Source organism: Podarcis raffonei, chromosome 6, assembly GCF_027172205.1.
Source record: "Podarcis raffonei isolate rPodRaf1 chromosome 6, rPodRaf1.pri, whole genome shotgun sequence".
Taxonomy (NCBI): domain Eukaryota; kingdom Metazoa; phylum Chordata; class Lepidosauria; order Squamata; family Lacertidae; genus Podarcis; species Podarcis raffonei.
In genome coordinates, this window is record NC_070607.1 from 93,886,806 (window position 1) to 94,024,841 (window position 138,036).

General features: G+C 46.8%; 1 protein-coding gene and 1 long non-coding RNA gene across 4 annotated transcripts; one reads left to right on the forward strand and one right to left on the reverse strand.

Moving 5' to 3' along the window:
* The first annotated feature begins 29,641 nt into the window (after positions 1 to 29,641).
* UCKL1 (uridine-cytidine kinase 1 like 1) lies at positions 29,642 to 100,508 on the forward strand. 3 transcript variants are annotated; one of them, XM_053394542.1, is made up of 15 exons: positions 29,642 to 29,757; positions 58,998 to 59,191; positions 61,622 to 61,728; positions 67,782 to 67,952; positions 71,928 to 71,999; positions 75,134 to 75,323; positions 76,650 to 76,711; positions 85,899 to 85,918; positions 90,781 to 90,879; positions 91,293 to 91,386; positions 92,567 to 92,629; positions 96,044 to 96,166; positions 97,318 to 97,425; positions 98,838 to 98,994; positions 100,128 to 100,508. In XM_053394542.1, exons 1-15 carry the CDS (start codon positions 29,678 to 29,680, stop codon positions 100,202 to 100,204), a joined length of 1,617 nt encoding a protein of 538 aa, XP_053250517.1. In that variant the 5' UTR covers positions 29,642 to 29,677; the 3' UTR covers positions 100,205 to 100,508. The 3 variants fall into 3 exon arrangements, with proteins under 3 accessions (XP_053250517.1, XP_053250516.1, XP_053250518.1); XM_053394541.1 differs by lacking the exons at positions 29,642 to 29,757; positions 85,899 to 85,918 and adding exons at positions 48,274 to 48,406; positions 80,861 to 80,877; XM_053394543.1 differs by lacking the exon at positions 29,642 to 29,757 and adding an exon at positions 48,445 to 48,879.
* Positions 38,256 to 50,501, reverse strand: LOC128416608 (uncharacterized). The gene is made up of 2 exons (XR_008331255.1): positions 50,400 to 50,501; positions 38,256 to 38,773 (listed from the first exon to the last, which is right to left on the reverse strand). It is a non-coding gene; the product is annotated as an uncharacterized LOC128416608 (long non-coding RNA).
* Positions 100,509 to 138,036: the final 37,528 nt, after the last annotated feature.

Here is a 138,036-nt window from a genome sequence, read left to right on the forward strand (position 1 = left end):
GTTTCGTTAAGTTCTGTTCACGTTTTAAACGTTGCCCTGATTTGGGACCTGGTTCCCCGTTTTCAGTTTTGGGAGCTATATCCTTCAGTTGTCAAGGTTTGGGGAGGAGGGCGGGGAAGGGGGAAGGTTTTGGCAATGAGACGCTTTTGGAAGCAGACCGGTTGGGAGTTTTGAAAATGGCCGTTCTCTCGCTGCGTCAATTCTTGCCTGGGAGCCCCTGCAGGGGAAAATCACAAACATTTTTTTGTAAGGCATACTTCTTTGAGGGGAAGCTTTGAACGGAAACTGCTTATTGCGGTGCGAAATAAATTTCGAGAACGTTTATTCTGCCTGGAGGAAATATCAAACCATAAAGGAGCCACAGAGCCGCGAATATCTTCTGGGCCTCAGCTCCATCCTGCTGTTCCCTTTTTGAGCACAGAAGGTCTGAAATGGGATGTCGAGTTACGTTTGCTGGAATCTTCCATGTGGTCGGAAATGCTCCTGTGGTGTAGCGCTCAGAGCATTGGATTGGGACCCGAGAAACCAAGGTTCAGATCCTTCACTTGGCTGTGAAGCTTGCCGGGTGACTTTGGCCCAGTCATGGCCCCTCAGCCTAACCTACCTCACAGGGTTGTTGTGAGAATAAAATGGGGAGAGGGAGAGAGCACGCTGTCCTGAACTCTTTAGAGCAGCGTTTCTCAACCTGTGGGTCCCCAGGTGTGGTTGGACTACAACTCCCATCATTCCTAGCCAGCATGACCAGTGGTCAGGGATGATGGGAGTTGTAGTCCAACAACATCTGGGGACCCACAGGTTGAGAACCGCTGCTTTAGAGGGAAGGTGGGATCTGAATGTAATAATAAGGAAGTAAATCAAGACAAAAGCAGAGTTCCCAGTCGCCAGGAGGCTTAACCTCACATTCAGGAAAACACGGGTAGAAGTCATCCTTCCCTCCTCTGTAGGGGAAAGTTGGGGGCAGAGATGGGGTTCGATATTTCCTGCTCATGCAGAATGCCTGAACTTGGCTCGTTAAAACAAAAATACCGGGAAGGTCCCACAAACTATAATTAAATCACTGGTTGACTTCTGCAGCGCAGAGGGATGCCAACCGTATTGGGCCAGCGGGCGCATTTGGGATTTTGAGAAAATGCCGTGGGCGCCGGTCACAAAATGGCCGCCATGGGGCTGTGGCGTCATCCAAGATGGCTGCCGCGAGAGTGCGGCATGATGCAAAAACAGCTGCTAGGGAAGGGGGAGCCAGCAGGATCTGAGCAGAAAGATTGAACAGGGTCTCTCGTGCGTTGTGGATTTTTGAGGGGAATTTTGCGGGGACCTTTTTTGCAGGCGCCATTGGAGGTATGGAGACCTTGGTGACTCCTGCTATAGAGGGTGGGAAGTGTACTTGAATAGGATTGGGTGTGTCCTGGCGTGTTATATTATGTTAATTCAACATAACGAACACCTCAGCATTTACCTCAGCTGGTGGGGCTTTGAGTTGAAACCAGTCTCTCCTCCATCACATGGTGAATGGAACCAGTATGTGCTGCCTGATATCAGGAATCCCCAGAAGTGCTTTTTGGCTATATCCTAAAGCGCCAGATTTAGGCCACAGGGAAAATTGTCTAGGTTCTCAGTAAGGTTATAAACGCTCTTTCCGCCATCTCTGAATTTTCAAAGGATAGACACCTCTGGCCTAAGGGACCGCTTCTGGGATCAAGGCTGGCTACTGTTTCTGCCTAGAGGGGGGTTATTTTTAAGGCCCAGGTAGCTTTGTTGAACTACAACTCTCATCAGCCAAAGCATTGAGAATGGTCAGGCCTGCTGGGAGTTGTAGTCCAGTGATGGAATAATGGAAAAATCAATCCCATTTAACTTCAATGAAGGTGTAGCTCTAACAGTCTTCCCCAAACCTCACACCCTCCAGATGTTTGGAGTACAGCTGTTATGGCTGATGGGAGTTGTCGTCCAGAACATCTGGCGGCCACCAGGTTGGGAGAAACTGAGTTGTACCAACCCTGCGGTATTTGGCAGAAGAAGCCAACTGGAAGTCTTTGAAGCCTAGAAGACACTTTGGGCCTGTCTGCTATCGATGCGGTTGGCAAGTCTTGGGGTTTGAATTGACAATTTTACGCTTCAGGGTTCCTAGGAGAAGGAATGGGATGATCAAATGAGGAGCCATAATGTAGGATGGCAGTGTTCTCATTGAGAGCTTTCGGCATTCACACACACATTCATAGAATCAGAGTTGGAAAGGGTGTGTGGATCATCTAGTCCAACCCCTTGCAATGCAGGAATCTCAACTAAAGCATCCATGATAGATGAACATCCAACATCTGCTCAAAAACCTCCAAGGAAGGAGAGCCCACCATCTCCCGAGGGGGTCCGTTCCACTGTCAAACAGCTCTTGCCATCAGAAAGTCAGAATCTCCTTTCTTGTCACTTGAAGCTGCTGGTTCGAGTCCTACCCTCGGGAGCAAGAGAAAGCAAGCTTGTTCCATCTTCCATGTGACAATATTTGAAAATGGCTATCCAGTCTCCTCTCAGTCTCCTCTTTTCCAGGCTAAACATGCCCAACTCCTTTAGATGTTCCTCATCTTGAGCTCCTAGTTTCTTTCCCTTAACCAGCCAAAATGCCATCCTTCTGAATTAAATGTGCAACGCACTTGACCTCTGTAGCTGCAACAATCCAACAAGGCAGAAGTGCTTATGGAGGAGAACTGGGCATCAGTTTGCTTGTTTGTTAGCCTTGTTTGCTTTTTGAAGTTTGCACTGCTGAAGACACAAGCTGCTCTGCCCCCGGTTTCAGTTCCACAGTTTGTACTGAAAATCGGGAAACGCCAAAGGGGCTATCGGCACCTGTCCTGCCCCATTATTTTCCAAATGGTCCTGGGGTTCATGTGAAAGTGCGCTAGAGATCTGTAGTGGTCCCTTCAAGCTGGCCAGGGCTGATGGGCACCAGGTTGGCGAAGCTGGCTTTAGAGTGATGTGTAGACAAGGCCAATAGCAGCATGACAGAAATGCTTTTCCTGCACCGGGGTAAGAGAAAGTCACAGTATCTCCAGAACACCTTCCATGCCTTCTGCTCTTTTGAACAATTTCTTGTCTCTGGCCTTTGACGCTATCCTCAAAGTAGTATCTAATTTAATGGTTTTAGCACAGGGAAAACTTGGGGTGGAAGCTACCCCCTAATGAATAATAAGGCCGAATGATCTCTCCCATCCCCTCTCACATTGAATTTCAGAAGGTAAACCTTTTTGTTAATTAAGCTCCTGCCATTATTTCTCTCTCTCTCCCTCTCTCTCCACCAGTTCATAGTCCTTTCTTCACGCTAGAAAGACCTCATTCAGTAATTTCGGAGGGGCGGGGAAATCATTAACGGCATGCCTAGAAGTGTCAACTTAACTCTTTGTCAGGCTGGCTCTCTGGGGAAATCTTGGCAGCTGAATTAAAACTTCCGCATTTTGCCCAGTCAGAAGGACTTGCACTTATTTAATCAAACCCCTCAAAGTCTTGGGTCTGTTGGAACCAAGATGCTGGTGACTTTTTTGTGCACAGAGAAGCTTTTCCTTGGCCGGTTCAGTTCAGAGAAGCCACAGGTGCAAGACCTACCAACTGCGTCACCTTTAACAAGATAGCTGCCTCTTTTTGCAAAAGTTGCGCAGTCTTTGAAAAGCAGGAAGGAGGAGGAAGGGAGCAGAGTTCAGCGGTAGAACACCAGATCTACATAACAGGGTCACCCGCTTCAATCCCTGGAGCCTGCAATTAAGCGAGGAACATCTAGCTTGCTTATGCTTCTCCCGAGGACTGCTCCACACCAGATTCAGCCGCAACCCAGTGTTCTTCCCAAGCAGCCAGGATTGGCACAGTTTTGCCAGCCCAGGGTGGCAGGCAGGTGCACCTGCACCAAGCAGCTGTTTGGCCACATTCAAACACTACGTTTTCATGAGTACGCTTAAATCATCTTAAGGTCCACACTTTTAAAAATTGTACAGTTCAAAATGGCCCTACAGTGGTACCTCTGGTTGCGAACGGGATCCGTTCCAGAGGCTCGTCCGCAACATGAAAAGAGCGCAACCCACTGCGGCGCATCTGCACACGCGCGGGTTGTGATTCGCCGCTTCTGCACATGCACATGATGTCATTTTGCGCTTCTGCGTATGCGCAAGTGGCGAAACCTGGAAGTAACCCTTCTGGGTCGCCGCGGGACATAACCTGAAAGAACGTAACCTGAAGCAAACATAACATGAAGTACATGGCTTTCCACAGCTTTCTCAAATACCATACTGTACCTTCTGGGGGAATAAGGGTTGCTGTTTCTCTATATCTGTATTCATATACCCGTGTTGGGACCCTAGGAAGTGGGACATGGTGGATGAGAGAGTATGGGTTACGCCAGCCCTGCAGAGTAGCGCACTGCAGTTATGCCTATGGGTGGGTGGTTGGGGGTGAGCGAAGTGTATGAGAATCCTGCAGGGTAGTCTATAGAGTTGTGGCACCATATTTTGAGCACTTTCGTTTTAGGGAAATGCAGTGGGGATGATGGGAGGGCTCTCAAGCTCTCGGTAGGAGCAACACAGGGTGGGGAAAGGGACGATTAATTGCTATGCCACCGATATGATGGGGGGGAGGGATCTTGTGGGTAGGTTGCTGCTGCTTGCAAACAAATAAATTGATATATTCGTTTCAAAAGGCTTTTGCACAAAAAAAGGAAAGAGAAGAGAAGAGGCAGTGGAGGCTGTTTCAAAATATCAGATGAGGTAGTGACCTTTGGTCAGGACCAGCCCTACCATTAGGTAGGTGGGGAAAGCAGTGTTTTTGTGGGTGCCACATAGCCTGGGTGTTCTAAGCTAACCTGCTGCCCTCAGTTATAGAAAAGGATACTGCCCCATCACCAGTGTTGGTGTTCAGCCCGTCCAGTCGCCTTCCATACATGGAATTGGGAAGAGACCGCCATCTTGTCCTTTGCCTCAGGCGGCATAATAATAATAATAATAATAATAATAATAATAATAATAATAATGAATTTTTATTTATACCCCACCCTTCCCGGTTCAGGAAACTGGGCTCAGGGCAGCTAACAACAAATTTAAAACACTTAATTGATGCTACAAAAAAAAAAACCAGCATAAAATATGGTATAAAGCATAAATAACAATAAAATCAAGAATCAAAAATCAATCTAGGGGGGAAATGTCTTAGTTTTGCCACCACTGGAGAAACCACTGTAAAGGTGGATCCGCGATCCCTCCTTAAAGCACTTAAACCCTTTGCTTCCCCTCCCCAGATTGATTATTTACCACGTGGAAACGGGTTTAGCAGCGGGTTTAGCAGCGGTGGGGAAAGGGGAAAGCACAGAACTACAAAGATGTGCTCAGATGCAAATGCTGCAGATATAATTAGCTCTCGCTTTGCAAGCCAAAGCCGTCCTCTGTGCTCCACAGCCTCACTTTATAGATTTGCTACCTGTGGTTTTAGCACACGGTTGGTAAAGAACAAAGCGGATGGAGGGGGATAGGTTGTTTTCGTTTGTTGAGCGCCTTAAGTGGGTAGGCCAAAGGCAGCCAGAGATAAATAGCAGCTGATAATATCTTGCCTTTTAACCCTGGAAACCTGGCAGCTGGGTAAGCCATCCTACCTGACCTAATAGAACTGGCTCACCTGGCAGGGCAGCACTGGTCCACAGCAATAGCCTCCTGGCAGCAGCGCCACTGTTGCTTACTGGTTGGCTGGCCGTGATGGTGAGGTTTACGCTGTGCAGTTGCCCCAATGAGAGCACCAGATTGCCTCTTCTGTGCTTGGGCAACCTAGCTGCCTTGCCCCTCCTGGTAAATGGCAGCAATTCCTGTGCCAGGAGGCTGTTGCTGTGGTTGTGCCACTCTGGGAGAACCATTCCTTGACTTTAGTGCGGACTGTCTGAATGAATAGTTCGGTGGTATAGCATCATCTGTGCATTCAGGAAGTCGCAAGTTCGCTCTGCTGCATCCTTCCTTATCCATGGTCCGCCCAGGCCGCCTCGCTTTTCCATCCCACCAGAGTCCCTTCCTTCCTTCCTGCTTGTTTCCTTCGTCTCTTTTCCTGACTTTAAAAAGTCTCCTTCCTCCCCTTTGCTGTGTAGTTCCAGAATAATTGGAAGGACAAGCCGAGAACAAGCCAACGTGTGTGTGGGTGCTGTACCCTGATGTCAGGTGATTCCCAGTCCCAAATATAACCCCCTACTCTGTCTACCCCTAGTTCTAGCATCCATGATTACCCCATTCACCTATGGCGAGCAACAGTCGGGCTGCAGGCGACTAGGCAAGGATCCTTCCGTAGAATGGGAGAGAGCTGGTTCATTCACATTGTGTCCTGCTGATGATAAAGTCAGGTCTGGGCAAGGCAGCGAATGGAAATGGTTTTGTATGCTTCCAACGACGTGTTTGCAAAGGTTACGCTTTCTCAAGTAATCCAAATAACAAGTCACCAATGTTATTATCTCCTTATTGCAGAGGGAGGTTAAGACGAAGAAGCTAGTCTAATAAGCCAAGCCATTGAGTTCATAGCTGTGCTGAGATTTGAGCGGGGGACTCGTAGCTTATTTGCTTAATGCAAGATCCCTTCCATTTACGGCTTTGGGACGGAAATGTAGCCTCCCTAGAGTACATCTCGTCTACTGATGCATGGAGATATCATGGCAACAGCTTGTCTCCAGAGGCATGAGTGACATATTTCTGGTGTCCTCCAGAGGCTGGCTGCAAAATAGACTTTGCCGGTTGGGTCGGACTGCACGTTTTCTCGCTGGTTGTGTGCGATAGGCATTCGCGTCACAGGCATTCATTTCCTGGGGATTCAGGGAAAAAATAATGCAGAATCGCCTAGGCAAAATCAGGCCTTTGCTCTTGTGCATTTCTGCTTATAGACTGGTGCAAACAGATTGTTAGTGAGAACAGCCGAAATGTCTCAAGGTGAAAAGGAAGTGAGAGTGAACTGCAGCCATAAGCAGAGTTTCGATTTCATGAGTACTTCGGATGAATAGGGTTGTAACCTGGAGGGGAGCGCCCAGGGTTGCAAGCGGCAAATTCTGAAACGTGGGAGCTCTTTGTGACAACCCCCAGAGCCCTGCCCCTCCTAAGAATATACCGCAGTAATGACTTTTTGCCTACTGCAGACATTAGGGCTTCAGTACTTCAATTTGTTTCTTACCCCCAACTCCCGCCTTGCTTAACATGCAGGCTGGCGAAGAGTTCTGTTGAACTCAAAAGCTTACTGTCATGTGACATTTTGATAGATGGAATACTGTAATAAAAGGAACGTTGCGGTTTTTTGGAATAAAAGTTAACAGTTCAGCCCTTTAGCCATTCACGCTAATGTAATGTACCTCTTCTTCTGCTTAGCTTATTTCAGGTGTGGGGAGCCTGGCACCCTCCCAGGGGCTGTTGCATTGTGGTGCCCATCACCTTTGACCTTTGGCCATGCTGGCTGGGGTTGGTGGGAGCTGGGGTGCAAATGCTCCCTGTCCCTGGCTTATTTGGTGGGTTGTTTTTCCCTCTTTTATTTGGCATGCCAAGGAATGGCAAGAAACAGCCCAGGAGACGATGCCCTCACCGCTGCTGCGAAATGCATGCTGGTGCTTCATTCATGCCCTGGGAGTATCCCTCCCAATTTTGGCTCCCAAGAACCACCTCCAAGCCACTCCTGCTACCTCAGTTTTCTTAATGAAAAGCTATTCACCTCAACCTGTTGTTGATTTCGAGTGGTGTACGGAGAATGAACCAGTTCAGGACCCCGTGAGTCACCCAGTCCAACATCTGATGTTTGTTTATCCGACTTGCATGTTTGATTGGGGGGTGATGAGCGAGCTTGAGATAAGTCGAGAAGGGCCCTCAACACTAGCTCACGTGTGATCCAAAGGAATGATCTGGGCCGTGCTCCCCAAACCTGGTGCCTTCCAGATGTTGCTGGACTACAACTCCTATCATCCCTGACCATGTTGTCGGCAGATGATGGGAGCCGGAGTCCAACAATCTCTGAAGAGCACCCGGTTGGGGAAGTGAGCCTGGATCATGGAATTCTGTTTCTTCGGCTTCTGAAACCTCCTCTTCCCAGTCCCAACACCACTCCCTGGGCTCTGATCCGCCTTCTTCCCTGTAGCGTGGTGTAGTGGTTAAGAGTGGTGGGCTTGTAATCTGGTGAACCAGGTTCGCTTCCCCGCTCCTCCACCTGCAGCTGCTGGGTGACCTTGGGCTAGTCACACTTCTCTGAAGTCTCTCAGCCCCACTCACCTCACAGAGTGTTTGTTGTGGGGGAGAAAGGGAAAGGAGATTGTTAGCCGCTTTGAGACTCCTTAAGGCAGTGGTTCTCAACCTGTAGGTCCCCAGATGTTGTTGGACTACAACTCCCATCATCCCTGAGCTCTGGCCTTGCTAGCTAGGGATGATGGGAGTTGTAGTCCAACAACATCTGGGGACCCACAGGTTGAGAACCGCTGCCTTAAGGGGAGTGAAAAGCGGGATATCAAGTCCAAACACCTCCTCCTCCTCTTCTCCTTTTTCTTCTTCTTCTTCCTCTTCTTCTTCCCTTGAGGGTTCCCTAGCTGGTTCCTCCTGCCACTCCTCTGTGCCCAACCAGTCCCTGACACGGTGCTTCAATCTTCCAACACTTTTCTTTCTTGGGGGTCTCCTGCTAGGCCAAGGGTGGGGAGCCTCGGGTCCAGGGGCCCAGTGTCCAGGCCTCTCCATCTGGTCCTCGGGAACTCTTGCCAGGCCACGCCCCTCTCGACAGGCCACACCTCTTGGCCCCCGCTTTGCACCTGCCTCAGGCGTGTTTGCATCTTGGGTGGAGGACAAAGGGTGTGTGTGTGTGTAGGAACTGGCCTACTTTTGCTTCTGGCCCCATCTACCCCTGGGATGTTGCCCCCAGAAGAGGAAATGGCCCTCAGGATGGCCTAGACTGTGCAATAACTCTCTTTGGGGGGGGGGGGAATCTAAAGCCATAGAGTGTCATCCTCCTGGGGAAAGCCATCAGCATCTTGGGACTCTTGTCCTGAAGAAACTAGATGTATTACAGCCTTCCCCCAGCTGGTTGGAGCAGATGGGATTTGGAGTCCAAGCATCTGGAGGGCACCAGAATGGGGGAGGCTGCCTTCTGTGGTGTAGTGGTTAAGAGTGGTAGACTCGAAATCTGGTGAACCGGGTTCACGTCTCCTCTCCTCCACCTGCAGCTGCTGGGTGACCCTGGGCTAGTCGCACTTCTTTGAAGTCTCTCAGCCCCACTCACCTCACAGAGTGTTTGTTGTGGGGGAGGAAGGGAAAGGAGAATGTTAGCCGCTTTGAGACTCCTTCGGGTAGTGATAAAGGGGGATATCAAATCCAAACTCTTCTTCTTCTTAAACAGATACAGCTCTGAAGTTTGAGTGGCGTGTTTCTTGGGGCTAAAGGGGCCAGTTCACAAGACGTTTTGTTCCTGAACCGTGTGGCTCTTGTGCTGTTAACCCCCTTCTAAGCAAAGGACATAGAAGCTTGCACTTAGATTTAGAAAAAAAACCACGAAAATCCCAAATAACAGGAAGAGAAAATATATCTTCAATAACTGAAATAATAAAGTGTGGAGACTTTACACATTTACGCATGCTTTCCTGTGCACAGATTTTTTGCCCCAGTCTGAACATTTGTGGATTTTTATGTATTTTTTTAAAATTAGATTTAAGAAGGGTTGGGAACAATAAATCACTGGGAAGGGGCTAATGGGGGTGGGTGGGTGGGTGCAAAATATGACGGGCTGTTTTGGGGCAGGGGAGGGAACTGGAAGAAGAACTCCTACCTCATTTTCCAGCCAGTGCAACCCAAACTTCCTCTGGCTCATAAGCCTCTAAATGACTTCAGGGTTTTGTTTCATTTTCCTGCCTCGATGAGGGCCAGGAGCTTATTTTTTACGCAATGAAAACCAACGTTGCTCAGGGTTCACCGTGAGCAGCAACCTCTCGTCCTATTTGATCCTGTTCTCATGTTTGACCTCAGAAAAGTTCCGCCGGAGCTTTTCTCCCTGCGACTGCTGCACTCACAACACGACTGAATTGTATGTGTGGTGGGTTGTTCCATCCAAACGGGCCATTCATACTGGGTTGCCGTCATTTCTCCGCAAATTGTGTTGCATCCACTGCCATAAATAATTTCTAGATCAGCTAGCAAGAGAGGCGTTAAAATTTCAGTTTCAGGGAATATAAGGTAAAGGTAAAGGGACCCCTGACCATTAGGTCCAGTTGTGGCGCTCATCTCGCTTTACTGGCCGAGGGAACCGGCGTACAGCTTCCGGGTCATGTGGCCAGCATGAGTAAGCCGCTTCTGGCGAACCAGAGCAGCGCACGGAAACGCCGTTTACCTTCCCGCCGGAGTGGTACCTATTTATCTACTTGCACTTTGACGTGCTTTCGAACTGCTAGGTTGGCAGGAGCTGGGACCGAGCAACGGGAGCTCACCCCGTCACGGGGATTCGAACCGCCGACCTTCTGATCGGCAAGTCCTATAGGGTCAGGCAATAAGCATCCTATATGTATTTTAAGCCCTCTGCCCCTGAGTTTCTAGAAGCAACCCACCCTTTCCCACTGCTCCCCAAGACTTGGGCAGATTCAGATGTTGCTGCTGAGAGGGAGGTTGGAGGAGCTCAAATATACATGTGCAGTCACCTGTGTGCACCCAGAGATGCTCCTTGCAGCATCAGCTGATCTTGGCAGAAATGCTTGCAACTTCTTTTTTGAGATGGTCATTCATTGTGCATGCCCACACCTGCGTTCTTAGGATTATTGAGGGCATCAGGTGGAAATCGCCAGCTTTTGGCCTTCCTTCCCCCATGAAAGGCGTCCTGTACTGTTCTCGGCCCATTTTGCATACACAGCTAGAGGAGGAAGAGAATGAATGGGTTGCAGCCTTCCAGAAGGTCGTCCCAGGTTTGGCCTCTGGCGTCTCAAGTTAATAGGCCATTGGTAGCAAGTCACGGGGGAGCCTTTGCCCGCAGAACCTGGGTGAACTGTTGGCAGTCAAAAATAGGCAGACCTGGAGCGAGGATGACCTCAGGCAGATTTCTGCCTCCAGAGGGGCCAGTTATGAATCCTCTTCTCCGCCAAAGCAAAGAAATCAAAACCTCCTTGCAGGCAAAGAAGCAGCACTTCACAGCTCATTTATTTGTTATTTATTTAGAAAGATTATTACGCTTTTCCTTTCAAAATAAATACAGCGGATGCTCGAGTTGCAAACGTGATCCGTGCGGGATGCACGTTCGCAACCCGCGTCTGCGCACGCGCGTGTTGCCATTCGGCACTTCTGCACATGCGCAAAGTGCAATCTAGCACTTCTGCACATGCGTGGCCGCCGAAACCTGGAAGTAACCTGTTCCGGCACTTCTGGGTTTTGGCGGTCCCCAGCCTGAAAAAACGCAACCTGAAGTGTCTGTAACCTGAAATATGACTGTACATGCAGCCAGAGTGGTCTTGTGGTGTACAACTTCATATAAAAACACATGGAGCTTGGGGTTCTAGCTTAGCTTCCCCTCCCTGCTCTGCTCCTTTTTTAGGGCGTGGCTTCGTCATTTCAAAAGCTCAGGGGAGCGTTCAAAAGTTGGTTCCTGCACCTGCAGCCTGAAGTGGTATAGTCATTCCCCTCATGTCAGGACTCTCCCACTTCATACCACTGGCTGCTCTCAGGCCTCGGATGTCATAAGATGCGTTTTTGTGTCTTAGCTGTGGCTGTACTTGAGCACTTTTGAGCACTGGTTATGTGCTGGAGCTGTTGAGGGGTTGCAGTACCCCTTGTGAAGTGTGGTTGGCTTTGAACGTCAGCTGTTGACACTGAAAGCTCAGTTCGTTGCCGCCAGGAGCTGAAGCTAGCATTTCTGGAGAAACCTGTGTGCAAGGGGACCATAGCAGATGAGTCTCGCGTGGCTGGGACCTCACACCTGCCCTGTGCCCTTGGGGAAGGTTAGACGTATCTCCTTTGCATGCAGAAGGTCCCAGGGTGAAACCCAGGATCGGGAGAGGCTTCTGCCTAAAACCTTGCAGACATTGTAGACAGTACTGAGATACATGGACTAATTGATTCATAGAATCATAGAATTGCAGTATCCTGTACGCTCAGTCATTAAAAAAGAAATAAATTAAGGGAGGACAGGGGAAGGCAATCTACAGCGCTGTCACTCCCAAACAACACCCCTGGACCATGTGAAAGGTTTCGAGAGTGAGCTTGCAAGTACAACTTCAGTCTTCCTAAGTTAGTAAGACTTGGACGGTCAATTGAAATCCTTTTCAAGTTCCGTAGGGTGGCCTGGACTCCCAGTTTCCCAGCAACCTTAGTTGCAAACCTGAGCTGCAAAGCAGAAAGTTTGTGACAGAGAAGTTCCCAGTTAGGAGAGTTGCTAGTGCAACTCCAGCAACTATATTAACTTTATATGAGATGACGTTTTCTCAGCATGAAATACTTGCATGGAGGCAAGCCAGGGAGAGGCCGGAAGGATTTCAGATCTTAGCAGCGTTGCTTGTGTGGATGCTTTGGGCTCACAATTCCACGCAGCCATGACCATCTTAGACCCGGGATTGTCACGCTCAACCTAACCTACCTCGCAGGCTTGTTGTGACGATGTACTGGCGAGGGAAGAACCTTTAAGCTCCTCAAAGGACAGGTTGGATATCGTAATGAAGGTTTATTATCAGCTCTGCATAAGAGTGTTTTCCCAGGTTGATGCTGTCTCATGTGGCACAGCTGGAGATAATCTTAACTTCTATAGGATTCTCACTGGACCAGCAGTGGTTTGTGTTAACTTAGTGGTGGTTTTGTTGCCACTACCGCAATAAACGACTTCAGCGATAGTTTACTAGTATTTCCCCTGGGGAGGGGGCTTGTAAAAGACAGCCCAGTCAGTTCTGCCCTGCACCATCCACCTGTCTTCCTGGGCATAAAATGTTTGGTACAGTTTCCATTAGAAAATGCACCATTTCCCCATGATCTTTCATTCAGTGCACAGGAATATGGGTTAGTTAGCTGCAAAATTTATTAACATGGGGGCAAAGCAAGAACTGCAACTGTTGTTTGAACCCAACAGAAAAACCGAATCGTCAAAAGTTCAGAAGTTGTTTATTGCAGGAGTTGCAAAGGGGAGGGGTAAACCCTAATTTATTCCTTGGTGGCTTGCTAAAGTGAGTCCATTCACACCATTGCTTTCTCACCAAGTGGTCAAGTTTCTCAGTCGCTTTGGGATGGTGGTTTGCTTCACTGGTCATTTGGCCAAGGTGAAGTCTTCAAAAAGTGAACTGTTATATTTCTACCGAACTTTTCAAATGACCCCATTTCGTACAGAGCTCTCAAAGCGCCATCTGAAAACCATGGGGTCAGGGAGGAGGGATCAATTGAGTTGACAGCTTCCCACAGCTTAAGTTGCATTTAGCTCCGCCACATAAAGTAATCTCAAAAAAATTGCTTTTGTAAAATGAAGTGGTTGCACTGAATTTCTCCCTATGGCACTTGGATGTCCACTTCTGCTGAAGAAACATCTTGCAGGTGAGAAAACAGCTATTTGAAGCCACACCGAAGCTTTTCAGCTATCTTGACAATCAGGTCCTCCGCGTTAATGGGGTAGGTGGCAAAAGCACCCAAAGGATCTTTGCACTCCACTGAAATTCAACACGCTTAATGGGGCACCCTGGCCTATGCAGAGTTAGACTGGGCCTAAGCCCAGTGAAATCAAGGAGCGCTGAAGCTTCTAATTCTGCCTTAGACTGGACTGTTAGTCGCATTAAAATCGGACGGCACAATGTGCTTTTGTGCTCGATGCCACAAAAAGGGCTACAGGTGGAGAAACAGTCCTATGCATCCATCAGAATGTGCTTGGGTCCTGTTCTTGCCATGCGCTCTTGGAGAGACCAGCCCAGGAAGGAAAAACCCAAGGGCTTTTCCTCCTTCTCAGGAGTTGAGGACAAGACTGCCACATACAAAGCTAGCATACCAGTATAATTCAGCAGAGCGGGGTGGGGGGGGGTGTGGAGGAATTTATCATCTTGCTACTGTAGTTCTCCAACCCTAGGGAGATCAAACGATGCATTCGGAATTAAAGACAATCACCCTGAACATGGTGCCCATCACTGGGATGTGGGCACACACATCTGCCACCCCCCATCAAAGTGGACCAGGGGCCAGTTCTGTGAGAGAGATGGCGGGAGGAGAAGGGAGGCAATGGAAGCTGTGTTTTGGTGCGACTCTCATGTGCTTCCATGTGTCTAAGGAGGCCTGCCCCTGCGATACATTCTCGCCCGTATATCCGAAACCACCTTTCCTTTTCCCCTCCCACTGCATCCCTTTCTTCGTGGTACCCATTCCTGGGCATCTCCAAATGTTGTTTTGAATTGTTTCTTTTTTCCTTTTTTTGTCTTTTTATTTCTTCCTTCTGATGCCAGGCATTAATGCATAAGTGTATTTTGAAAAGTTAAAATGGGGAGGGGAAAAAAAAAAGATTTTCAGTCTATCACTTGTAACCATATATAAATAAATATATATAAATATATATTAAAAAGTGTTTATTTGCAAAAAAAGAAAAAGGAGAAAAAATCCAACACAAAAAAATTAAAAAATGTTTTAACTGTAAACTCTCTTATAGACTTCTGATTTGTGACGACCTGTCCTTTTGGTAATCATTGACAAAATAATTCCTCAGCTTGAGTACTGTAATAAAATAAATATTAATATCGGCGCCACTGAAAACCCTTGAAGGGAGAAATCTATGTACTGTATGTATTTAAAAAACAACAACAACCCACAGCTGTATGAAATAAATGTTTATTGCCTTTTTTCATACTTGGCGTGAGTTTCCTTGCTGGTGAAAAGAAAGCGTGGCAGAGCTTGACCCAAAGAGCCTTATGCACAATTAATGTATTGTGCTCTGATTCACAACTTTCAGGAAGTTTTTTAAGGTGGCATCTGCTAATGCATTCCCCTCACATACAACTACCAGTTACAGGGCTGATTCACACATAATACTAAGCGATTCTTCTCCAACCTTGTGCCCTTGCGTTGTGTAGGACTGCAAATCCCACCAATCATGGCCGATGGTCAGAGATGATGGGAGTTGTAGTCCAAAATCTCTTGAGGGACCTAGGTTGGGGACGCCTGCACTGAACAACGGAGGAGCCTTCAAAGGTCATCACATCCATGTTCTTTCTGTTCCCCATTTGATGGACACCTGTCATTCATGGACTGGAGCCAACCATCGTTTGCTGGATTTTCTGAACTGCTGGGGGTCTGCTTGTTTCCAAAGGATTGGGAATGTGCCTGCTTTTTTCAAGCTGATTAATATGAAATTGCAAACCATGGTTTGCCTTAAAAGGAGGAGGGACGAATTTGCCACACGTCAGAAAGGAATGGATCTCTGGCTTGCTGTTTCTCTGTGCAAATCCGAGTGTTTCACCACATGCCATTCAAAGTTACACGCGTCTTGCCATTTAAATTAGGTGCATTTTGTATCTTGAGTTGAGCTGGTAAAGTGAACAGGTTTCTTGCTGCTAGAGAGAGCGGAAATCCCGCGGAAATCCTTGCAACATTATGGTCTGGATCACAAATAATGCTAAGGCATGGCATGTTTAATAAATCACAGATTAACCACAAACAGACAAAAAGTTTGCTTTATTTTCCATCTGCTCCTGCCTTTTGTTTAATGTAGTTTGGTGAGCTTCCAGGGTGAGGTGATCAAACAAGCCATAGTTAATGAAGAGTGCTAGGTTCACCAAACCATAGTTAAAGGCTTGTAAGCCAACAACCAACCATGGTGGCTTGTTGGCTGTAAACAAACTGGGCAGGGTTCACACATAACGTTAAGACAGGGTTCAATAAACTATTGTTTAATAAGCCATGGTTTATTGATTTCTGCAAACCAGACCTATTTCCACCGAAAGATTTTTTTTTATTAAAAAAAGGTGCAAAATGCAGGCAAAGCTGCTGGTACAGTTTTCTAGCGGCAAATTCCATGTGTAAGTCGTCTTTTACATTTTTTATAACCCCTCTGTGTTTACGCTGTTGGTTGAAGAACGAGAAGCACTTGAGAGACAAAATTGGCGCGGCTTTTCCATCTGCTTCCTGCAGCCGAAGCCTGACAGCTGTCCTGAAAGCTTGTCGTAAAAACCAAAGCTGTTTTTGTGGAATAAACATGGCGCACCAGGGAATGGGTGGCTGGAGCCAAACAGCGGCGCCTGATGTGTTGGCGTTGAGGCGGCAGCATCAGGTGGAAGCTGACTGGAGCTCGCAGCTCTCCTGGGGATGAACTGGGAACACGAGAGGGGTCTCTCGGGAGATGTTGTTCCTGTCGTTTGCAACAAGGGGGCATGGATGGGAGAGCACAGAAATGTTTCTTCCTAACGCCAAGCACTTGTTTGTTTGCTGTGCCGCTGGGAAGCTTGCCAATCTGGCAGAGACTGTCGATTCTTTCCGGCGCTGACCATGGCACCGCAAAAATTAAATATACCACCGTGGGGTTTTCAGGGGAGGGGACAGGAATTATTGCAGAGAGCACTGAAAAGAAAATTGGAATCTATTCTATTGCCGCTGTCAGCTTTTACACAAGGCCTTTCCATTCACACCAGGCTTCTTGCATAGCTCGGTTGGTTAGAGTGTGATGCTGGTAATAGCAAGGTCGCAGGTTTGATCCCCGTATGGGGCATGTTCCTGAATGGTAGGGGGTTGGACTAGAATCGGGCCAGCAAACTTTTTCAGCAGGGGGCTGGTCCACTGTCCCTCAGACCTTGGGGGCTGGACTATTTTGGGGGGGAGGGGGGATGAACGAATTCCTATGCCCCACAAATAACCCAGAGATGCATTTAAAATAAAAACACGCATTCTACTCATGTAAAAACACCAGGCAGGCCCCACAAATAACCCAGAGATACATTTTAAATAAAAGGACACATTCTACTCATGTCAAAACATGCTGATTCCTGGATCGTCTGTGGGCTGGATTTAGAAGGCGATTGGGCCAGATCTGGCTCCCGGGCCTTAGTTTGCCTATGCATGGACTAGATCAGGCATCCCCAACCTTCGGCCCTGCACATGTTTTGGACTACAATTCTCATCATCCCTGACCACTGGTCCTGTTAGCTAGGGATCATGGGAGTTGTAGGCCAAAACATCTGAAGGGCCGCAGGTTGGGGGTGCCTGGACTAGATGATCGTCGGTGTCCCTTCCGCCTCTTCAGTTCTATGATCTCCTACGTGAAAGAATATAGAAGACGTGACATACCAAAAGGAAAGAAAAAACAAACTGCAGGTACCACCTTAGATTACACTCTTAATGGGCCGCAAGTTCTCATTTTTTACTTTGCAGTGTTTTCCATGGAGAGATTGAACCTTACCTTGTAATACTGGTTTAAATAAAGAGAGTTGCATTTATTTGGCTTGCTTGCCATTTGTGTGCCGATCAGAAGGTCGGAGGTTCGAATCCCCGCGACGGGGTGAGCTCCCGTTGCTCGGTCCCTGCTCCTGCCAACCTAGCAGTTCGAAAGCACGTCAAAGTGCAAGTAGATAAATAGGTACCGCTCTGGCAGGAAGGTGAACGGCGTTTCCGTGCGCTGCTCTGGTTCGCCAGAAGCGGCTTAGTCATGCTGGCCACATGACCCAGAAGCTGTATGCCAGCTCCCATGGCCAATAAAGCGAGATGAGCGCCGCAACCCCAGAGTCGGCCACGACTGGACCCAACGGTCATGGTTCCCTTTACCTTTTACACATAGAAGGCACCTAAGTTGAGACGCTGCTACACAGAGCAGGCAGGTTAGAATTTCTCCTCATGCTGAGGGCATTCCTCCAAGGTGAGGGATCGTGGCAATCAGTGATTCGATCAATAGGCACAAAGTTGGCTGGGTGTGTAATGGATATGCAAAATAAAGAGGGGATTGATCTCCAGGGTCCCTTCGAACTGTACAATTCTTTGATTCTATGAAGTACCATCAGCCAATCATGGGGTTACAATAGACCATTCTACATAGTAATTACAACCCACTCCATTAAATCTAAGCCAGTCAGATGTTCAGATTTTACACAAAGATTTCAAACTACGTGTGTGCCAAGAACCTTTCAACTCCTCAATATAGTGCTCTTATTCATTAACTTGCGATGGCACATTGTGGTTATCCATCACTGATTCCCGCATTATTCTGTCAAGTCCATGTGCTGGCCATAGCGGCGGCAGTGTTCTTTTTTAATCTATAAACTTCAACATCCTTTCCCAATACCTTTTGATTCATTATCTTATTCATTAGCTGGATTCCATTCTTATCCAAGAACAAACGATTAAGTGAAATCGTTCTGCATAGAGGATTCCCTGCATTCCTTTGCCGGAGATGTCTGTGCTTTTGTGCCAAGCTAAAAACTACCACGAAAATGGGCGTCTTTAAGAAAATGCAGTTTTAAGGAAACAAGAGTTTTCTCCTCTGTATGTTCTCACCTTTGTGCTCTAAGTGCGGCACGAGCTTTCATGGAAAACGGCCTGTTTCATGAGAGGCATTTGTCGGCACATTCAAGACCTCTCTCTCACAATTCCCATCAGGCCACTGGGTGGCGGTCTTGACACAGCTTCTAAGGCATTGCACAAAGGCTACAGTGACTGGTCACAAGAAATCTCAATTCTCCGCTTCTTCAAAGCTAGCTCTAGCTGTGTGGTCTTTTCGGGCCGAAAAGGCTAGCTTTGCACCTGGGATAGCTCACTTAGTAGAGGGTCGTGGGTTTGAGTCCCACCTTCAGCAAAAGATTACTGCTTGGCCAGGGGTTGGGCTAGATGATCATCGTGGTCTCTTCCAACTCTACAATTCTTGAATAGCATTGGCCTTTATCTAGTCCAGGAATGGTAATGCTTCACAGAAGCAGAGATGCACCTAGGGGTCCTTTGCGCCCTTAGAGGAGGAATGACCGGCTGGGAGCAGCACAGAAAGAAGAAACATCATGGTGTTTCTGCAGCAACACAACCAGATGCCTTCATCTGCCTCGGCTGCAACAAAACATGTCTCTCCCTTATCTGTCTCTACAGCCACAGCAGGCGCTGTGACTCTCAGACAGTTTGACTTCACTCCCAAAGGCGCCCTCTTCCATTGTCTCCCAAGACAGATGGGTGCATATATATATATATCGTATTTTTTGCACCATAACACTCACTTTTTTCCTCCTAGAAAGTAAGGGGAAATGTCTGTGCGTGTTATGGAGTGAATGCCTATGGATGGCAGGGGGATCTGCTGCAGTCGTGAGCAGAGGATCCATGGTTCCCCTTCCTTCCCTCCTCCATGGCTCGCTTTGAAACAGCAAAGCAGGAGAAGAGCCGCTGAGTGGGGAGGAGAGAGGGACAGAGAGCCTGCTTGCTTTAAAGGAGCAAAGCGGGAGAGGAGAGGACCCGCTTACACGAGTGTAAGCAAGCAGGCTCTGTGTCCCTCTCTCCTCCCCACTCAGCTCGCTTTTTCAGCGAACCGGGAGGAGGGAGGGAGGAGGGAGAGAACAGCTCGCTAAATAGCAGCAAAGTTTTTCGCAAGCAGGCTCTCTGTCCCTCTCTCCTCCCCACTCCTCTTATAAGAGCCTTCTCCTCTTATACCCCTCTTCTGCATTATTAACAGCATCCTTCTCCACCCACCCCACACGTGCTCCTTGTCCCTTGAGTGCTTTTCCTTCCCTCCCCACTTAAAACATGGTTACAAAGCATGGATCCACATGGATCCTCAGGATTTTTGCATTGGGCTACCCCAACTCACCGTCAGATCACATGTCTGTGGCCACAGCATGAACCACAAAAATCATACATCCACTGTTTCGTTTAGAATATTTTTTTTCTTGTTTTCCTCCTCTAAAAACTATGTGCGTGTATATATATATATAAAATAATACAGTGGTACCTCTGGTTGCGAACGGGATCCATTCCAGAGGCCCATTTGCAACCTGAAAAGAACGCACCCCGCGTCTGCGCATGTACGCGGGTCGTGATTCACCACTTCTGCGCATGCGCGTGACATCATTTTGCTCGTCTGCGCATGTGCGAGCAGTGAAACCCGGAAGTAACCCTTTCCGGTACTTCCGGGTCGCCGCAGGACACAACCTGAAAACACTCAACTTGAAGCAAATGTAACATGAGGTATGACTTTAATCATAATTTATTATTTATACCCCTCCCTTGTTTGGCGGCTTCCAACAAGAGATTAAAAATACATTAAAACATCATTCATTAAACATTTCCCTAGCTGCCCTGGACACAGAATTGACCTGCGCCTCCATGGACAGCTGTGAGTCCAAAATGACTCCCAGGCTGCGCACCTGGTCCTTCAGGGGCCATTCAGGACCAGGGAGTCCTCCACACCCGCCTGCCTCCTGTCCCCCCAAAACAGTACTTCTGTCTTGTCAGAATTCAACCTCAATCCGTTAGCCACCATCCATCCTCCAACTGCCTCCAGGCACTCACAGAGAATATAATATATATATTATTGTGGGAAGGGGGATATTGATTTGTTCTTGTTTTGTTCTTTGTTACGTATTTCATGTTCTTATTTTGCAGTTTCCTGCTGTGAACCGTCCTGTGATCTTTGGATGAAGGGCACTATACAAATTTAATGAGTAAATAAGTATTCATTTGGTTACCCGGAAGCGAAGCCATGCTGGGCTTCAAAAACAAGAACATGCACTTTGGATTATATTCCCCACCCTATTTTTTATTATTATTATAATTGCAAATATAGCAAAGGAAGAACAATCCAACTTCGGGTTGGGCTTGGAAGCAGACCAGTCACTGTTGGCGTTCTTTCAACTCAGGCGAGATATGTTCCCTCCTAGTACTTCATAACAGCTGCATTTTATACAAGCTGCATTTTATACGTCTTCCAGCCCTGTGTGCATTGCATTGCGGTAGTCCAGCTGTACATTTGAGGGAACCCTTGCCTTGCCCTTTTGCTGTGCTCCCCTCCAAAATATCAGAGAAATTCTGAGACCCGGATGACTGGTGGAGATGGCCTGAGTTTAAAAAAGGATGTCTTGCGTTGCCAAAGTGAAATTTCCATTATTCAAATCCTTGTGCCTCCTTAATTTGCATGCTGGTCTTCCTGTGCCTTCACGAGAGGCTATTAATGGCTCCCCAGGACAGCTGCGCTGACAGTCAGATAGATACCAGAGAGCAGGCTGTGTTGCCTTATGCTTTCTTGACTTCAGCTGGCAGCATGTGTCTTTCCTGCAACAGCAGATAATATTCTATCAGCAGGGAGGGCGTGTATGTAAAAACAGAGGAGTCTCTTGTTCCCGAATCAAGCAGAGAGCACCCTTCCTTTTGCAGGAACGCCTCTTGTGCTGGACAAATGTCTGGCGTGTGTGTAATAAGAGTCCCTTTGGGAGAGATTGAACCCTTTCGGCTCCAGAAACCCGAGTGGCTGGTTAGACTCCTCAACCCCATTCACAACTTGGCGGAATAATTTACGGAACGCTCCAAGCCGCAGAGATCAGGAGCTCCACATTGGTGCTCCCCCTTCGAGGCCTCACCCCACTGCTAGCCCCCTATGTGGGGACACAGCTGTGCTATATAAATATCTTCAGCAGATTTGGGGGGGGTTGAGGGCAGGGGGGACAAAGTTTCCATACTCTGCATTTTGTGGGTCGTTGGTCAGCCAGGGAGACAAGAATAACAATGCAGCCCAGCGCTCCTGTTTCCTCCCCCCCCCTTTTTATTAACACATAAAGCACATACATAGGGATGCGGGTGGTGTTGTGGTCTAAACCACAGAGCCTAGGGCTTGCCGATCAGAAGGTCGGCGGTTCGAATCCCTGTGACGGGATGAGCTCCCGTTGCTCGGTCCCTGCTCCTGCCAACTTAGCAGTTCGAAAGCACGTCAAAGTGCAAGTAGATAAATAGGTACCGCTTTGGCGGGAAGGTAAACGGCGTTTCCGTGTGCTGCTCTGGTTTGCCAGAAGCGGCTTAGTCATGCTGGCCACATGACCCGGAAACTGTACGCCGGCTCCCTTGACCAGTAAAGCGAGATGAGCGCCGCAACCCCAGAGTCAGCCACGACTGGACCTAATGGTCAGGGGTCCCCTTTACCTTTTTAAAACACATACATATACATTTACACAATACACGTACACAACACGTGTAGTTCTCATAACATAAAACATACCTACATTACTCTATATAATACTATACATATCAAAATACCTACACACCTACCCCATACGGACACCCACCAAGTGACTTGACTTCCAGCCATTCCTGTTACGCTCCTTTTTTTCCAACTAGCTTAAATGCATTTCATTTAACCTCTTCTTTTATTTTAACTTTACTCTCATTTCACTCTAATCATTTTCTGGATTCACTCAGTATCTGTCAGATATTCTACTTTTTCCACAGAAATTTTGATGTATTCCTTAAAGATAGCCCACTCCTTATTCACTTTTTGTACCACATCTCCTCTTATCCTCCCTGTTAGTTCGGCAATACGGAAGTATTCCGTCATTTTAGATAACCAGTAGTTGGGACGCTGCAGCTTTTCCAATTTTTGGCAATCAATAACCTTGCCGCTGTAGCTGCATACATAAATATGGTCTGACCGTTCTTTTTATTTCCTCTGACATGATACCTAGGAGAAAGGATTCCGTTGTTTTTTTCAGTTCATTATAGATATTTTCCCAGAATCCCACTATCTCTTTGCACTCCCACCACATATATGGAAAGGTTCCTGCGCTCCCGTTTCCTAAAGGGGTGGGGTAAACTCTGTTTCCATCCGAGGGCCAGATTCTCTTCTGGGCAACTTTCCAGGGGCCACATGGCAGAGGCGGGCAGGGCCAGCAGCAGATATAAATGTCCCCTTTGTACAGTAGGATACTTTCTGCACTCGCCTCCTTATCTTCCACCCACCAAGCAAAAGGCATTATCAGAATTCAAGGACGTGTTTCGGCCAAGCAAAGGCACCCAAGGAAGATGTGAAGCAGGGCTGGTGGTTATGGCCATGGGAGACAGCACCAAGGGCCAGGTGAAAAGGCTTAAGGGGCCACATTGGGCACCCAGGCCAGAAATTTTCCCCACCTCTAAAGGGATTTGGCGGAGACCTCTGGCTGTGATTGGCTAAGCTGCTGTGAGATCACAGAGAGGGCAGGCACTGCACTCTTGCAACTGTGGCGATAGTGGTGAGCAAGCTTATCGTTCAGAAAAGCTCTGCTGTGAAGGAGAAATTTGTGATATACGGCATGTTACTGAGGAAAGCCATTAAGATTTCTCAGAATAGTGGGCTAGATAACTGGGCTAGATAACATCGCAGGGATTCCTTTGAAGAAAGAACAGTTACATAATAGATGCACATTTAACTATCACTTAAAACTTACAAGAGAGCCATTGTGTGGTCGTGGTTTGAATGCAGGATCAGGACCTGGGAGACCAGGGCACAAATCCATGATGTTCACAGAGTGTCCTTAGGCTAGCCACAGTTTCTCAGCTTAGCCTACCTCACCAGGTTTTTTTGAAGATAAAATAGAGAAGGGAAGAACCATGAAGCTCCTTGGATAAAAGACACAATATAAATATAACAACAAATAAACATGTATTACGCACCCGGTTAGGTTGTCTCTAACATATGTATCTACTAGCATATATAAAAAACTGACAAAATATGTATTTTCTGTATATATATATATATATATTAATTAACACAGCTTGAGAGGGAAAAATATATGACATATCAATTTTACAAATCCATCAAGCTATTATTCAAATCACCTCAATCTACTCTAAATAGGTTGTACCAACCTCATGGGAACCCCATAAACCATGGGAGAAGTCTTTGTGCTCAAGCCCCATTGGAATGAATGGAGCTGCCTTATAATGAATGGACTGGTGGCAAGCTGTGCTTGGGCAATGGTTTAACCATTCAGACAAAATAGTTTCCCTCTAAACATTGGGGTTGGACTAGATGACCCTTGGGTCCCTTCCAATGCTATGATTTGGTCATGTTTACTTCCCCATAATAAACACACTGAAGGTCTCAGGTGGAAAGTTTTACGGAATTAAGTTCCACGACAAACTAGCCTGTGATGGTGACTTAGCTTGAATCATCCAGAATGGAAAGAAGTTCATTGCGCAAGCACTTTTTCCATGGTCCAACAAGCTGTTGAGGCTTAGAGCAGCCAGCCCTCCAAAGACCACAATTCTTTTCCTCCCCCCCCCCCCAGCCCAAGAAGATCTCAGCAATTTTGGTGGCAATGGAAAAGATGGAGCAACAGCAGATACAGCCCTTGTTTGCTTCTTTCCCCCCATTGCAACCCAAATTGGCAAAATCTTGGTCAAATTGGTCAGAAAAAAATAACTGTGGGACCAGATGACGCCCCCGAACTGGGAGCTAACCACCCCGCCCCACCCCAGCTTCCAGAGTGGGTGGCTTGGTGCACGGTTCATACGGCCTCGGTCCAGTATACCTGAAGGAGTGTCTCCACCTCCATCGTTCTGCCCGGACACTGAGGTCCAGCGCCAAGGGCCTTCTGGCTGTTCTCTCCCTGCGAGAAGCCAAGTTACAGGGAACCAGGCAGAGGGCCTTCTTGGTAGTGGCACCTGCCCTGTGGAACGCCCTCCCATCAGATGTCAAAGAGAAAAGCAACTACCAGACCTTTAGAAGACATCTGAAGGCGGCCCTGTTTAGGGAAGCTTTTAATGTTTAATAGGTTATTGTATTTTAGTGTTTTGTTGGAAGCCGCCCAGAGTGGCTGGGGAAACCCAGCCAGATGGGTGGGGTATAAATACTATATTATTATTATTATTGTTGTTGTTGTTGTTGTTGTTGTTGTTGTTGTTGTTATTAATAGAATCCTAGAACTGGCACCTGGAGGTTCATGTAATCCATGGGTAGGCAAACTAAGGCCCAGGGGCCGGATTCGGCCCAATCGCCTTTTAAATCCAGCCCACGGACAGTCCGGAAATCAGCGTGTTTTGACATTAGTAGAATGTGTCCTTTAAAATGCATCTCTGGGTTATTTGTGGGGCATAGGAATTCGTTCTTTCCCCCCCTTCAAAATATAGTCCGGCCGCCCCCGCATGGTCTGAGGGACAGTGGGCCGGCCGCCTGCTGAAAAGGTTTGCTGACCCCTGATGTAATCCAATCCCTGCAATGCAGGAATATGCAGCTGTCCCATACAGGGAATCGAACCTGCAACCATGGTATTATCAGCATCATGCTCTAACCATCTGAGCTATCTGGTCTCAGGCATTATATGAACCTGGTTTTTGACAGCTTTCATACATAATTTCCAGTTGACAAGGTTGGATAGATCCATAGACTTTTTTTTAAAAAAATAAATTTTATTAGATGTTACAAAAAAAGAAAAGGAAAAAAAAGAAATAGAAACAATACATAACCATATATAAAAACATTTATCTACACAATTTTCCAGAATGTAGACTAGAAAAGAAGAAAGACGAAAGAAAAAAGAAAAAGAATGAAGAGAAAAAATACTTTTCATAATCAATAATTCCAAATTCATACTTCAAACATTACAATATATAAATCCTAGTTAAAATCTGTTTTTGGTTTTGGTGGCTCTCCTCCTTAGGAACATCCTCGCTGGGATTTAGCGGCCTAGGAAAATAAGAAGCTGCCTTATGGTTGAACCTGAGACCTTCTGCCTGCAAAGCAGCTGTTCTGCCACTGTACTAGCCTAGTTGATATTCCTGCAGTGCAGGGGGGTTGGACTAGATGACCCCTGGAGTGCCCTCCAACTACAGTTCTGTGATTCAAAGCAAGTTGGTGCTGCAGGTGGGAATTGAATACACTGGCGCAGGGGACCTAACAGTACTCCACCAAAGCCAGCACGCTCAGATTCAGCGGGGGCAGGGGGCGGAGAGGGGCTCTGCCATCTCCCTGCTGATAAGAAATCTACTCATCTTCTTGACCCAGGTTTGAGAAGAACCCAGGTTCTTGACCCAAGCAAAGCATAAACCATTCCTAAGGACGAAAGAGTCTTGCAGGGCCAGGGCCTTTTCAGTGATGGCTCCGACCTGGTGGAATACTCTGTCCCTTCAGGATTTAACCTTCTTCCTGTAAGACAGAGCTATTCTGCCTGGCCTTTCATTTGAATTCAGCCTGATCTTTTATTTCCCTTCTCTTCCCTCCCCCTCCCCTTTTATGAAGATCACCCGCTCTGAGACCCCACAGCTAATTCTCCCTGGCCTCCTCGCTGGCCCAATTAGGACCAATTCAGCCAGCTAGCCCTGGGGATTATCTAATTGATTTTTGATTTTTGAATTTTATTGTTATTCATGTTTTTATACTGTATTTTATGCTGCTTTTATAATTAAGTGTTTTAAATTTGTTGTTAACCGCCCTGAGCCCAGTTTTTGAACCGGGAAGGGCGGGGTATAAATAAATAATAATAATAATAATAATAATAATAATTATTATTATTATTATTATTATTATTATTAAAGATTCACAGATTTGTTATACGGCCCAAGGCTCCTTGCAATAAGTAACCTGGCTACCTTTTGTTTTGTTTTGTTTTTCAAGCTTTTATTTATACTTTTCAAGTTTATACATTTCGTTAGTTTTACAATCAATCTAACATTTCAAAGTCTGACCTCCTTTCCCCTCCTTCTGCGGTTCCTTAAAATTTATTTTTAAATATCTCCTGCATATCCAAATTCATTTAATTTACTCATTTAATCATCTACCTTAAATATATACTCTTATGAAACTGCAGGTTATTACAATAATCCCGCCAATGTTTTTATCTGTTGGCAATTTATCTGCAAATATTCAATCAACCATTTCCATTCCTTTATTAAAAAGTTTGTTTTCTTGTTTTCTTATTCTTCCGGTAAGTTTTGCCATTTCTGCATATTACATATGTTTTTGTATCCATTCTTCTTTTGCTGGGACTTCTGCTTCTTTTCCGTTTTTGGGCAAGTAGCAGGTAGTTCTGTCCCTATAATTCCCAAAAGAAAAGCTTCTGGTTTGGTTTGGTTTTTACAAAAGTTATTTTGAACATCCTTTTCCATTCATTGTACGTACATCATTGATAACCTGGCTACCTTTTGGGAATCTATGGAGATTTTCAGATCCAGGTAAGCAGGTATTTCAATAGGAAACAGGGGGTCATCCTCTGCTGGCCTTGGGAATGTTTGCGCCTGGATGAGAAAGGCAAACAATGGAAGGCAATTTCAAGGAATGCCAGAAAGAGAGGTGGAAGCTGGAAGCTGGACAAAGGCTAATCAAACTACCGTATTTTTCGCTCTATAACACGCACCCGACCATAACACGCACATAGTTTTTAGAGGAGGAAAACAAGAAAAAAATATATTCTAAACAAACCAATGGATGTATGATTTTTGTGGTTCATGCTGTGGCCACAGACATGTGATCTGACGGTGAATTTGGGGTGACCCAGTGCAAGAATCCTGAGGATCCATGTGGATCCGTGCTTTGTAACCACGTTTTAAGTGGGGAGGGAAGGAAAAGCACCCAAGGGACAAGGAGCACACATGTGGTGTGTGGAGAAGGATGCTGTTAATAATGCAGAAGAGGGTTATAAGAGGAGAAGGCTCCTCTCCTCTCCCGCTTTGCTCCTTTAAAGAAGCAGGCTCTCTGTCCCTCTCTCCTCCCCACTCAGCGGCTCTTCTCCCGCTTTGCTGTTTCAAAGCAAGCCACGGAGGAGGGAAGGAAGGGGAACCATGGATCCTCTGCTCACGACTGCAGCAGATCCCCCCGCCATCCGTAGGCATTCGCTCCATAACACGCACAGACATTTCCCCTTACTTTCTAGGAGTAAAAAAGTGAGTGTTATGGAGCAAAAAATACGGTAATAGTTTCAGTTTGCTGCGCGATAAGGACTGCTCCAAGGCTGCATCGGTGGTGAAAAATTTAAGGTGGCAGGGAGAAAGAAAACACCTTGTTCTCATATAAAAAGCACATTATTTAAAGTCAGGGGTGAGGAACAGTTTTCCGTCTGAAATTGGGTAACTTTTGTGGAGGCAGCCGGGGGCCATGATGGGTAAGGCCCTGGGCACAGCCAGGCTTTTTGTTAGGGGGCTGGGCTTTTGTTAGGAGTAGAACCATGGGCGTAGCTAGTATTGCGGGGGGGGGGGAGCTTTTTTTGTTTTTTTAGGAAATCAAAGCTGTTGAGCTTTTTGGGGAAATCACAGGTAAAATTACCCCGTAAATAGGACGTTGAGGGGGGCAGGCTTCTGCTGGAGGGGCAGAACATCAGATAATGGAGCACTTTCTATGCTTTTCAATAGTATTTGTGGATCTAAGGGGGGGGGACCTGCCCCCCGCCCCCCTTTGCTATGCCCATGGGTAGAGCCTCAGATCTGTATTGATTTGTCTTTATTTTTTTGTGATGGGGGGCATACTCCCCCCCTGCCATGGGCATAGCCAGGATTTGGGGGGGGGGTGCAGAATCGACATGATTGGTCAGTTAGTTAAGTATTTCTATTCTTTTCCTTGATCTGGGGGGAGGCAGCTATGCCCATACCCTCTGCCCCCCCCTGATTATGCCCATGGGTGAGGTCACGCTTTCCTAGGAGTAAGCCCCACTGAATGAAGTGGATCTTATTTCAGAAGGACAGAACGTTTTTTATGTATGCCACAACAGCAGCAAGAATACTCATCGCAAAGTATTGGAAGACGCAAGATTTACCCACTCTGGAAGAATGGCAGATGAAGCTGATTGACTGTATGGGATTGGCAGAAATGACTGGCAGAATCCGTGACCAGGGAGAAGAGTCGGCAGAAGAAGATTGGAAAAAATTTAAGGACTACTTACAGAAATATTGTAAAATTAAGGAATGTTGAATGATGCTGGATTGAAATTGAGTGGTTTCTAGCTGTAATGATATAAAGGAATAGGAAAAAAAGGATTGGATAGAAAATAAGGTGTTATTATAAGCTGTAATGCTTTAAGTTAAGGATTTGCTGAACAAATAATTTGAAATGGAATACAAGAAGGGGAGGTATGAGGAGGTCAGAGAAATATGTTATTGAAAAGTATGTATTATGAACTATATGTCTTTTTTAATTTTTTGTTTGTTTTTTGTTTGCATAAAAAATTGAAAACTTTAATAAACATCTTTTAAAAAATAAAAAAAAAGAAGTGGATCTTATTTCTGAGAACATGTACATAGGTGGCTAAAGCTCTAAATATCTTTTTAAGCTCAGCCCTTTCTTAAAATACAGAACGATAAACTGCTTGGCACTGGCATTTATTTAAGCAGAAGTAATGTCAGGCGATGATGGGCCGATCTGCCTTTTGCAACCAAGAAGCACCAAAGTAGCTCAGTCGGCAGAGCAGGAGACGCTTCGTCTTAGGGTCGCGGGTTCGAATCCAGCGTTGGGCAAAAAAAGGGCGCTTGGACTAGCGATGACCCTGGTGCTGCCTTCCAAATTTGGCTTCTATTATTCTCTTCTGCCCAACTAATTCCTCTGCAGAGGCCGAACTCTTTCAGTTTCTATTCTCTCCCTTTGCGTAAAGCTCTGCTTTGGAGACCCTCCCAAGGCGCACAAAACTACAGTTCCCGTCGTGCACCGGACAGCAAAGCTTCCGGGTGCTTGTAGTCCTCTTGCCTCCCTCTTGCCATCGTATCGGGGGAGCCGGGCCCGCCTGGAGAACTACAACTCCCATGGTGCCGCGCGGCGCGCCTCCTCTTCGCCCCCCCTCTCGGTCTCCCTCTGCCTCTCCCCGCTTCGCGCTCCGAACAGCTGATCGCGAGGCGCAATGGCTGCAGCAACCGCCGCGGATGCGGGGCGCGGGACGGCGGAGAGCGAAGCGGGAGGCAGGGATCTCGGGGGCGACAGGTAAGAGGAGAGACCCCCCCTTGGCAGACGCGCATCTTTGGGTGGGGGGGAAGGGAGGGAGGGAGCCCAGGCGGCTCTTCCCGCACGGGGGTTCCCCGGGGAGAGGCGCGCTCCGTTGCGCCTGGTTGCGAAGGGCGCCCGGGGAGGCTGGATGCGCGGAAAACGGAGCCCCGGCCGGGCTGAGCTCGCTGGCAGGGCGCCCGCCTTCTGCGCGGATGGTCCCGGGTTCAATCCCCGGCATCTCCCGGGATTTGCGGGGAGCGGATCCCACCAGGAGAGCGGTTTCCCGTTGGCGCAGAAAATGCCGAATTAGAGGGACGCCCTGGCAAGGGTGCCCACTTGAATAAAACATCGGGGGCGGGGGAGGTAAGCCCTGTCCAATATAATCGTGGAGCAGGTACACCATTTGAATGGCCTTTCCTATCAACTTGGGCGGGGGGGAGTGGGGCTCAAATATTTCCTTTGCCCCCTGGCACCTTCCGTTGCGCACCTGAGCACTGCCTCTCTTTGGGTTTCAGTACTTGGCATGTGGAAGGGCTCAGTGGTCATGGAGTTGGAAGGTACCAAGAGGGTCATATTGTCCAACCCCCCCAGCCAGGAATCATTTGGGCCAACCTGGGGCTCGAACCCACAACCTTGAGGTTTAGAGTTTCATGATCTAGTGACTGAACTATGTGGGAAGACTAGGAGCCCATTGGGGGCATACAATGGAGTTGGCGAGTTTGGTCTCTTACCAGGCACCCCCAAACTCAGCCCTCCAGCTGTTTTGGGACTACAACTCCCATCATCCCTAGCTAACATGGCCAGTGGTCAGGGATGATGGGAATTGTAGTCCCAAAACAGCTGGAGGGCTGAGTTTGGGGATGCCTGGTCTCTAACATAGGAACCAACTCCTAGGGGCCAAGGTCCCTTTGGCCCCCCCAAAAAATAAAATGCCCCCCAAGTTGATGGGCATTGCCGTTCAAATGATGTGCATGCGCTGCGTCATGTGATTGATTACATGGGGTGGGGTTTACCCGCCCCCCTCAATCTTTTATTCAAGTTGGCCCCACCTTGTGCGTGCCAAGGATGGAGGCCCAGAGGGGCACCAAAAATGCATCTCTCACCTCTGGCTCACACTCCCTGGACCGTCCTTTGGGTGCCTTGGCAGAGAAGTACAAGCTGGGGGCAGCAGTCAGGATGACAACTTGGATAAAATATTTGCAGGGGAGGGGGGAGGCGTGTAAGCCCTGCCCCATATAATGGATCACAAGCCACATAGACAATTTGAATGGCAATGCCCATCAACTTTCTTGGGGGGCCGGCCCCCTGAAATACTTTATGGAGGGGGTGTGCAGGGAGCTTCTTGAAGGGCCTAGGAAGAAGAGGAATTTAGGCAGGAATTTAGAAGGAAAGATTTAGACAAGCTAGAGGACCTGAATTTCACACAACATGTCAAAAACAACCAGGCACTTTTGTGTCTAAAAATACCAGTAACTTTTGACACCTTAAAGACTAGTCAGTTTTATTAAGGATTAAACTTTCTGCAGACCGGGGCCCAATTCATCAGATGTAGCACACTTATTCCATATTAAAATCTGTTCGTCTTTACGGTGCCCCAAGATTGTTTTCGCTACGGCAGACTTAACACCCTTGGAATTGTGTTTGCAAGTTTTGAGTGGTTGTGTATATCATTGTCCTCATCCGGTGATGACCTTTGGGATAGGCGTTTAAACAAGCAAATAACACTGACCACCAATGAGGTCAAACATTACTTTTTCTGTTGCCACAAACTCTCTTCACACCAGAGCCGTAGCTGGGTGATCTTGCGCCCCTGGCAGAACTGTCCAGATTGCGCACCTAGGTAAAGGGGCCCCTGACCATTAGGTCCAGTCGTGGCCGACTCTGAGGTTGCGGCGCTCATCTCGCTTTATTGGCCGAGGGAGCCAGCATACAGCTTCCGGGTCATGTGGCCAGCATGACTAAGCCGCTTCTGGCGAACCAGAGCAGCGCACGGAAACGCCGTTTATCTTCCCATCGGAGTGGTACCTATTTATCTACTTGCACTTTGACGTGCTTTCAAATTGCTAGACTGGCAGGAGCAGGGACCGAGCAACGGGAGCTCACCCCATCGCAGGGATTCGAACCGCCGACCTTCTGATCAGCAAGCCCTAGGCTCTGTGGTTTATTAGCTTTTCTTTCCGCCTCTCCTCTAACCCCACCCGCCATTCAATTCACCCTCTGTTTAAAACCATTTCTTATGAGGCAATAAACAATACTTATATTTATGGACATATTTTTAGCCGATTTTGCGCCCTCTCCAATCACCTGCGCCCCTGGCGGGGGCCCACCTTCCCACCCCCTAGCTATGACCCTGCTTCACACCGAAAAGCTCACTTGGAGCCTTCTGGCAGTTCCCTCGCTACGAGAAGCCAAGTTACAGGGAACCAGGCAGAGGGCCTTCTCGGTAGTGGCACCTGCCCTGTGGAACGCCCTCCCACCAGATGTCAAAGAGAAAAATAACTACCAAACTTTTAGAAGACATCTGAAGGCAGCCCTGTTTAGGGAAGCTTTTAATGTTTGATGCATTACTGTATTTTAGTATTTTGTTGGAAGCCGTCCAGAGTGGCTGGAGAAACCCAGCCAGATGGGCAGGGTATAAATAATAAATTATTATTATTATTATTATTATTATTATTATTATTATTATTATTATTATTATTATTTGCTGAGGTCACGAGCCACTTCCCAATCTGCAAAGAGTAATTCCAAATGGCTATGGGTGTTGTTCGTTTGGAGGAAGGTCTAGCGAATGCAGTGCTCAACTAGCAGTGTTAGAAATTCGCCAGGTGCATTTTGCGATTGGCACGGGTCTGATTGCAACCACATGGAGATCTCTGGGTGCCAGGCTTGTGATGGACATCTGCATCTGGCTAGCCCCTCCAGCTTTCTCAAGCAGGTCAGCAGAAGAGCTTATTTGTTGCATTCATATCTCAGCGTAAAACATGGTTCGCCTCCCATCCTCAGTTAATCCACACAACGACCCTGTGAGGTAGGTTAAGAGGTTGTGACCGACTCCGAGGTCACCCAGTGAAACTTCATGGCTGAGTGGGGATTTGAACCCTGATCTCCCAGGCCCTAGTCTGACACTCTAACCTCTACACCACACTGCCTTCCTAGAATTATTCTGCTATGGGCCAGCTCTATAAATCAAGCAAGTGAATCAATATGGGGGAAAGCCAAATGTCACGTAGAGAAGGATCTGAAATGCCGTATGTTTCGGTCTATAAGAGGCACCCATGTATAAGATGCCTCCTATTTTGGGGGACTCAGATTTAAGAATATGGGGGGAGATGTATCTGTGTATAAGACACCCCCTAATTTTTGACATTATTTTTTAGAGGGGAAACCTAATCTTATACATGGAAAAATACAGTATTTTCCTTGAAGCTTGAATTTGTTTTCTTCTGGATCGTTTCATTTGATGTTTTCATGCATTGTAAACTGCTTTGAGATTTTTTCCCTTTAAAATATAAAGTGGTATAAAAATGAAATTATTATTAATAATAAAAAATAATAATGGTAAATTTCACCACGAAAAGCTGCCTAGACATTCCTTTTTTGTGTCTGTAACCTAGGTTTAAGGTGCCATTTGGCGATTAGCTTATATATCTGAATTCCTAACACTGTCAGCTGGGCTGGGCTTTTTCTTTGTTTTGCCGCTGTAGGTCTGGAATTTAATCCACTGTGGGGATTAGCCTTCTGAGAAGCATGGGCAGTTTTAACCTGTTGCTGACTTGCACGCCTGGCTGTTTTCGAAAACACCTGTGATGTTGTCCTGAATATCACGCACAGGGCTCTGGAGTTGCACATTTTGGCCAACAAGCCCAAAGGCGAGTGTGTGTCCTGCCCCCACCATACCCAAAGTTTAAAAAGAGGAAGCCTCCAGCACGATGTCAGTGCTCTGGGAGTTTGTCCGTCTCTGTATACGTACAAAGAATATATCTGAATGACAAAAAACAGACAACACACACAAAGAGAAAGGCAAAACAACTAAGTTCAACGAGAGGAGCTTTAGATCATGAAGTCAAAAGAAAAAGTAATATCAAGAGTGAATGAAAATGATGCAGTTATGAATCTACAACCGGGGAATAAAATACAGCTTGCATGGTGCAATGAAAGAGATAGGCAATTCCCTCCCGCCCCTTTTTTTTGTATTTACAGATGCCACCAAATAAAATCATATTTCTAAGGGATTTGTCACGCATGTGACAGTGCTGTGCTATATTTAATAAATAACCCCACAAACAGAGGTGAAATGAGAAGGCTCAACATCTCCCCTAGTCGCAGAAAAATAACATGCCATTTTTTTCTGAAATAGCAATGAACATAACTGTTTTTAGAATATATATATATATATATAATTACAGTCATTCCTCATGTTGCATCCGCTTCAGGTTGCGTTTTTTCGGGTTGCAGACTGCCAAAATCTGAACGTACAGGAACGGGTTACTTCCGGGTTTTGGCAGCCGTACATGAGCTGAAGCGCTAAATTGCGCTTTGTGCATGCACAGAAGCGCTGAATCCACTGTGTATAACACATAACTTTCTTGCACAGCTTAGGGGCCGCCACAGAGAAGGCCCTCTCCCAAGCCGCCACACCCCCCCAGGCTCTGAGGGCAGAGGAACTAGTAAGATGGCCCCCTCTGCCAATCGTAGCACCCCAGAGGGACTGTAGGGAGGAAGACTCCCTTTCAGATATTTGTTTGAGAAAACAGCCTCAGGCCCCCAGGATCTCGATGGAGGCACTCCCAGCCTCCATATCTGGGTTTGTGCAATATTTTGAAGAGCTGCACAGGTGCGTGGAGGGCAGGGGAAGAGCAGCAACTGGCTAAAATGTCAGTGCTTTCCAGAAACTAATGCTAAACCATTGACCAACTTCCTGCTGAGTTACAATATGGACCTATTATTCCTCCAGCCCTTCCTCTTAGCCTGTCTTAGCCGGACAACAAGCCTGCGAGGTAGGCAAGGTATATGCTGCACTGCTGCAGAAGAAGAGAAGGATGTGTTGTACAGGAAAGGAATCCAGTTTCTCGAGAACCTTTGGTTTTTAAAAGGGAAAAGAACCGAAAGTTTATCTCCGATGGTTTTTGTGTAAATACATTTTCAAGGCGTCGCTCCAAATCCTGGCAGGTCCGCTATCTGGGGAGAAAAAACACATTTTTCTAAGCAACAATAGCTTGAATTTGGGGGGCGGGGGCAACATCCTTGAAAACAGAAGCATTTCCTTGAGGGGTAATTTCTGAATTCCACGCAGTTCAGTTAAAAATAGCCTGTTGATAGATTGAGTGGAGCTCCACTTAGCCTCCAAGTTCCCAGTCCATATGGAACATCTCTCTGAAGGAAGCCATGCTGGAACAAACAGGGGGTCTGCTGGAGCCCAGCCGCCCATGAATGCCCTCTGGTTTAGCAGGCGTTGTGCAGGAGATCTTCCTCCCGGTGGATCGCCCTGAAAAGTTCCTTTAAGATGTTTCAGTTCTTGCAGTTCTGCTCCAAGGAAAGCTTCCTTGCCTCTCCCCTCTTCCATTCACTGTTGAAATTCAGATTGTTGGCACTTGGGACTAGGAGGGCTGTGTTTTGGTCTTATTGACAAGAGTGTGACATATGCACTGATGGTTCTATGCACTGAATGGCCATGCTGCCTAGTCTAAAGGCAGTGAAGGCCTGTGTCCAATGCTTGCCCTACTCAAGGTAGGCCCATTGTAGGCAATGACTGGGAGCGACCATTGAGACCACATAACACCGGTCTTGAAAGACCTACACTGGCTCCCAGTACGTTTCCGAGCACAATTCAAAGTGTTGGTGCTGACCTTTAAAGCCCTAAACGGCCTCAGCCCTGTATACCTGAAGGAGCGTCTCCACCCCCATCGTTCTGCCCGGACATTGAGGTCCAGCTCCGAGGGCCTTCTGGCTGTTCCCTTGCTGCAAGAATCCAAGTTACAGGGAACCAGGCAGAGGGCCTTCTTGGTAGTGGCACCCGCCCTGTGGAACGCCCTCCCACCAGATGTCAAAGAGAACAACAACTACCAGACTTTTTGAAGACATCTGAAGGCAGCCCTGTTTAGGGAAGCTTTTAATGTTTAATAGGTTATTGTATTTTAGCGTTTTGTTGGAAGCCGCCCAGAGTGGCTGGGGAAACCCAGGCAGATGGGCGGGGTATAAATAATAAATTGTTGTTGTTGTTGTTGTTGTTGTTGTTGTTGTTGTTGTTGTTGTTGTTGTTATTACTGGCATAGTTACCTTACTGCAATCTTAGGCTTCGATTCAGCCATGTACCCTTCCCTGGAAGTAAGACCTATTGCATGCTATGGGTCTTCTGAGAAAGCATGCCGAGTCTCTGTGATTGCGAGAACGACTTTGGAAACAAGTGTTCCTGGATATTGTTTCTCTTACCAAAGCATGCAATCGCATTTCCCTGCTGCTGGCTTATTTTTAATACTTGCTTTTTGGCAACGAGAGCAGAGACGCTGGCAGGCCTCTGGACAGATCCTGTAAACAGATCAGTTTTGTTTGGCCCTTTGCAATTTTTCAACTGTGTTTGCTCGGAAAGGGGGAGGGATATTTCCAAGTCGTAAACGAGAGGCAGACGCCATGCAGTATTGTACTCTCCGTGTTTGAATGTGAAGGCCCATCTATAGCTACATGCATGGGGATCTCGCATGTAAAGCTACCACTGGATGGCACCATCTTCATATGGATTGCAGAACCTGTGAAGTGGTCAGTTTGTGGGGTGAAACGGCTTTCTCCCGGCCTCCAGGGCACTGTCTGGAGAAGGCAGTGATGCCCAAGAAAATATAAGTTGATCCCTGAAACAGAGACCTAGTTCTCACTGAAATAGTAAACCAGTATCCTGACAGTACCACTTCATATTGCCAGTAGGGTTTGCATTACTGGCCATACACCATTTCCCCACCTCATAGAAAGCTAGCATCTCAGCCCTTCTCCTGGACATGCTAAGTTTCTTTTTGCAGGGAATTGTATTCTATTTTAATTTTTTTCTAGCAAGGAGAATTTAATCATGCGAGCCTCTACGTGCATTCTGAGGTGGGATGCAGCCCAGATAGCTCAGTCTAAAAGACCGAAATTCTCTTAACCTCAGGGGCACGGGTTCAAGATGGGTGAAAGATTCCTGCATTGCCTGGGCCAGAGGGTTGGGCTAGATGACCCTCGCAGACCCTTTGTGACTCAAGCTTCAAGCCACAGCTTGACCAGAGCATTCGCTGAGATTAATGTGCCGTTCAACAAGACAGCGTCCTTTCCGCCCACTCTTATTTGGACGGCGCTGCTTTCAATACAAACCATTAGCCTAGGCAAACACTCCTTGCTTATCTTTTGCGGTTGGTGCCAAGCTGCCGTGAGTCTGCATTTTTGCGTGTGGCAAGTGAGGATCCCAGTTGCTTCACCATGTGTTTACTGGAGACAGGGCGGCTCGCGTCCCTTGTTTCATTTCTTTGAAGAAGGTGGCTGGTTGCTCTTGTGTCACTAGGGGGAGATGTAAACCCTGCAGCTCGACTGGAGAGAGGGCCACGATTAATCAACTCTCACTGGGGGAAATGTACAGTGGTACCAGGGCCGTCTTAAGCATATGTGGTGCCGGGGTGCAAAGATCCGCCTGGTACCGCCCTCCCAAGTTCCCCAGAGTTAGCAACCTTTTTTTAGGGGACTAACACCACGCTTATCTCTGCTCAGGAAAAGAAAACAGGAAACAGGTGCCTGGGGCTGCAAATATGAAGGAAACGGACTATGTGGGGAGCAGGATTTAAATCCACACTCACACGCTTTTAAAAAAAGAAATCCCCCGTAAACGCTGCTAATAGAATCCAGCCAGATGGGCAGGGTATAAATATATTATTATTATTATTATTATTCGTTTAGTCGTGTCCGCCTCTTCGTGACGCCATGGACCAGAGCACGCCAGGCACTCCTGTCTTTCACTGCCTCCCGCAGTTTGATCAAACTCATGCTGGTAGCTTTGAGAACACTATCCAACCATCTCGTCCTCTGTCATCCCCTTCTCCTTGTGCCCTCCATCTTTCCCAACATCAGGGTCTTTTCCAGGGAATCTTCTCTTCTCATGAGGTGGCCAAAGTCTTGGAGCCTCAGCTTCAGGATCTGTCCTTCCAGTGAGCAGTCAGGGCTGATTTCCTTCAGAATGGAGAGGTTGGTCACGAAGAGTCGGACACGACTAAACGACTAAACAACGTTGTTGTTGTTATTATTATTATTATTATTATTATTATTATTATTATTATTAATTCCATTTATATACCACCTTTTCCTCCAAGGTGCTCAAGGTGGGGTTATGTGGTTCTCCCTCCCATTTTATCCTCAGAACAACAACCCTGTCAGGTAGGCCAGGCTGACACAATGGTGGAGGGGGGATTGGAACCCTGGTCCCAGCCCGACACTAACCATTACACCACAGAGGCTCTCTGTTTCAGCGTCACACATCTTAAATCTTTAATCTTATGGTGAACATTGTCATTATTTTTTAAAATCATTTTTATTGGTTTCCCCAATACAAAGTTGTAAACAAAGAATAAAAAAGTATATTTATATAAAGAGATTCCTCCAAATCTCCGGACTCTTCCCCGCCCCATCCCCCCAGGGTGTCCCATTTTGAACATTTATTACTGCATATTCTTTCATACTCCAATTTTTATATCAAACCACTTTGTCCATGGTAATTGCTAAACTACAAGTGAAATCAAAATCCTGCTAATGTTTCCATCTGCTTACAGTGGTCTCCTAAGTAACATAAATTTTTCCCATTCTTTTATAAAGTTTTTGTCCTCTTGGTTCCGAGGTTTTCCAGTCAGTTTTGCCATCTCGGCATAGTCCATCAGCTTAGTTTGCCTCTCCTCTCTGCTAGGGACTTTGTCTTCTTTCCATCTCTGGGCTAGTAACGTCCGGGCAGCTGTTGTTCCACAAATAAAAAGTCTCTTCTGTTCCTTTGAGATATCAGTACCTATAATTCCTAACAGAAAAGGAATTAACAAAAGTTATTTTTAGTTAATTTGGGTTCTTAACAAAGAAATTTGGTTTCTTAACAAAAGTTATTTTAAACATTTTCTTTCTTTCATTATATATCATCTCCCAGAAAGCTTTTATTACCTTACAAGTCCACCACATATGATAAAAGGTACCTTCTTTTTCTTTACATTTCAAACAAGTATTTGTAGTTGTCCTATACATTATGGTGAACGTCATTTGACTCACCTGTCAAGCTGCCCCACGCAGGTACTTTCCACATGCTTTGTGCAATTTCGAATCAGTGTTCCCATTTTTTAGATATGGAAAACTGAGGCCAAGATGTTACACTCATTCGTTGCATCTGTAGGTCACACCCAAGCACACCTCTGTTCTTCTGCATAAACTAGAACGCGTTGTGCCTCTTGGATAAAGGGCAGGTCAGCCAACATAAGCTTTGTGGAAACATCTGAACAAAATGGGGCAAGCTCAAAGTTAGGCTTATTTGGGACAGTAGCATTGCCACCCACAGAATTTTTTACTGGGGAGGGGGAAAAGGGGGAGAGCGGGCTAGTTTTCTCACCCGACCCCAACATAAGGAGCATTTGCTCTCGTATCTCAGGTTCTACAAATGCTAAAAACTTTGGCAAAGTCTCTTGTTCAATGAAATCTTGCCCCCCACCGCATGCCCCAATCAGCTCTCGGGATGCCCACTGATACTCAAGCAGATTTGAGGAAGGCGGAAGGGGGCCAGTTCTGTGGACCGTAAGTGTTTCAACGCTTTAAAGATGCTCTCAAGGCAGAACTTTTTAAAAAATGCAGTACAATCACAGATAACTGGGAAACACTGGCCTGCGAGCGCTCCAATTGGAGAACAGAGCTATTGCACAACCAACCTTACTGTATGCTTGTGAAACATGGACCACTTATAAACGCCATCTCCAACTCCTCAAAAGATTCCATCAATGGTGTCTCCGAAAATTTTTACATGTCACTTGGGAAGGCAGGAGAACTAATGCCAGTGTACTGGAAGAAGCAAAGATCCCCAGTGTTGAAGCAATGATTCTTCAACATCAACTTCGTTGGACTGGTCATGTTGTGTGAATGCCTGATGATCGTCTTCCAAAGCAACTACTCTGTTCCGAACTTAAAAATGGAAAGCGTAATGCTGGTGGTCAGCGAAAGAAGTTTAAAGACTTTCTCAAGGCAAATCTTTTAAAAATGCAGTATAAACACCGACAATTGGGAAACGCTGACCTGCGAGCGCTCCAATTGGAGAACAGCCTCTACCAAAGGTGTTGTGGGTTTTGAAGACACTCGAACTCGGGACGAAAGGGAGAAACGTGCTAAGAGGAAGGCACGCTTGGCAAATCCACACCGGGATCAACTCCCTCTTGGAAACCTAGGTCCTCACCATGGAAGAACATGTGGATCTAGAGTTGGCCTCCACAGTCACTTATGGACTCAAGGTTAAAACCATGTTTATGGAAGACAATCTTACTCGGCTACGAGGAATCGCCAAAGAAGAAGATATGTTTTAACAGAAGAAGAGCACTAGACGCTACCATTAAGGGGGTGGGCGTTCAAATGAAGGTTGGGATTTCCCCCCTTTTCTCTCTTCCCACCATGGGCACCCCGTTGAGGGCAAGCAAATTTCTGCCCTTCATAGGCAAGGGTTTCACAAGGCAGAGAGGCCTTCTCTGATTTTGGCGATATGGTGGAATCTTCCAACTCATCCTTTGGTTTTGTTCACTGGGAAAGAAGGAACTGAGTGATTAGTCTTGGTATCTATTTGATTTTTATTTAGCAAGATTTATATATCACTTTGTCAAAATAATATCATTCCCTCAACGGTTCACGTAAAAGATGTAAGATAGTCACAAGCAAATACTGCTGAGATCAAAACACGTTTTGAAAACACCTGGCCGTAATAAAATGTATCACAGTATAGGGGAAAATCCTATATTTTTAAAGACAAATGTGCACCATAAAAAATGCACAAGTCTCAGTAGGCTCAAAAAGCACTTTTTAGCTGGCGCAGAAAACAGTACAAAGGAGGTCAATATTAATAGGCTGGGAGTTCCAGAAAACAGGGGATGCCAATATTGATTTCTTGCAAGTGCGTTACAAACAAAGTGGTTGAGTATTGAGTGCTTTTCAAATGGATCTGGAGGCAGAGGAATTGAGTGTGGGTTTGGTTGTTGTTGTTTTGTATCTTGTTGTTTGGCAAAAACTTTCAAGGCCACTAAAAGTCACAGTCCAAGGATGTGAACATTAAACTCTCAACTCACAAAACGACAGCAGTGATTTCATGGAATGCTCTTTGTGAGATGGCTCTGTTTGCCGGCTGAAAACATTCCCTCTCTGCGCAGGCTTTTGGGGGAATTAATAATAATAATAATAATAATAATAATAATAATAATAATAAAAAATTTGTACCCTGCCCATCTGGCTGGGCTTCCCCAGCCACTCTGGGAAGCTTCCAACAAAGGTTAAAAATACATTAAAATGTCACACAATAAAAACTTCCCTGAACAGGGCTGCCTTCAAGTGTCTTCTAAATGTCAGGTAGTTGTTTATCTCTTTGACATCTGATGGGAGGGCGTTCCACAGGGCGGCTGCCACTACCGAGAAGGCCCTCTGCCTGGTTCCCTGTAACCTCGCTTCTTGCAGTGAGGGAACTGCCAGAAGGCCCTCGGAGCTGGACTTCAGTGTCCGGGCAGAACGATGGAGATGGAGACGCTCCTTCAGGTGTACTGGGCCGAGGCCGTTTAGGACTTTAACGGTCAACACCTGTATTATTAGAAAGGCAGTTCTGAATATCAGAAGAGCCATCCTGCTAGATCCAGCCAGTGGTCCATATTGTCCACTGTTCTTACAGTGACCAACCAGCTGCCTCTAAAAAGCCTGCAAGAAGGACCTGAGAAAAACAAGAGCATTCTCTCCTCTTGCAATCCCCATCATCTTGAATTCAGAGTGGCATCTTTGGCTCAGCGTTTCATCTGCTCCTCTTGTTTCATTAATTGGATGGCAGTCACCTTTTATGTTTTGAGGATTTGGCGTGCAACCTCTCCCTGCAAAATACTGATGCAATCAACGGCACTTCTTGGCGGAGTAAACCTCACCTGGGAATTTTGACTGTGCTGTTTCAGGTAAATGTCTCGTGTTGAGGAGGAGCGATTGCCTCTGGCTTTAAAAGAGGCTGTTGCGTGACTGTTCCTAAAGAACACAACTTTGGATGAAACTGGGGCGAATGTTTATTGCCCAGTTGCCAACATTCCTTTTGAGTACAAGGCGATCAAGAAAGTAGTCGCAGCACAATGATAGAGACAGGCTTGGAAGATACAGGTTATCTTGACCCATTTCGGTCTGGTTTCAGGGTGGAACTGGCCTTGCCGTCCCTGACAGAGAACCTTTATCAGCAAAGGGATGTCGAGAGTGTGACCTTGCATTTAGCACAGCCGCACCAGAAAGTTGCAACACTGCTCCTAAGGAAGTCTGCCAGACTCCCACAGCCCTGATATTTCATTTTCAGCTGAAAATGTACCTTATTTCTTTTGCCAAGTGTTTGATACGATTCAGCTCAGTTGGCAGAGCACGAGGCGATTCAGCTCAGGGCTGTGAGTCTGAGCCCCGTGTTGGATTCTGTGACTCTATGTAGTGTTGGTTGCTTGTTCTGTGTTTTAATAGTTTTATGGTGTTTGAGCGATTTCATTGTACATAGACTTAATATTTTTATGAGCTGCCTGTTTATAAATATTAATAATGGTAGCAATCAAAATTAGCAGCGTAGGAGAATAACATTGTCTTCACCAGGCAGAGGACCTTCTCGGTAGTGGCGCCCGCCCTGTGGAACGCCCTCCCATCAGATGCCAATAAAATAAACAACTATCTGACTTTTAGAAGAAATCTGAAGGCAGCCCTGTTTAGGGAAGTTTTTAATGTTTGATGTTTTGTCATGTTTTTAATATTCTGTTGGGAGCGTCCCAGAGTGGCTGGGGAGGCCTGGCCAGATGGGCGGGGTATAAGTAATAAATCATCATCATCATCATCATCATCATCATCATCACCATCATTACACTTAAGAGGTAGCATAGTAAGTGTCTCTCGTGAGTGTATCGTACACAGTCCAGGTGCCACCAGTGAAAAGGCCCTGTCTCCTCACATCCTATAAAGGCCTGTGGAATGGAAGGTGAGATTTAATTCTGATCTCATCTTTGCGTGATGGATCTCAGCAGAAGTCACTGTGGCCACCTTGCCTTGTCATTCAGATTGCAATCCTCCTGAGGCAGGGACCTTCTTAGCTCACGCCACCCAGTTAAGTTAGTGGTATATGCTACAGTACTAATAATGTTTAAGAACAATAGATGATATGCCTTGTGGGACACCTTTGGGCGAAGAAAGGGCTAAGGAGTAAGCCCTACACAAAGATAGTTGGATGGCATCTTGAATACCTCCTTGTGGCAGCTCCTGCAGCCAAGCTGGTGCCAAACATATTGCTTTCCTTTCTTTGGGACCACATCAGCAAGGCTGAGAGGAGGGGTCTTGTTGTCTGGACAGACCTCCAGACACACTGCCCAGGCTTGCACCCTAGGGGAGTCACTTCGGTGCTACAAAGACAGCAGGAAAAAAATCTGAATTACATTAAATAACATAGTCACTTTATAGCCACAGACGCAGGTCGCGCTGTGGGTTAAACCACAGAGCCTAGGACTTGCTGATCAGAAGGTTGGCGGCTCGAATCCCCGCGACAGGGTGAGCTCCCGTTGCTCAGTCCCTGCTCCTGCCAACCTAGCAGTTCAAAAGCACGTCAAAGTGCAAGTAGATAAATAGGTACTGATCCGGCGGGAAGGTAAACGGCGTTTTCGTGCTCTGCTCTGGTTCGCCAGAAGCGGCTTATTCATGCTGGCCACATGACCCGGAAGCTGCACGCCGGCTCCCTCGGCCAATAAAGCGAGATGAGCGCCGCAACCCCAGAGTTGGTCACGACTGGACCTAATGGTCAGGGGTCCCTTTACCTTTACCTTTACTTTACAGCTCTTCCCTAGAGTTCTGGGTTGATTTAGCAAAAGATGTGTTAATATGTGTTAATATCCCTCCCCCCATAGATGGTGTTTCTTGCATAGCTCATCATCTTTGTAGCTCATCACGGGTGTGAATTGCACAATTGTGTACTTCTCCACTTTAGCTGGCCTGGTCATGTGAGGTTGGTCAATCAGTAGACGGACCAGACGACTTCATGTATTTGAGCAACTGAATTTCCAAACTTTTTAAGGCACTGTTGCCTTGGTTCCATAAAATCACCCCAAGGGCCCCCTGCCCTGCCCTGCCGATCAAAGGTGTTATTCAGAATAGCAGTTTTCATGAGCCACCAGGGAACATGACGCAGTAAAGTTCAAAACAGTTGCACGTTTGTTCAAAAATCCAAAAACTGGGTTTCAAAGTAGGCTGTCTCCAGTTCCAGGCCATGGATGGACGAAACCAGGAAAGGAGATTGACAGCTGTCCCAAAAGGGAACGCTGCTTCAGCACTGGTAATTACAGGCCGCTTAGTTCAGGTCTCGCCAACCAGATGTTTGGACTACAACTCCCATCATCCCCAGCCAGCGCAGCTGATGGGAGTTGTCCTCCAAAATGTCTGGAGGTCACCAGGTTAGCAAAGTCTGATGTTGTTGATGTATTGCTTAGGAAGAGGAAGAGTACAGGAAAGGATGAGACAATAGTGTGAGACATCACTGCTAGCACACTTGCTGCTGCTTCCTGGCATGTGACCTTGGGGGGGGGACCGCAAGGGCCCACAAAATATGCTTTGTATGAGAAACCAATAAAAAGCCCCAACTGAATGAGACATTGGCGTTCTGTTAAAATCCGTGGTTCATAATAGTTTCCTTTTGTTCATAAAAGACACGTAGCCTAGTTGCTGTTTGGTTGCTGGAAATACCAAAGATAAGGCAATTGGGGAGGGAACTTCTGAAGAGTAAAATTATGGGAGTCTGGCTGTGCCAGCTTACCAAGTACGACTCCCCTTATGTAGGCTTGTTATCTAGGTGAACATAAATCTCGGACTACAATTCTCCTTTCTTTAGTATGTAGGCTTGTATCTATGTAGGCTTCAAAAGTTTAGAAGTGAGGCGCCCTAGAGGGGCTGGACACACGTCAAGTTGCAGGCTGGACATCCAGAAAGTTGTACCTAATGTGTTTTTGCCAACTACCATCTGCTAATGTTTGCAGCATTTTGATTGGATCTTATGTGAATTCTTTGTCACCGGTGTTGAAGCAATGATTCTTCAACATCAACTTCATTGGACTGGTCATGTTGTGCGGATGCCTGATTATCGTCTTCCAAATCAGCTACTCTATTCCGAACTTAAAAATGGAAAGTGTAATGCTGGTGGTCCACAAAAAAGGTTTAAAGACTCTCTCAAGGCACATCTTTTAAAAATGTAGTATAAACACTGACAATTGGGAAACACTGGCCTGCGAGTGCTCCAGTTGGAGAGCAGCCTTTACCAAAGGTGTCCTGGGCTTTGAAGACACTCAAACTCAGGACGCAAGGGAGAAATGTGCTAAGAGGAAGGCACAATTGGCAAATCCACACCGTGATCAACTCCCACCTGGAAACCAATGTCCCCACTGTGGAAGGACGTGTGGATCCAGAATTGGCCTCCACAGTCGCTTACGGACTCATTGTTAAAACTGTGTTTATGGAAGACAATCTTACTTGGCTACGAGGGATTGCCAAAGAAGAAACTCTATAAAAGGTCCGGGGTGTGTGTGTGTAACACATGCCCATTCAGCCTTTGTGGAAGTGACTGCGCTGAACCTATTTACTGCAGTAAATAAATTTTGAACTCTTTCTTCAACCCAACTCATAAGTAGTTAATGGTACTAGTGAGACAAGCAGACCTGGTCAGCTTTTCCTTAGTCCCCGTTTTCGGCAGCTCGGTTTGCTTGGACAGCCAGGGCTCTGACAGGCATCCTGAAAGGGGCCTTCTCCATCTCAGCACCCAATTGGCACCAGGGAGAAGTCTACTGATATAATAGGTGAAGCATGGCTTCAGTTTTCCCAACAACTAGCTTTTTAAGCTGCACAACAGGTTATCAACAATATCAGACCATGACTCCATGGTGGAGATAGTTACAACTTTCTTTTTATTTTGTAGATGGCAGGAAATATTTATTGACTTCTGAGGGATGAAAATAAGCCAACATTAAAAATGCAGCATTTTTTGTTAAAAATGGAACAGGATCACCACTTTGCTGCTTGTTGCTGTTCTTTAGTCGTTTAGTCGTGTCCGACTCTTTGTGACCCCCTGGACCAGAGCATGCCAGGCACTCCTGTCTTCCACTGCCTCCCGCACTTTGGTCAAACTCATGCTGGTAGCTTCGAGAACACTATCCAACCATCTTGTCCTCTGTCGTCCCCTTCTCCTTGTGCCCTCCATCTTTCCCAGCATCAGGGTCTTTTCCAGGGAGTCTTCTCTTCTCATGAGGTGGCCAAATATTGGAGTCTCAGCTTCAGGATCTGTCCTTCCAGTAAGCACTCAGGGCTGATTTCCTTAAGAATGGATCGGTTTGATCTTCTTGCAGTCCATGGGACTCTCAAGAGTCTCCTCCAGCACCATAATTCAAAAGCATCGATTCTTCGGCGATCAGCCTTCTTTATGGTCCAGCTCTCACTTCCATACATCACTACTGGGAAAACCATAGCTTTAGCTATACGGACCTTTTTTGGCAAGGTGATGTCTCTGCTTTTTAATATGCTATCTAGGGTTTGTTGCTAATCTGCATTTATTTATTTGGAACAGAATCTGTGGGCATATCCACTCTGTGTGCAAAAGACTTTCTGTACAACTGAAACCCCGATTTGTCAGGGCTCTCAAAATGTATCTCCAGCTGAATGTGCCAATGGTGGGGTGGTACTCAATGTTGCCCACTGAGCGTTCCATGTTTGCAGTACTTCTCTTTGCAATAACAGTTTCATTAGGGGAAGCTTGTGGGAATCCCCTTTTGCCTTTCTATCTCTTTACCGCAATGCATTCCCATCCTCTCAGGCAGATCCACCCTTTGTATCTGATGAGTTTCGTTTCCCACAACAGACCTCGGAGCATGTGATGGCTGTAACTTATCTGAGAGGGCAAGCGGCCAGCCAGTTTGCTGAGAGAGCAGAGTGAAGAAGCCGTACCGGGTGGCGATGAGGGGAGTTTATTCTTAGACGTCTTGCTGTCCCAGATGGACAGCCTACGTTGGGGCTTATGCAACCACTTCAAGGAGGAACATCCAAGGCTGGGGTAGCTTAACCTGAGGCTAAGCATGGAGGAGAAATTCGACTCAAGGCACATTTGAAGGTGGACTTATCAGCTTTGCACTCTCCAAAACAGTTATCCTTCCAGCTTTGAAATTACCTGAATTTTGCAATGCAAAATTCCAACCAAGCAATGTTTGCAAAAGCACATCTGTTAGGAGGAAGTGTGTGTGAGAGAGAGACAATATCACAGAAAATAACATATTGCAGTGCGTTGTAGAAGGAAAATTTGCTTCTGAAAATGTGCATGATAAACTGCATTTACAGTCATACCTTGGATCTCAAACAACTTGCAAGATGAAGGTTTTGGGTCCCGAATGCCGCAAACACGAAAGTGATTGTTCCGGTTTGCGAACATTCTTTGGAACCTGAATGTCCGACGGGGCTTCTGCAGCTTCTGATTGGCTGCAGGAGCTTCCTGCAGCCAATCGGAAGCCACACCTTGGTTTCCGAATGTTTTGGAAGTCGAACAAACTTCCATTTGACTTCCATTCCATTCGACTTCCATTCAACTTCCAAGGTACCACTGTAAAAGCATGCTTGTTAGGAGAAATTCACACTAAAATGCAGACTAATTTTCATGAGGGTTTTATAATTATTATTGCATGGAGAGCTTCACCAGCCCAGCCAGCCAATGTTCATGGATGATGGGAGTTGTAGTCCTGCAAAATCTGAAGGAGGGCAGATTAGCTGCCCCTGCACTAAGGATTTGCTTTGCAGCAAGATAATTACAAGCTGAGATTAGCGCCTGGGATCTGGGAGTGTAGGACTAAGGTGGCTTTCCCAGACCTGGCGCCTTCCAGGTGCCTTGGACTACAACTCCCATCCGCCCTGGCCAGCTTGGCCCATCTAGTCCAGCATGATGTTCTCACAGTGACCCAACCAGATGCCTGTGGGAAACCCACAATCAGGATTCGAACCCAAGAGCGTTCTCCCCTCCAGTGGCTTCCAGCAGCTGGTACTCATAAGCATTGCTGCCTAATCCTATTTTAAAGCAATCCGATTTGTTGACCACCCCTGCGTCCTGTGGCAGTGAGTTCCACAGTTCATGCTCTTTCTTTTATACGTCCCGGATCTTCCAATATTCAGCTCCACCAGCGTTCTCATGCCAAGGAGGGAAGAAAAGCCTTCCTCTGCCCCCTCTTCCCTTGCCAGGCGTCTGCCCACCTCTCTTGTGCATTGCCCTTCTCTGCCAGGCCCCGGACACGCTCCAAATGTCAGGAGCTGCTGCCTGTGGCCTTCCGCCAGCCATGTTTTGGTGCCTCCGGAGCAGAGGGGCTGCTTGGGAGGCTGTGCCGTGCGACTCTCTTTACAAAGTCAGTGCTATTAATATCAGGTAATGAACATAATCTCTAGGTTAAGCTATCCTCTTATGCGTGTTGGCTACTCTCTCGTTCCCCGGGCAGGGCTCCCTTTTCCCTCCTTCTCTCGCTGTTGACACCACACTGGACTTTTTCGGGTCTCCTTGAACACTACCAGTTTGTAGGTTCTCCTAAGCCCCCGGGTGGTGTTTTCCACCCCTTTCCTCCCCTTGTGATCGGAGTGGCGAGACCCACGTTTCGTTTCACTGTAAAGGCCAGAATGCATGTAGTCAACTTCCTAGGGACTCTGAATTCTTTGAGGCTGCGATGAGACACACACACACACACACTCCACACGCCAGCTCTCCCAGAGTCAAAAACACCTGAAGCCTTTCTGCCACTTCCACAGTCACCCCAGACCCTTCTCTGGCTAGGGGGAGATGAACAGATCCCCTGTATATTCGGGGGTGAGGATTTCTGGCTGCTGGGCCCTCGGACCTGAAGGCAGGTGAGTGCTTTTGTCCCATCACCCCCTTTCCGGATGTAAATTAACTCTCGGATGCAGGATGGACGAGTATTTAGAAGGCTTAGAAAACAGAGGAGGGGGTGGTGAAGAGAGGAGAGGGGAGATCCGCTTTCTGGATTGCAAAACAAAACACTTGTTTTGGGAAATTTCAGGAGCAGCGCAATAGAGAACTGGCTGTTTCAGAAGGGTGCAATGCGGGGTGTGTGAAACTGGGCTTTGGGGGGGGGGGTTCCTGCCTTGCATTCACCTGAGCTGGTTCTTTCTTTTGTGAACTGATTCACTGCCCCACCCCCTTAATGGTAACTAGGGAGCAAACCTGTTTCCGCGTGAGAATGTGCTCTTAATAAAACATGCATCCTTGGGTCAATCGGAAGCAGGTGGAAAGGTTCTTAACTTGCCCCTTACTGGACCTATGAGCTATCTGCGGAGATGAAAGGTGGGTTTTGATGCATCATTTGAGCCGAAAGACTATTCTGCGCTGTAGTGAAGATAACAGGTGCATGGTAAAGGGGTTTGGATGTAATTCCGCATTAAATCTCAGAGGGTGGGGAGAATGATTGTTCCCTCTAATTCTGATGTTCAAGCTGTGAGTGCCATTGCCTGTGTAGTCAGAATAGCCCCACACACACGTAAGAGAGAGGTATCTGCAAACTTGGGGAATCCCAAAGTTTGCAATAGAAAGAAAGGAGTTGGTGGGGGAAGGGCAATACAACCAAATGAGGAACTGGGCATGCTTACTTATTGCAGAATGCTGACAGATTGTGGTTGAGACGGAACGCAAAACTGAGTAGGAGGGGGAATGGAATGGAGTATCCTGGAGGAACAGAAACACTCCATACTGCAACATTTTGTTGCAGATCCTACTTGTCTATGGATTTGTGTGTGTGTGTGTGTGTGTGTGTGTGCTTGTGTTTCTGTTGTTTCTTCCCATCCCTGTTTTCAAGATGGAAAAATAACAGTATTTTTAAAGATATCACTTTACTTCGCCCTAGTGAACGCCATACCTTCCAACTCTCTGATGAATAGCTATTTTTTTCACTGCGTATTTGGCTTGCGGGTGTGCACTGAGCTTGTATCTGATACAAGAGTTCATCCCCTTGCTTTCTCCTTTGACAGTGGAGACAATAATTTTCGGCAACCTTGCTGGTGTCTCCTGAATTTTGACCAAATTTCCCTGTTAATTTGGAGAACAGGTCGTTCAGCATATTCTCGGTTCTGATGTATATTTTGCTGTAGGAGGCTTAGTCTGCACAGAATCGAATATACCCTTTCAGAGTTAATGCCAAATACATTACTTCTGATAAATGAGCCACCATGGTTGCCAGAGGGCATGAAAATTTGTGTCCTGGGCTTTTTAGACTTGTCTGCCCGTGTACTATCTGAAACCAAGGGGGCGTATTGCTTGTCAGGTGTGAATTCCCCGCCCCCCCCAGCTCTCCCACCCCGCTACCAGTGGGAGAGTAGGGGCAGCAACAGGGACAAAGGCGTCTCACACAAATTACCTGTAAATATTGGTGCTGCTGAGGTGCCCAAAGTCCCCTCTGCGTCCCTCTGGAGATTCCGATGTTCAAATGCAGCAGAAGCAAACTCCTTGCGCATGAATAACAGCTCCTCCTTGTTGTCGTTGCTTGCTCGTGTCAGCATCACTCTGGGAACAAAGCACACTTGTTAATTGCCGCCTCAGCGTTGTTCTCTCTCTCTGAGGGAGCCGGTTGGTGGTTATTTTGCAGGTGAAATGCACGTGTGCTTCCCCGGTCCTCAGTGCCTGATTCCATATTCCAGCGGATCGATGTTGCTAGGAGCAAATTGTGAGCTGCAAGGCGCCTCTGCGTTGCGCTCACAGAGATGCCCTGCAGCTGCCCTGGCAAATTGTGAGGGGCCCCCAGCATTGTGCTTAAAAACCACCTGTCAGATGGCAGCGGTGGTTGCTCGTGAGTAACCAGTCAGGGCTCCGACCTGTCTTTTACAGGTTTTGATTTTGGTGCAAACTATTTACAGTGCAAAGTAAAAGCAATGACAAACCTACACAGCATCATAAAAAGTAGAGACATCACCTTGCCAACAAAGGTCCATATAGTAAAAGCTCTGGTTTTCCCAGTAGTGATGTATGGAAGTGAGAGCTGGACCATAAAGAAGGCTGATCGCCAAAGAATTGATGCTTTTGAATTATGGTGCTGGAGGAGACTCTTGAGAGTCCCATGGACTGCAAGAAGATCAAACCTCTCCATTCTGAAGGGAATCAGCCCTGAGTGCTCACTGGAAGGACAGATCCTGAAGCTGAGGCTCCAAGACTTTGGCCACCTCATGAGAAGAGAAGACTCTCTGGAAAAGACTCTGATGTTGGGAAAGATGGAGGGCACAAGGAGAAGGGGACGGCAGAGGACGAGATGGTTGGATAGTGTTCTCGAAGCTACCAGCATGAGTTTGACCAAACTGCGGGAGGCTGTGGAAGACAGGAGTGCCTGGGGTGCTCTGGTCCAGGGGGTCACGAAGAGGCGGACACGACTAAACGACTAAACAACAACATTTACAGTGCCACAAGTTCGGAACCACAAGTTCATGTCTCCCTCAATTGCTAGCAGAATCCGGGAGTGGTCGTTTCCGGGTCCTCCCCCAACATAATAGCTTAGTCACCCCCAGCCTTTTCCTTCATTCTTTGCATTTTACACTTCTGTGCAGAGTGGGTGACGGAGGGGACGTGCTTCCCTCCTGGCCAGCTTGACCAGGAGCGGTGCTGAGGCTCCCAGCAGCATCCTCTGGTCCCTTCCCCTCTTCCCCACTGGAGGTGTGGCTTTCCCCCCTACAGGAAGAGGAACTGCTTCTCAAGATTTTTGGAGGTTCCCTGTAACCCAACTGCCCCTCAGCTTTCCTTCCCTGTTCCGATGGCAGTCCCCTGACACCACCCTTTAAAAACAGGGGTGCCAGGAGTGGGGGACCATTAGGCAGAGTGAGGCGACCAGCTTAGGCTGCTGTTGATGGAGGACACCAAACACTAGCAAATTGTGGGCTATTTATTATAAGTGTCTGCTGGATCAGGCCAATGGCCCGCCTAGCGCAGCATCCTGTTCTCACAGTGGCCAACCAAAAGCAGGATTTGAACACGAAACCACTTTCTCCTCCCGTGGTTTCCATCAACTAGTATCCAGAACAGTGGCTCAGCTTCAAATTTAGGGTGGTACCGTCTGAAGGCAGCCCTGTATAGGGAAGTTTTTCACATTTGACCTTTTCTTATGTTTTTATATATGTTGGAAGCTGCTCACAGTGGCTGGGGCAACCCAGCCAGATTGGAAGGGTATGAACGCATTATTATTATTATTAGGCAAAATTGAGAATACAGTCATACCTCAAGTTACTGTATTTTTCGCACCATAGGGCGCACCGGACCATAGGGCGCACCTAGTTTTTAGACAGGGAAATCAATAAAAAAAACTTCCCCCCCCAGCCCCAAAGAGCAGCGTACAGGCTGCGCACAACCCCTCCCTGCTGGGAGAGGCTGCGTGAAGCTAAAGATGCCATAGCCCCGTGCAGCCTCTCCGTGCCGGAGGGGTTGCACGCGGCTATGGAACAAGCCAAGGCAGCGAGCAAGATGGATCCCGCTGGCTGCTTTGGCTTCCTCTTTAGCCCCGCGCAATCTCTCCCTGCCGGGAGAGGCTGCGCAGGGCTAAAGAAGCCATAGCCCCGTGCAGATTCTCCCTGCTGGAGAGGCAGAGTCTGCAAGTCTGCATTCGCTCCATAGGACGCACACACATTTCCCCTCAGTTTTTGGAGGGGGAAAACTGTGTCCAATGGAGCGAAAAGTACGATACGTTTGCTTCAGGTTGCGCGTTTTCAGGTTGCGTCCCGCGGCGACCCAGATGTACCGAAAAGGGTTACTTCTGGGTTTTGCCGCTCGCCCATGCGCAGACGCGCAAAATGACGTCGCACGCATGCGCAGACACAGCAAATCGTGACCCGCGCACGTGCAGATGCACAGACACGGGTTGCGTTCTTCTCAGGTTGTGAACGGGCCTCTGGAACGGATCCTGTTCACAACCAGAGGTACCACTGTGCCCATAATTGAGAAGATTCATTTAGGGGCACCAAATTTTGGCCTTGCTCTGGGCACCGTTTTACCAAAGATGATCAAAGTCTGTCTGTGGCGGCAGAGCATATCCCTCATGGCTAGTAGCCACTCATAGCTGTTATGGGTACATTGATTTATTATTACTGCTCCGTAGTATACACAAACCAAGGGACCATAGCGACAACACTGCTTTCTGGCTCTTGGCCCCTAGTCTCTTCCCAGTCCTCTCCAGTGGTTGCGAGAAGACAAAGCTTGAAGGTCCCTGGGGTAGCTCTCAGTGGAGGCCAGGCTACTGATTTGATGTCTGGATAGACGCTCCAAAAAGGAGGCTTGTGTGAAAATCTGGATCGAAGGAGGGGGAAGTGTGGGAAGGCAGTGATCTGGAGAAGAACATCATATGGACATTGGAGAATTAATGGAGGAGGTGCAGGAAGATGACTATTCTCATGAAACATCAGAGTGGATGAGCCACGGGCAGTAGCAACACACTGTGAACAAGGGATGGCTAGCCTTTGGATTCCAACCCCCTCTTATCTATCCTTATCTATCCTGCTGGTTGGGGCTGATGGAAGTTGGGAGTCCTGCAATTTCTGAAGGACAGCAAGTTCCCTGCTTCCTGCAGCCGCTGGAGCAGAGCTTGAGGCGACGTGCGACTGCGAAGGGTGTTGCGCACTCAAAAAGGGATGTTCACATGTTAACATTCAGCAGGTGTACAATCTTTGTCCTTGGTCTGGGAATACCACTGTTGTAACCTCACCCTTCTGCTCATCGGAGAAGCCAGATAATTTGTTCAGAAAGCACTCTCAAACTGCAGAGCCACTTCCTTCGGCATCCAGCCAGAAGTTTGGGTTTTCAAGCCGGCACCGAGACCACAAGCAGAGTGCGGTGGGGCTCGCTCTTTCTTTTCCCTAGTTGCCCTCCACGTCTGAGTATTGGGGTGGGCGAGGTGGCTGTCCGATGGCAGCCTGTTGAGGTGATCCCTTTTAATCTCTCCTGGCAGGGTGCCAGGGGTTGCTCTCGTTGCTCCCCTCTGGCAGGTTTGGAAAGGATGCTGGCGCTCCCCTTCTGTATTCTGTGTAACACCCCTGGCTCTCAAGCTGTCTCTATAAGTGGGTTGGTTGGCCGTGTGTGTTTTGCATGTATCCATCTTCAAATATCTCAAGAGCTTTCACATGGAAGGCCGGAGGCAGCTTGTTTTCTCCTGCTCCAGAGGCTAGGACTCAAACCAATGGCTTCAAGTCACAAGAAAGGAGATTCCAACTATTATTATTATTATTATTATTATTATTATTATTATTATTATTATTTACAGTGGTACCTCGGGTTAAGAACTTAATTCGTTCTGGAGGTCTATTCTTAACCTGAAACTGTTCTTAACCTGAAGCACCACTTTAGCTAATGGGGCCTCTTGCTGCTGCCACTGCGCCGCTGCTGCACAATTTCTGTTCTCATCCTGAAGCAGAGTTCTTAACCCGAGATAATATTTCTGGGTTAGTGGAGTCTGTAACCTGAGGCATATGTAACCTGAAGCATATGTAACCCATTATTTATACCCTGCCCATCTGGCTGTGCTTCCCCAGCCACTCTGGGCGGCTTCCAACAAAATATTAAAACACAGTAATGCATCAAACATTAAAAGCTTCCCTAAACAGGGTTGCCTTCAGATGTCTTCTAAAAGTCTGGTAGTTGTTCTTCTCTTTGACATCTGATGGGAGCGCGTTCCACAGGGCGGGTGCCACTACCGAGAAGGCCCTCTGCCTGTTTCCCTGGAACCTCACTTCTCGCAGCGAGGGAACCACCAGTGCTCGGACACTGAGGTCGGCGCTGGACCTCAGTGTCCGATCAGAACGATGGGGGTGGAGATGCTCCTTCAGGTATACTGGACCAAGGCCATTTAGGGCTTTAAAGGTCAGCACTAACACTTTGAATTGTGCTCAGAAACGTACTAAACATTAGGAATAACTTTCTGACAGTAAGAGCTGTTTGACAGTCAAATGGTCTCCCTCAGAAGGTTCTGGACTCTTCTTCCTTGGAGGTTTTTAAGCAGAGGTTGGGTGGACATCTGTCATGGATGCTTTAGCTGAGATTCCGGCATTGGAGGGGGTTGGACTAGATGGCCCTTGTGGGTCCCTTCCAACTCTATGATTCTATATGAGGCCCCCGCTCCAGGCATATGCTCTTCCCTGAAGGGAGCATGAAAATCTTTCCAAGAGGCATCTTCTCTGGAATATTTCAGCTCGCTTCTCAGCGGCCCTGGAATAAGCCGAATGCTGAGTACTATATGCATAATGATAGAGTCATACCTCATGTTACGTTTGCTTCAGGTTGCGTCCCGCGGCGACCCGGAAGTACCAGAAAGGGTTACTTCCGGGTTTTGGCACTCGCGCATATGCATGCGCTCAAAATGACGTCATGCGCAGAAGCAGCGAATCGCGACCCGCACACACGCAGACGTGGGTTGTGTTCTGCTCATGTTGTGAATGGGGCTCTGGAATGGATCCCGTTCGCAACCAGAGGTATCACTGTAGTAACTTCGTTATGTAACCCAGGGAACTCTTACAAGGAGCTTTCCAGGTGTTGAGTTTCCTAGATCAAAGGCAAGAGGGAGCACTTTGCAAGACGATTGGCCAGCTTTGCAAAACCTGAGCAACCAGATAAGAAGTGGGGAGGGAAGTTCGTGACTGCTTTTCTTTCCCTTGGTACTCCTTATGCAACTTTGAAACCCAAACACATGACCTGTCCTTAATGTAATAGGCAGAGCTGTCCTATACACCAATTACAGTGGTACCTCGGGTTACATACGCTTCAGGTTACAGACGCTTCAGGTTACAGACTCCGCTAACCCAGAAATAGTACCTTGGGTTAAGAACTTTGCTTCAGGATGAGAACAGAAATGCTCCGGCGGCGCAGGAGCAGCAGGAGGCCCCATTAGCTAAAGTGGTGCTTCAGGTTAAGAACAGTTTCAGGTTAAGAATAGACCTCCAGAATGAATTAAGTACTTAACCCGAGGTACCACTGTACGTCCGAGGAGGAGACAGACACTTCTTCCATGCCCATGTGGTGGGACTGCAAATTCATGGATAAGAGACCCATCAATGGCTGCTCAACACGTTGGCCCTGCCCCTACAGTTGGAGGCAGTGATGCTTGTGAAGAACACTTTCTGGAAACCGCAGGAGGGGAGAGAGTGGCTCTTGTGCTCGGATCACGCTTGGGGGTTTCTCTCCTTGGTCAGCCACTGTGAGAACAGGGTGGTGGACGAGACGCTGGAAACCCACAACCAGAAAATGGCAGCAAAAGTGGCCAGCACGCTCCCTGTCATCGCTGGAAACCATGGGTGATTTTCTTGTACCAGTGTAGTGAAAGTTCTGCTTCTGTCAAATCCTACAGTCCCGTGACTGGGATAGGATTGTGCCCCACAGCTGGGAGAACTTCCTCCTTTTTAAATCCTGGATCTGCAGACAAGGATAAGTAGGGTTGAAGCCATTATAGAGACTTCCCCTCTCTTATCTTTTTTCCTACTGCTCCTCTGCCTTTTCACAGCAGCCTGGCATGTGGAAACCAAACAGGTGAAGCTTCTCTTGTCAAGAAGACAAAAGCTTCACCTGTGCAGTTTCCACCCGGCAGGCTGCTGTTAAATGCACAGGTGCGGGGCCAGTTCAAGTTTCGAAAAGGAGGTCACCCTAAAACAACCCCAGGTTTAGGAACACAATCCCAACCACCTCTTCTCTTCAATATTTCAGCCTGACCTTGGGCTTGGAGACCACATTTTTGACTCCCAGATAATCCTGGAAAGGGGAGAAACTTTCCCCGCAGTTACTGGGTAGGGGGAGGGTTTGGATCGCCTTACCTGTACGCAAAGGGGAGGGGTCTCCCCTCTCTGCTTTCATTTGCAGGGCACTCTTATCAAGTCCCGCTTTTGCAGTGCTGCTGTCGCCATCAGTGCATTGGCAAGAGGATGTGAGCCCAGGGTGGAAAATGGGAGGCGGAGCAGAGAGAGGCCGGCCGAGGGGAAAAGATCAACTATAAATAACCTGTCCTGTCCTGTCCCCGGCTCAATGAGCTGCTGTTTTGCTCCAAGCAGCTTATCCCGCTGGCCTGGGTCCATTGGGGGTGGAGAGGGGCGGCTGCGTGCCTGCCATGTGTTTGCCAACCGCGAAAGAGCTCTTGTAGGAAGTTTATCTGCCCTGCTCCCAAAACCGCGCAGGGATTGATGGCTGAGAGAGAGAGCCTGCTTTGCTGACCTTTGCCAAGTGCTTCGTATCGTATAAATATCAGAGAGACGGTAGCCTGCAGAGCTTCATCGCAGCGCCGCAGTCCGGCTGCACCGGCCACATTGGTGCCAAACACACCGTTTGTGTCCCTCTCAGTTGCTGGCCAGAGGGCAGGGTTCAAAATACAAGCTGCAAGAGCCTCTGCGGCAGAAGAACGGTGGCTTTCTCTGGCCCCCAAGACAGCATCCGCACCGTATTTTATTTTATTTTTAAATTTTATTACCAGTTTTCACATAACAAATTATTCAAATAAATCATCTTCATTATTCCCACCCCCCATTTTTCCCTACCACCTCCCCAACAAACCCCTCTCTCTGATTTCTCAACCAATTTTAATTCTGCCTATTATAAAAGGTACGTGGGTGGCACTGTGGGTTAAACCACAGAGCCTAGGGGCTTGCCGATCAGAAGGTCGGCGGTTCGAATCCCCGCGACGGGGTGAGCTCCTGTTGCTCGGTCCCTGTTCCTGCCAACCTAGCAGTTCGAAAGCACCTCAAAGTGCAAGTAGATAAATAGGTACCACTCCGGCGGGAAGGTCAATGGCATTTCCGTGCACTGCTCTGGTTCACCAGAAGCGGCTTAGTCCTGCTGGCCACATGACCCAGAAGCTGTACGCCGGCTCGCTCAGCCAATAAAGTGAGATGAGTGCCGCAACCCCAGAGTTGGCCACAACTGGACCTAATGGTCAGGGGTCCCTTTACCTTTACCTATTATAAAATTGTATACATCCTTATATAATCTATCTACTATGTTGACCCTCAATAAATTTGTGTATGTTTATTCGCAACCTACCAAGGAGTCCAGTTCATTTTGTTGTCTTTTTAAATAGTTTGTGAAAGGTTCCCATTCTTCTTTAAAGTCGCAGTTGTCCTTGTCTCGTAGTTTGCATGTCAGTTTCGCCAGTTATGCATAGTTCATTAATTTCTCTTGCCACTCTTCTTTTGTCGGGGTTTCCTCATTCTTTCATCCTTGTGTAATCAAGACTCTTGCCGCTGTTGTTGCATACATAAATAAATTCTTCCTTTTCCTTGGCAGATCTTGTCTTACAATCAATAGTAAAAATGCCTCCGGGTTTTTTTGTAAATGTTATTTTGAACATCTTCCTCAACTCATTATATATCATTTCCCAGATTTTTTTAATTTCATCCGCACTGTATATTTAAAGCGCTATACGGTATATTTAACCGCTATACGGTTTTAATTCCTCACACCCAAAAACTTTATTTATTTATTTTTTAAAAAAACCTCACTGAATAAATTATCAAAAAAATTATTTCGCCGCTTAAAATGGCGCACCCTACTGTTAAAGTTACCCTGTTGCCTGCACAGGCTCAGATTTGTTTGTTTCATTACATTTAAAATAGAATAGAATTTATTATTTATACCCCGCCCATCTGGCTGGGTTTCCCCAGCCACTCTGGGCGACTTCCAACAGAGTATTAAAATACAGTGGTCTGTTAAACATTAAAAGCTTCCCTAAACAGGGCTGCCTTCAGATGTCTTCTAAAAGTCTGGTAGTTTTTCTTCTCTTTGACATCTGGTGGGAGGGCGTTCCACAGGGCAGGTGCCACTACCGAGAAGGCCCTCTGCCTTTTACACCTTACACCTTTTACACCTCTGCCTTTTTCTGCTAAGGAGCTTGAGGTGGCATGCGTGGTTACCTCCTTCCCTCCTCCTTTAATCCCTCACACCAACCCTGTGAGGTAGGTTTCCCACCTCATCCGCTGATGGAGGCCCAGACTTCTCCCTCTCCTTGTCTCCTTAGCAACAGCAGCGCCGAATCCCTGGACAGGCTGCTCCCCGCAGTGGGTTCCACGAGGTCGCCGCGGAAACGGACCACCAGCCAGTGCAAGTCTGAGCCGCCCCTGCTGCGGACAAGCAAGAGGACGATCTACACAGCCGGCCGGCCCCCCTGGTACAACGAGCATGGTGCGCAGTCGAAGGAGGCCTTTGTCATCGGTAAGACACCTCAGTCTGGGACTGAGGGCCGGTCGTGTTTTGGGAATAAGACGGAGAGGCAGTTCATCATCATCATCACCAAACCTTTTATTTGCATCACATAAAGGTAAAAGGTAAAGGGACCCCTGACCATTAGGTCCAGTCGTGGCCGACTCTGGGGTTGCGGCGCTCATCTCGCTTTACTGGCCAAGGGAGCCTGCGTACAGCTTCCGGGTCATGTGGCCAGCAGGACTAAGCCGCTTCTGGCGAACCAGAGCAGCACACGGAAACACCGTTTACCTTCCTGCCGGAGCAGTACCTATTTATCTACTTGGACTTGACATGTTTTCGAACTGCTAGGTTGGCAGGAGCAGGGACTGAGCAACGAGAGCTCACCCCGTCGCGGGGATTCAAACTGCTGATCTTCTGATAGGCAAGCCCTAGGCTCTGTGGTTTAACCCACAGTGCCACTCGTTTCCCTTATATTTGCATCACATACATACACCCAAAACAAATCAATACTGAATTACCACTTCCCCAGTGGCACAAACATTTGCTAAAAGAAAGGAGCAGAGCAGTCTATCGTCACATCTCCAAGTCTCCAGGGAGATCAGACGTCTGCAGTGTATTTCGACGAAAACAAACCAAATAGAGATATTTAGCCACTAACTTGGTGAGCTCCTGATCATTCCCCAGTAATAGAAAATGTATGACCTCTGACTGGTTTCCATTTGGGGATACAGAGTTGATCTAGAACTTGCTGACGGAGATCAGCATATAGTTTACAACTGAGAACCATATGTGTGGGGGTTTCCACCAGGTGGTCTTCACAAGGGCAAGTTCTTTCTCCTTCCACCCTCCCTGAGAACCTTCCCCAAAGGAGGTTTGATGGGCTTGAATTAAACTTGGCCAGCGAAAATGCCCTTCTTTCTTGAGGGTTAAGCAGAAATTCAAGGTAATTATGGTTAGTTTCATGTGCCCAAGAAAGTTGAAAATAAAGAGGGGAACATGTTTTCTCTGCTGCTACTGTTAGTTCTTGGCATTCAATATCCCACAACCTAGTTTTTATTATAGCCTTGGCAGATGGTAAGGACATCGATTGCAAAAGTTCCACTAACAGCCCGAGTTGCTGTACCTTCTTATTAAACTGTTGTGGCCCTGGGGAAAGAAAGGGGTCTAACGAAACTTCGCTGAGGAGAGGATCGTTATCAGATGTTAGGCAGATGTTTAACCAGCAACTAGAAGAAAGAGGCAATTCAGTGCTGCCTTCAGAGGTCACATCTGCTAGAGTTATGTGAAATGAGCTTTCCACTGCAAGAAAGTGTTCCCAAGTTTACTGCAAACTGTCTTAAACTCATTGCAAAAATAAAATGTTGCAAGTACAACTCAACACATTGCTCTTAAACAACCAGCAATGCATTCCGGTTTTCTTTAACTTATTGACTGTTGATATAGTCCAAGAACTGGGACCAGAGAGAGATTCAGATAAGCAAGTTGCTTCCTCAATATGCTGGCAATATTCGGGGAGCGGGGGTGGGGGCATAGGCTCCCAGGACTGAGCCGTCAGTAAACACAAGATTGAAACAAAGTCTGCACCCAGAGGTGGAGGGAACGTTCTTTCACATGTGGTGGACTTGTAAAAGGGTGAAAGAGTATTGGGAAATGATACATTGGGGGGGTGTTTAAAAGTACGTTCCCCCCAAAAACAGAGTCCTTTCTATTGGGGATAATTCAGACTGAAATTCTCAGGTGTCAAAAAAGGTTTTTTATGTATGCCACTTCTGTGGCCGTGTTTCGTTAGCCCCAAAATGGAAAACGAGCCAAGTCCCAGCCGAAGGAGAATGGCAACTTAAGTTGACAGAATGTGCACAATTCGCAGACTTAACATATAGAATAAGAGAACAAGAAGAACATGCGTTTAAAGAGGATGGGAAAATGTTGACTGAATATATGGAAATAATTGTGTACAGCTGAAAACGTTGGCAGCATTAAGATAAATTCAACAGTGTAAATAAGTTTTGATGGATGTAATAATGGGATACTGAATAGTATAGTGTTTTTTTTTGTAAAACGTGCAGGGGTTTATGATGTGTAAAATGAACCATGGAAAGAGCAGAAGGGAAACCATTGATATCTTAAGGATGTAAAATGTTAAATTGTAAAACAGAAAACATAATAAAATTATATACAAAAAGCGATAAAAGAAGCGAAGGCTGCAGCCCTAACTCTTTGCAGCTTTAACTGCACAAGCATCCCCCTGCGCTTGCTTTCTGCAAAAAAATGAAGGGCAGTATGCAAAATTAATCAATAAAATAATCTATAAAAATAGGCTTCCTATTCTGCCCTGGGACCTGTCAGGATAAAGGAAGGTTGACAAAAATATGTTTTTAATAAACAGACGGAACTGAAACTAAGCTGATTCCTTTATATCCTCCTGCACCCCCGACCCAGGTCTCGGCGGAGGCAGCGCCTCGGGGAAGACCACCGTGGCCAGGATGATAATCGAGGCCTTGGACGTGCCCTGGGTCGTTCTCCTTTCCATGGACTCCTTCTACAAGGTGAGAGAGGCAGAGCTCAGCATCATAACCTTCGTTTCTGTTTAATGTTCTTCTTTTAGGAAAGGGAATGGGTAAAAGTGTTAGAGCAGGGCATCCTATTTGTTTATCCAGAGGCATTTGTTTCATGCCTTTTCTCTTCAGCTGGAAGAAACTCCCTGGCTGCTTAGAGCATATACCGTATTTTTCGCTCTATAAGATGCACTTTTCCCCTCCTAAAAAGGAAGGGGAAATGTGTGTGCGTCTTATGGAGCGAATGCAGGCGGGAGGCTCTGCTCAGCGCTCCCTTTAAAGAGCAGCGTGGAGCTTGTGTGCGGCTTGGGGGTTCTTTTCCCTTGGGGAAAAGCCCCCAAGAGCTGCACACACACTCCGCGTGCTCTTTAAAGGGAGTGTGGCTCCTGGGGGAGCCTTAGCCACGCGCAGCCTCTACCAGGCAGGGGATGAAGGCTCACTGTGCTGGTCCTGGGGGCTAACCGAGAGTCAAGGTCCGAGGTCAATGGTGCGGTATGGAGGCTGTCCGTCAAAGCTGTAGCTGGGTCCAAGGCAGGGAGTCGGGTGAGGTCAGGAACTCTGGCAGAAGAGCAGGACAGGGTGCAGGCAGGAACAGGCTACCAACAATGTTGCTCCCACAACCTGGGACTGGGCTGGCTGGCTTTTATCTGCCCCGAGGCATAGGGTGGCCCCGGTCCACAGGTGACTCGCCTCTCCTGGCCTGGAGGCGAGCACTTCTCCTGCGGGAACTTAGTTCCCTCCGCCTTTCTGCCCTGAGCCTCTGCAGCTCAGGAGAGGCTGAAGGGCTACCAGACCCAGAGGCAACCTCACCTTCCCCTGACGGGGCTGAGAGTGGAGCACCTGCAGGCAATGGGTCCTCCATCACCTCAGGAGCCAGAGCAGACTCAGCTGGTTCCTGCACCTGAGGATCCAACACAGGTGAGGACCCTTCATAGAATCATAGAGTTGGAAGAGACCACAAGGGCCATCAAGTCCAACCCCCTGCCAAGCAGGAAACACCATCAGAGCACTCCTGACATATGGTTGTCAAGCCTCTGCTTAAAGACCTCCAAAGAAGGAGACTCCACCACACTCCTTGGCAGCAAATTCCACTGTCGAACAGCTCTTACTGTCAGGAAGTTCTTCCTAATGTTTAGGTGGAATCTTCTTTTTGTAGTTTGGATCCATTGCTCCGTGTCCACTTCTCTGGAGCAGCAGAAAACAACCTTTCTCCCTCCTCTATATGACATCCTTTTATATATTTGAACATGGCTATCATATCACCCCTTAACCTCCTCTTCTCCAGGCTAAACATGCCCAGCTCCCTTAGCCGTTCCTCATAAGGCATCGTTTCCAGGCCTTTGACCATTTTGGTTGCCCTCCTCTGGACACGTTCCAGTTTGTCAGGCTCATGCCCCAACCCCGGCTCAGCTGGCTCAGCCTGGCTCACCCGGCTCAGACTCCTTTGCAGGCTGGGATTCCTCAGGTTCAGCATCCAAGTCCGAATCCCAGGCTATCACACTCCCCTTGCCCAGGAGAGGCAAGGGGCCGGGGCTGGAAAGGGAGCCAGCGATCGACCACACATTCGCTCCATAAGATGCACAGACATTTCCCCATATTTTTTTAGGAGGAAAAAAGTGCATCTCATGGAGCGAAAAATACGGTAAATGTAATGAATGAATACATTAAACCATCACCACCTATTTTGGTAAGAAGGCTTCCAGGATGATGATCTGTCCCGGGATTTCAGCCTCGACAATGGACCCACCTCAGTTTCTTCCTGCCTGCGCGGCTAATTAAGAGGCCACCCAATTTTCTGCAAAGCTGTCAGGTTTTATCTTCCAAAGCCCACACAGTTTAATTAGCTGATCTTTGCTTCTGAAGTTATCTTTCCGTGCCTTCGATCAGATCCTCCCATATCTTGTCATCACAGCTGGTCCATTTGTTTAACAGAACGCGCAGCTCATTTGCCGCTTTTATTGTTCCATCTTCAGCAGCTCAGTGGGAGGGCGGGTGCTTGGCACGCAGAAGGTCGCGGGTTCGAATCCCATTAAGCAAGAATTGGGTAGCAAGCAATGGGAATGAGCGTTCTGAGCCTTGAGACTCTGGAGAGCTGCTGTTGGCCAGAGCGAGCACTACTAGGCTAGATGGACCAATGGGCTGAATCGGTGTAAGACAACCCTCTATGCGTTTAGTTTTCTCTTCCATCAATACTGTGCTCTAAAGCTCTGTTTTCTGATAGAAACATTTCTGTTAGGCCTCTAAGGTGGTGAACCTGTGACCTGAAGATCAGATCCAGCTCGTGAATCCAGTAGACTCTCCTTTTTTTGAGGTTTTTAAGCAGAGGTTGGATGGTCATATGCCATGGATGCTTGAGTTGAGATTCCTGCATTGTAGCGGGTTGGACTAGATGATCGTTGGGGTCCCTTCCAACTCTACAATTCTGTGATCCTTGGGAGAGGAAAACTCCTACCCTCGGTCTTTCCTCCCTCTTTCTCAGTGGTATTGTTATGGGTTTGGGGTGAGGGGGAAGCAGGCTTTTATGCAGAGAGCCTTCTTACCCTGGGATCCAGCAATAGAAGCCCGTCTAGCTTCCTGGGTTGAGGCGACTGCCTGGGCGATGGGCCATTAAAGGGAAGGGGCTCTGTGTGAGATGGGCAATGGGTGGGAAGCCCCACTCTGTCAACGGGCTGGTAGTTAGAAAAAGACCAAGGCGAGTGTTGAGACTTGGCAATGATGTGACCTAGAAGTAAAGCAGCGAGCAGGAGAGTCACGGCACCATTTGAGAACAACACTTGATTTCTCTTTGAATCCAAGCGAGAAACAAGATCCTTTCAAGGTGTTAATACTGTGAGCCCCTCCACCGTAGGCTCAGGTTATATATGTGTGTGTGCAAATAAGCCATATATCACAAGGACGCCACAGTCTCCTGTGTTCCCAATAATAATAATAATAATAATAATAATAATAATAATTTATTATTTATACCCCACCCATCTGGCTGGGTTTCCCCAGCCACTCTGGGCGGCGTCCAACAGAACACTAAAATACAATAACCTATTAAACATTAAAAGCTTCCCTAAACAGGGCTGCCTTCAGATGTCTTCTAAAAGTCTGGTAGTTGTTTTTCTCTTTGACATCTGGTGGGAGGGCGTTCTACAGGGTGGGCGCCACTACCGAGAAGGCCCTGCCTGGTTCCCTGTAACTTGGCTTCTCGCAGCGAGGGAACCGTCAGAAGGCCCTCGGCACTGGACCTCAGTGTCCGGGCAGAACGATGAGGGTGGAGACACTCCTTCAGGTATAGTGGACCGAGGCCGTTTAGGGCTTTAAAGGTCAGCACCAATACTTTGAATTGTGCTCGAAAACGTGCTCATTCTCAAAAGAAAACACAAACCCTGGGTAAGTGCCTGGAACCCTTGGAATCTCACACCACTCAATTGGGGTTGTGTGCAACACTGGTGTTAGAAGTGGGACACATGTTTTCCAGAGGAGGGAAACCTGTGAGTGAGAGATGCCTGAGTCAAGATGGAGGGCTTCACAGCATGAACCCCCTCAAGAGGGTCCTGTTTCCCTCACAGCCACAGCCTTGGATTTGAACAGGAATAAAACGTTGCTCTTGAAAGTTGCTCTGACTCTCTCTCTGGCTCATTGCTTTACTTCTAGGCGGCATCATTGCCAACTCCCGACTCTCGCTTTTGTCTTTTTCTAACTTGCAGCCAGTTGAGGGAGGCCCTGCACCCCTGGAATCCAGGGGTTAGAAGGGGGTCTGCATACAGCCTATTTGCCCACCCCAAACTCATGACAGTATTACAAAGAGAGCGTATATATATATATATATATATATATATATATATATATATATACATATACATATCATTTCCAACAGTCATATAGCATAACTTCTTATCTTATACAATGTTTTAGACTTCAACACCTCTGATGATTTTCCGTTCTTTATCACTTATTCTGCTTTTCTTAATTTCTCTACTGCTCTTAATTATCATTAACTAATAATTCTCCTCATAGTCTTTCAAATATTTCAAATAGTCCTGCTTACAAAACTTCTTGCAGTCCTACTAGCGTAATCTGTTCATTACTATTACTTTTCAAATAGTTCATATATTTATTCCGGCCTTCTAAGAATCTCTGGTCCCGCAGGTTTCGAATCCTTCCTGTTAATTTATCTAGTTCTGCATAGTCCATCAATTTCATCCGCCATTCTTCTTTCGTCGGTAATTCTTCTTGCTTCCATTTTTGTGCCAGTAATATTCTTGCTGCCACCTTTGAATATAAAAACAACTCACAGTCCTGTCTGTTAATATCATCTCCTATGATGCCGAGTAAAAATGCTTCTGATTTCTTAACAGATTGAGGTTGAATCCTGACAAGACAGAAGTACTGTTTTTGGGGGACAGGGAGCAGGTTGGTGTGGGGGATTTCCTGGTCTTGAATGGGGTAACTGTGCCCCTGAAGGACCAGGTGCGCAGCCTGGGAGTCATTTTGGACTCACAGCTGTCCATGGAGGCGCAGGTTAACTCTGTGTCCAGGGCAGCTGTCTACCAGCTCCACCTGGTACGCAGGCTAAGACCCTACCTGCCCGCAAACTGTCTCGCCAGAGTGGTGCATGCTCTAGTTATCTCACGCTTGGACTACTGCAACGCGCTCTACGTGGGGCTACCTTTGAAGGTGACCCGGAAACTGCAATTAATCCAGAATGCGGCAGCTAGACTGGTGACTGGGAGTGGCCGCTGGGACCACATAACACCGGTTCTGAGAAATCTGCATTGGCTCCCAGTACGTTTCCGAGCACGATTCAAAGTGTTGGTGCTGACCTTTAAAGCCCTAAACGGCCTCGGTCCTGTATACCTGAAGGAGCGTCTCCACCCCCATCGTTCAGCCTGGACACTGAGATCCAGCGCCGAGGGCCTTCTGGCCGTTCCCTCATTGCGAGAAGTGAGGCTACAGGGAACCAGACAAGAGGGCCTTCTTGGTAGTGGCGCCCGCCCTGTGGAACGCCCTCCCATCAGATGTCAAAGAGATAAATAATTACCTGACATTCAGAAGACATCTTAAGGCAGCCCTGTTCAGGGAAGTTTTTAATATGTAACGCTGTACTGTTTTTAACACTGATTGGGAGCCGCCCAGAGTGGCTGGGGAAACTCAGCCAGATGGGCGGGGTATAAATAATAAATTATTATTATTATAATAATAAAGAGAGCGTAGAGATTCAGGGAACAAGAAGCACTTCTAGACTGTAGCCTTATTAGACTTTACTGACTGGTGGGGTCTGCGTTGCTCCCGGGAGGGAGGAAGGAAGTCAAATGACACCGAGGTTGATTCAGAGAAAGAGTTTATTCTGCTCTCCGGATAGCAGAAGGCACTTGCGTGGTCAGTTCACAGCAAGTCCAAAGAAATGAGAAATTTCATGCAGTATATATATCCTCCAGGCACCCTCTCCCCCCTTCCCAGGAATCCAACCACGTCAGCTTATACACGTAAGTTGACATCCATGCCCATAAACAGATATTCCTGTTCCGGTACTCTTGACCATAAAAGGTTGTTCCTGTTCCTATACTCTTATCTTGGGGCAGGAGGTCACCAACTCTAAGAGCGCTCCTGGCGCCGTTCCCGGGCCTCTTGTCAGACCTGACAAGGTCTGTGCGTCTTTTGTGGTCAGGATGTAAGATAAGACCCAGACGTGCCATCCCTGCTCCACTGGAACTGGCAAGGTCATCCATTGCCGTCATGGACTGATAAAGGAGAGGGCTTTGAGCACTTGTTTATACAGCTGGCTTTCTGTTTATACATTGACTCAAGAGCTCAGGTTAATGCATTTTAGAAATGCTCCCTTGGAGGAGGAAAAATGAGGATTTTGGGTCCCATTTCAGACTGACTGCACAGAAAACCCATTCCTTCCCCCTTCAAGACCGTCTTATAACGGAACCACACCAAAAGAAGTGTTCCTTTTCCAAGGGCTTTCCTGCTCCCTGATTTCCCACCCTGCCCTGCCTGTCCTCCCCACGGCTGCACTTCGGAGGGTGACCCCCTCTTTCTTTCTCCGTCAGGTCCTGACTAAGGAGCAGCAGCAACAGGCATCCAGCAACGATTTCAACTTCGACCACCCTGACGCCTTCGACTTCGACCTGATCATCTCCACCCTCAAGAAACTCAAGCAAGGCAAAAGCGTCAAGATTCCCATCTACGACTTCACTACCCACAGCCGCAAGAAAGAATGGGTGAGTCACGCCTCAGGTGGTCTTTTAAGGGTTATTATATACTGTATTTTTCGCTCTATAAGATGCACCTGACCATAAGACACACCTAGTTTTAGAGGAGGAGAACAAGAAAAAAAATGTTCTCTCCCTCTCTGCACAGCGCCTCTCCAGCAAACCGGGAGGAGAAATGGAAGGGGCTCCGTTTCTCCTCCCAGTTCGCTGAAGGGGCGCTGCACAGCTCTCCCTCTCTGCACAGCGCCTCTCCAGCGCAGCGAAGTCAGACCAGCAAGAGGGATCGCTGTGCAGCGAAAGCAGCGATCCCTCTTGCTGTTCTGGCTTCTGGGACAGCTGCGCAGCCTGCATTCGCTCCATAAGACGCACACACATTTCCCCTTGCTTTTTAGGAGGGAAAAAGTGTGTCTTATAGAGGGAAAATATGGTATACATTGTGGGATATTTTGCATCCATCCGCTTGGAATCGAAGTTCCTGAGGGAGAGGAGGCTTAAGGTCTTGGGGGGGGTCTTACCCCCTTCCTTGGGGCGGCGGAATGAAACTTGCTTGCAAGTGATGCCAATGGTTGCTCAGAGGGAATTCTGGGAAATCAAAGTGGGGGTGCCACCCAGCTGGGGGGGGGCACTCTTGCCTCCCCGCCCCACTATTGGTAAGTTGCTCACCCCTGAAAGAATTGCCAAAATGCCCTTCCTTCCCATGTTTATTTTTATTTTTTTCAAAAAAAATAATTATTGGTTTTCCAAATTTATAACAAACATATCAACAAACAAGAAAAACATAACAATATCAAAAAACAAACAAACAAACATTTATCCTAACTGTTTTAATCCCACTTTTGTTATCATTGTTAGGTGACTTCCTCAAATCCCCCGAGCTGAGTTTCCATTTAGCTCATTGTAGCAGTTTTCCAACACTATTTTCTTATAAAATTTACTTGTTCAATTAACATCTTTCTTTCTTTTCATATTGACTTCTATCCATAATGTTATACAACTTCACATATTTAAATCCTAGGCCAATCTGTTACTCACAAGTAGTTCTATTTAAGTTATCTTAACATATTTAATTAAATAATCCTTAAATTCCTTCCTTCCCATTTTTACCATTTTATCCCTCCCAATGCATGCAGTGAAAATTGGGATGGTGGGGAGTATGTCGACTCAGCTGTAGAATTTTCTTTATTTATTAACACTTTTCTGTCCCACCTGCCCTCCAACAGGGATTTGGACCCTCATCTCCCAGGTCTTTCTTCCCCAATACAGTGGTACCTTGGTACTTGAATGGCTTGGCTCCCGAACTAATCGGCTCCCGGATGTCGCAAACCCAGCCAGATGGCTATAATAATGATGATGATGATGATGATGAGACGAGGGTGCTTGCAAACATTTGCGAGAAGCTGTGCCCTTTTTATTATTAAAATAATAATAATAAATTTATTAATACACACACAAACATACTTGGGAACTTGGCAAAGGGGAAGTTCTGGTGGTTGGCAGGGATAGTGAGCTTATCCTAGGTGCTTTTGGACTCCCAATAAACAAATTAAATCAAGGTCTAGAGATGAACATAATATATTTCCTCAACACAGGCATGCAAGAACTTAAACCAGTCGATATCCAGATGCAATCTATGACTGATAGCCAACTGAGCATGCAATCGTAGCTGTATAATCTTTTATGGTTTGACGCATACCGTATCGGCCCGAATATAAGCCGCACCCACAAATAAGCTGCACCTTTAAAATTCAAGGGGGGTGGGAAGAGAAAAAGACAATATCCAAATATAAGCCCTTAAAATTCTTCAGGCACTCACACCCATTCCATTTTTACCGTATGTCTGTTTCAGCCGCAATATCGAGGAAGCCAATTTTTGTAATCTTTTACCTAAATATTATCACATTCTTGCCATTTTTGTGCCATACTTCCCAAATCACACCTTACATTTTATTATTTCCCCAATTGTTGCATCTTAACGTTTATCTTTGTTTTCTTAATTGTAAGTGTTTACTCACATCCTGCTGGTGAGTCCACTTCTTTGCAATATTTCTGTAAATACAACAGATTACAAAATTAAAGTAGAGTAAAACAGGCAGGAGGAATAAATATTTAAAGAACCAGAAGGGGAAGTTGAGGGAAGTCATGATGATTGTGTGGAATATAAAGTAAAATTCAATAAAAATTATTTTGAAAAAAGAAGAGAAGGCCCATTTTTGTAAGGTCGTGATTTTTAAGCCGCACTTTTAACTTTTCACGGTCGGAATTTGGAAAGAAAAGTGCTGCTTATATTCAGGCCGATACGGTAAAGTTAGATGTTCTTTACATTTGGAGTGCAGCTCTTGTGATCTCGGCGTGTTTCAAGCCTTTGGACAAGAACACCTTTGTTCGTGTGAGATAACACACTGCTCTTTGCAAGGAAAAGTTGTAAAAGCCGCAGAAGGTCATTCCGTTTTGATTGCATATTCTTTTGGCGGTCAGCCTGGAGTCATTTCTGATGAAGGTTTACATCCTTGCATACATCCGCTGCAGAAATATATATTCCTATGTTCATATGTGCCTTGACTCCTCCACACTTTTCTCTGTACTTAGCGTCTGGCTGGGGGGAATCGCAGGTTCCAGGTTTGGTTTTGGGGCTGGCAAAGGTTGAGAGCCCGGCAACATCTAGGGAAGCCACAGCCTCACCCCCAAGACCTGATCTCACCAAAGGCCACTTCCCTTTGACAGATCTCCTAATAATGATGATGGTGATGATAATTTCATTATTTATTTACTGGGTTGCCCCGGCCACACTGGGTGGCTTCCGACAGAATATAAAAACATAATAAAGCATCAATCATTAAAAACTTCCCTATACAGGGCTGCCTTCATAGGTTTTCTAAAATGCATATATACCATATTTTTCGCTCCATAAGACACACTTTTTTCTTCCTAAAAAGCAAGGGGAAATGTCTGTGCGTCCTACGGAGCAAATGCGTGGTCCCTGGAGCCGAATTGCCCAGGGGCAAAAAGCAGATCATGTTCTTTTTTTTTGAAAGAGGGAAGTGGATGTTGAAACAAAGCCGCTGATCGTTTGCCGATCGGGGAGAGAGATAAGGAACGCTAGAGATAAAGGAGGCTGCCTGGGAGAGGGGAGGTAAAGACAGCAAACTTGCAAAGGGGGGAAACAGGAAGACTAAAGCAATAAGGAGAGAAATTAGAAGAAAAGGAGGAGCAAAAAACTGCTCCAGCTAAGGAAAAGGCACCAAGGCAAACAAGAGGGAAGGGAGTGTTGAAAATAAACAGCTGATCGGTGTGATCGGAAGAGAGATAAGGGACGCTAGTGGAGGCTGCCTGAGAAGGAGGAGGTAAAAGCCCATGGATCCTCAGGATTTTTGCATTGGGTCACCCCAAATTCACCATCAGATCACAAAGCATGTCCATGGCTACAGCCTGCACCAAAAAAATCACGCACCCACTGTTTCATTCAGAATATTTTTTTTCTTGTTTTCCTCCTCTAAAAACTAGGTGCGTCTTATGGTCAGGTGCGTCTTATGGAGCAAAAAATACAGCAGTTTATCTGTTTGGCATCTGATGGGAACCCTCCCTCCCCCTTCCTTTCTCTCTCCTCCTTGCTTGCAAGCATTTTCATGCCTGTTTAAAATCCAATATTTCTTATGAGAGAACCTCCGTTCTCCCACTTGGAAGCTCCTTGTCCCCTCCTTCCCTTTTCCCTTCTCTTTCTATTCGGATTAGAAGTGGCTCCCAGGCGGCTGTTGCTTCTTGCGAGGGAGAAGAGGGCCGAGGGGGTAAGGAAGCCGCCGTTGGGCAAACACCACAGGCAGAGTGCCAGATGTGCTCAGCTGGAACATTTGAACCAGGCTTGCTCTCCTCTCCTTTGCAGCAAGCACTGGCGACCCACCTGAGGAGGACGTTTTTTCTCCCTTTCAAAGCCACGTTTTGTTTTGTTTTGTTTTGCTTGTTTAGCACGGTGTGCCTCTCTCTTTCCAGAAAACGCTCTACGGCGCCAATGTGATCATATTTGAAGGCATCATGGCGTTTGCAGACAAGGAACTCCTGAAGGTACGGCAGGATCCCTGGTGTTTCAGAAATGGCCCATTAACCCTGTTTTTTTAATTGGTATTTTTATCTGCAAAGAAAGTGAAGGCCCATGCCAGTGCTCAGGTGCACCTCTTTTTTATATATATATAGAAGTCGTGTAAAAAAGGAGACAGAGGACTCCTTTTAGGGAAGGGTCTGTTTCTTCTTAAGGTAAAGGTAAAGGGACCCCTGACCATTAGGTCCACTTGTGGCCGGCTCTGGGGTTGCAGCGCTCATCTCTCTTTATTGGCCAAGGGAGCCAGCGTACAGCTTCCGGGTCATGTGGCCAGCATGACTAAGCCGCTTCTGGCGAACCAGAGCAGCGCACGGAAACGCCGTTTACCTTCCCGCCGGAGCGGTACCTATTTATCTACTTGCACTTTGACGTGCTTTTGAACTGCTAGGTTGGCAGGAGCAGGGACCGAGCAACGGAGCTCACCCTGTCGCGGGGATTTGAACCGCCAACCTTCTGATCGGCAAGCCCTAGGCTCTGTGGTTTAACCCACAGCGCCACCTGTGTCCCTTCTTAGAAGGTCCCTGGTTCCAATTGTTTCCAGATTTAAATGCTCACGTAGCAGGGGGTGGGGAAGATTTCTCTCTGCCCGAGAACTCAAAGATCTGCTACTGCCGGTCCGAGTTGACAGAGTAGGGCTAGGTGGACAAATGGTTTGACCTGGGGCACAAAGTGTGTCTCCCCACAAAGAGTGACCACAGCTCCCTAAGGATTGTTGTTCTTGTTGCTGCTATTATTATTATTATTATTATTATTAATAATAATAATAATTACTATTATTATTATTATTTCAGTTTATATACTGCCCCTTTATTCAAAGATCACAGGGTGGTGTCCAACATTAAAAACACAATTTACTACTACTACTAATAATAACAAACAATAAACCGATCACAGAAAAAAATCATAATGTATCCCGGCCGTTCCTTTAATGGTCTGTTTTTCTCCAGTGGCCAGCTGGGGAATTGTCAGCAGAGAAGCATCTGCACTAGAGAGAGGGGATTGGTTGGTTTGGGGCTGCTTCTCTTGCTTAAAAGACAAATCTGGGTATGGAGAAATCCTTGGCACTTCCTGCCCCGGTCCAAGAGCTCCGTGGTGGGCTCCACTTGTGCAAGTCCTCTCAGCTCCCCTGTTTCCTTCTTTCTGGATGCAGCTTTTCCCTGCTGTTGAGCACTTCAAACTCTCCCCTAACATTGCTCTCCTTTAAAACATGGATCCAGTTACAGATAGGTAGCCGTGTTGGTCTGCCATAGTCAAAACAAAAAAAATTTTTTCCTTCCAGTAGCACCTTAAAGACCAACTAAGTTAGTTCTTGGTATGAGCTTTCGTGTGCATGCACACTTCTTCAGATACACTGAAACAGAAGTTGCCAGATCCTTCTATATAGTGAGAAGGTGGGGAGGGGTATTACTCAGAAGGGTGGTGGGAATGGGTGATTGGCAGATAGCTGTGATGAGCCTGTTGACGACTCTTAACGACTGCAATAGGTCTTACAGGAAAAAGCAAGGGGTGAGAAGGTGAAAAATGGCTTTGTCATGTATAATGAGATAAGAATCCAATGTCTTTGTTCAGACCAGGTCTCTCCATGGTTTTAAGTTTGGTAATGAGTTGCAATTCAGCAGCTTCTCTTTCCAGTCTATTTCTGAAATTCCTTTGTAGTAAAACAGCTACTTTGAGATCTTGTATAGAATGTCCTGGGAGATTGAAGTGTTCTCCTACTGGTTTCTCTGTCTTGTGATTCTTGATGTCTGATTTATGTCCGTTTATTCTTTGGCGTAAGGTTTGGCCTGTTTGTCCAATATAGAGAGCTGAAGTTTCAGTGTATCTGAAGAAGTGTGCATGCACACGAAAGCTCATACCAAGAACTAACTTAGTTGGTCTTTAAGGTGCTACTGGAAGGAAAAAATTTTTTTTGTTAAAACATGGAGTTTGCAATGTTGTTAAGAGCCGGCTTTGATGGATTCTGAGCATTATTCACTAACAGCTGTTATGGAAATGGGGGGGGGGCGCATATCTTTAAAGTTGTTACAATGCTACAAATATTATGCCTGAAAGTATCCTTTCGACTTGACAGCTCAGAGAAGATACCTAGCTTTATAAATTTGTAGAAAATCCATACTTTAACCGACTCTCCTCATTCCAACGCCATTTTAACCCTTAAAGAAAGGTGAATTTGGGCTCCAGCTTCCTCCATGAACCAAGAAGCAGGAAGTCACGTAGGCAGCAGGAACAGGGCATCCCTTCATAATCCCCCAAGCGTGAGAGCACATCCATGGCACCCCACTCAGGCAGTGACCAAGGGGGCAACAACAGACATCCGCAGAGGCAGTTGAGCAAGTCAAGGTGTTCTGAAAGCCCATCTCCAGACAACTCCTGAGGGCAAGGAGATGGAAAGAGTTTTATTGTTCTTTCAGAGATGGGTACTTAAGAGGTGTTGGGAAAGGTGTCTGATAAAGTGACCTAATGTTGAATTTGCGTAACCCTTGTGTAAAGGTAAAGGTAAAGGGACCCCTGACAATTAAGTCCAGTCGCGAAGGACTCTGAGGTTATGGCGCTCACCTCGCTTTACAGGCCGAGGGAGCCGGCGTTTGTCCGCTTCCGCAGTCAGTTTTTCTAGGTCATGTGGCCAGCATGACTAAGCCGCTTCTGGCGAACCAGAGCACGGAAACACCATTTACCTTCCCGCTGGAGTGGTACCTATTTATCTACTTGCACTGTGTGCTTTCGAACTGCTAGGTTGGCAGGAGTAGGGATACAGTAATGCATCAAACATTAAAAGCTTCCCTAAACAGGGCTGCCTTCAGATGTCTTCTAAAAGTCTGGTAGTTGTTTATCTCTTTGACATCTGATGGGAGGGCGTTCCACAGGGTGGGTGCCACTACCGAGAAGGCCCTCTGCCTGGTTCCCTGTAACCTCGCTTCTCGCAGGGAGGGAACCGCCAGAAGGCCCTCGGAGGTGGACCTCAGTGTCCAGGCAGAACGATGGAGGTGGAGACGCTCCTTCAGGTATGCCGTTTAGGACCTAATGAGTGATTCCCTGGGAACACATTGTATTCTGTAAGTGGAATATCTGCGAGTGCATCATCCCCTCTCCCTTCTTCCAGCTTCTAGATATGAAGATATTCGTCGACACAGACTCTGACATCCGCCTGGTCCGGCGCCTCCGCAGGGACATTGGCGAGCGCGGCAGGGACATCGAGGGCGTCATCAAGCAGTACAACAAGTTTGTCAAGCCGGCCTTCGACCAGTACATCCAGCCTACCATGCGGCTGGCGGACATTGTCGTCCCTCGGGGTAGATGTCCCTTTTCTGGTCTCGCCTGGCGGGACAACAGCTTGTCCAGTGCTTAAATTCTGCGTGTTTTCTGCGCAGAATAAGGCTCTCCATGGTTGTGAGACATGATGGGTGGGGTGAGCCTCAGGGCCCACACAAGTGCCAGGGGCTGGACTGAGGAGGAATGGCCCTTTTCTGAACCTTCCCAAGGGCAGGAGGGCAGTATTGATTTAGAACAGCGGTTTGCAGAGGGGCATACTCCAGAGGGGAAAAGCTGGGAAATACTGGGTGAGGAATAGCTAGAAGAGAAAACACCAGGAGAGAGACAGCTGGAAGATTCAGTGTCCTTGGAAAGCGTTCCTGACCCCCTTTCGCCTAAGACTAGACAGGCTCTGAGCGTGATAGAACAGAAAGTGCAATGGCAACAAACTCAGATTACCCAACGTAGGAGTGATGTAGATTAATGGGGGTGGAGGGGGTGAACCTTAACTGGGAGCAACGCCATTTCTAGAGAGAGATGCATTCCTTTGTCTCTCGCTGTGATTATTAAGGAAACTAACTAGTAAGAATGCTCCTTTCGTTTGATCTGCTTATTTACTGCCACTGGGGGAGGGATCTGATTCCTCGAAACATGACTTCTCTCCTCCACCAGGGAAGAAGGGGTGAGTGAAGATCTACATCAGAAACAAGGGGAAAATATTATTATTATTATTATTATTATTATTGGTACTCTGCCCATCTGACTGGATTGCCCCAGCCACTCTGGGTGGCTTCCAGCATATACAGAGACATAATAGAATTGTAGAGTTGGAAGGGATCCCGGGGGGTCATCTAGTCCAACCCCCTGACAAATGTGGAACTCGAACCCACAACCCTGAGATTAAGAGTCTCCTGCTCTGCCAGCTGAGAAAAAGACTATGCAACTATGCAAAGCAGCGTTCCTTCCAGCTGCTTCGGACTACATGTCATGGACCAGGACAGCAGGGAGAGCTCAGCTGGTAGAGCATCTTAATCTCAGGGTTGTGGGTTTGAGGTCCCACGTTGGGTGAAATGTTCCTGCACTCTAGGGGGTTGACCTAGATGACCCTCAGGGTCCCTTCAAACTCTACAATTCTGTGATTCTATAAATCCCTTCAGTCCCAGTCGGTTGGCGCTGGTGGGAGTTTTTGTCCCAAAACAGCCAGAGGGCACCACGTTGGCAAACGGTGCTGTAAGCAAGAGACATTGCAATGTTAATTTGATTGCATACCGGTTGACTGTGTTCTGCTGCCCTCTAGTGGCTTTCCCGGGTCATAGCTGTTAAGGAAACGTATCCACAATTCTCTCTCTCTCTCTGCTCCGCTCCAGGCAGTGGGAACACCGTCGCCATCGATCTGATCGTGCAGCATGTCCACAGCCAGCTGGAAGAGGTAAGAACTGCCGTGGGACGGGGCAGGAGGAAGGGCTGAACACTGGGTGTGCCGGTTGGGTAGGGGGGCTCTTGCAAGCCCCTCCTTTGCTTCCACATCTTCGGGCAAACAGAGCTGCCAGGGTGGGTTTTCCAGTGGGGTCTGCAAGGAGGCCCAGCCTCTTCCCAGAACGTGTCCCAAAGACCCTCAGATTCTGCTGAAAAGGATTCCAGATCAGACTCCATACTTGGCCCAGGCTTCCCAGTCGTCTAGCAAAGAGGACAAGGGATCTCTCAAGGCTGTCTTCTCCAGCTGGTCAAATTCCAGATACCTTCAGGCCATCTTGGGGAACTCTGTCCTCACGCAAATTCTCTGGGAAGGGCTGCAAAAGTCATTTTCCATGTCTTTATCCCGCCCTTCCTCCGGCAAACTAAGGCAACCTATCAGGTTCTCTTCCCTGTTTTCCTACACTCCTTGCGCATTTGATCCTCACCACCTGTGAGATGGGCCACAGGCCCCAGATCACCCAGAGATCTCTGCGACTTTGCGGGCAGCCAAATGGTAACCGGCTCAAGTCCTAATCCAAGGTACTCTCCCTGGCTTCCTCCAACCTTGCTCCTTCCAGATGTTGATGTGCTACAACAACCCATAAACCCCCCAGCCATTGGCCACACTGGCTGAGGCTGGTGGGCGTTGGAATCCAACAACATCTGTCGGCATCGTTAGACTGGGGCAAGGCTAGGGCAACCAAAGCCGTCTTAAGCATATGCGGCGCCAGGGTGCAAAAATCTGCCCGGTGTGCCCCCCCAGATTGCCCAGAGTTATTGACCTTTTTTTAGGGGGGAACCCCAAAGTTGTTGACTTTTTTTAGGAAAGGTTCCCCAGACTTTTTTTAGAGAGCTGACACCACACTTATAAAGAAAAGAGGAAACATAAAGAGCCCAGTGCAACAAACCAGCCCAAGGTCTCAGCGTCGGTGGCTGAGCAAAGGCGGGCACCTTGTGGTGTAATAATGATAATAATAATAATAATAATACTTTATTATTTATTCCCCGCCCATCTGGCTGGGTTTCCCCAGCTACTCTGGGTGGCTTCCAACAAAACCCTAAAATACAATAACCTATTAAACATTAAAAGCTCCCCTAAACAGGGCTGCCTTCAGATGTCTTCTAAAAGTTTGGTAGTTATTTTTCTCTTTGACATCTGGTGGGAGGGCATTCCACAGGGCAGGTGCCACTACCGAGAAGGCCCTCTGCCTGGTTCCCTGTAACTTGGCTTCTTGCAGCGAGGGAACCGCCAGAAGGCCCTCGGCGCTGGACCTCAGAACGATGGAGGTGGAGACGCTCCTTCAAGTATACTGGACCGAGGCCATTTAGGTCAGCACCAACACTTTGAACCCTGCTTGGAAACGTACTGGGAGCCAGTGTAGGTCTTTCAAGACCGGTGTTATGTGGTCTCGATGGCCGCTCAATGGCCTCTCCCAGTCACCAGTCTAGCTGCCGCATTCTGGATTAGTTGCAGTTTCTGAGTCACCTTCAAAGGTAGCCCCACATAGAGTGCATTGCAGTAGTCCATGTGAGAATTAACTAGAGCATGCACTACGCCAATCCCAGGTGCGCAGGAGGGTGGAGCCAGCCGGCCGCCTCTGCACCTCGCTAGCTCGCTAGCTTTTGCTCACCCCCGAACTCATGGCACAGAGCTGCCTGCAGTAGAAGAGGCTGCTGCGGCACTCCAACCAATGGATGGGCTCTTCCATGGACTCCAACTCTCAGGGCCCGGACTCTCAGTCTGGCGCCCCTGGGAGCCTGGCGCCCTGGTGCCCCACACCCCTACCGCCTATGGTTAAGACGGCCCTGACCAAAGCAGAAGGGTGGCATTATTATTATTATTACTCTAACCACTACGCAGCACTGCCCAACACAACTGAGGTAGTGTGTGTCCGCATAGTATTTGATTGGGCAGCAGCTCTGAGCTCACATCAAACTGCTTCTCGGCACTGGATCCAATTCTACGATCCTATAGTGAGGATCAGCCCCACATCAACTAACTGTGTGGAACAGACCCAACTGCAGAGAGCGGCCCTCTAGATACTAGTGGACTCCAACTCCCATCATTCCTTGTCAGCCTGGCCAGTGTTCAGGGCTGATGGGATTTGTAGCCTTGGGGGGGGGGGAAGAATCTGGAGAGCCTCCAGTTCTCTGTCTTTGCAATAAATAATACGGGAAGCCACTGCAGCTGAATTTGAGAAGTACTGGTCTAACTGGGAAATCTCAGGAAAGGGGGAATTTGCTCCCACTCCACTCCGACCCTTCTGAGAAGTGGAGTGGGGAGTTTTTTGCAGTGGGGGGAGCAGCCCCACCCCCTCCATTTAGGGACCATCAAAAAGGATCAGTAATCTAGAAGACAACCAAGGAGGAACCAAAGAGCCTCTGCCCACCTCTGAGATGCATATATAGGCAGCAAGTTAATTTTTGTCCTGCCTGAGAAGGTTCTTGGGACTTGCCCCCGAATGACTGGGGGGGGGAGGGGGGCGAAAGGCGGCAAAGGTGGGGGCAGGTCTCCGGAACTCACTTGCAAACTAACCGCATGAAATCCTCTGTTGCCCACCGGCTTGTCAGTTTGGGTATTTGGATGTCTTTATTCTAACCGGCCGTCCCCGTTTTCTGTGTTATTTCTTAAAAAGCTGTTTGCTTGTCCAGCTTCTTTGCTCAGTTTGCAGCTCTCGCGGGGCGGTGAAAAGATTTCAACTCATTTTGGGGGGGAGAAGGGGGAGGTTTGCAATAAATCTGCAACTTGGGGCTGCTCAGTATATGGAGCAAACAATGGACAAAAAAACCTTGTGGTCAAATTTCTGAAAGGTGCTCTCTCTTGATTGCACTGCAGTTTTTAAAAATCGTAATTTTTAATTCAAGGACTAAACCATACTAGCGGGGGGGGGGCATGACGAAACCATTTGTCTCCCATGGCCAGGAGGTAATACTAAGACGCCTGTGGCACTCATTGCACCCCCTAAAATAGCCCCCCCCAGCATGGGGCCTTCCAGATGTTTTTGAACTACAACTCCCAGTGCACGCCAGGGATGGTGGGAGTCATAGTTCAAAATATCTAGAGGCCAGCAGCTTCGGGAAGGCTGCTCAAAACCACTCACTTTTCTTCTTCAGAGATAATATTTATCTGTGTGTAAAGCGCATTTTCGTACCTGCTGCCGGCTGGTGGAAACACCGCAGAGCAGTTTAAAGGAAAACACCAGGAAACCAGTTTAAACAGTGGCAGAATTTGAACAAAGAGCATGAAAGAACCAGGAAGAGCAGGCTTAAAACCTTCAGTGCTGAATTTCAAAGAGCTGAAGTGAAATAGAACTTTCTTTTCTGCCTGCCTGAGAGTCACCAGGGATGGGGCCAGAGCAGTACCCCCAGGAAGGAAACCCCATAACCTGGGGGGCTGCCACAGAACTTAGGCAGATCTGATGGATTCTGAAGCTGAATGGCAGGCTGACATCTCCAGTGGCTTCAGCTGACTTAAGATGTCTTTATTTGGTCATTGGCCCATGGGCTTGCGCACCATGTAGGTGTTCACAGCGAGAATTCAACGGGTCCCTGTAACATGCGCCATTCAGACTGCGTGCACACACACACCCCAATCTCTCCCTCCTCACAGTTATTTTTAAATGCTAATTTTAAATTCTAGGGCTAAATCATACCAGGCAATTCTGAAGCTGCCCTTACCAGTTTGGGGTTCAGGCGTATTTCCCCCCTTCTGTTTTCTCCCCACCACACACACTTTTTTAACCCTTTCAGTCTCGTAAGAAAAATTAGATTTGAGCGAAATCCTAAATCCAATTAAATATGTACGCTACGGGGTTTTTTTGGGGGGGGAACCTGCCAGACGTGGCGGTATTTGGGAAACATAGTTGCGTGGTTAGTTGTGGCAGCTTTGAAAAGCGGCCACCGCCCCGCCCGCCCTCTGAGCAAAGCTGAAATCGCAGCGGGTGCTTTTTTAAAATAATAATAATAATAATAATAAAGATGCTAACTGCTCCAAGTGCTGTGAATCCTGGGAAAACATGTCTCCCTGTGTTTTTATTTCCCCTTTTGCCTCTTTAATGCCCTGCTGGTGTTTCCACTGTTTTAATACGGGGTTTGCTCGCTGTTCTTTGTGTTGCCGCGGCAGAGAGAACTCAGCGTCAGGTAAGGGCTCCTCCTAACTCTCTCCCTCTCTGTGTGTCCTCCTTTTTCTGTCTGCAAGGCCCAAAATGCATCTTAATAACCGGTGCTGCTAAGCCGGCTGTTTGCTGAGGCTGTGCGTTTGTGTGTGTGTGTGTGTATTTGTGTTTTTAAACATACAAATTCCTGCAGAATGGTCACGGATACACGCTCAGAGATCTGATGGTCAGGGGGCAAAGGGCCATCACTTATCTGCATTACTGTAGAATCACAGAGTTGGGAGGAAACCTGAGGCTCATCTAGACCAACCCCGCCCCCCGCCCCCCCGGGCAATGCCGGGATATGCAGCCGTCCCTTACAGGGATTGCTGCCCCCTGTCCCTGCACGACAAGGCCCTCAGATTCTGTGTTGAAGTGCTCTTGCAGTTCACTTGGTAAGGATGGTTGGTTCTGTGATAAGAATTTTAAGGTTCCCGCCTGGCTTGACCCAGCCAACCTCCCAAAACAAGAAGGAGCCTTTTCAGGGGAGAATCGGGAAGCGCAGGTAATAATAATAATAATAATAATAATAATAATAATAATACCCCGCCCATCTGGCTGAGTTTCCCCAGCCACTCTAGGCGGCTCCCAATCGAGTGTTACAAACAATACAGCATTAAATATTAAAAACTTCCCTAAACAGGGCTGCCTTCAGATGTCTTTTATAGATAAGATAGCTGCTTATTTCCTTCACATCTGCTGGGAGGGTGTTCCACAGGGCGGGTGCCACTACTGAGAAGGCCCTCTGCCTGTTTTCCTGAAACCTTACTTCTGACAGGGAGGGAACCGCGAGAAGGCCCTCGGAGCTGGACCTCAGTGTCTGGGCTGAACAATAAGGTTGGAGATGCTCCTTCATACAGGACCGAGGCCGTTTGGGGCTTTAAAGGTCAGCACAACACTTTGAATTGTGCCCAGAAACGTAATGGGAGCCAATGTAGGTCTTTCAGGACCGATGTTATGTGGTCTTGGCGGCCGCTCCCAGTCACCAGACTAGCTGCTGCATTCTGGATTAGTTCAGTTTCCGGGTCACCTTCAAAGATAGCCCCACGTAGAGCGCATTGCAGCAGTCCAAGTTTGGGGCTTCAGCTTGCTACCACGAACATGGGAAGCTGTACTGAGTCAAACCAATTGTCCTTCTAATTTAGCACTGCCTATGCCAGCTAGCAAGGGACGTGGGTGGCGCTTTGGGTTAAACCACAGAGCCTGGGACTTGCCGATCAGAAGGTTGGCGGTTTGAATCCCCACGACGGGGTGAGCTCCCGTTGCTCGGTCCCAGATCCTGCCAACCTAGCAGTTCGAAAGCACGTCAAAGTGCAAGTAGATAAATAGGTACTGCTCCGGCGGGAAGGTAAGCAGCGTTTCCGTGTGCTGCTCTGGTTCGCCAGAAGCGGCTTAGTCATGCTGGCCACATGACCCGGAAGCTGTACGCTGGCTCCATCGGCCAATAAAGCGAGATGAGCGCCACAACCCCAGAGTCGGCCAGGACTGGACCTAATGGTCAGGGGTCCCTTTACCTTTACCTATGCCAGCTAGCAACAACCCTCAGGGGTTTCAGTCAGGGGTTTTGCTCAGCCCCCCATGGAGACATGGCTGGGGTTGAATTTGGGACCTTCCCTTGAGCCACCCCCCCAGCCCTGCCTGACAATGCTCCCCTCTTTTGGCCCCCACTTCCCCTCATATCCCCCAGTCTCTCCACAAACCTGAGCCTGCAGCCACCCATGGGCCATTTGATGCTGTTTGGTAAAGATAAAGGGACCCCTGACCATTAGGTCCAGTCGTGGCCGACTCTGAGGTTGTGGCGCTCATCTTGCTTTATTGGCCGAGGGAGCTTCCAGGTCATGTGGCCAGCATGACTAAGCCGCTTCTGGCGAACCAGAGCAGCGCACAGAAATGCCGTTTACCTTCCCGCCAGAGCGGTTCCTACTTATCTACTTGCACTTGATGTGCTTTCGAACTTCTAGGTTGGCAGGAGCAGGGACCGAGCAACGGGAGCTCACCCTGTCGCGGGGATTCGAACCGCCGACCTTCTGATCGGCAAGCCCTAGGCTCTGTGGTTTAACCCACAGCGCCACCTGCGCCCCTGTTTATGCTGTTTGAGTTACCAGCTAATTGGGGAGGTCCAGAACATCTCCGTTCCCGACGAAGAATAGAATTGCGGAGAGGGAGCAGTTCTAAAGCCTTTAAATAATTGGAGCCCAGCCGAATAGAAGAGACAACTTCTCTTTCTTCTTTCTCAACACACACACACACATTTTTCTATATGTCTGGAAATGCTTTTTGGAAGAAGAAGAAAAAGTTTTTAGGAGACAGCGTTCCAGAAATAGATCCCTCCGTGTGGATCTGCCACGCCTTACCTCAGCTCCGAACCTTGATCCCCTCAAGACACCCTCCTTATGGGCGCCTGGGTGCACAATAGCCCCCACATCTTGGAAATGTCAAGCCACTTCAAGGCTGCCCTCCTCCCCGTTTGAAAAACCTCAGCTGGGCTGCGCTCCTTCCTCTCCCTTTCTCTGTCTTCTCGCTTTTTCTCTTGTCTGCTTCCTGTTTGATTCTGCGAGAGCGCAATGAAAGGCGCCAGGGACATTTCCCGCCCTGCCTGCTTTTTGTGTGGGGATTTGTGTGTGTCTTTTGAGCTGGTCACCCGGCCTTTTGGAAGCGTTTTTGTTCTCAAGGGAGGAAGGCTGAGGAGGAGGAGGAGGGGCAGAAGATTTGGTTTCCAAATGTGAGACTTAATTTTTAAAAAAATAGATGAACGAGGAAAGGAAAAAGACCAAAAAAGAGAAGGAAACACACCATCCGCTTAAGGCTGCTTATCAATTTTTTCCACTACCGGTCAGACACAGCAAAGAGGTGGCAGGAAGCGCCAAGTACCTGTGTAAAATTCAGGGGCGAAAGGAGGGAGAGGCAGAACCTCCTCTGCAAAGAAAGGTGACCGCTTTAGACGTGATAGAAGTTCTTAAAATAACGCACAGAAAGGGGAAAGAGGAAAGACTTTCTCTCTCATAACACCAGGCCTCGACCGCCAATAAATCTGTATGTTGGAAGAGTCAGGGCAGATAAAACAACACTGTCCAGGGTTGTAAAGACTGCGGAGAGAATAATTGGGCGCACTCTTCCCACCTTGGATCAAATCTATGCTTCCAGGTGCCATAAGAAAGCTGCAGAGATAGCGCAGGATAGTGCGCACCCCGGAAACGATCTCTTTCAGCTTCTGCCTTCTGGAAGAAGGTACAGGGTTATAAAGACTAGGACTAGCCGCCTGAGAAACAGTTTCTACCCAAACGCGATTTTGGTTTTAAACGCATTGTAAGGAGTCTGTATGGGAGTATACTGTATTTAAAAATGGGGTATCAGAGTTTTTAGGGGGCTAGCCAGGCTGGGATAGCTGGGATAGCAGGCTTGTTGGGTTTTGAATGTCCTTTGTAGGTTTTTCAATTTCGTTGTTCTGTATAGAACAATGACAATAAAGATTACCGTATCATAAAAGAAAGCACTTCTTCACACAGCTAAACTGTGGAACTCCCTGCCACAGGAGGGCAGTGATGGCCGCCAACTTGGATGGCGTTAAGAAAAGACAGATTCATGGAGGAGGGGGTGTTGGTGGCTACAGGCCATGGTGGCTGTGTTCTGCTTCCGTGGTCGGAGGCAGCAATTCTTCTGAGAAACAGTTGCTGGGGAACACAGGACAGGGAGAGGGCTAGAAACCTGCCTGCTGGTTTCGCACAGGAATCTGGTTGGCCACTTTTGAGAACAGGATGCTGGACTAAATAATAATAATAATAATAATAATAATAATAATAATAATAATAATAATAATAATAATAATTTTATTCTTTATACCCCACGCATCTGGCTGGGCTTCCCCAGCCACTCTGGGCAGCTTCCAACTGAATATTAAAAACAATACAGCACCAGACATTAAAAACTTCCCTAAATGGGGCCGCCTTCAGTTGTCTTTTAAAAGTAAAATAGTTGTTTATTGCCTTGACATCTGCTGTGAGGGCGTTCCACAGGGCGGGCGCCACCACCGAGAAGGCCCTCTGCCTGGTTCCCTGTGACTTCACTTCTCGCAATGAGGGAACCGCCAGAAGGCCCTCAGCGCTGGACCTCAGTGTGCGGGCTGAACAATGGGGGTGGAGACGCTCCTTCAGGTCTACTGGGCCGAGGCCATTTAGGGCTTTAAAGGTCAGCACGAACACTTTGAATTGTGCTCAGAAACGTACTGGGAGCCAGTGAAGATCTTTCAGGACCGGTGTTACATGGTCTCGGCAGCCGCTCCCAGTCACCAGCTTAGCTGCCGCATTCTGGATTAGTTTCTAAGTCACCTTCAAAGGTAGCCCCATGTAGAGCGCATTGCAGTAGTCCAAGCAGGAGATAACTACATGGGCCACTGGCTTGATCCTGCAGGCTCTTCTTGGGTTCTGAACATTCTTTCCGTTTTCACACACTTGCTACTGGGTTATTTTAATAAAGCAGACCTCCAAATGTGATGTTATTTTGGCAGTAATGGCCCTGAATCGTCGAGAAGGCGCTTGATACACCTGAGAGGTTCTTATGGGAGAATTCCTTGAGTTACAGCTTCTCCCAACTCTTGCAGAAGTTGACATCTCTGCCCTGTGCAATGCTTCAGAGCCTGTGCCAGAAAACACCCTGTGAGACTAAGTTGTTGTGGGAGCAGGCAAGGTTTGGTAAGGACCAGCCTGAGGGCCACACGACCTCCCAGGGGCCGCATGTGATGAATTCCATGCCAAAGCTAGGCGTTCCTACTCCTCTCCACCCAGACATACAAATGACTTGTTTAAGGTCAAGGATTCTGCATCCAGGCAAAAGAGATGCAATGTGCTTTCCCAGGGCAAATCTCCCCCCGCCCTTTTAAATTAAGTGCTCTTATTTCCCTGCTTTCTTTTCTCTTCCCTCCCTCTTTGGTTATCCGTGTCTCTCTGTGCGTTTGGTTGTCTGTTACCTGCTTGGCTCATCCCTGAACTGCAACTCCCATCTGATGAACAGAGGAAACTCCGCTGGGATATGTGAGGATCAAATTGCACCCTCCAACTTACTATTTTCTTTTTTTCTTTTGGCTTGGTTTGAATACTAAATCGAGTGTCGAGCTTTTGCTGAGGTCTAGGCTTGCATGACGAGGAGTCTACCGTGTGGGTCGGCGCGCCCCCTTTAGCGGGGGTATTTTTTTAATTAAGAAAGTTATATACCTTCCCCCCCCCCCCAGCTATAAGCCACTGGGAGGTTTATAGCATAATGAGCAACTTAACATATGAGAGCTGGGGGGGTCATGTGGTACCCAGGATACAAGGCGTGGGGCAGAAATTCTGTCTGGGTCACATGTCAATGCAAACCCATCCCAATTTGCGCTTTCCCAAACAATCTATGATTGGACAGCTGCCCTTTGAACTTCTCCCAATTTTGCCAGGAGGGTGTACTATTATTATTATTATTATTGATTTGCTAATTGCCTCCTAAACAACCATCTCAGGGCGATGTACAACAAAGACAATTAAGAACAGATGAGAACGCAAAAACAGCAGAAAAACAACAACAACAACATCTTGAAGGTCCCAGGCCACAGAGAGGTTAGGCTGGCCTCAACTAGAGCCAGGGTTTTTTCGGCTGTGGCTCCAATCTGGTGGATCGCTCTGTCACGAGAGACTAGGGCCCTGCGGGACTTGACATCTTTCCGCAGGGCCTGCAAGACAGAGCTGTTCCACCAGGCCTTTGGTCGGGGTTCAGTCTGACTCCCTCTCCCCTTTCATAAGAACTTGCATGAAAGTGGCCTCTCAATTTTTCTCACAGGCCCATATAAGTTCAGCACAAACAGTTGGGCCTGGTGAGCATTTAAGGTCCCCAACCCTAATCTGCGGGTTGCCATCCGATTGGATCTTATTTTGATCCTGATCTGATTTGAGGATGTATTTTAATTGATTGTCTGACTTTATGTTAATGTATTATACATTTGATGTTAGCCGCTCCGAGCCCGGCTTTGGCTGGGGGGGGCGGGATATAAATAGAAGAAGAAGAAGAAGAAGAGTTTGGATTTGATATCCCGCCTTTCACTCCCCTTCAGGAGTCTCAAAGCGGCTCACATTCTCCTTTCCCTTCCTCCCCCACAACAAACACTCTGTGAGGCGAGTGGGGCTGAGAGACTTCAAAGAAGTGTGACTGGCCCAAGGTCACCCAGCAGCTGCAGGTGGAGGAGCGGGGAAGCGAACCTGGTTCACCAGATTACGAGTCCACCGCTCTTAACCACTATACCACACTGGCTAAAATAAAATTTATTATTATTATTATTAACAAAACAGTCTTGAGGGATCAAGCAGCTGTCGCTCATTAAGCTGAATCAAGCCCCCCTGCCCCCCCAAGCTGTTTTATTACTGTTTTATCCCAGTGCAATTGGCACTGGGACCATGGCATGGATGGATGGAGTATTTAACAGAATCATTGAAATGGGATATTGAAAGGGATCCTGAGCATCGTCCAGTCTAACCCCTCACAATGGAGGAATAAACCTTTAACCCCCCTTTTACTATGGTCCAAATAAATACCCCCCAACAGTTACTTGTTCTGGAAGGGAAACTTCTGTTGGCTTCTATTTGGGGATTAAAAAAATAAAAATAAATCGGGTGCAGCATTGAGGGATAAACTCCCAATACGGTCCCAATGCAGATCAGGGTCTTCCACAGCTGCTATTTTAAAAATCCTTTAGTAGAAACAAATTAACACACGCACACACGCAAAAGCAAAATAAGTAATGAAGGAGTTGACATGGGCACAGGGGCACCCTTGAGATCTTCCGCCAGAACCCTTGAAAAGTCCATAGATCTGTGACTCTTTATAGCTCCTTGCTAAGCATTCGTACAGCTATGCACCATCTCCCTGACTCCTGGTTAACCCTCTTCCGTTCGACTGGCTTGTGGTTGGTTCTCTGTGTGTTTGCGTGTGCGCCTCTTTCTCCCGGACCCAAAACTGGCAAAGCACAAACCTTTAACCAGTTTCTTTTTTGCGTGTGCATGTTTTAATGTTCCTCTTTTCCCCCCACTCGCCCTGAATTAAGGCTCGCGTGTGTGAGTCCGTGAGCGGAAAGGATCTCCACAAGGCCCTTTGTCCACCCGAACCAACCACACAGACATAGGGGACACAAAAAGCCTGGCGTTGAACAAATAAAGAGTGTCCTAATTAGAACCTCCTTCCTCTTCCTCCTCCAAGCTGCTAGCTAAGATGCCGGCCGCTCCACGAAACCACCGGTTTGTCATTCAGATGTGACTCATCCTGACCCTTTTATTCCTCCAACGACTAAGGAAGCTGGGCCCCAGTTTTCATTTTGGCAACAAGGCTTTGTCCTTCGCCCCACCACCCGCAGGAGACAGAACTCCATCCCTTAGGCTGCTTTTGAAATAATAATAATAATAATAATAATAATAATAATAATAATAATAATAATTTATTTATACCCCGCCCATCTGGCTGGGTTTCCCCAGCCACTCTGGGCGGCTCCCAACAGAATATTAAAATACAATAGTCTATTAAACATTAAAAGCTTCCCTAAACAGGGCTGCCTTCAGATGTCTTCTAAAATTCTGGTAGTTGCTTTTCTCTTTGACATCTGGTGGGAGGGCGTTCCACAGGGCAGGCGCCACTACCAAGAAGGCCCTCTGCCTGGTTCCCTGTAACTTGGCTTCTCGCCGCGAGGGAACCGCCAGAAGGCCCTTGGAGCTGGACCTCCATGTTCGGGCAGAACGATGGGGGTGGAGACGCTCCTTCAGGTATACTGGACCAAGGCTGTTTAGGGCTTTACAGGTCAGCACCAATACTTTGAATTGTGCCCGGAAACGTACTGGGAGCCAGTGTAGGTCTTTCAAGACCGGTGTTATGTGGTCTTGGTGGCCGCTCCCAGTCACCAGTCTTGTTATCTCTCTGTCATCCATCTATCTATCTACCATATTTTTTGCTCTATAAGACGCACTTTCCCCCTCCTAAAAAGTAAGGGGAAATGTGTGTGCATCTTATGGAGTGAATGCAGGCTGCGCAGCTATCGCTGAAGCAGGAAGAGCAAAAGGGATCGGTGCACATATATAGAGCGAAAAATACGGTAATTTATATCCCGCCCCTCGTCCCAAAGGATGCCAGTGCCCTGACCCCACAGTCGGAGGCAGCAATATTCTGAAACCCAGTTGCTGGAAACCAAAGGAGGGGAGAGTCGGCCCTGTGCTCAGATCCCTGGGCAGGTTTCCCAGAGGCTTCTGGCTGGCCACTGTGAGATCAGGATCCTGGACAGATGGGCCCTGGCCCTGATCCGGCAGGCTCTTCTTGGTCCCACCTTGCCCAACCTCCGGTGTCAAGTTCAGCCACGGCTCCCTGCTAAATGCTGCCGATAACTTACTCAAGGGAGGTGACCGGGAGTAAGATTTGTGTGGATGATTAGGGAGGCAGGAGAGGATATTTTATTTAATGGTATCCTTCCTAGCTTGCGCCAGCAAGTTCCATATTCTAGCAGAGTTCCAAACATCCCCCTTTTTAAATTACGCAGCGATCAGCTTGTTGCTGACTCATCTGAGTCTTCCTATTAAAAGATTCCTTCCTGGTAAAATCCCTCTTAAAAAGAATAAACACAAGAATCTGATTAACGTTAATATAAATGTAGTTTACTCACAGATCCATTCAGGTTCACAGACATGTCCCTGAAGGCAGGCTTAGGTTACATAACAACTAGAACTACAGTCATACCTCATGTTACGTCCGCTTCATGTTACATACTTTCAGGTTACCATATTTTTCGCCCTATAGGACGCACTGTTTCCCCTCCAAAAATGAAGGGGAAATCTGTGTGCGTCCTATGGGGCGAATACAGGCTTTCGCTGAAGCTTGGAGAGCGAGAGGGGTCGGTGCGCACTGACCCCTCTTGCTCTCCAGGCTTCAGGAAGCTATCAGCAAGCCTGGGGAGCCCGCGGGAGTTCCTGCAGGGCTCCCTAGGCTGCGGATAGCAGCCTGCCGCCCGACACGCAGGGCGCCCTGAAGCAGAGCGCTCCGCGCGCCGGGAGAACATCGGCCAGCCCCACAAGCTCGGTGGACAGCGAGGAGGCGCAGCGCCGCCATCCCGCTGTTCCCTGACCTGTTTTTGGGAGGGAAATAAAGGGGAAAAAATTTCCTTTATTTCCCCCCCAAAAAACTAGGTGCGTCCTATGGGACGGAGCGTCCTATGGGATGAAAAATATGTTACGTCCCGCAACGACCCAGAAGTACCAGAAAGGGTTACTTCCGGGTTTTGCCACTCGCGCATGCACAGAATGACGTCACACGCATGTGCAGAAGCAGCAAATCGCAACCCACGCATGCATAGCCGCACCGCTGCAGTTGTGCTCTTTTCATGTTGTGAATGGGCCTCTGGAACAGATCCCGTTCGCAACCAGAGGTACCACTGTATTCTATAAATAAGTTAGTCCCAAGTGACTGCAACTAAGCAGTCACTTCTCCAAACACACAGCAACATACAAAATGGAGAACACACACTGATCAGAACATGGAGGCCGTGTGGTCTTCCATGCTAGTACAACAGACCACCCCCTCTTCAAGTCACATACACTGGAAGTCTGTCCCAGCTCAGGAGGAAACAGGAAGTCTTCTCCTGAGTGGTACAAAACATCCCCTAACATGTCCACTGTAGGAATGTTGTACTGGACTGCAGTTTTACATCCCACAAGATTCCCTTCCCCATTGAGCCTGTCCATGGGGCGTTTTAGCCATGGCAAAAGGTCTGTGTGGTTTGTTCGGATGAGGAAAGCCGTGGGATCTTTGGGGTGGTTTCTCTTCTCTGGCTGGGGGAGGAAGCAGGACTTCCCCAAGAAGCCTTTAACTTGACTTTAATTCTCCTCTTTGTCTTCAGGGCAGCACTGGCCTCTGCCCACCAATGCCACCCTCTCCCCAAGACTCTCAGTGTGCTGAAGAACACCCCGCAAGTGAAAGGCATGCACACAATCATCCGGTGAGTTGGGTGCCTTGTTCTAAGTTCTTTTCAGCACCACGGAGAGCTCCTGGCGAGCCGCTTACTCCATTGAGAGCAGGAAGCAAACTGTTGCCTGTTGAGCATCCGCCTCCAGACCCCCCTTTCCTGTGCTGTGCCACACAAGTGACAAGAAAGGAGAGTTTGACAAAACATCAGGAAGAACTTTCTGACAGTAAGAGCAGTTTGACAGGGGAACCGTCTCCCTCGGAAGGTTGTGGACTCTGCTTCCTTGGAGGCTTTTAAGCAGAGGTTGGGTGGCCATTTGTCAGGGATGCTTTAGCTATGATTCCAGCATCACAGGGGGTTGGACTAGATGACCCTCGGGTCCCTTCCAACTCTTATAATTCTATGAACCTAACACCTTCCTTCTCTCCTCTTCTTTACCCTTTCAGGGACAAGGAGACAAGTCGGGATGAGTTTATCTTCTACTCCAAACGGCTGATGCGTCTTCTGATTGAGCATGCCCTGTCCTTCCTGCCTTTCCAGGTAGGCTGATCAAAGCAGTCTTCCAAACCACGGGTAGGCAAACTAAGGCCCAGAGGCAGGATCTGGCCCAATCGCCTTCTAAATCCGGCCTGCAGACAGTCTGGGAATCAGTGTGTTTTTACATGAATAGAATGTGTCCTTTTATTTAAAATGCATCTCTGGGTTATTTGTGGGGGATAGGAATGCGTTCATTTCCCCCAAAAAAATATAGTCCGCCCCCCCCCAAGGTCTGAGGGACAGTGGACCGGCCCCCTGCTGAAAAAGTTTGCTGACCCCTGTTCCAAACCATGGCTGAGCTGAAAGGGATCAGGACTCTTTTGAAAGAGGATCCCATCTCTTTGGGTGATTTGTCGCAGTATCATTGGGAGGGAGCAGGCAGCGTGCTCATTTTGCATCTTCTTGATTGGTTGGGATCAGCCATGTGGCCTCTATAAGAGGCATTGCCCTTGCTCAAAATGGCGCCCATCTGCCCTTAAGTAACAGGTGCCAGCCGCCAAATCTGATTGGTAACATTCTATTGCAATGTTGCCTCCGGTGCATAATCCCCAATGGCTTGGGATCGCTTGAGTGAAATACAGAGGGGAAATGACTGATTTGGCACCAGATTGCGAGGCAGGGAGGTGATTTGTGAACAGTGTTAAACAGCTATGAGAAAAGCAGAGTTGGGGGCTTTTGGGGAATGAGGTTTGCCCCACCTGAAATCATGGATTTCAAGCTAGAAGGTGGACCTGGAAAAAGTTCCGTTCAGCCCTAAATCTAAGAAAAAAATTCGAGGGCAGGGGATGCCACAAAAGCAGTGGCGTTCAAGTCCAGAGATGAGTTTTCTTCTCTTGTGGAACACAGTTTAAAGAAGCAATATCAGGCTAAACTTAATTATGCCCCAAAAGTGACCTTCCTAGCTCATAAAATCCTCTAGAACCTCACCCTCTCTCTCTCCACCCTTTTTGTGGCCTGGGAAGAGAGCTGGATAGAAATGGTTTCAGCTATGGGCGCTTCCATTCTGCCCTAAGGAAACCTGGATTTGCAGCCTGCATAAGTTGTTTTTTTAAAAAATGCACACGCCTTTTTGTTTTGCATAATTTATTCTGCTTTTCTGCCACTGATGAGCTCCGTACTTCTCACTTGGACTCTGTCCCTGCCCAAATTCCCTATTAATTTCTGTCTTCCGTTGCCTTTCCAGACCTGCACAGTTCAGACCCCGCAAGGGCAGGACTATGAAGGCCGAAATTACAGTGGGAAGCAAGTAAGTGTCGCCAGCAGAGGATTCTCAAAGCAGAGTCCGGAGAAAACCAGGGGTGTGTGAAATCTGCTCCTGTTTTGATTCATAGTTCCAGCTTTCTGCTTGTGGCATCTTCTATTTGGGACAAATCTTAACTCTCTCTTTTTGCATTGCGGTGTTTTGAGGGGATATTTGCTGAAGCCTTTGACAGGTGCTGTGCTGAAAGTCACTCCTGCACCTGTCGGTGTCACAACAGTGACCCCTGGGTTTCTGTATCTGCACATTCAGTAGTTTTCAATAACTTGGAGCTTTTGGACAGCTTTCTCCTAAAAATAGCACACATCTGGGTCTGAGCATCCTTGAGTCTGGTGCACCTGGAGAGTGTTGGAACCGTGGGATGGAAAGCCAGCTGGCTTGGCCCCAGCCGGAGCGTGTCCCTTCTCAGCCTTGCCATTGTGGAGATCCATCAGTCATCCTCCTCCGACGTGCGTCCACGACTCATGCTACTGTGCATGCAAGAGCACACATTACTCAGCAGAGTAAACACACAACAGATCAGGCTCGAGGCGTGGATACTACACTAAACTACGCATTTATGATACATAAATCAGGACAAAGAAAAACATGGCTTCTCTCCTTGTCGTTCTTCTCGGAGAGAGAGAAAACAAAAGCAATACAGAGCGGAAGTTCCGCTCACGGGACTCCAGCAATCTGTGCTGGAATGTAAACAGACATGTCACATGTAACAATCCCACGTATCTGCAGCAAAGGGTGGAATGGAATTCCCAATTCAACCTGACACAAAAGGAAAGAACAGGCCCAGTTTCTGTTGAGAAGAACCCACCAGCAACTGAAGGAAGCAAGAGGATAATGTAGCAAGAGAAAGGTTTTCTACTGTTTAAAAGATTTTCTAATTGATTAATTGCCTAGCTTCACTCGGTTTAAAATTAATTAACCGATTCAATTCAAATGCATTTGGTATCACTTTAATAAAGGCTCCTTTTCCAGGATCCTGAAAAAGAGGGATAATTTATCGGAGAACAGCTGGGCAGGATGACAAACTCCCACTGAGTCAGTGTGACGCGGCAGCTAAAAAAGCCAATGCAATTCTGGGCTGCATCAATAGGAGTATAGCATCTAGATCAAGGGAAGTAATAGTGCCACTGTATTCTGCTCTGGTCAGACCTCACCTGGAGTACTGTGTCCAGTTCTGGGCACCACAGTTCAAGAAGGACACTGACAAACTGGAACGTGTCCAGAGAAGGGCAACCAAAATGGTCAAAGGCCTGGAAACGATGCCTTATGAGGAACGGCTAAGGGAGCTGGGCATGTTTAGCCTGGAGAAGAGGAGGTTAAGGGGTGATATGATAGCCATGTTCAAATATATAAAAGGATGTCATATAGAGGAGGGAGAAAGGTTGTTTTCTGCTGCTCCAGAGAAGCGGACACGGAGCAATGGATCCAAACTACAAGAAAGAAGATTCCACCTAAACATTAGGAAGAACTTCCTGACAGTAAGAGCTGTTTGACAGTGGAATTTGCTGCCAAGGAGTGTGGTGGAGTCTCCTTCTTTGGAGGTCTTTAAGCAGAGGCTTGACAACCATATGTCAGGAGTGCTCGGATGGTGTTTCCTGCTTGGCAGGGGGTTGGACTCGATGGCCCTTGTGGTCTATTCCAACTCTATAATTCTATGAGTCTTCCTGAAAAACATTGGTGTTGATTTTTTAAAAAAGGAATAATTCTCAAGAATGCTTGGAGTGAAGCGGTGGGGAGATTTCAGTGTTTGATTAAGTATTCTTAGAGAAACACACACACAAATCCACACTAGGTTTTAAAAAGGGTAAAAGACCCCTGGACTGTTAAGTCCAGGCAAAAGTGGCTATGGGGTTGCGGCGCTCATCTCGCTTTCAGGCCGAGGGAGCCGGCGTTTGTCCGCAGACAGCTTTCCGGGATTAAACTGCTACTGGTGCACAGAGGACCGTAACGAGTGTCAGAGCGCATGGAAACGCTGTTTACCTTCCTGCCGCAGCGGTACCTATTTATCTACTTGCACTGGTGTGCTTTTGAACTGCTAGGTTGGCAGGAGCTGGGACAGAGCAACAGAAGCTCACCCCTTCGCGGGGATTTGAACCGTCGACCTTCCGATCGGCAAGCCCAAGAGGCTCAGTGGTCTAGACCACAGCGCCAACCACGTCCCTTAACAAATCCGCACTACCAGAAGGTGAAGCGTGCACTGACAATTCTTGCCAGGGATCATGGGACTGCCGTTTCCTCTGCCTCCCAACTCAATGTAGAAGGCAGAGTAACTCCAAGTACCAGTCTTGCTGGCAGGAAATGACTGTCCTAGGGAAATTGCGTTTGCCCTGCAGCCTGATTTCTGCTTAACAACCGGGTGGAAAGAGCTCTCCTGTCTCTGGCAAGCCCACCTCCCCACCAGCTACCCCCTCCCTTCTCAAAGGAAAGGAGCTTTCTACTTGGAAAGGGTTTGGAACTTGCAAGGAGAGCTGGCCGACGTTACAGATGAACCCCTTTTCGAACTGAACCCCGTCCGAGCCCTCTTTGAAACGGAGCGGAGCTTTTTCAGCTTACTCATTTGTCTAAGGCAGGCATGAACACAACTCCACAGAACTTCGCCTGAAAACGGAAGAACAAGGCAGCGACTCCTTTGTATTCATTTATGACAACGACACTGCCTGATCAGCTGGAGGTGATTTTTTTTACTTAGCCCAGCCACGTTCTAAGAAATGCAGAATGGTGAGATAGAAGAAGAAGAGGAAGAAGAGTTTGGATTTGATATCCTGCTTTATCACTACCCTAAGGAGTCTCAAGGGGATGCGGGTGGTACTGTGGGTTAAGCCACAGAGCCTAGGGCTTGCCGATCAGAAGGTCGGTGGTTCGAATCCCTGCGACAGGGTGAGCTCCCGTTGCTCGGTCCCTGCTCCTGCCAACCTAGCAGTTCGAAAGCACGTCAAAGTGCAAGTAGATAAATAGGTACCGCTCCGGCAGGAAGGTAAATGGCGTTTCCGTGCACTGCTCTGGTTCGCCAGAAGCGGCTTAGTCATGCTGGCCACATGACCCGGAAGCTATACGCCGGCTCCCTCGGCCAATAAAGCGAGATGAGTGCCGCAACCCCAGAGTCGGCCACGACTGGACCTAATGGTCAGGGGTCCCTTTACCTTTAAGGAGTCTCAAAGCGGCTAACAATCTCCTTTTCACTTTCTCCCCCTCAGCAAACACTCTGTGAGGTGAGTGAGGCTGAGAGACTTCAGAGAAGTGAGACTAGCCCAAGGTCACCCAGCAGCTGCATGTGGAGGAGCGGGGAAGCGAACCCGGTTCACCGGATTACAAGTCCACCACTCTTAACCACTACACCACACTGGCAGTAGAGAGCTGGAGGAATTATACTTGCGGGTTTCCACCTTGTCCTCTGTCTTCCAGATTACTGGCGTGTCCATTTTGAGGGCTGGGGAGACCATGGAGCCAGCACTGCGGGCCGTCTGTAAGGATGTCCGGATTGGCACCATCCTCATCCAGACCAACCGGTACACGGGGGAGCCAGAGGTAAATATCCAGGCCTGGTATGGGGCAAGGGCTTGGTAGTGGCCACCTCTCTAGTGGTATCCCAAACCCTCAAAAATCAAGGCATTGTTGCTCTGCACTGTGGTCCTGTTAATACGGTTATTGGTCGGTTTTGTGGCTTGTTATTTTACGATTTTAATGAGACTGAGTTTGGGGCGGTATCCGGCTAATGCGTCCTTCCAGCATAAGGATCTGTGCTTCTACAAGAGAACTCCCCCCTTGCACCCTTAAATCTGTTCCAGGGGCTCCCCCAACCCATCCAGAACAGATTTGGGAAGGGCACTGGGTGTGCCTAGGGAGAAAGTTCTATTGTGCAAGCATTGCACTGATATTATTTGGATACCATCGTCAGTCTTTAAATCTGATATTTTTGTAACCAATCCTGGGACCTTTTGGTCAAGGGCTAGCTAGAAGTGGGTTGTGGCCAACTAATTTTTGGGTCTGCGCCCATTGAAACGGATGTGCCTAAGTTTTCCACACCCATTAATTTCAATGAGTCTACTCTGAGCATGACTTGAATTTGATACAACCCATTATTATTATTATTATTATTATTATTATTATTATTATACAGCGTCTTGTTCTTTGACGGCAGAGTTCACACTACTTTAAGAGGGATGATGATGTAGAAGCAGAGTGATAACAAAGATATTTAAGCAGTGTTGCTTGATAGATACAAGCCAGCCCAACATCCTGTCCGGCAAGATCAAAGAGATCAGGTGGATATTGAAGGAGTCCATTAATTTTGTGTGGTCCATCCTTTGCCAGCTGAGTGTCCTTCAAATCTTTTGGACTACAATTCCCGTCAACCCAGCCACAATGGGCAGTGGTGTAGAGTGGGCATGAATAAAACTTAATATTGCCGACAATGCAATGCTTTGCAGCTTTCTCTGACCTAGAGCTTTATAGAAGTTGTTGGCCAAAACACCTGGAGGGCACTAGGTTGGGGAAGACTGGCCTAGTCTATATCCACCTCTGGGCTCACTTGATGGTACTCGCCAACTTTTGTCTTGGGAGATGTGGGTTGCCAACAGTGACCCTATGCAACGAATGAGCAGGGCAGTCCTGCTGGGGACACTTCCCTCCCTGCTTGCCGTCTCTGAACACTCCCTTCCTCCTTCTCCTTCCTCCAGCTGCATTATCTGAGGCTTCCGAAGGACATCAGTGAAGATCACGTGATCCTCATGGACTGTACGGTCTCTACAGGAGCGGCAGCCATGATGGCTGTGAGGGTGTTGCTGGTAAGGGAGGCAGGTGGCGTGGGACAGCTTTGACTTAGCTGTTTGGAGAGAAGGAAAGAGGCTGTTGGGAGGGAAGGAAAGAGGTTGTTGGGAGGGAGGGAAAGAGGCTGTTGGGAGGGAAGGAAAGAGGCTGTTGGGAGGGAGGGAAGAAGGCTGTTGGGAGGGAAGGAAAGAGGCTGTTGGGAGGGAGGGAAAGAGGCTGTTGGGAGGGAAGGAAAGAGGCTGTTGGGAGGGAGAGAAAGAGGCTGTTGGGAGGGAAGGAAAAGAGGCAGTTGGGAGGGAGGGAAAGAGGCTGTTGGGAGGGAAGGAAAGAGGCTGTTGGGAGGGAGAGAAAGAGGCTGTTGGAAGGGAGGGAAGAAGGCTGTTGGGAGGGAAGGAAAGAGGCTGTTGGGAGGGAAGGAAAGAGGCTGTTGGGAGGGAGAGAAAGAGGCTGTTGGGAGGGAGGGAAGAAGGCTGTTGGGAGGGAAGGAAAGAGGCTGTTGGGAGGGAAGGAAAGAGGCTGTTGGGAGGGAGAGAAAGAGGCTGTTGGGAGGGAGGGAAAGAGGCTGTTGGGAGGGAAGGAAAGAGGCTGTTGGGAGGGAAGGAAAAGAGGCAGTTGGGAGGGAGGGAAAGAGGCTGTTGGGAGGGAAGGAAAGAGGCTGTTGGGAGGGAAGGAAAAGAGGCAGTTGGGAGGGAAGGAAAGAGGCTGTTGGGAGGGAGAGAAAGAGACTGTTGGGAGGCAGGGAAAGAGGCTGTTGGGAGGGAAGGAAAGAGGCTGTTGGGAGGGAAGGAAAGAGGCTGTTGGGAGGGAAGGAAAGAGGCTGTTGGGAGGGAGGAAAAGAGGCTGTTGGGAGGGAGGAAAAGAGGCTGTTGGGAGGGAAGGAAAAGAGGCAGTTGGGAGGGAAGGGAAGAGGCTGAAGGAGGGAGGAAAAGAGGCTGTTGGGAGGGAGGAAAAGAGGCTGTTGGGAGGGAGGAAAAGAGGCTGTTGGGAGGGAGGAAAAGAGGCTGTTGGGAGGGAAGGAAAAGAGGCAGTTGGGAGGGAAGGGAAGAGGCTGAAGGAGGGAGGAAAAGAGGCTGTTGGGAGGGAAGGGAAGAGGCTGAAGGAGGGAGGGAAAGAGGCTGTTGGGAGGGAAGGGAAGAGGCTGAAGGAGGGAGGGAAAGAGGCTGTTGGGAGGGAAGGGAAGAGGTAACAGCACTCCCCTCTGAACATTAGAAATGAAGGGAACAATGCTGAGTATTTCATCTGACCATTCGCCGGAAGCATAAGCTGGGTGTGGGAAAACCAGATGTTGCTGAACTACAATTCCCACCAGCCCTAGCAAGCACAGCCAGTGACCAGGGTTGCTGGGAGTTGTAGTTCTGTAACACCCAGAGGGCCAAAGGGCAAGCTGGGGAGTGAAACTAAATGGCCGAAACCCTCTTCTTTCTCTTAGGACCACGACGTCCCAGAGGACAAGATATTCCTCCTCTCCCTGCTCATGGCCGAGATGGGCGTCCACTCTGTCGCTTACGCCTTCCCGCAAGTGAAGATCATCACGACCGCCGTGGACAAGAAAGTGAACGACCTCTTCCGCATCATCCCTGGTATTGGTGAGTGGCCAGGGTTAGGAGGTCCTGCCCCTGGTCTTGAGCCAGCGAAGCTTCTGAATGCCCGTTACTGGAAACCTCAAGAGAGGAGAGATTCTCTTATGCTCAGATCCCAATTGTGTGTTTCCACTGTGAGAACAGGATGCTGGACTGGAGTGGCCATTGGCCTGATCCAGCAACCAGCTCTTCCTTATTTTCTTACGGTTGTCGGATCCCTGGAAAAGCTTTTGAGTTTTTCATTCTCTGATGGCTCAGAGCTGCTTGCAAGCAATAATATAATTCCTAACCACCACCATTGATGCAGAAAATAAGGGGTTGTTTCTTAGCATTGTGGGTTTTTCCCCCTAGCTGCAGACAGTTTGAATAAGGCAAGCATAGGCAAACTTAGCCCTCCAGATGTTTTGAGACTACAGTTCCCATCATCCCTGACCACTGGTCCTGTTAGCTAGGGATGATGGGAGTTGTAGTCCCAAAACATCTGGAGGGCCGAGTCTGCCTATGCCTGGAATAAGCCATCTGAAGGCAACCCTGTATAGGAAAGTTTTTTAATGTTTGACGTTTTACTGTGGTCTTACAATTGTTGGAAGCCACCCAGAGTGGCTGCGGCAACCCAATCAGATGAGTGGCATAGAAATGTAATAATAGTAATAATAATGGTAATAATAGTTGTAAAAACAAGAAAAATAATTCCAACCAGGGCAAACCAGTGGGTCCCACAAAGCAAACTTCTTTTCAGCATATGACAAAAGCCGGACAATGGAGATTCATCTCTGTGGGGAGTTCCACAGTTTAGGATCTGCCTCAGAGAAAGCCCTCTCCTTGGCCAGCTTTCCCCACACTTCCGAGGATGGTGGAAATACCCAAGAGAGTCTCCTCTGCCAGATTTAACACCCAAGAAGTGGGAAAGGTTTCAAGCACCTAGAGACATGAAGGTGGCAAATCTCTAGGATTTGCTGAACGTTCATGAAACGGGTTGCAAGAATGAGAATCTAGCAGAAGGATTTTGGGGGTTTTGCCAGACGGGAACGTTCCGGGCACATCTCTGAATAGCGCAGAAACAGTTCGGTGTACTTCCTACGTGCACAAGGGTTTCTCGTAGCTCTTCCTAATTCCCAATCCCTCCTGCCTCCCTCTAGGAAATTTTGGAGACCGATACTTTGGCACAGACGCACCTCCTGACTGGAGTGACGAAGAAGACCTCCTGGACTCGTAGCAAGCTCCTCTTTTGCAAAGGAACCACTCTGGAGGGAAAGAGGCTTCTGCACTGCACCTTAACCCCCCAAAACGCCCCCCAAACATTTGCAAAGAGACTATCGCACTGCACCATAGTTTTTTCTTACTCATCTTCCATCAGAGGCCGTGGCTGAGAGCATATTTTTTTGGAAGTGGAGAGGATGACGAGAGATGCTTGCTGCCTTTTTTTACGTGCTCAGGAGCGTTTCTGAGCCTAGAGGCAATGTATTTTAATTTAAAGATTTACTACAACTTATTTTATTAAAAAAAGAGAGAATGTTTCAGCTAAGTTTCAAGTGTCTTGTTGACGACTGGTGTCAATCATGCCCGACTAACCCAGCAGTTCAACCATCTTTTGTGTTAATGTGGCCACAGACCCAACTTTAAACTCCTGATGAGGCAGTAAAGGCAGCTAGTGAGGCGGTTGGAGGATGGATGGCGGCTAATGGATTGAGGTTAAATCCTGACAAGACAGAAGTACTGTTTTGGGGGGACAGGGGGCGAACAGGTGTGGAGGACTCCCTGGTCCTGAATGGGGTAACTGTGCCACTGAAGGACCAGGTGCGCAGCCTGGGAGTCATTTTGGACTCACAGCTGTCCATGGAGGCGCAGGTCAATTCTGTGTCCAGGGCAGCTGTCTACCAGCTCCATCTGGTACGCAGGCTGAGACCCTACCTGCCCGCAGACTGTCTCACCAGAGTGGTGCATGCTCTAGTTATCTCCCGCTTGGACTACTGCAATGCGCTCTACGTGGGGCTACCTTTGAAGGTGACCCGGAAACTACAACTAATCCAGAATGCGACAGCTAGACTGGTGACTGGGGGTAGCCGCCAAGACCACATAACACCGGTCTTGAAAGACCTACATTGGCTCCCAGTACGTTTCCGAGCACAATTCAAAGTGTTGGTGTTGACCTTTAAAGCCCTAAACGACCTCAGTCCTGTATACCTAAAGGAGTGTCTCCACCCCTATCGTTCAGCCTGGACACTGAGGTCCAGCGCCAAGGGCCTTCTGGCGGTTCTCTCACTGCGAGAAGCAAAGCTACAGGGAACCAGGCAGAGGGCCTTCTCGGTAGTGGCGCCTGCCCTGTGGAACGCCCTCCCATCAGATGTCAAAGCAATAAACAACTACCTGACATTCAGAAGACATCTTAAGGCAGCCCTGTTCAGGGAAGTTTTTAATTTGTGACATTTTAGTGTATTTCTGGTCTCTGTGGAAGCCGCCCAGAGTGGCTGGGGAAACCCAGCCACATGGGCGGGGTACAAATAATAAATTATTATTATTATTATTATTATTATTATTATTATTATTAGTGAGCCTTGTGGCTAAGTGGAGATTTGAACCCTGGACTCCCAGGTCCCAGTCCAACACTTTTAGCTACCACACCAGCTCAACCTTTTTTAAAACGGTCTTATCCAGATGGGATAGCCCTTCGAGAAAAAGAAGCATTGTGTCGTATGAGCCTTGCAGCTGCAATAGTTTATACAGGATATAGAATACAGTCATACCTTGGAAGCCAAATGCCTTGGCACTCATACATTTTGGCTCCCAAACGCCGCAAGCTCAGAAGTAAGTGTTCCGGTTTGCAAGCGTCTTTTGGAACCCGAACATCCAGCGCGACTTCGGCGGCTTCCGATTGGCTGCAGGAACTTCCTGCAACCAATTGGAAGCCACGCCTTGGTTTCCAAATGTTTTGGAAGTCAAACGGACTTCTGGAACGGATTCCGTTCGACTTCCGAGGTACGGCTGTACTGGAAATCGAAAGGTATTCCTCAATTGAGAGAATGGCTTTTATGTACAGAAGAGTTAGCAGGAATAAAGCTGCGGAGGAATGGAGAAGCTTTAGGGAATTACGGAATGCAGAGTAAAAACTCTAATTAACAGCAACACCTTCCACTTAACCGTAATCCTTTATAGGAGTTTTTTTGATATGACCCATTTTCCAGAATACCATGATTTGTAATTGAGCAGTTAATTCTGTTGTGCATTGCAGTTTTGATGCAGTTAGTAAAAAAAAAAGTTTTTTAAGTGCACTCATCCACCAGTTCAGCTTCTGGCCAGACTGTTTGCAGCGGCGGTAGCTGTACATGGGAGCTGGTGCATCGAGTTTAAAAAGCAACAACCTTTTCAGTGAGACTCCAGGCCATGTGAAACTTGATTTGGGTATGTTTTCACATTATTTGTGCCTTCCGCATCTCCTGCAAATGGGCTCTGTGATTCACACTCTGAAATATAAACAAGCTGGAGGATGAAGCGTTCTCAGGAGTTATTGTTTTAGGAGAAATGTCAAAGCAGATGAATCCCAACACCTCTCAAAACATGGGTACCTTGCTAAGGGAATGAAAGTGGTAGATAATTCAGGGGTAGGGAACTTGTTTCCCCTCTCCCAGATGTTTTTGGATTCCAGCTCCTACCGGCTCCAGTCATCAAAGCCAATAATGAGGTATGATGGGAGTCATAATCTAGCAATGTCTGCCAGTTGGGTACAAAATAAGGCTAGCTAGGTTGCTTTCCTCCATTTTGATGTGAAATGGGCACCAATACTCTGTGAGAGCAGACCTACTCAAGATGGCAGTTGGGGCTGAGTGACATGCCGTGCTGCCATCTTGGACGTGGCCAATGGGCTAACGAACAACATATGACAAGTCACATGATGCTCCAAGATGGCTGCATTCATGAGAACTCTCTGGCACTCTAGCTTGGTAAGAGGCTCAAATCGGCCAAGTTTGAGAAGGGCTTTCTGGAGAAGGAGCCCTAGAAAACAGGAACCAGAACCATCTCTCTGATTATAGCAAGTCCCGAACCTGTATTTCCACACAATTTGGTTTGGCTTCCATGCGGTGATGAGATTAGCCAAGGGACAAAAAGTACCTGCGAAGAAGTCTTGCTCTGAGCCAGGAAACTGTTCCACCAAAGCCAGTGCTGCCTGTTCTGGCTGGCAGGGACTCTTTGGGGTCTCAGGTAGGGATCCTGCCTTGTCCTTATATGCTGAGTGCACTACTAGGTTTCCATGTGTTTGTTAAATTCATGTCATCCAAATTTATATTAACCAAATGGGGCTCAAGATGGGTAGCAGGAGAAACATAAAAATAGCAATTTAAAAAATGTGAAAGCAAGCTACCTTTGAAGATGACTTGGAAACTACAACTAATCCAGAATGCAGTGACTGGGAGCAGCTGCCTGGACCATATAACACCGGTCCTAAAAGATCTACATTGGATCCCAGTACGTTTCTAACCCTAACAAAAATGCCTCTGGTTTTTTGTTGAAGTTATGTTTAAAAACCTTTTTCAACTCATTGTATATTATATCCCAGAAGGCTTTCACCTTAGTACAAGTCCACCACATATGAAGGAAATTCCCCTCCTCCTTGCATATCCAACTGTTTTTACCTTGGTTTCTATACATTTTAGCAAGTTTAGTCAGCGTAATGTACCAACGATACATCATCTTCATTAAGTTCTCTTTACGTGACACACATGCTGTGAATTTAATTGTTCTTGTCCACAATTTTCCCCACCTTTCAAAGTCAATATTATGTCCCAAATCCTGGGCCCATCTAATCATAATACTTTCCCCCTCTTCATCCTTTGTATTCCACGCTAATAATATACATTTTCGACAGTATTTTTCTTTTACTGCCCAGCAATTCTGTATCAAGGAATTTTTCGCTCTTTCTGGCTGGAACTTCCATGAGGTCTCAGGTGGGTTGTCCGTTCTTCAGCTTCTCAACCCAATACAGTGGTACCTCAGGTTACATACGCTTCAGGTTACATACGCTTCAGGTTACACACTCCGCTAACCCAGAAATAGTACCTCGGGTTAAGAACTTTGCTTCAGGATGAGAACAGAAATCGTGCGGTGGCGGCATGGTGGCCCCATTAGCTAAAGTGGTGCTTCAGGTTAACAACAGTTTCAGGTTAAGTACGGACCTCCGGAACGAATTAAGTACTTAACCTGAGGTACCACTGTACCTCTTTTTCCGCTGGCAATGCCGGGGATTAAATTGGGGACCGTCTGCCTGCAGTGCCTGCACTCTACCACTAAGCAAAGCTCGTCAGCTTGCAAACTTTCCAGTGCAATTTTAAATTTGCTGCATCGCTCGTCTCCTGACCAACCCTGCCTTAAAGGGCTGACCTTTGAGAGCATCCTGCTGGTTGTGGCAGCTGCCCCACCACACTGGAAAAAGCGTGTGGGCGTCCTTACAAACCCAGTCCCCGATTATGATCATACCCTGCCCCTCCCTTGCCGAGTGACCAGAAAACCCAGATTTGTGCTGATAGTGAAAACAGCGGCAGATAGAGATCTCAGATAGGCCAAGCTGTCAAGCTCTTCCATATATAGCTCAGAGTGAGAGAGTCTATTCTTTCCAGCGGAAGCATCCATTATGGTCAATATCCTATACAGAGACTGTGTGCAGGTAGGGGGAAATTTTACAGGTCCTTTTATATACAGTGGTACCTCGGGTTACATACGCGTCAGGTTGCATACACTTCAGGTTACAGACTCCGCTAACCCAGAAATAGTGCTTCAGCTTAAGAACTTTGCTTCAGGATGAGAACAGAAATCGTGCTCCGGCGGCAGCAGCAGGAGGCCCCATTAGCTAAAGTGGTGCTTCAGGTTAAGAACAGTTTCAGGTTAAGTACAGACCTCCAGAACGAATTAAGTACTTTACCCGAGGTACCACTGTATTGCAGGGTTTTGGATTAGATAATGCTTGGGGGGTTACCTTCCAACTACACAGGCGCTCCAAGCCCAGCAGAAAAGATTGCACAGGTGTAGTCCAAAAGGTGTAAGAATTGGAAGGGTGGTGCTCTGTTATTTCAGAAGTAAAGCCCTTTGAAATCAACTGCTCTCTAATCTTGCCAACCTGGTGCACCTGAGCACCGTCGCACCTGAGATGGTCTCCCCCAGCACCTATGAGGCCTCTGCAATTCCTCCCACATTTTTTTTTAATCTCCTTTGGAAGTGGGGAGAAATAGAAAATAATAATAATATAACCACGACCTATCTATGCTTCAAATACCATCTTACTTTCTCTTTGTATTGTGGAAAATAAAATATCCGTTATATTATATATATTTTTTATTTTTAAAAATGCTGATGATTGTGGTTTTTTTTTTTAAAAAAGGGAAAGGAAGTGGGGAGGTTCTGACCACAGCCATAAAAAGAACAGAGAGGAAGTGAAATGGGCGTCACTCTTTCCAAAGTTCACCCTGTGAACTTTGCCAGCCTGGCTTTGGCACCCGGGTAGCCAGGCAGGAAAGAGGGAAAGTGCCTGGAGAAAATGTGTTAGAGGGCAAAGAGGGAGGGACAGAAAAAAATGTTATTTTGTGAGGGACAGCAGCAGTCACTAGGATTAATTTAGGACTAATTTGTTTTTTCTTTCTCTTCTGGGTTTCTCTCTTTGTTTCTGGGGCTGGGTTGATGTTTATCACTCTGTTGCGCTGGGTTTGGGTACCTAGAAATGGATCCATTTGCCTTCCATCAGGTTTTTGTGACGGGTAGCCATTTTGTGAATAGCTGCCCCCTCCATGGCAGCCATTTTGTGACAGCACCCACAGCGCTCTGTATTCCCACAAATCCCAAAGGACTGACAATAAATATGCTTCTCTGGAGCAATAGCAAAGTGAGGCCAGAAAAATCATTGGTCTGAGCACCAGCATGTCTGTTTACATTTTAATCCTACCTTTTTCTTCAATATGCCATTTGTATGGTTGGTTCCATCCCAGGTGTTGAGGACTCCCTGGTCCTGAATGGGGTAACTGTGCCCCTGAAGGACCAGCTGCACAGCCTGGGAGTCATTCTGGACTCACAGCTGTCCATGGAGGCACAGGTCAAATCCGTGTCCAGGGCAGCTGTCTCCCAGCTCCATCTGGTACACAGGATGAGACCCTACCTGCCCGCAGACTGTCTCGCCAGAGTGGTGCATGCTCTAATTATCTCCCACCTGGACTACTGCAATGCGCTCTATGTGGGGCTACCTTTGAAGGTGACCCGGAAACTACAACTAATCCAGAATGCGGCAGCCAGACTGGTGACTGGGAGTGGCCGCCAAGACCACATAACACTGGTCTTGAAAGACCTACATGAAAGACCTCCTGTGTGAGTGTCTGGAGGTGGTTGGAGGATGGATGGCGGCTAACAGATTGAGGTTGAATCCTGACAAGACAGAAGTACTGTTTTTGGGAGACAGGAGGCGGGCAGGTGTGGAGGATTCCCTGGTCCTGAATGGGGTAACTGTGCCCCTGAAGGACCAGGTGCGCAGCCTGGGAGTCATTTTGGACTCACAGCTGTCCATGGAGGCACAGGTCAAATCTGTATCCAGGGCAGCTGTTTACCAGCTCCATCTGGTACGTAGGCTGAGACCCTATCTGCCTGCAGACTGTCTCGCCAGAGTGGTGCATGCTCTGGTTATCTCCCGCTTGGACTACTGCAATGCGCTCTACGTGGGGCTACCTTTGTTTTTTTTTTTTTTTTTTTTTTATAAATTTTTTTTATTGCTTTTTTCCAGAATCTAAATCCATCATCAATAACACAACAAAAGCGGTTTTACAGAAAGAAAAAGAAATTAAACAAGAAAAAATTCATTTTTCGAAGTCTTTTTTTTTTTTTTCATCATCCACTGGACTTCCCCATCTCCTCCATCCCTGCATTCTTTATAATAAATATAAACAGCAAATTAATACCTTGTTTCCTGTGTTTTTGTATTTTCATCTAATTATTCACTCTGAAATTAAAACTTTTCTCAATCATTAACTTTGTTTCTATCAACCCCGAATTTTAATACTGAAGCATATTTACCTCAAACCTTAGCAAATTTTTAACATTCATATATCTTATAATGTTTTTGTAAATAGTCCTTAAATTTTTTCCAATCCTCTTCCGCAGCCTCTTCTCCCAGGTCTCGGATTCTGCCAGTCATTTCGGCTAGTTGCATATAGTCCATCAGTTGTGTGTGCCATTCTTCCAGTGTGGGTAGCTCCTGTGCCTTCCAGTATTTAGCTATGAGAATTCTTGCTGCAGTCGTTGCATATAGAAAGAAGGTTCTGTCTTTCTTAGGTATCCTCTGGCCCACAATGCCCAAGAGGAAGGCCTCTGGTTTCTTCTGAAAGGTATACTTAAATACCTTTTTCAACTCGTTATAAATCATTTCCCAGAAGGCCTTCACCCTCGGGCATGTCCACCAGAGGTGGTAAAAAGTTCCTTCAGCCTCCTTACATTTCCAACATTTATTATCAGACAAATGGTATATCTTTGCAAGTTTGACTGGGGTCATGTACCACCTGTACATCATTTTCATAATATTTTCCTTTAAGGCACTACATGCCGTAAATTTCATACCGGTGGTCCATAACCTTTCCCAGTCCTCAAACATAATGTTGTATCCAATATCTTGTGCCCATTTTATCATGGCTGATTTGACTGTCTCATCTTGAGTATTCCATTTAAGCAGCAAGTTGTACATTCTTGAAAGCACTTTCGTCTTAGGTTCAAGTAATTCTAGTTCTAATTTTGATTTTTCCACCTGGAAACCAATTTTTTTATCTTTTTTAAAGATCTCTAAAATTTGGGCATAGTGAAACCAGTCTCGCACCTTCCCTTTCAATTTTTCAAAGCTCTGCAACCTCCAAGTGTCACCCACTCTTTCTATTATTTCACAGTATTTTGCCCAGCCACCCCCCATATTAAGTATTTTTGTGGCTTTAGCCTCCATCGGTGATAACCACCTCGGAGTCTTGTTTTCAAATAAGTCCTTGTATTTAGTCCAGACAGAAAACAGAGATTTCCTTACAATATGGTTTTTAAACAACTTATGAGACTTTACCTTGTCGTACCACAAATATGCATGCCACCCAAAAGCATTGTTGAACCCTTCCAGATCTAGGACATCAGTGTTTTCTAGCAAAAACCAATCTTTCAGCCAGCAGAGGGATGCAGCTTCATAATACAACCTTAAGTCCGGCAGGGCAAAACCCCCTCTTTCCTTTGCATCTGTTAATATTTTAAATTTTATTCGGGGCTTTTTGCCCTGCCAGACAAACTTCATAATGTCCCTCTGCCACTTTCCAAAACATTCCACTCTGTCCACGATCTGTAGGGTCTGGAACAGAAACAGCATTTTTGGCAATACATTCATCTTTACTGCTACAATTCTTCCCAACAAGGAAAGTTTCAATCTTGACCAGATTTCTAGATCCTTTTTAATTTCAGACCAACATTTTTCATAATTATCTTTAAACAGATTCAAATTTTTCCCAGTCAAGTTGACCCCCAGGTATTTCACTTTATTAACAACGTTTAGTTCTGTTTCCTTCTGAAACCCATCTATTTCTAAAGGTGTCAAGTTTTTTGCCAAAACCTTAGTTTTTTGTTTGTTTAACTTGAATCCCGCCACCCGACCAAACTCAGAAATTAATTCCAATACTCTTTTTGTGCTGGACACCGGCTCCTGTAATGTCAAAACCAAGTCATCTGCAAAGGCCTTCAGTTTATATTGTTTTCCTCCGACCTGTATTCCTTCCACCTGCTGATCCTTCCTGATCAAATTTAGCAAAACCTCAAGGACAGAAATAAATAGCAAGGGTGATAGGGGGCACCCCTGTCGTGTTCCTTTTTCAATTTTAAACTCTTCTGTCACCACATTGTTTACTATCAATTTAGCCTTTTGTTCTGAATATATTGCATCTATGCCATTTTGGAACGCCCTTCCCACTCCCATCCCTTCCAAATTCTTCTTCATAAATTTCCAAGATATATTGTCAAAGGCCTTCTCCGCGTCTATAAATATCAAAACTGCTTTTGTATTCAAATTTGTCTGTAGAAGTTCCAGAACGTCAACAATGTTCCTAGTATTATCTGACAAATGCCTGCCAGGGAGAAAGCCTGCTTGGTCTTTATGAATAACTCCATTTAAGACTTTTTTCAATCTATTTGCCAAAATGTCAGCAAAAATCTTGTAATCCACGTTTAGGAGTGAGATGGGACGGTAGTTCTTAAGTTGAGTCTTTTCAGATTCCAATTTTGGTATCAAAGTGATGAATGCCTCTTTCCACGATTCTGGTGCCCCCTTCCCTTCCATAATTTGATTACATACCTCCATCAATGGCTGAGTCAGGTATTCCTTCAATATCTTATAGTATTTGGAGGTAAGTCCATCTGGGCCCGGGGATTTGCCTAGTTGCATGTTCTGAATGGCATTTTCGATTTCCTGTTGGGTTATTTTATAATTCAGGTCAGTTTGTTTGTCTTGTGTTAGTTTTTGTAGGCCATAGCTTTTTAAAAATTTATTTATTTCAGTCTCCACTTGGGGTCCTTGGGAAAACAATTTTTTAAAATATCTCTGGAAACACTTTCTAATTTCCTCTGGTTTCTGAATACATTCTCCTTCAACCTCTAGATTGGTAACAAAGTTCAGTTTTTGTCTCTTTTTCAGCTGCCATGATAGCAGCTTCCCACATTTATTTGCCGATTCAAATGATCTTTGTTTCATCTGTTTGATTTTCCATTCAACTTCTTGATTTATCAGTTTTGCATATTGTGCTTGATGGAATTTTATTTCTCTCAAAACTTCTTTTGATTTTGGATTTAGTCTCAACTTTTTCTCTCCGTCTTTTATCCTTTCCAAGATCTTGTCCTTTTTACCGTTCCAGAGTTTTTTCTTAATAGAATTCTGCTGTATCAGAAACCCTCTCATAACAGCTTTGCTTGCGTCCCAGATTGTTTTTTTTTCCACCGAAGTGTTCAAATTTAGTTCAAAGTAGTCTTTCATCGTCTTTTGGGCCTTCTTCACTATCTCCTGGTCTCTAAACAATGCATCATTCATTCTCCATCTGAAGGATCCAGCTGGTGTAAGTCTCAAGTCCATTTTCAAGGGGTTATGGTCGGAGCAAGTTTTAGGGCAGATCTCTACTTTTTTGGTCTTGGGTGCCAGTCCTCTAGATATCCAGATTTGGTCGATTCTTGTCCAGGATAGGTGGGCCTCAGAAAAGAATGTTCCCTCTCTACCTAGGGGGTTCTTTGTCCTCCAGATATCAATCAAGTCCATATTGTCTGTGAGTTCAAAAAAAGTCTTTGGTAGTCTGCCATCTTTAGTCACATTTTGATTTTGTGACTTATCCATGTGTGTGGAGACAACCCCATTCATATCTCCCATCAGAATGATGTTATTATAGTCCATATGGTCCAGCATTGTCTCATGCAGCTTCCCATAAAATTCAGATTTCCCCTCATTTGGTGCATAAATTCCAATTATCAAAAATTTTTCTCCTTGTGATTGTATTTCGATCGCCAAAATTCTTCCTTGTTCATCTTTGAACACAAATTTTGGTGCTAGGCTCTCCTTTGCATATATCACGACTCCCCTTTTCTTTTCTTTAGCTGATGAAATAAATTCTTGGCCTAGTCGCTTGTTTATTAGCACTCTTCTGTGGAGCCTAGTCACATGGGTTTCCTGGAGACAAATGACGTCTAGTTGTTCTTTCCTCAAAATGTGAAAAATCCTTTTCCTTTTTTCAGGGGAATTTGCCCCATGGATATTCCAACTAAAAAGCTGCAGAGACATCCTGGATCAGCTTGTTAGCCGATGGGGTTGTCTCCCTTCTCGTCTATGTCTGGAGGTGGATCTTTTGTACCAGGCGTGGGGGGTGGCCAGGTACCTGCTGTCCCTTTTCGAAGGTCCTCCCCGTGATCGTTTAGGAATTTTTCTTGCTCTTCTGCTGTTCTGATTCTCACCTTCTTCCCTTTCAAATTAAAAGATAATCCTTGGGGGAATTCCCACCTGTAAAGGATTGTGTTGTTTCTTAATAATCTTGCCAGATCCTTGTATGTAGTTCTTAAGTCCAACAATTGTTTTGGTATGTCTCTGAAGATTTCTGCTGTCTTTCCCTGTATCACCAATGGGTTTTTAAAATGTAGGCCAAGTATGTTGTCTTTTTCTTGCTTGTATCTCAATATGATCAAGCAATCCCTTGGTTTATCTTTCTTGGCCACTCTTCCCAATCTAAAAGCGGTGACGATTTTGAAGTCTTTCTCTTCTGCCAAACCCCAGAACTTGGATATTTCTGCAGTCAAAAAGCCAGCCAAATCTTCCTTTTCTAGTTCTGGAATATTTCTAATCCTAAGATTACTTTCCCGGTTTTTCAGCTCCGCCATAGACAGATAGGCCTGTTGTTCAGTGACCTGTCTACTCAGTGGTCTTACTTCCCCTCTTAATTCCTCAATCCTTTTTTTGTTTTGGTCTGCTTTCGTGTTTGCGTCCTCAGCTAATTTTCGGTTCTCTGATATAGTCTTTTCAAAATTTCCTATCGCCTGTGTGTTTTGAGCAACTTGGTCTGTCAACTTATTAATCGTTGCTGTAACCTGGTCAAATTTAGCCGCTTGTTCATCAGCTTTCTTATTTAATGCTGCCAGTTGATCCAATATTTCTTTAGAAATAGGGTCTAATCCTCCTGCAGCCATATCCTCCAAAACTGGCTGTTTAAATTGTCCTTCTTGCAGACCTGTCACAATTGGAACAGATGATCTACGTGGCTGCACAGGCAAAGTTGATTGCAATAGTTCAGTTTGTTTTGCTTTCTTGGCAGCCCTTGTTTTTCCTGCCACACTCATTCCACAACTGTCTAGGTTTCAAGGTCAAATTGTAAATCCCATGGGAAAAGCAATCATCCAGGCAAAAAGATTTCCAAAACAACCAGCAGTTCTCAGAGGTTTATATTTCCACAATCCAGCAGGGGGAGCTCCCCAAAAGTTTCCACCATTTAATTCCCAAATATGGTAAAATCCAAAATAAGGGGGGGAAACCCTCTAAATTCACTTTAAACTGCAGATGATAAAGGTTCTTTGCGAAGGTGTGAACAACAGTTCCTTTTTTGTAACTGCAAAGTAGCCCAATGTAACTTTATGTCTCTATACACAGTTGCCACAGTCTGATGTTACTTTGTATCCAGGCAGCCCGTGAGCTGGGGCTTATAACTTTATAATCCACAAAATATAGAGAGGTATAGCACAGTCTCACAATCAAATCCAAACTTGCAGGGTAAGTTCCAACTTCTTTTAAACTCCTTTCAACGCTTCCGCTTTAAAAAAACTTTGCTCAGTACTTTAAACAGGGACGGAAGACTGACTTCCTTTTTAGCGTCTCCCGCTTTCAGCCGAAATTCACCAATTTGATGTCCAAATAAAGCCTCAAATTTCTTACTCACGAGTTTGTTGTTTCCAATCAAATGTTCAAAGAAGAAAGGTCAGCGCTCATCAGCAGCAGCCGCGCGGCTTCGCTTCCGCGGAAAGAGCGATGGATTCACAGCACCGCTACCCCCTCCACGTTCCGGAGCCCCTTACGGGGTCCCTTCTGCGTATCCGAGGTCGCTCCTGGTGCCCGCCGAATCCCACGGCCACGGGCTCACTCTACCCGTGGTTTTCCTAAACGGGTCGTCGCTGTGCCGCAGCGCACGACCCTTTTCCGCGGAGCCCCTCTTCAACAACTGAAGAGGACCGCCATTGCTGTTTCGCGCCGCCTCCGGAAGTCTACGTGGGGCTACCTTTGAAGGTGACCCGGAAACCACAACTAATCCAGAACGCGGCATCTAGACTGGTGACTGGGAGCGGCCGCCGAGACCATATAACACCGGTCTTGAAAGACCTACATTGGCTCCCAGTACGTTTCCCAGCACAATTCAAAGTGTTGGTGCTGATCTTTAAATCCCTAAACGGCCTCAGTCCTGTATACCTGATGGAGCGTCTCCACCCCCATCATCCAGCCAGGACACTGAGGTCCAGCACCGAGGGCCTTCTGGCGGTTCCCTCACTGCGAGAAGCCAAGTTACAGGGAACCAGGCAGAGGGCCTTTTCGGTAGTGGCGCCCACCCTGTGGAACCCTCTCCCATCAGATGTCAAAGAGAACAACAACTACCAGACTTTTAGAAGACATCTGAAGGTAGCCCTGTTTAGGGAAGCTTTTAATGTTTGATGTATCACAGTATTTTAATGTTTTTTTGGAAGCTGCCCAGAGTGGCTGGGGAAGCCCAGCCAGATGGGCGGGGTATGAATAATAAATTGTTGTTGTTGTTGTTGTTATATTATTATTATTATTATTATTATTATTATTATTATTATTATTATTTTATATTCCCTTTTTGTTTTCCACAACAACCCTGTGAGGTCGGTCATGCCAAGATCTTGTGATTGTCCCAGTGAGGTCACCAAATGAGCTTTATAGATCAGCAAGGATTTGTGCCTTTGCAAGTCCAATATTCTGGCCACGGCATGTCATTATTGGCTTTCAGGGAGTGGAAGGAGAAATTATCATTAGCCATTACATGCAGGGACAGTTTGTCTTTAGTCTATTTCACTTTTGCATTCATTCATGTTTATTTGTAAGTCTGCTCCACCTTGCTTCCTAGTTAATCTGTGGCGTTTCTCATTCTGCACGAAAATTCACATTTAAATACATAATTCAAAGCATATACCATCCCTAGTTGATTTCTCTCCAGTAGCTGGGATTCAGAGACAACCTAACTTCAAACATCTCCGTCTTTAATAATAATTAGGGATGCTTGAAGAATTTGATCCTTGCAAATTCAGAAACAGACCCACACAGCACCTCCCAGACTTAAATGTGGATCAGAATGTTGATATCTATTACTTTATTTGGAATTACAGGCAACCACCCATTTACATGGGGATCACGTCATAAGGATAATTATACTACAGTGGTACTTTGGGTTACAGACGCATCGGGTTACAGACGCATCAGGTTACAGACACTTCAGGTTACAGACTCTGCTAACCCAGAAATAGTACCTTGGGTTAAGAACTTTGCTTCAGGATGAGAACAGAAATCTTGCGGCAGCAGCGGGAGGCCCCATTAACTAAGAGGTACCTCAGGTTAAGAACAGTTTCAGGTTAAGAATGGACCTCCGGAATGAATTAAGTTCTTAACCCGAGGTACCACTGTATTTGTTTGACCAAACTGCGGGAGGCAGTGGAAGACAGGAGTGCCTGGCGTGCTCTGGTCCAGGGGGTCACAAAGAGTCGGACACGACTAAACGACTAAAAAACAACCACAACAACCACTGTATTTATATCCCACACATCTTACTGGGTTGCCTCAGCCACTCTGAGCAGCTTCCAACATGTATAAAAACAAAACAGTAAACATTTTTTTAAAAAATTTCCCTATACAGGATTGCCTTCAGATGGCTTGGGGGTCAGATAACTCCATCCCCTCCAATATTTCTCCAATGAAAATAGGGATGTCCTAAGGAAAAGTGGGACATTCCAAGATCAAATAAGAAACTGGGACAGCTTCTCTAAATCAGGCATGTCCCTGGAAAATAGGAACGTTTGGAGGGTGTGCCACTGTTCACGGCTTCGGGCACAATCCAGCGAGCAACACGAGAACGGGACCTTTTCTGCAGTGGCTCCATGTCTGTGGAGCGCTCTCCCCAGGGAAGTTCACCTGGAGCCTTCATTATACACCTATAGCAGAGCTCTTCGTGCACATCTGTGTTATGGGGAGAGGAGGTGGGACGAGAGTAGGGCCGTCTTTAGCAAATCCGCCGCCAAGGTGCAAAGATCCGCCCAGCGCCCACAAATTTAGTGCCGCCCATGTCTACACCCAAGATATACTTCTCCATGGTTGCAGGCGAGGCCATGGCGTTGGCGGCGTCCTGCTCTTTTGAGTCTCACCGCCATCTCCCCTCAAGAACGGGGCGCCCAAGCTCCGCAAAGGGACGCAGCTTCACATTCAGGAGCTTTTAAAAGCTCCTCAGGAGTAGAAGAGGGACACGGCAGCTGCGCTGATGACGGGCAAGAGAGCAACGCCTCTCCATGCAAGGCGGGACTCCGGGGAGGAGAAAGTGACTAGGGTGGAGGCGGAGGCGGCAGCCGGCTTTGAATGCATAGCTGTCAAGCGTCCCTTATTTGGCGGGACAGTCCCTTATCCCAGCGCCATGCCCCGTTGCTGTCCCTTATTGATGAGGCTTCGTTTGGCTGATGGCTGGGCTTTCTGCCTTTGGCTCGGAGGGGCTCAGAAGTTGAACACACCTGTGCCCGGAAAATCCCTTATTTTGGCTGCTGATCCCTTATTTTCGAGGCTACTGGTCCCTTATTTTCAAATCTGTAAGTTGACAGCTATGTTTGAATGTCAGCTTCATCAAAATTATTTTTTATTTCATAACAGGTAGATAGTTAAGAGCTTAGGTTGCTTCAGCGGCAGGTGACTGGCGGCCCCCAGAATAGGGCGCCCAGGTGCCCCGCACCCCTTTTAACCCCGGGTAAAGACAGCCCTGGATGCGAGAGTATTTTAGCACCCATTACCTGCCCCCCTCCCGCTCCAAATGTATTTTGGTTGAAACAAGCAAACCAGATAAGCACCAGACGCAACTAACAGAAATGCGATTACAAAAGGCCTACTGATCTAGCCTCTGTTCAGGTTCCAGCTTGTGAAGGGAAGGAAGTTAGAAGCATTGTTGCAAGTGGGTCATTATCTGCGCGCGCCCCTGCCGCCCCCCCCGGACGCTTCTCTAGGTGACAGTATGTGAAAGAATCGTGTGTGGGAGTAGCGTAAGTGGAGAAGGTGTGAGAAAAGCACATCGCACATGAAAGGGGAAATGGACACTCACAAACCTCTGAGCAAACAAACACATATTTCTACCTGCAGACCTAAACATCCAATTTATCTTCTGCAGCATGAAGAAAAAAAGGGGGGAAGGGGAGAGAGCCAGCTGGAAAAACTTCTTCGTTAAATTTACAAGTTTGCAGAATGACTGCGGTGCTACCACTGACCACATATCGAAGATGCTAGTATTATCGTATATGTTTTTAAATCTCATTATATTTTAAACTGCAATTTATATATTTGTGCACGTGCTTGGAGCATTTTTTAAAAAGTGACAGATACAACATTACAAATATTCGTATGCTTGCACTAAAAGGGGATCCAGCAGCTCTAAAGTCATCCAGAGGGCTTCAGAAAGGTATGAAAAAGAGTTTGGGCATTGGAGGGTGGCTGAAGCTAAACCGCTGGCATCTCATATTCAAAATATCTCAGGTAGGAGAGATTGGGGGAAAGCAAAATCTCTTTGCCAAAGCTCTAGGCAAACTGCCACCAGGGACAATGAATTAATGGGTGAGGAGCAGGGCCGGCCCAACCGGGAGGCAGGGTGAGGCAGCAGCCTTCGGCGGCAGAAGCGGCACCAAAATTTATGAGATCTCATTGAAACCTCGTGAGATCTCACGGAGCACACTATACAGGGAGACCAGAGCAGTTTCTGTGCCGAAACCAGGCCTAAACCTCGATTGAAATGTCTCCAGAAAATCGGCTTCTTCCAAAAGTGCCTGGATCTGGTCTGCAGCCACTGGCTCCAGAACCTTGCCTAGGAAAGGGAGGTTAGCAACTGTCTGGTAGTTAGTTAAAAGGTAAAGGTAAAGGGGCCCCTGACCATTAGGTCCAGTCGTGACCAACTATGGGGTTGCAGCGCTCATCTCACTTTATTGGCCGAGGAAGCCAGCGTACAGTTTCCAGGTCATGTGGCCAGCATGACTACGCCGCTTCTGGCGAACCAGAGCAGCGCACAGAAACGCTGTTTCCCTTCCCGCCACAGAGATACCAATTTATCTACTTGCACTGGTGTGCTTTCGAACTGCTAGGTGGGCAGGAGCAGGGACCGAGCAACGTGAGCTCATCCCGTTGTGGGGATTCGAACCGCCAACCTTCTGATTGGCAAGTCCTAGGCTCTGTGGTTTAACCCACAGTGCCACCCACGTCCCTTAGTTAGGTAGTTAGTTAGGTTTTCCGAATTCTGGGAAGGTTTCTTAAGGAGTGGTTTTACCACTGCCTCCTTCAAACAGGCAGAGACCACTCCCTTTCGTAAAGAGGCATTGATCACCTCCCTGGCCCAGCCAGCTGTTCCCTCCCTGCTAGTTTCTATCAGTCAAGAGGGGCAAGGGTCTAGATTGCAACTGGCTGCCCCGATTGATCCAAGCACCTTGTTCACATCCTTGAGCCTTTCCAGGTGAAACTCATCCAACACAACAGGACTAGACTATGCTCTGGACACCCCATGAGATTCATTTGCTATAACAGCAGAGTCAAGGTCTTGGTGGATGCAAGCAATTTTGCAAACAGGTCACAGCAAACTACCGTTGGTTCTGCCACCTCCTTTGGGCCAGCCTGTAAAAGGCCCTGTACAACCCGGAAAAGCTCTGCCAAACGACATAATGAGGATGCAATGGAGGCAACAAAGTACAGTGGTACCTCTGGCTGTGAACAGGATCTGTTCCGGAGTCCTGTTCGCAGCATGAGCAGAACACAACCCGTGTCTGCGTGTGTGTGGGTCGGGATTCGCCGCTTCAGCACATGAGCATGATGTCATTTTGCACGTCTGCGCATGCGTGAGCAGCGAAGCCCTGAAGTAACCCTTTCCAGTACTTCTGGGTCACCGCGGGACGCACCCTGAAAACGTGCAACCTGAAGCAAACGTAACATGAGGTATGACTGTATGCCTTCTTTGCTGCCCTCACTGCCACTAGGTAGGCTAGTGGCAGTGTTTGTTTGCTTGCTTGCTTGCTTGCTTGCTTGGTTGCATTCATTCAGATGGTTCCTCCACTTGCATTCAAGGTGTCTCCCAGCTTGTTTCCTCTCCCCTCAGCTCTGGAGAATACCAGGGGGCCAAAACGGGCTCCATGAAGTGGGAAAATGTCTCAGGGCTTGAGCCATTCAGGTGTTCCAGAGGTCGGCCAGGGCTTTGACAGGGGCACCAGTTATATCAGCCGGAAAACTCCCCAGACCCCACTGGCTCCATCAGCCTCCGAGGGCAGACCTTCCAAATAGGTCCCCTGCCTTTGTGGAGGGGAAAACGCGCTGGCAGCCTAAATCTCAACAGAGAGTGATCTGACCATGACAAGGGACCGATGTCAATGTCCCCACCTTCAGATCACCTTCTTCCTGCCCAGTTGAGAAAAGGCTCATGTGCATTCAAAGCACCACAGCTAGGAGATATTCTCCACACAGAAGTACAGAGATGGAGAAAACTTCTGCTGCACAGGAGCATTGCTTGAGGAAAGCTGGCAGTTCTCCTAGGGCCAAAGATATTCATAGATTCATAGAGCTGGAAGGGACCCCTGAGGGTCATCTAGTCCAACCCCCTCAATGCAGGAATCTCAGCTAAAGCATCTATGACAGGTGGCCATCTGATCTCTGCTTAAAAACCTCCAAGGAAGGAGAGTCCACAGCCTCCCAAGGGAGACTGCTGCACTGTCAAACCGCTCTTGCTTTCAGAAAGTTCTTCTTGAAGCCATTGGTTCGAGTCCTGCCCTCCAGAGCAGAAGAAAACAAGCTTGTTCCGGAGGGTAGGACTCGAACTCATGGCTTCAAGTTGCAAGAAAGGACTCTCTGCCTCGGAGACCTGCCCCCCTTCCAATGAGCCCCCCTTGCTTCTGATCAAATGTCTGTCTATTTTGATAGTGACACCTTCCGCCCCTGTCTTTGAAGGCAAGGCAACCATCGCTTGTTTCACCCCACAGAAAGAACAATCATTGCTGGGGATGGGGTGAGACAGTGGCGAGGGATGAAGAACGTGAAGCTTCGCCTCAACTGTAAAAACCCGGACTGGCGCGCCTGTCAAACAAAAGAGCAGCAAAGTGGCCAAACCCGCTCTCAGGTTTAATATCTGTGGCTTGGGACCTGCCTATTTTTAGCTGCCAAGGGGCCCTCGTTCGAGAGCACCTGATTGTGGCACTTGTGGCTCGATTTCTTTGTGTCCGGGCAGGAAGTCGGTCTAAAATTTCCAGTAGAGCATTGCAGAAGAAGGAAAGTGCAGCGGGGCGGAGGGAGGGAGGGAAGCCTTGGGCCCCATAGAGGGCGGGTGCGGCTGTGTAACTGCATCCCCACAAAGTCTGCAAACAGGCACATTCCTTGAGGGTGTGTGGGTGGGTGTGGGTGTGGGTGTGTGTTTCGGCGAGGGGGTTAGAGTAAGGTAAACACAACGAACCTCCAGCAGCTCCTCTTTATCAAAGTGAAATTGCTCAGCATTTGCAAAGGATGGGTAGCCAGGCCCCCTGCCCCAAGGAGCTTACAAATCTGCATCTCACCCAGGAAGACAATTGCTTTCGTTTTATGCCGCCCTTCTTCTGCAGAGCTCAGAATATCTATTTACCATATTTTTCCGTCTATAAGATGCCCCCATGTATTTGGGGGGAACTCAGATTTAAGAAAATGGAGGGAGATGTATCCGTGTATAAGACACCCCCTAATTTTTGGCATTATTTTTTAGGGGGAAAACCTAGTCTTATACACGGAAAAATACCGTATTTATTGTGTTCATATCCCATCTTTCCTACAGGTTGGTCCGAGCGGCCTATGTAGTTATCCCCCTCCCCATTTTATTTCTATTTATTAAGTTTCAATACTGTCCTTCACCCTCACAACAACCTTGCGAGGTAGGTCAGGCTGCGAGTCAGTGACTGGCACAAGGTCCTTCCCCATGTTATCCTTGCAAAAACCCTGCAGGGTAACTGACTGATGAAGGTCAGCTTAATTCTTTAAGCAGGCCTTGTGGGTATCTGCCCCCTTATCCATGCATTCCCAAATATCCTATTTTTCTGCCCGTTTTTGCTCTGCTCCTCCCTCAACTACTAGGTCCTGCTCAGGACAAAACCCTGCCATCACCGCTGGCTAATTCACCCCCATTGCCCACTAGGGATGGAAGAGAAATTTGACTCAGTTCCCATTCAAAGCCTATTCTACCTCATTCACACTTTCTGAAACAAAAAGCGAACTGCGACACAGCCGTCCCTCGAAAAGCGCATTTCTCTGAATTTTGCAATGCCGTTCTCCAGCCCAGTCGTGAGCATATTAGGGAAAGGTGTACATAAAAAATGCACATATCTGTGAAAATAATGTACAGGTGGGAAATTGCTGTGCAAAAAAAGGGCACGCATTAGGCAAAAAGGCATATGCATTAGGAGAAATTAGCACTAAAATGCTGGTGAGTTTTCATTTTTTAAAAATGTGAACATGTGGAAAACTGAAGTTAAGGACACTTGATGGGATGTGCTTGGGAGGAGAGCAGGGGGGAGAGCAGGGGGAGGCCCAATTACAGTGGTTCTGGGTAGGGGGAGGTATGTCGTGGGAGGAGGGGCATGCCGGGTTAAGGGGCACGCTGCCCAAGCAGTTAGTGACTGTGCTGTGTGCCAGCCTCTCCTCCAACCTGGGCGATTGTGGTAGTCATATCAGCCAGCTCTCAGGTCTGCGACTGCCAGGTCGGTTCGGAATAAAATCTCCCTCATCCATGATCTGATTACGGGTGAGGAGGCTGATCTGACATGTATCACTGAAACCTGGGTGGGTGAACAGGGTGGAGTTGGTCTCACCCAGCTGTGCCCACCTGGGTACTCAGGGCAGCATCAGGTCAGACTTGAGGGTCAGGGAGTTGCTGTGGTCTATAGAAATTCTCTATCTCCAGGCTCTCTGTCCAGTCGGGTGTGTGTGTGTGTGTGTGTGAATCTAGAGTGTGTGTTCCTGGCGTTGGGCAATCGGGACAGATTAGGCAGGGGTCAGCAAACCTTTTCAGCAGGGGGCCGGTCCATTGTCCCTCAGACCTTGTGGGGGGCCAGACTGTATTTTGAAGGTGGTGGTGGGGAACAAATTCCTATGCCCCACAAATAACCCAGAGATGCATTTTAAATAAAAGGACACATTCTACTCATGTAAAAACACGCTGATTCCCAGACTGTCCGCAGGCTGGATTCAGAAGGCGATTGGGCTGGATTTGGCCCCAGGGCCTTAGTTTGCCTATCCATGCACTACTAAGTCATCCCTGAAATCAATGGACTAATTGATGGGCTTCAGCCAGTCACGCCCATTGAGTTTGCTGGATCCAGCTGAATATTTCCATGTTAACTCAACCTTGTTCCGCCACATCCGGTCCATGACTCTCTCCAATGATTCACGCAGAGATACTTGAAGAGATCTTGCAAATATATCTATTGGGAGACCTTTTGGTGACCCCTCCTGCAATTCAATTTCAGTTTCTCCCTCATCAGCCCACGCACCAAAATGCTCTTTTCCGCCCTCCAGATCAATAGATCTACAGCCGACACCACCCTCACAAACCCCTTTCCCACACTGCAAGGTCAGTTAAGTTGTTTAATGGCAGGAAATAGAGTCTTTTCTGCTGTAGAGAGAAATGGCACAGGCAGTTCCATCTGCTAAACCTCTGTGTGGCAGGTTGCTTTCAAAGAGTCAGTATCAGAGGGAGACAGAAATTTGGCAATACTTCAACCCTCAGTATCGAGAAACTCAGATTCCTTATGAGTCCTGTGTTAATGACATGCACTGCTGTCACGAAATCAGTCAATCAGTTAGCAAAATCTTCTTAAATTTGCATATCAAATTTGCATACCTGGGGAGAAAACAGCAAAGACCTGACGAAGAGAGCACAGCAGAGGTTATATTTTTTGAGAATCCTCCAGAAAAGCAATCTCTCAAAGGACCTGTTGATGGCATTTTACCATTGTACTGTGGAGAGTGTATTAGCTTATGGTCTCTGTGTGTGGTTTGGGAGCTGCACGGTCAGGGAAAAAACAATGCTGTCCAGGGTTGTAAAGACTGTGAAGAGAATAATTGGGTGCACTCTACCCACCTTGGATCAAATCTATGCTTCCAGGTGCCATAAGAATGCTGCAGAAATAGTGCAGAGCAGTGCGCACCCCAGAAATGATCTCTTTCAGCTTCTGCCTTCTGGAAGAAGGTACAGGGTTATAAAGACCAGGACTAGCCGCCTGAGAAACAGTTTCTATCCAAATGTGATTTTGGTTTTAAACGCAGTGTAAGGAGTCTCTAGGGACGCGGGTGGCGTTGTGGGTAAAAGCCTCAGCGCCTAGGGCTTGCTGATCGAAAGGTCTGCGGTTCGAATCCCCGCAGCGGGGTGCGCTCCCGTCATTTGGTCCCAGCGCCTGCCAACCTAGCAGTTCGAAAGCACCCCCGGGTGCAAGTAGATAAATAGGGACCGCTTACTAGCGGGAAGGTAAACGGTGTTTCCGTGTGCGGCTCTGGCTCACCAGAGCAGCGATGTCACGCTGGCCACGTGACCCGGAAGTGTCTCCAGACAGCGCTGGCCCCCGGCCTCTTGAGTGAGATGGGCGCACAACCCTAGAGTCTGTCAAGACTGGCCCGTACAGGCAGGGGTACCTTTAAGGAGTCTCTATGGCTATGGTTTTCCCAGCAGTGATGCATGGAAGTGAGAGCTGGACCATAAAGAAGGCTGATTGCCGAAGAATTGATGCTTTTGAATTCTGGTGCTGGAGGAGACTCTTGAGAGTCCCATGGACTGCAAGAAGATCAAACCTCTCCATTCTTAAGGAAATCAGCCCTGAGTGCTCACTGGAAGGACAGATCATGAAGCTGAGGCTCCAATACTTTGGCCACCTCATGAGAAGAGAAGACTCCCTGGAAAAGACCCTGATGTTGGGAAAGATGGAGGGCACAAGGAGAAGGGGACCACAGAGGACGAGATGGTGGGACAGTGTTCTCGAAGCTACCAACATGAGTTTGACCAAACTGCGGGAGGCAGTGGAAGACAGTGCCTGGCGTGCTCTGGTCCAGGGGGTCACGAAGAGTCGGACATGACTAAACGACTAAACAACAACAACAACAAGGAGTCTCTATGGGAGTATATTGTATTTAAAAATGGGGTATCACAGTTTTTAGGGGGCTAACCAGGTTGGAATAGCAGGCTTGTTGGTTTTGAATGTCTTACATAGATTTTTCCCCTCCCCAATTTTGTTGTTCTGTATGGGACAATGACAATAAAGATTATCGTATCATATCGTATCATATCGTATCACCACACAAAGCATACTGTACATAAAAATGCGCACAAAAGTTGCATATGAAAATGGAAAACTGCTTTGTGTATATGAGGCAAAAAGGCACCCAACAACACATATATCAGGATGAATGCTGAGGAATTCTCAGCAGGAATATTCAGGGGGGAAAGAACTGCTTTGGAAAAATGAGAAATGGAAAGGAAACAGATTTGCTTACCCACACCCAATGCTAATGGAGTTATTGTGGTACTCAAGGCAGAAAACCCCATATAATGCCTTTCCTCTTCATTGGCAAAAAAACAAAACAAAACAAATTATAACTAACAGTTTTCTGCCTTTTCATGATGCCCAAAATCAGCTGCCGCCTGACAATGCCCAATGACAGGACCGGCCCAAATCCTGTCCCTGCCATGTTGCTGATACAACAGTAACCACCAGCTCTTAAGCACTGTAATATCCTGAACACCAAGATCAGGAGATCATATGTATAAAAAAAAATGACAAGGCAGACAGAGCCCAACAATCTTGGTGTCAACTTAGTCATGCCTGGACCAGACTCACTCAAATCAGTATGACTAAAGCCAAGCCCATGATGTCTCCAACAGACTTGTCGAAAAGAAGAAAAATGTTCTGGAAACACAGAGGCTTGCCAGCAACTCCACACACCCCAGTGCCGGATTTACGTATAAGCTGAACAAACTATAGCTTAGTGCCCCACTCTCTTGGGAGCCCCCCAAAAAATTTAAAGGAAAAAAACACCTGGATGTACATTTCCAAAATATAAGATAAAAAGCAAATAAAATAAAAGCTACATACAGTTAGAGCTTAATAATTATTTCACTATTAATATACTTCTTCTTGAGGGACATGGGTGGCGCTGTGGGTTAAACCACAGAGCCTAGGACTTGCCGATCAGAAGGTCGGCAGTTCGAATCCCTGCGACGGGGTGAGCTCCCATTGCTCGGTCCCTGCTCCTGCCAACCTAGCAGTTCGAAAGCACGTCAAAGTGCAAGTAGATAAATAGGTACCGCTCCGGCAGGAAGGTAAATGGCATTTCTGTGCACTGCTCTTGTTCGCCAGAAGCGGCTTAGTCATGCTGGCCACATGACCCGGCAGCTGTACGCTGGCTCCCTCAGCCAATAAAGTGAGATGAGTGTCACAACCCCAGAGTCGGCCATGACTGGACCTAATGGTCAGGAGTCCCTTTACCTTTACCTTTATACTTCTTCTTAATTAAATTTCACTCTTAATATACTTCTTAACTGCATTTCAGTTCAACAATTACTTTGATAGAATACACATTTTGTTATGTGCAAATGGATTAAGATACCTATTAGGTCCATGAATTACCATATAGCATATATTCGACACAAAAAAACAGTGGCAATTTGTTGTTGACAAAGGACAACTGGACATATAAAGGGCCCCATTACCTTCAGTAGCTTAGGGCCTCATCAAACCTAAATCCAGCCCTGCCCACCCTCTTCTCCTATACCCTTAGAATCTTTTCCCCAGCACATTGTGGCTTGATGAGAGAATGGCTCATGTGTTATGACTATCAAGGTATTTACTCAATTACTCCAAGGTTCCTAACCCACTAAGTCCAGGGAAGATGCCCTTTATTTTTTTTTTCATGTGGGAGGCACAACTAGATCAGTAACAAAAGGGGCAGCAGGACTCTTCTGAAGACAGGTATGTGCCCTAAAAACAAACCTGTTTGTGAAAATCATCTAGAAATTTCTCTTCTCTGGTGCCCTCGTCTACTGAAGTTGGGCAGATGGTGACCAAAGAACGGCCATTCTTATTCCTGGCACCCCAATTTTGGAATGAGTGGCTCATATCCACCAGGAACCATGCATGCCGTCTGGTGGGTCCAATTCTGTGGGTCCAATTCCTGGCTGGGATCAGACAGGATTGAATTTCTGGTGTTTGGTGAAGACGTTTTCTTAATTTCTGCAAGAGATTTAAAGAGTTTTCTATTCGTTGGTTTTCACCGATTTTATGCTATATCCCTATTCTAATCCTTTCTGTCTCTATATACGCCACTTAGAAACTGTGATATGTATGATTTCTTAAAAAATATATTTGTAAAATTATATTAGGACCACAGAGACTACTAAACAACAACAAAAAATAAAGGGTGGTATACAAATTAAATGAATAATAATACCGTATTTTTTGCTCTATAAGACTCACTTTTTCCCTCCTAAAAAGTAAGGGGAAATGTGTGTGCGTCTTATGGAGCGAATGCAGGCTGCACAGCTATCCCAGAAGCCAGAACAGCAAGAGGGATTGCTGCTTTCACTGTGCAGCGATCCCTCTTGCTATTCGGGCTTCTGAGATTCAGAATATTTTTTTTCTTGTTTTCCTCCTCCAAAAACTAGGTGCATCTTATGGTCTGGTGCGTCTTATAGAGCAAAAAATATGGTGGTAATAATAATAATAATAATAATAATAATAATAATAATAATAATAGCAGCATTATATATCCAACAAAAGGTGCAGCACACAAAACCTAAACATATCAAATAATAACACCCAGTCTGAAATAAATGAGAACTGTCTCTCTCTTCACAGCACAGGGAGAGATGCCTGTAAATCTGAAAACTCTGTAAAATGAAATCCCAACAAATGGACTAGGCATTATCAGGGTCTTCTCTTTCTGTCCCTTAGAGACCCACAACCTATTTGCTGACTTTGCTCTGCAATAACTAAATTCTAGAGATTTTTATATCATAAGGAAACTGAGCAGGGATTTGAACCCTGGTTTCCCAGATCATAGGCTGACACTTTAACCATTATACTGCACTGGCTGCTATACTGTTCTTTTACCTGCTGGCATCTTTTAGTGTTTTATTGAGCAACTGCTGTTCTGCTGCTTCAGATAAATTTGGTGCTGCTGTGAATTTAACATTTAGTGTTGTTTGACAACTTTGTGGTACTTGAAGTTTTTTTGTGTCCGAAATTTAGGAGCTGCATTGAAAACAACCGTATCAAAATATGTTAAATGAATGCATCAGTAACTTCCTTGATTATTAGATGTTTAAAATTATTAGATGATTTAAAAGCACCCTGACATGCCAAAAAGTAGCTTAGCAGGCATAAGGTTCACCTCCGTAGTGTAGGCCGTAGAACAGGGGTCAGCAAACTTTTTCAGCAGGGGGCCGGTCCACTGCTCCTCAGACCTTGTGAGGGGCCATATATTTTGAAAAAAAATAAAATGAACGAATTCCTATGCCCCATAAATAACCCAGAGATGCATTTTAAATAAAAAGACACATTCTACTCATGTAAAAAACGTGGATTCCTGGACAGTCAGATTTAGAAGGCCTTAGTTTGCCTACCTACGCTGTAGAACTTGGAATGCTATTTTTCCTGACGATCTTCAACAACGATCTTTTTCTATTAGCTTATAGGACCAATCTTCAGTACAGGTTGTGGGAAGGTCTTTAAATTCTGTTATAAGCACAGGAAATTCAGCACATCCAGCTTTTCCCAGAATGGAAATACATTGTGGGCAGAAAGGAATCTCCTTCCTTGCAGGTTTTTAAGCAGGGGTCGGATGGCCATCTGCCATGGATGCTTTAGTTCAGATTCCTGCATTGCAGGGGGTTGGACTAGATGACCCCCGGAGGTCCCTTGCGACTTTACGATTTTATGATTCTATACATGCTTTGCAATAGAAAAAGAGTGGTGAACCTGTGGCTCTCTGTGTGTTGACCATGATGGCTGGGGGCTGATGGCCTCTGGAATCCCACAGTTTCTGGAGGGCCATTGGTTTCCCATGTCGTGGCCCACAGTTACATCCCACTTGAAAGGGACCAGGAAAAGGGCAGGAAATTATAAGTCATGAAACGAAATCGTGGGAGCAAGATTTGAGATGAAAGCAGCGGGAGGAAAACGACAAAATAATTGTAACAGAGAAACTTTTTATAATAGATACAAGATACAGTGGTACCTCGGGTTACAGATGCTTCAGATTACAGACACTTCAGGTTACAGACTCTGCTAACCCAGAAATTGTGCCTCGGGTTAAGAACTTTGCTTCAGGATGAGAACAGAAATTGTGCTCCGGTGGCACGGCGGGAGGCCTCATTAGCTAAAGTGGTGCTTCAGGTTAAGAACAGTTTCAGGTTAAGAATGGACCTCCAGAACGAATTAAGTTCTTAACCCGAGGTACCACTGTATTTATATCCCACACATCTTACTGGGTTGCCTCAGCCACTCTGAGCAGCTTCCAACATGTATAAAAACACTGTAAATCCTAGAACTAACAGAGTTAACAGAAATGGCTGTTTTTTCTAGGGCTATACATTGGTACCTCGGGTTACAGACGCTTCAGGTTACAGACGCTTCAGGTTACAGACTCCGCTAACCCAGAAATTGTACCTCGGGTTAAGAACTTTGCTTCAGGGTGAGAACAGAAATTGTGCGGCGGCGGCAGCACGGCGGCAGCGGGAGGCCCCATTAGCTAAAGTGGTGCTTCAGGTTAAGAACAGTTTCAGGTTAAGAACGGACCTCCAGAAGTTCTTAACCCAAGGTACCGCTGTACAATGCAGCTGGAAAGGTTTGAGGGGGAAAACACTGTGGAGTTGAAAGTGGGAAGTCAAATACTGTGGAGTTGAAAGTAAGAGGTCCTTCTTTGCCCAAAAGATAAACCCTGAATTTCGTTCCTGCAAGGTGTTGTGTGGTGGCCACCAACGTCAACGGCCACCTGACCTTTCTAACTGAAGATGCTGGCGTCAAACCGGGGGGCTTTCTGCATGTGCTCTACCACGCATGACCTATGAGGGACAAAAGCCATCACCCGTCATGCATGAATCGAGCCCGAAACCCTGTTTCGTTGTTCATCATTCTGGTCCCCTCGTGCAGAGAACTGGTGAGCTGGCGCGATCAGAGATGAATAGGCACTTCTGGTGAATCACCATTGAAGGCCTGAAGCGCATGAATCATCCCATAGGGTACGAAACCCCATGGGGAGGTCTGGTGCTCCCCCCCGGTGGGAGACCTCGGCGCAGGAAAATACTGGCTCTCCTCCTGTCTCAAGGAGGGAAGATCTGAACCAGGGACCTCATGATTCGAGGCGATGTGCTGCACCACACAGTCCCACACAGCTGAGGAAAGAAAAGAGCGAAACTCACATCGTTCTGTGACTTTCCCCTTCAAATGAGCCCTGAACTCCTCTTTCCCCCCCTTAAAAGTCTTTTCTTTTGAGAAACACGCACACACAACCTTCATTCTCAAGGCCTTTTCTGCTGCCTCGCTCTGTCCAGTGGTGTCATGGAAATTTCAGCGCAGACGTTTCTGCGAGGAAACAGGAAACCGGTCGTTGGTGTGGCAAGTCGCAAGAGCCGCCTTGGCTTGCGGAGGGCTCATAAAAGCAGGTGAGGGGGCTAGAAATAAGGAGAGGCAGGAAGAAGCTGGCTGGGTGTGTGATCCTGTCCAAATTAGCAGCTCCCCCCACAATGTACACCTCCAGGTAAGAGAAACCAACTTTGATTTTTAATTAAAGCAGAGTCCCCCCACCATGTCCTTCAGTGCCCTTCTTCTCCCAGCTTTCTTCAAATCATAGAATTGTAGAGTTTGAGGGAACCCCAGGGGTCATCCAGCCCAACCCCCTGCAATGGTGAGCCCCCCGCTATTTGGGTGGCTACCTGTTTTTAGCGTATCGGCAGCTAATAGTTGACAGGATGGAACCTACCGGCATATACATGAGCAGGATACCCATGAATGCCAAATACTCGACACAAACAGGCCAGGTAAGTCGGCAACACCTTGCTGGAATCGTAAAAATATTTTTCATAGCTGCCTTATAGTGAACTAGACTTTGGGTCCATGTAGCTCAGCATGTCCGACACTGACTGGCAGCACCTCTCCAGGGTTTCAGGCAGGAGATATTCCTAGTTCTCCTTAGGGATGCTGAGGATTGAAGCAAGGAGCTTCTGCAGCGCAATGGTGCTGATTATTATTATTATTATTATTATTATTATTATTATTATTATTATTATCACCAATTTCTTTTTTTAAAAATTTATTTGGTTCTTCCAAATTTTGAAATTTACAATTATCAAGCAACCAAAATAAAAAGAGAGTTTGGGAGAATCTCCTAGATTTCCCTCCTCTCTTTTTGGGGTCCTTATATTAACCTTTTCCTCCTGCATCTTGTCTCTTAATCCAAATCTATTAAATCTCCGTTATAGCCAAAATTCAACATTAAACTACAAGTGTTATTTCAATCCTACTAATAATTTTAATTGTTTGCAACGGTTTCTAAGGTAAGTTATATATTGTCCCCATTCCTTATTAAAAGTTTGGTCTTCCTGATTTCTGATTCTTCTGGTCATTTTGGCCAGTTCAGCATAGTCCATCAACTTAATCTGCCCTTCTTCTCTGGTAGGGACTCTGTTTTCTTTCCATCTCTGGGCTTATATTTACCAATTTCTAAAGGAGGCCTGAGGGACAAAACAGCAAGGCAGTGAAGCAAAATGAAAAATATTTTTAAAAACATCTAAGAACATTTAAGGTGTCCTCCTTCATGTGTCTCCTCCATTAGAAATCCAGAGGGTGGCAACACGAGAACAGGGCCTTTTCTGCAGTGGCTCCTTGTTTGTGGAATGCTATCCCCAGGGAGGCTCGCCTTTTAAATATATCTGAGGGGAGCGGGGCAGGTTACTGTTTCATTGTTTCGGTTTAGTTATTTACTGCTCTTGATCTCGTATTTTATTCTGTGAACCGCCCTGAGGTCTTTTGACGAAGGGAGATTTATAAATTTCTTTCTTTCATTAATTGTAGAGCATTTTAAAACAGCCACATACCCTCACAGCTAATATAATTGAAAGGTTTCTGGGGACATTCCCTTTCAGCCATTCAGTGCCTGGGGCGAACAAGAATGTTTTAAAATTCCTACTGAACTAAGACGTCCCCGGTTTCTGGGAACAGTCCCCGGATTCACAAATCTGTCCCCGGACAAATTCCGTCCCCGGAATGTCCCCAGATTTGCAAATCTGTCCCTGGGAAACATGGGAGCGGCAGCCTCAGCAGCCTGGAGCCAGCCTGGTAGCACAATTGGCTCTGGCTGGCTTCAGGAGCTGCTTGCTGCTGCCGCCGCCGCTGCCGAAAGGGAACCGGGGACGTCCAGCAGTACAGATCTCCTGCCCCTTTGTTTTGACAGACCGGGGGAGGCTCGGGCAGGCAGCCATTGCCCAGTTTTATAAAAAAACCTCTGTGCATTTATGTTTCACAGGGTGAGAAAGAAGGGCTTTGCACCTTTATACAATATGCATGTGTGCTTGGGCCCAGGATCTTTTGCCTCACCATACCCACTACTGACTCCCTGTTGCTACTCAGCTTCAAAAAATAAAATAAAAGTGTCCCCAGATTCATTGAAAAAAATCTGGTAACCATATCCTGAACGTTATTAGTATTATTATTTAAAATAATTATTAAATTTTCCACAATTATAACAAATACCACATAACAGAACAACAAACAAAAAGAAAAACAAAAGCAGAAAAGTACATCAAAGAAGAAAACAATACAAAAGACACCATCTACCCACCACAATACAAAAATAAAATAAAAACAAACTTAATCTTCTAAAAACCCAACCTTAATTACATGTTGGTTGACTTCCTCCAATCCCTCCCTTCTGAATTTCCTTGTATCTGCATGTAACAGCTTTCCAATATCATTCTTAAACAAAAATATTTGCAACTGTTATCTATTTTATTCACTTTTCTTACCAATCTAATTCACATTTATATAATTGCATCCTAATTTAGTCCTAGGCCTATTTGGTACTTTCAAGTGACTTCTAATTATTTATATTACAATATTTATTCAAAAAGTCCTTAAATTTCTTCCAGTCTTCTTGGTATTCCTCTTCTTTCTGGTCGCGGATTCTTCCAGTCAGGTCAGCTAGCTCCAAAAAGTCCACCATCTTCATCTGCCAGTCTTCCACTGTTGGTACTTCTTGTGTTTTCCAGTTCTTAGCTAGTAAAATTCGAGCAGCTGTTGTGGCGTACAAAAATAATTTAACATCTTTCTTGGGCAATTCCAAACCTGTTATTCCAAGAAGAAAGGCCTCTGGTTCCTTGATAAATGTATATTTCAACATTTTTTTCAATTCATTATAAATCTTCTCCCACAAGTCTTTCACCTTGGGGCAGGTCCACCACATATGAAAAAAGGTACCTTCTTTATCCTGAACGTTGTTAAATGAGGGAGACAGGCGGCTGCACCTGCAGACCCTGCAATTGTCCCTATTTTCTAGGGGCAACACATTTACAGAAGCCGTCCCGGTTTCTGATTTGACCTCAGAATCTCCCGCTTTTCCTTAGGACGTCCCTATTTGCATCGGAGAAATGTTGGAGGGTATGGAATAGCATGTCCCTGTTTCCATTGGAGAAACCACCGCGAACCATCTGAAAGCAGCCCTCTATAGGGAAAAGGTTTTAAATGTTTAATGTCTTATTATGTTTCTATATATGTTGGAAGCTGCCCAGAGTGGCTAGGGTGACCCAGTCAGATAGGCGGGGTTATAAATAGGAAAATTATAACAATAGTTATTATTATGGAATAGGGTGTCCCTGTTTTCATTGGAGAAACGTTGGAGGCTATGCACTTCATCTGCGAGGGTGTTCCACAAATGGGGAGCCACCACCAACAAGGCCCTGTCTTGAGATCAGCGCTAACCAGACAGCACCTAGCACTCTGCATGCGCCCCTGAGCTATATGCCTTCCAGAAGTATTTGGCTGGCTGATGCCGGAAAAGGCTTTCAGGATTAAAGATGGTCTTTGCTCTGATTCCAGCAAGCAATATAAAATATATGGGAAATTTAGCCGCTGAAGTTGTGCAATGTCCTTTGTTTCGCCTGCAAATTTCTCCTGATAAATCCACAAGTCCACAATCTCCACACAGCCACAAACCTTTCTGTGGGACTGTGGGCCAGACCCTCATTCTCAATCTAACCTGCCTCACAAAGAGGTCTGAGAGGAACAATTTATTATTTACATGATTATTTATTCAATTTGTTGAGTGTCCTTCATCCAAAGATCGGAAGGCTGCCCTGAGCTCTGTTGAGGAGAGGAGAGGTGCAAATGCATTAAATTAATGCATTTAAATGAAAACAATTAAAGACACAGGAACAGACCAGAAATACAAATATGAAAAAATACAGAAATGCAAATACAAATATTCATCAGCTGAATGAAAAAGTCTCTTCCTTTGTGCTCATTTTTTATATTGTTTTTAAAAGCCATCTTTAATTGTTTTTTGTACTGCTTTCAAAACTATTTTAGCTGGTGTTTTAGGTATTATTGTTATTGTTCTTGGTTTTTTTTATTTATTTTGTATACCACCTTTCACCCGTAGATCTCAAGGCAGTTTTGCTGCAAATTGTCCTGGGGAACATGTAAATGACTATTAATAAATTGTTTTGTAATAATGGGTTGTAGCCAATGATCGTCCTACTCAGAGTAGACCCACTGACATTAGGTTCATTAATTTCAGTGGGTCTACTCTGAGTTGGACTAGCCTCAGCTGCAGCCCAATAACAATAAATCTTAAAACTAGATATTAATATTGGCAACCAAAGTAAAACATGATGCACACATATACACACACAAACTGAGCGAAAAACAACAACCCCGGAGCAGCTGTTTATCCACGAATTAAGCAAAATAAATAGGATCTGCAACTGCATATTCTCATCTCCTGTTCAGAGTTCCAGCCCTCCATATGGATGAAAAGCTCTGTCAATTTCAGTTTTCTCAGTGCCTCGTTTTCCCAGTCTGAAATTCACTTCTCTGCATTTCTGCAGCCATTTGTGATTTAAATAAATAAATAAAAACCACATGGGAATTCTTCAGCATTTTGGTGTGAATTTATCCTTTTTTAAAAAAAAAAAAACACCACATTGTTGCAAGGGCATTTTAACTAACACACACATTTTTGCAAACAATCTGATCGTCCAGTAATGCATTTCTGTATGTTATTTTCACTAGCAGATTCATCTTTACACACACACCCCCCTAAAACATTTATGCAGTACTTTTGTAAGCACGGTTGGGTGGGAGATCTGTGCTGCAAAATCTGAATAAGTGTGGGTTTTGAAGGATGGCTGTGTTTTCGATTCTCGTTGTTTCAAAAATTGGGCATTTGATGCATTTGGCTCTAAATGGAAACCGAATAGAATTCCTTCCCCATCCGTAAGCTAACAGACAGACATTAAATGAGGATTGTACAGGTCAGCAAAGGTTTTTTGTCTCCCACTTCTTTAACAACAAAGAAAGCCTTCCCCAAATTAGGTTTTTAGAATCCCTGATCTGTAAAACTCAAATTTCTGCTTGCATGTGTAGGTCATCCCGGTGTAAGACTCAGTCTGGAGAGGCAATTAACTCTGCCCCAAGCCACTGTTTTATACCCAGGTCAGGTTAACCAACCTCAGTATCATAGTGGAACAAAAAAACAACAACCCCTGAATAGAACGCACAGTTCTGAAGTCTGTCTATGCCTTTCTTAATGTTCCTGGCAGGTTCTATATCTGTTTATTACAATTCCTTTATTTTATTCGTGCATTTCTGCACTACCCAAGGATGTTCACGATAAGATAGGTATTGGTTTATTGAGGAGCTACCGGCAATGAAATGTACCCGGTGAAGTAAATCTCATTCTCTCATATATATATATATATATATATATATATATATATATATAGTTTTTTAACATATCATTTTCAACAGTAATTAAACATACTTTTACATCTTATTCAATTTTTTTGACTTCCATCAATCCTGTCTGGAAATTTTCCAATCTAATCTCTTAGTATGCATTTCTTATCTTCCCTATTACATTTCAAACTCATAACCAATACCTCTATCTTTTTCTACTTTGTAACGCTTCGTATTTTTCTCCTTACAAAACTTCTTGTAGTCCTACTAGTGTAATTTGTGGATTACAGTTGCTCTTCAGCTAATTCATATACTTCTTCCAATCTTCTGTAAATCTCTGGTCCCACAGGTTTCGAATCCTTCCTGTCATTTTCTCCAGTTCTGCATAGTCCATTAATTTCGTCTGCCATTCTTCTTTCATCGGAATTTCTTCTTGTTTCCATTTTTGTTGTTGTTGTTTAGTCGTTTAGTCGTGTCTGACTCTTCGTGACCCCATGGACCAGAGCACGCCAGGCCCTCCTGTCTTCCACTGCCTCCTGCAGTTTGGTCAAACTCAGGCTGCTACCTTCGAGAACACTATCCAACCATCTCGTCCTCTGTCGTCCCCTTCTCCTTGTGCCCTCCATCTTTCCCAACATCAGGGTCTTTTCCAGGGAGTCTTCTCTTCTCATGAGGTGGCCAAAGTATTGGAGCCTCAGCTTCACCATCTGTCCTTCCAGTGAGCACTCAGGGCTGATTTCCTTCAGAATGGATCAGTTTGATCTTCTTGCAGCCCATGGGACTCTCAAGAGTCTCCTCCAGCACCATAATTCAAAAGCATCAATTCCTCGGCGATCAGCCTTCTTTATGGTCCAGCTCTCACTTCCATACATCACTACTGGGAAAATCATAGCTTTAACTATACAGACCTTTATTGGCAAAGTGATGTCTCTGCTTTTTAAGATGCTGTCTAGGTTTGTCATTGCTTTTCTCCCAAGAAGCAGGCCTCTTTTAATTTCGTGACTGCTGTCACCATCCTTGTTTATCCCACCTTGTTAAAGCTATCCAGACTGAACGGGTCAAGGGTAAACACGCATGGGTGGGATGGAGTGTTGCCCGTCGCCTTTAAAGAGATGGTCCCTCTTCTCAGAAAGCCAATTCTGGACTCCAAACAGCTGCGCTGGCTGCCCATCTGCTACCAAGCCAGGCTCACAGTTCTTATATTAATTTACAAAGCCCTGGACAACTTAAACCAGGGACCCCCTGAACTCTTATTTCCCACCTTGAACAGCGAGATCTGTAGAGGCGTCGGCCGTTGTCTCCTGCATTGGTGAGGCTCATTTGACATGGAGTCCTGAATGTCAATTGCCCCACCCTCTGGAATAGAGATTCAGCACCTATGGGTGCCAGCACCTTGGGGCCCCAGTTACCCATGCACCCACAAAATTCCCCACGAAGGGGCTGTGCACCCACAAATTTCGGCGCCAGGGCCATGCACACTGCCTGCCACCCACAGCCCAGGGCACCCAGACACTTTCTATTTTAACCTTTGAACATTTGATGAAAGCCTTTCTCTTTTTTTCCAATTACGGAACATTTTGTTAAGTTCCAACATTCTTAACATCTACAGTGGTACCTTGGGTTAAGTACTGAATTCGTTCCGGAGGTCCGTTCTTAACCTGAAACTGTTCTTAACCTGAAGCACCACTTTAGCTAATGGGGCCTCCCGCTGCCGCTGCGCCACCGCCGCACAATTTTTGTTCTCATCCTGAAGCAAAGTTCTTAACCCGAGGCACTATTTCTGGGTTAGTGGAGTCTGTAACCTGAAGCGTATGTAACCTGAAGCGTATGTAACCTGAGGTACCACTGTACAATCAAAACACAACTTTGTCTTTCATTTCATTTTTATCTACTTCCACCCCGTTTTCCATGGACTTGTTGTTTCTCCCTTTCTGCCGCACCCTGTCTTCTAACTATTAAACCATAACCACAGTATTGTAATCTAATTACTGTCGCTCCTAACTCAGATCCTGCTCACAAATTTGCTGAAAACCTTTCTATGCTGCCAGGTTCCTGCCGACAACGAAGAAAACATATTCTGTAATGGATGATCTGTGATTTCAAATTTTTACATGGGTTTGTTTTGTTTTTTTGTCCGTGTGCAAACTGCTTTGATATTTTTAAAGAAATTGCAGCACAGAAGTATTTTACAAATGAATCAATAAAATGGTTTGACCGTTAGTTGTTCTGAGAATTGTAAGTTACCAGCGAAGAGCAGTGGATCATTTTATTAATAAATAGAATGATAAAATTGTAGAGTTGAAAGGGACCACGTGGGTCATCTAGTCCAACCCTCTGCAATGTAGGAATATTTTGCCCAACATGGGGCTCAAACTTTCAGCCTTGAGTCTGAGAGTCTGATGCTCTATAGACTGAGCCAAGAACTCAGGTTTGGTTGATTTCAAGTGTCCTGTCCAGGCTATTCCAATGCTGTTTACTATTACTGGGATTTTAAAGGCAGACTTGATGTCCGGAGGAAATTTCAGAAAAGCACTGCTTTGTCCTGGATCTTAGGCAAGTCCATTTTAAAATCATGGTTCTTTTGGCATTTGTGGGGTTTCTTAAAAAAAGCTCAATGACTTTCAGGGAGCCCTGGTTTTTACTTTTTGAAATATGGTAACCCCATCTTCTCCAAATTAGGATCTGACTGCAATGCTTGCCTTTCAAATGTGTCTTTGTTTTCCCGCAGTGACCACACCTGAAGGACAAAGGGAGCCCTTTCCCAGGTGAGGGGCGTGTCAAGGACTGTCTAACCTGAGAATGGTGAAACGTGAAGGTCAATCTCAGGTCCGTCAGCCCATGAGACGCTTCTTCCAGAGCTCTGGAGGCAGCTGGGACCAGCCAGCATCAGTCAGGTGGCCAGTCTTGTCTTCTGACACCAGGTGAGATCCCTTTAAGCAGGTGTGAGCGAGGCAGAGAGAGAACTTTCCCCCTTGACTTCAGCGGAGGTAGGAGCTGCCATGTCTTCATGGCCTAGTGGTGTCCAAACTCCAAACTTTTTTCATAGAGGGCCAGATTTGATGAAGTGAAGGGCCATGAGGGCCGACCAAAGTTGTTGACCTTTTTTAGGATTGAGTTGTTGAGGTATTTTTAGGATTTTACCAAAGGAAATAAACTGCCACAGTGGCCAGATTAAACCGACCAGACCGACAGGCCAAATTAAGCCCCCAAGACAGACTTTGGACATGCCTGAAGCAGGAACTCTCTTAAGACTTGAATTCTTCTTTTTTTTTCTCAAGCTATTCTGGCTAAAGGGCAGAAAATCAACGCTGTCAATCAATCAATCGATCACTCAATCGACTGATCGATCATTATTACGGTCCAGAGACCCAACAAATCATTACAAAGCAATACACAATTCATACAGCCTACCTCCAGGTTAAACAAGCATTTTGTTTAGAATATAGGGATCATTGGTTCTTGCAACCACCGATAAAAACTTTGCCACTGCTAATGTTCTAGCATTTGTCCGGTCTTCCAATAGGAACCTGACATGGTGAGCCTCTGATTTTCCCAGGAAAGGTACCAGCGAGGGTAATATCAGTTCAGCCCTGGCTTGCTCATATTTTGCACAGTGCAACAAAATATGTTTTATGGAATCGATGTCTTGAGCACACGAGCAAAGTCTGTCCTGGTAGGGAACTCCTCTCAACCTGCCATCCAACACTGCAGAAGGAAAGATGTTTAGTCTGGCTTTGGTGAAAATCCTTCGATCATTTGGTACTGTCAGATTTTTAATGTAAGATGTTAACATAAAGACATGCCCATATTGTACTCCTACTGCCAGCGGACTACAGACTGCGTGTGATCGAGGTCGCAAGTCACTGTGTGCATTATCCCATAATCTTTGCTTTAACGTCTTTAGGGTCAATAAATGTATAAATGATTTAAACATGGTTCCATTTTGGAGATATGAGCCCTTAACACAAATTCCTTTTTAGTTTTCGTCCCTCCAACTTTCAGGGCCAAAGTATAAAGGGTGCTTATTGCACAGTGTTATGGGAAAGCGTTGGCTTAGCCATGGGCATAGCCAGGATTTTTTTTGGGGGGGGCAGCCAAAGTTGTTGATCCACAGTGCGAGGAGCAAATTTACATAGCGGGCGGAGGGGGAGGCATCTGCTGGGTGGGGAGGAACCTCAATTAATTGAGTACTTTCTTTTTTTAATTTTATTTATGCTTATATATACTCTTATAAAACTGCAGGCTATTACAATAGTCCTGCCAATGTTTTTATCCATTTTAAATCTATCTGTAAATATTCAATAAAACATT

What these genes read in the sequence shown, in the direction of transcription:
- UCKL1 (XM_053394541.1), top strand. Translation starts at nt 48,285, where the DNA reads ATGTCAGGAGCTGCTGCCTGTGGCCTTCCGCCAGCCATGTTTTGGTGC. An exon ending in GAAGGAGGCCTTTGTCATCG is followed by an intron (nt 59,192 to 61,621) that starts GTAAGACACCTC and finishes CCCCCGACCCAG; the next exon opens with GTCTCGGCGGAGGCAGCGCC. An exon ending in ACAGCCGCAAGAAAGAATGG is followed by an intron (nt 67,953 to 71,927) that starts GTGAGTCACGCC and finishes CTCTCTTTCCAG; the next exon opens with AAAACGCTCTACGGCGCCAA.